The sequence below is a fragment of the Jaculus jaculus genome, chromosome 2, assembly GCF_020740685.1.
Source record: "Jaculus jaculus isolate mJacJac1 chromosome 2, mJacJac1.mat.Y.cur, whole genome shotgun sequence".
NCBI classification, from domain to species: domain Eukaryota; kingdom Metazoa; phylum Chordata; class Mammalia; order Rodentia; family Dipodidae; genus Jaculus; species Jaculus jaculus.
In genome coordinates, this window is record NC_059103.1 from 19,730,530 (window position 1) to 19,874,708 (window position 144,179).

The window sequence follows — 144,179 nt, forward strand, 5'->3', positions numbered from 1 at the left end:
AGAGCCAGGCATGGTGGCGCATGCCTTTACTCCCAGCACTTGGGAGAGAGAACATTGGTCCAGAGAAAAACAAAAAGAAAAAAGAAAAAAATTGGTCCTGAGAAATGAGGTTATTACTGCAATAAGCTTGAGCATGTGCCATGTGGTCTTTTCTTTTCTTTGTTTTGTTTTTCAAGGTAGGATTTCACTCTCCCCCAAGCTGATGTGGGATCAACTATGTAGTCTCAGGGTGGCCTCAAACTCATGGTGATCCTTCTACTTCTGCCTCCCAAGTGCTGGGATTAAAGGGGGGCTCCACCACACCCAGCATTGTTTTTTTTTTTCTTGACAACTTCCATAATTGTAAGCAATCTCTCATGGTAATTCTCTTTCTTCCCCCACTTTTCCCTTTGAAACTCTACTCTCCATCATATCTCCTCCGCCTCTCGATCATCAGTCTTTCTTTTATTTTGATGTCATGATCTTTTCCTCCTGTTATGATGGTCTTGTGTAGGTAGTGTCAGGCACTGTGAAGTCATGGATATCCAGGCCATTTTGTGTCTGTAGGAGCATATTGTAAGGAGTCCAACCCTTCCTTTGGCTCTTACATTCTTTTCTCCACCTCTTCCATAATGGACCCTGAGCCTTGGAAGGTGTGATAGAGACATTTCAGTGCTGAGCACTCCTTTGTCACTTCTCAGCACCCATCCCAAGTCATCCCAAGGTCACTGCCATCTGAAAAGAGAAGGTTCTCTAACCAAAAGTGAGAGTAGCATTAATATATGGGTATAAACATTGAGAAGTGCTTACTGGGCAGTTTGGTGAGTACAGTATATACATTTAGCAGAACACCAGCAGATGTTACACTCCTAAGGCTCATGACTACCCCATTGTAGGTTTTCAGTATCAGGGATGTATTCCCTCCCATGGAGCGGGCCTCCAGTCCGATTAGAGGGCAGTTGGTTTCCCCCATAACAGACGTACCACTATTGCACCCTTTGGCTCATCTGGCCTGGCTGGCCAAATATAAGGTGTGATGGTTTGATTCAGGTGTCCCCCATACACTTAGGTGTTCTGAATGCCAGGCTCCCAGCTGATGGAGAATTGGGAATTAATGCTTCCTGGAGGCAGTGTATTGTTGGGGGCAGGCTTATGGGTATTATAGCCAGTGTCCCCTTGCCAGTGTTTGGCATCCTCTCCTGTTCCTGTTATCTACTTTATGTGGGTCAGGGGGTGATGTCCACCCTCTGCTCATGCCATTGGTTTCCTGTACCATCATGGAGCTTCCTCTTGAGCCTGTAAGCCAAAATAAACCTATTTTTCCAACAAGCTGCTCTTGGTTGGGTGATTTCTACCAGCAATGTGAACCAGACTGCAACATAAGGCTTTCAGTGTCCACTGTTGAGTATCTTCACTGGTGATTTCTCTGTCTCCCATTGAGCTGCATGCAGCATGGCTTCTTCCAGCTTTCTATCAGCTGGTCTACATGGAGGAGGTATTCAGCTCAGCTCCAGCAGGATTTCTCAGTGACTTTGCAGCCCAAGTATATGGAGTCTTCAGCAATAGGGTCTTACCATCTATTCCTGGTGGGAAACCAAGGGCCTCGGCAATGGCCTATAATGTTTTGGAGGCATCAGGGACCTCCCTGGTCAACAACTGAAGCTGTGAAGATGAACCATGGGTTGCAATGGAGACCCCAAGAGTTTGGAGATGCAAGGACTATAGCATGACTGCCAAGGAAAGCTGCTGGCTCAGGATGGACTTTCCTCAGGCTGTAACAGCCCAGCTGGACCTTTAGAAGTCCACGGAATTTCATCACAATTTCCAATTGCCGGACATAAAACTGCACGATTTGGTGTTTGCCCTGCTTGCTTTCTGTTCTGCATGGTCCAGCCTTTCCTTTCTCTACCCAATTCCTACTTTTTGAAATGGGACTGTATACTCAGGCCTTTATGTGCTGGAAGTATGTAACATGTGTTTTGATTTTATAGGAATTGCAGTTAAGGGCTTGTCTTGAGTCTCAGATGAGATTTTGGACTTTGGGATTTTGAACGGTGCTGAGGCTGGTAAAGTTGGACTAGATACATTTTACATCATGAGATGGTCATGAATCTATGGGGGTCGGGAGCAGCATATAGTGGTTTGAATACAATCTTCCCCCACAGGCTCATGTGTTTTGAATACTTAGTCTCCAGCATAGTGGCAAAACCTGGATAAATACAACATCTTGGAGCTGGGCAGGATAGCACATGCCTTTAGTTCCAATTGAGGGAGGAGGATCACTGTGAGTTCAAGACCTAGGACTACAGAGTGAGCGCCAGGTCAGACTGGGCTAGAGTGAGACCTGACCTTGAAAAGACAAAACAAAAAGAAAAAAAAAAGCAAAACAAACAAACAAACAAAAAAATTCTTGTCTTGGAGACTATCATAAACTGACCCATCCAAAAGCTACATTAAAGTGGACCAGAAGAAACGTATCCTAGCTTCTTCTACAAGGCCTGGAAGAACTTCTAATTTTCTTTTTTTACTTGAAGACCTTATTATGTTAAGAGAAGGAAAGAGGAGAAAATACAGAATGCTCCTGCCACACAGAAGGCAAAAGGGGACAGAGAGCCCATGAGGGAGGAGTCAGGGTCCCCTCTCTCCACCTCAACCCAGCAAGGCCAAGATGAAAGGTGCTTACAGAGTAGAGATCTGGAATTTCAGGAGAGGTGAACAGCCAAAAAGAGCTCTAACTTCTTCTTCTTTTTAAATGTATACACACACACACACACACACACACACACACACACACATATATATAATTTATTTATTTATTTATTTGAGAGAGGGAAAGAGGCAGGGGTGGTGGTGAATGGGCATGCTAGAGCCTCCAGCCTCTGCAAATGAACTCCAGATGCATGTGCCCCTTGTGCATCTGGCTTACATGGGTCCTGGAGAGTCAAACCAAGATCCTTTGGCTTTGCAGGCAAACGCCTTAACCACTTCTTTTTTATTGATTGATGAGAGAGAGAGAGACAGAAAATGGGCACATCAAGGCCTCTAGCCACTACAAACAAACTCCAGACACACTGGCATCTGGTTTACTCAGGTCCTGAGGAATCAAACCTGGGTCCTTAGGTTTTGTAGGCAAGCACCTTAACCACTGAGAATCTCTCCAGCTGCAGAATTTCTAACTTCTAAGTAAGGTGTGGTAGTGCATGCCTTTAGTCTAGGCATTCAGGAGGCTGAGATAGGAAGATCACCATGAGTTTGAGTTAGTCTGAACTAGAGTGAGACCCTGCCTCAAAAAAAAAAAAAAAAAAAAAAACCATTTTCAAATTGTCTGGTAGAAGTGCCAAGAGATGATCATGCCAACAAAGGAAGTTTCACCGCCATGCCAGCCACACTGTTCTAGAAAATCACACCTAGAAGTATTCACCAACTCCACAGAATAAAGCTCGCTGAACCAACTAAAAATAAGAAAAGATCCTGAGACTTGAATGCATGCTTAATGGACTCAGTACCAGGACTGCGTTTCATGTCCAAGGTGCTTTTGTTTTCATTTTGAATACTTGCTCCAGGTTTCAATACAAAACCAGAGACAGCAAGGTGATGTCTGCTTCCTTTCAGCCTTCCCCTTGAACACAGGCACGCAGCTCACACGGACCAGCAAGCAAGCACGGAGCCCACGCTGGTCCAGGGGCTTCCAGCCGAGCCCTTTGTAGCATGTGAACAGATGCGAACAACAATTTCCACATGGCTCTGGAATGCAGGGAATGTATTCTGTTGTGGCTGACAGTGTGTGAGGAGTTGCCGCTGGGTCTTTGCTAAGCTCCAAGCTTCTTCACCACAAAGGGCAGAAAGGTCCTCCCATAGCAGGTGAAGATGGGGAGAGGGGGGAGTGGGGAAAGAAATGCACCTTTAGCAGAGGATCCAGTAACAACGAAACTTTACTTTGCTTATTTCAACTGAAAGGATATAATTGCTTTTCTCTCCCCGTCTAGGAAATGTTCCAGAATATCCTGCAAGTGAATTAGCAGTAGCTACGATTCAAATATCGTGTAACAACTCTCCAATTAGAAAAAAGCCACATTAGGATCTGGAGAGGTAGCCCAGTGGGCAAAGGTGCTTCCTTGCAAAGTCAACTGCCCTGGGTTCGATTTCCCCAGTATCTACATGAAACCAGATGCACAAAGTGATACAAGCATTAGGAGTTCCTTTGCAGTGGCAAGAGGCCCTGGTGTGCTCATTCTTATTTTCTCTTTCTTCCCACACGAAATAAATAAATAAATGAATCTGGGGGGGATTCTGAGGTAGGTTCTCACTGTAGTCCAGGGTGACCTGGAATTCCCTCTGCAGTTTCAGGCTGGCCTCGAACTCACAGCGATCTCCTACCTCAGCTTCCGAGTTCTAAGGTTGTTTTTTGAGGTAGGGTCTCACTTTAGCTTAGGCTGATCTGGAATTCATTATGTACTCTCAGGGTGGCCTTGAACTCTTGGCAATCTTACCTGCCTCTTGAGTGCTAGGATTAAAGGTATGTGCTGCCACACCTAGCTAAAAAATTTTTAAATGCTTTTAAAATTTATTAGAGAGAGTGAGAATGGGCACACCAGGGCCTCTAGACACTCCAAACTCTAGACGCATGTGCCACCATGGGCATCTGGCTTACGTGGGATCTGGGGAATGAAACCTGGGTCCTTAGGCTTCTCAGACAAGCACCTTAACTGCTAAGCAATTTCTCCAGACCCCATTTTTTTTCCAGGTAGGGTCTCACTCTGGTCCAGGCTGACCTGGAATTCACTCTGTAGTCTGAGGGTGGCCTTGAACTCGTGGCAATCCTCCTACCTCTGCCTCCTGAGTGCTGGGATTAAAGATGTGCACCACCATGCCTGGCCCAAATATTTTAAAAAATTTATTTGTGTGTGTGTGTGTGTTTGTGTGTGTGTGTGTGTGTAAGAGAGAGAGAGAGAGAGAGAGAGAGAGAGAGAAGGAGGTAAAGAGAGAGAGAATGGGCATGCTAGGGGCTTCAGCCACTGCAAATGAACTCCAGATGTGTATGTCCCTTTGTGCTTAAGTGCAACATTATGTGCTTTGCATCACTGTGTGGCTGGCTTACATGGGACCATTTAAGCCTAAGTTCTTAGAGTTCTATGAGTTCTATGAGTTCTTAGGCTTCACAGACAAGTGCCTTAACCTCTAAACTATCTCTCCATTCCCCAAAATATTTCTTGAAAAACAAAAACCATGCACTAGAGAATGTTTGCCTAGGGAATATACCTCAGCAACCTCAGCATAACCTCCCCACCATTTTTTTTTCGAGGTAGGGTCTCACCCTAGCCCAGGCTGACCAGGGTGGTCTCGAACTCATGGTGATCCTCCTACCTCTGCCTCCTGAGTGCTGGGATTAAAGGCGTGCACCACCATACCCAGCATCTGTTGAATTCTTATGTGGATAGAATCCTCAGTGCCAGCAAGAAGCAGGTCATCACCCTTACTTGCCCCAGCAAAGGGGTAGAAAGAGTGGAGTTTCTGGATAGTGGACATAAGCTATGATTCCTTTTCCTTGGTGGAAAGGGCCAGTGGAAGGCAGCTGCAGGAGAAAGCAGGCAGGGGAAATGGGGCATTGGGAAGCAAGGGGGCTCAAGGGAGAGGCAGCTGAATCCTCAGCAGTGGCTTATTGACTAAAACATTTATTTTTAATTACTTACTTGTGTTCATATGTTTGTTTGTGTGTGCAGGCACGTGCATGCCACAGTGCTTATGTGGAAGTCAGAGGCCAATTTGGGGAGTTGATCCTCCCCTGTCCATGTCATTTGAAGCAGGGTTTCTCACTTTGGATTCTCGTTCTTTGCTGGGTTCACCTTGAGCTTCCAGGAAATTCTCTTGTCTCTGCCTCCCATCTTGCCATCAGCGAGAGCATGCTGGGATTGCAGAAGCCTGCCATGGCTTCAGGCTTTTCTATATAGGGCCTGGGGATTGAACTCAAGTACTACAGCTTAAGCGGTGAGCACGTTTTCCCACAGAGTCATGTGCATCCGCTGCAGTAGAAGCTAGGAGGAGAGACACCCATGGGTGGCAGCCCTCACAGCCACTCTCATCCTCCTCCCGATCTATAGAATCATGGCTTCTCAGTCATCACGGGTCTGGAAGTGCTGCTCTTGGGGTAATCCTACTACATCCTTGCCCTTTATGTGCTCACCATTAGAACCAGTTATGGGTAAATGGAAAAGAATGAATCTCTACTGGGAAGCAGTCACTGTTGCATATGCCTCTGTCTCCCCTGATGGCCACATTATCTGGTTAAATGGTAACATCAAGCAGTACTCACTTCCACAGAACAACTGTGAAGGACCCCAAAATCGTGTACCCACCTTGTACTTCATTAAAGCCCATTCAAGATGTCACAAAACCCGAGCCTGCCTTTCACGAAACCCAGAACCCATTTTGCTACCCACCAGCCCCATGGGAAGCAACGGGGCTGTTAGTTCAGTGTGATGTACAACAGACAGACAAGAAGTGAACAATGTGACAAATGTCATAACATTGAGGGTGCCAGAGAAATGCTAGGGGGTATAGCTAAGCCAGAAGGAGAATAGATGTTTGTGGGGGGGGGGCGGTGGGGAGCACTCCAAAAAGCTATTCTTTGTGTTTTCTTTTAAAAAAGAATTTAGAGGGCTGGAGGGATGGCTTAGTGGTTAAGGTGCTTGCCTGCAAAGCCAAAGGACTCATGTTCGATTCTCCAGGACCCATGTAAGCCAGATGCACAAGGTGGCACATGCTTTTGGAGTTTGTTTGCAGCAGCTGAAGGTCCTGGTGCACCCATTCTCTTTCTCTCTTTCTCTTTCTTTCCCTCTTTCTGTCTCTCTCTGTTCCTCTTTTTGTCTCTAATATTAAAAAAAAAAAATTAGAGGGCTGGAGAGATGGCTTAGCGGTTAAACGCTTGCCTGTGAAGCCTAAGGACCCCAGTTCGAGGCTCGGTTCCCCAGGTCCCACGTTAGCCAGATGCACAAGGGGGCGCACGCGTCTGGAGTTCGTTTGCAGAGGCTGGAAGCCCTGGCGCGCCCATTCTCTCTATCTCCCTCTATCTGTCTTTCTCTCTGTGTCTGTCACTCTCAAATAAATAAATTTTTTAAAAAAAATTAAAAAAAAATTAGAAATCAGGAATTATCTCTTTGAAATCTTCAGCCTAGAGAAAAATGAAAGAAAATAGAGATGTACAGATGTAGAGTGAGATAGAAAGTAGACAACCCCGACTGGGGTAGGAGGCAGGAAACACTCCAGGCAGGAGATGAGCTCAGAGAGGAGGGACACCCGCCGGATGATGGGACACAATGGGAGACCCCGGGGCACCCGGGGCCACCCAGGCCCCTCCCGCATCATCGTCTCCCTGGAGCACTGGGACTGGCTCTGGGTGAAACTGTGTGGTCTCCACTCACTTGCCACCCCCAACTCCCACTAGCATTCTTGCCAGTCTCAGGCTTTGTCCAGAACCCAGAGCACCAAGGATATCCAGTGTCCTCTGAGCTGTGACCCCCAGGGCCCTCCACTCACACTCCCACGTCTGCTGAAAAGTAGCGGGAATCTGAGTAGAGCACTCTGGGCCCTTTGCCTTAAGTAAGAGAAAAAGGAACTCTACCCATTCAATGGACGTTTTGTGTTCATATTTTCACTTCATTTTCTTTTTGTTGCCATAAATGCATTTTCTTAGGAACTTTATATCAAAGTATGCTTTTCCAAAGAAAAAGCTCCATAATGAGATTTCCAACACAGTTTCATCGTATGTGCACAGATGTGTCTTGCATAATTTGCTTTTCTTTGAAGTGCGGAGGAGCCCGGTGCTGAGCAGAGCCTGCTGTTTATTTTCATTGGTTTCACAGCAGGCTGGATTTCATGGCTTTTATCTTGGGCGCAGGGACGGGGAACAAGGGCACGCACACTTCGGAATGTCCAGCGTCCTGCAAACGCAGGTTCCTACAGGGACCTAAAGTTTGGGTGACTAATAAATGGGAGGGGGCGAAGGAGGGAACTCTCTATGTCTACCGGGAGCTGAGCTGTTCTAGCCATGGTCCCTCACGCAGCAGCGTCCCCGACACCCACCAGACAGTAGCACACCCTGCCTTCCTGACAACGGATGCTTCCAGACATTGTCAGGTGTCTTCTGGGGAAGCGAGGGCAAGATTGTTTTACTTAAGAATCATGGTGTAGCCGGGAGTGGTGGCGCACGCCTTTAATCCCAGTACTTGAGGCAGAGGTAGGAGGATCGCCATGAGTTCGAGGCCACCCTGAGACAACATAGTGAATTCTAGGTCAGCCTTGGTTAGAGGGAGACCCGACCTTGAAACCTCCTCCCCCCTCAAGAAAAAAAAGAACCATGGTGCATATGCAAGCATGGTCATTTCTGGGACCCCAGTTCCATTGTCCCATGAGTCTGTATCTGCAGGGCTCACCTCTTACCCAGGCTTCCCTGGCTGGCACCGACTTCTCCAACGCAGGCAGCCCCACCAACTCCAACTGACTCGATGATCTAATGATTCTCAAGGCCACTTTTCTCCTCTATTATCAGTGATCTTAAAAAAAAAAAAAAAGAAACAAAAAATTTATCTTTGTGTGTTTTATTTGAAAAGATTTTTAAAAAACCTAGTTGTCGGACTGGAGAGATGGCATAGTGGTTAAGGTGCTCGCCTGCAAAGCCTAAGGACCCACGTTCAACTCTCCAGGCCCCACATAAGCACAGTGAACCAAGGGGACACACATGTCTGGAGTTTGATTGCAGTGGCTAGAGGCCCTGGTGTGACAATTCTCTCCCCCTTTACAGTCTAGCATAAAAAAGCAGTCCATTGGGCTTACCTCAAAAAAAAAAAAAATCTAGTTGTCTTTATGATGACAATGTTCTGAATCTGGGGCTGGGAGATGGGTCAGTGGTTACAGGCACTTGCTTGAGGAGCCTGCCGTCCCTGATGCAATTCCTCAGCCATCCACGTAAAGCCAGACCCACCCCCACAAAGAACACAAGCTCTGCATGTGTCTGGCATTTGTAGTAGCAAGAGACGCTGCTGTGCATGTGCACACACACATGCAAATAAATAAAAATTGAAACAAGAGCAAAAGCTAGTTTTTTGAGGTAGGGTCTCACTTTAACCCAGGCTGACCTGGAATTCACTATGGAGTCTCAGGGTGGCCTCAAACTCAAGGCCATCCTCCTACCTCTGCCTCTCATGTGCTGGGATTAAAGGCATGTGCCACCACACCCAGCCTTTTTTTTTTTTTTTTTTTTTTTTTTTTTTTTTAGAGAAAATGTTCTGGGGCTGGAAGGATTGCTGAGTGGTTAAGGCGCTTGCCTACAAAGCCAAAGGACCCAGGTCCAACTCCCCAGGACCCACGTAAGCCACATGCACAAGGTGGCACATGCGTCTGGAGTTCGTTTGCAGGGGCTGGAGGCCTTAGCATACCCATTTTCTCGCTCTCTCTCTCTCCCTAGTTCTTTCAAATAAATAAATACAAATAAAAATATCTTTTTTTAAAAAAAAGGAAAGAAAGAAAGAAAATGTTCTGAATCACCACATACTTAGAGATTTGAGATTTTGAAGACCTGTGATATTTTTATCCAGGGTCTATCTCATTTGCCAGGGTCTACACTCATTTACCAGGGCTTGGGTGGCTGGTTGGTTGGTTAGTCAGAGCTGGCCTTGAACTTAGTCTTTCTGCCTTGGCTCTCAATAGCTAGGACTAAAGGCATGCACTACCACTGACAGCTAAAGTTCCTAGTTTTTTCTTTTTCTTTTCTTTTGGTTTTTCGAGGTAGGGTCTCACTCTAGGCCAGGCTGACCTGGAATTGACTATGTAGTCTCAGGATGGCCTTGAACTTATAGCAACCCTCCTACTGCAGCCTCCTAAGGTGCTGGGATTAAAGGCATGTGCCAAATGGGTTCTTAATTTTTTTTTTTGTTTTATTTATACACATGTGTGTGTACCTGTGTGCATGTGGAGGCCAAAAGACAGCTTCAGGTGTCATCGTCAGGAATGTTGTCCATCTCCTTTTCAGACAGGGTCTCTTATTGGCCTGGGGCTCACCAATTAAGCAACCCAGAAAGCCTCAGAGCTCCTCCTGTGTTCACCTCACCAGTGCTGGGATTATAAGTATGCGCCAATGCACCAACACGCCTGGCCTTTTTTTTCAAGGTAGGATCTCCCTCTAACACAGGCTGACCTGGAATTCTGGAATTCACTGTATAGTCTCAGGCTGGCCTTGAATGCACAGCGAATCTCCTACCTCTGCCTCCCAAGTGGTACGCTACCACATCCGGATGCCTGGCTTTTCATGTGCTGCTTCTTTTTTCCCTTTCTGAGGTACACTCTCACTTAGTTCAAGCTGACCTGGAATTCACTGTGTAGCCCCAGGCTGGCCTTGAACTTGAACTCATGGCATTCTGCCACCTCAGTCTCCTGAGTTCTAGGACCACACCTCACCACTGCCTTGCCCGGCTTTTGTATGTGGGTACTGGAGATTGAATTTAGATTCTCATGTTTGTAAGACAATTACTTTACCCACTGAGCTGCCTTCCCAGAAAGGGTTACCAGATCTTTGAAGCTGAGCCTTAAGGAATATTACATCCAACCCATCACCCACCCCATTTTTTTGGTTTTTCGAGGTAGAGTTTCACTCTAGCTCAGGCTCTCCTGGAATTCACTATATAGTCTCAGGGTGGCCTCGAACTCATGGTGATCCTCCTACCTCTGCCTACCGAGTGCTGGGATTAAAGGCATGCGCCACCACATCCAGCTCTTTCTCTCTCTCTCTCTTTCTCTCTTTCTTTCTTCCTTATTACTTTTTTTTGTGGGGGGGGTTCAAGGTAGGGTCTCACTCTAGCCTAGGCTGACCTGGAATTCACTATGTAATCTTAGAGTGGCCTCAATCTTGCACCGATCCTTCTATCTCTGCCTCCCAAGTGCTGGGATTAAAGACATGTGTCACCGTGCCTGGCTTTTTTCTTTTCTTTTCAAAAATATTTTATTTTTATTTATTTTATTAGAGAGAGACAGAGAGACAGAATGGGCATGTCAGGGCCTCTAGCCACTGCAAATGAACTCCAGCTGCATGTGCCAGCATGTGCATCTGGTTTACATGGGATTTGGAGAATTAAACCTGCGTCCTTAGACTTTGCAAGCAAGTGCCTTAGCTGCTAAGCCACCTATCCAGCCCCACTTGGCCATTTTCTTTCTCAGTCTTCATCTGAAAATAGCTCACCAGCAAGGTCTCTGAGGCTCCCATGGCTATGTGGAAAGATAGGCCTGTCAGGCAAGGTTTATGGAGAGTAGCTTCCAAGCAGAGGTAAGCCAGTCTGGAACTAGAGTGAGAGCCCACTCAGCCTGGGCTAGGGAGTGACTCTACCTCAAAAACAAAAAAATGCCAGGTGTGGTGGCATACAACTTTAATCCCAGCACTCATGAGGCAGAGGTCAGCTGTGAGTTTAAGGCCAGTCTGAGAGTACAAAGTGAATTCTAGGACAAAAAAACCAAACAAACAAAAAACAAACCTGTGGCTGGACCACGCTGAGGTACCAGTGGCTTCCTTCTACTGTTGCTTTCTCCTTGTGCCAAGCATTATCTATGGGCGCTTAAAGTCAAGGTCTTTGGTCTGGAGAGATGGCTTAGTGGTTAAGGTGCTTGCCTAAAAAGCCTAAGGATCCAGGTTCGATTCCCCAGGACCCACATAAGCCAGATGCACAAAGTGGTACATGTGTCTGGAGTTTGTTTGTGGTAGCTGGAAGCCCTGATGTACCCATTTTCTATCTGCTCCCTCCTCCCTCAAATAAACAAATAAAATTTTAAAAAGAAGATTTTTTTTTTTTTTAAAAACGTCAAGGTCGTTGCCAGGCATAGTGGCACATACCTTTAATCCCAGCACTCTGGAAGCAGAGGTAGGAGGATCTCTATGAGTTCAAGGCCAGCCTGGGACTACAAAGTGAGTTCCAGATCAACCTGGGCTAGAGTAAGACCCTATCTTGAACAAAAAATAAAGATCCAGGCCACTGCAGTGTTGCTATGCTCGCCAGCTTCCTGGGAACCTCGTTCAATTGCAGTTCTGATTCAGTGAGTTTGAGCAGGTTTTAGCTGATAAGGTAGAGCATGTTGGCCTCAGGCCTCACTGTAAGCCACAAGATTGGAGAGATTGTCTCACTCCCATATAACTGGCTGCCCAGATGCCAGCCTGGAGCTACTTGAAACGATGCCTCCCCACCTTCCCAGAGAGCTTGCTTCCCACTCCAGAACATGGCTCCCGAGCCTCTCTCATCCACAAAACAGTCCTCTTAGAACGGGCAGGGTGCAGTTAGCAGCAGACCTGTGACTCTCTAGTCCAAAGGGCTACACTAAGTTTAGGAAACTTCCCTTCAAAGAAAAAGAAAGCCAATAAGAAGTCCAGGGTTTGATCCCCTGTGGGGTTGTGGGCCCCCACCACCTGTCCCCGTCAGCATGGAGGCTGATGGCTCATGCCTGTTAGCTTAGCATTCAGGAGGTGGAAGTTCAAGGCCATCCTAGGATACATTAGACACTGAGAGAGAGAGAGAGAGGGAAAGAAAGAGGAGGGGAGGGATAGAGGGAAGAAGGCAGGGAAGGAGGAGAGGGAGAAGAAAAGAAAGAAACATAAAGAAGGAAGCCTATTCATATCATATGTGCCTGTTTGGGATTCTGCCTACGTGCCTGGTCTCCTGAACAGTCGAGTTTCTCTTTCAGGGAGGAATTGTAGCCCTGAGACTTTATGGCCATGGCCTTTGGCACTAAGCCAAACAAGCCTGTAACAGAATAAACACATAGAAAAATAAAAAAAAAATTAAGTGAAAATTAAATTTGGGAGGAATGCAATTTGGCAGTCTGTATTAAAGGCTTTAGAGAGATATGGACTTTATGGTTTAACAATTCCATTTTAATAGTTAATTTTTTTCAAATATTTTATTTATTTATTTGAGTTTATATATCTATATCTATATCTATCTATCTATCTATCTATCTATCTATCTATCTATCTATCTATCCAGAGAGAGAGAGAGAGAGAGAGAGAAGAATGAATGAGTATGCCAGGGCCTCTAGCCACTGCACACAATCTCTAGATGCATGTGCCACCTTGTGCATCTGGCTTATGTGGGTCCTGGGGAACTGAACCTGGGTCTTTGGCTTTGCAGGCAAACAGCTTAAACACTAAGCCATCTCTTCAGTGCCCCCCCCCCCCCGCCCTGACCTTTATTTTCGCTACAGGGTTTTGCCCTAGCCCAGGATGACCTGAAATTCACTATGTTGTCTCAGGGTGGCCTCAAACTCATGGCGATCCTCCTACCTCTGCCTCCAGAGTGTTGGGATTAAAGGTGTGTGGCACCACACCTGGCTTCCAATTTAAAAACAATATTTTTTAAAAACTTTATTTATTTTAGAGAGAGAAAGAGAGGGAAAAAAGCAGATAGAGAAAGACAGAATGGGTGTGCCAGGGCCTCCAGCCTCTGCAAATGATCTCCAGACACATGTCCTACCTTGTGCATCTGGTTTACATGGGTACTGGAGAAATTAACCTGGATACTTTGGCTTTGCAGGCAATAGCCTTAACTGCTAAGCAATCTCTCCAGCTTCCCCCCCCCTTTTTTTTAAATATTTTTTATTTATTTATTTGAGAGCAACAGACACAGAGAGAAAGACAGATAGAGGGAGAGAGAGAGAATGGGCGCGCCAGGGCTTCCAGCCTCTGCAAACGAACTCCAGACGCGTGTGCCCCCTTGTGCATCTGGCTAACGTGGGACCTGGGGAACCGAGCCTCGAACCAGGGTCCTTAGGCTTCACAGGCAAGCGCTTAACCGCTAAGCCATCTCTCCAGCCCCAGCTCACCCTTTTTGAACTAGGGTCTTGCTCTAGCTCAGGCTGACCTGGAATTCACTATGTAGTTTCAGGCTGTCCTCGAACTCACAGTGATCCTCCTACCTCTGCCTCTCATGTGCTGGGATTAAAGGCATGTGCCACCACACCTGGTTTGAGAGTTAATCTTTAGGGCTGGAGGGATGGCTTAGTGGTTAAGGCATTTGCCTGTGAAGGCTAAGGACCCAGGTTTGATTCCCCAGGACTCACGTAAGCCAGATGCACAAGGGGGCACATGCGTGTGGAGTTCATTTGCAGTGGCTGAAGGCCCTGACATGCCCATTCTCTCTCTTTCCCCCTCTTTCTCTCTCTCAAATAAATAAATAAATAAAATATAGTTTAAAAAAGAGCCAGTCTTTAATGAATCAAACTGTGAACTTAATATTTACAAAATTAATATTTGCAGTACTATGCAAAATGCAAATATAGCCAATAAAATAGAATGGCTATAAATTATATTCATATGTGCAGCTTTAAAAGCCATTTCCTGGGTTAGGGAGATAGCTCAGTAAGTAAAATGCTTGCTACGTGAGCATGAGGATTTGAGTTCCACTCCCAGAAACCATTTAACATAAACCAGGCATGGTGAGGTGTAATCCCAGAGCTGGTGAGGTGGAGGCAGGAGGATAGCTGAAGCTCGCTGGCCAGCCTCGTTAGTGAGTTCCAGGCCGCACTGAGACCCTGGACCAAAAAGGGTCGAGTGTGTTCCTGCAGACAGCACTCAAGGTTATCCTCTGAGCTTCACAGGCACACTCATATAGGTCATGTGCACCTGCATACACATGCACACTTGCACACACGTGAACATGCACACACACAAAATGTTTTCTAAGGGCGCTTGATGAAAACGTCCACTATCAAACAGGTAGTGACAGAAACATGTTGCAAAACTGGACCAAAAAAAATCACTGCCGCTGGAGAGATGGCTCAGCGGTTAGGAGGGCTTCCAGCTCCAGCATGAAGGCCCCAGGGGGCCCCAGACTGCCTGAGTTCAAACCTCTAGATTCCACATAAAACAACTGGGTGTGGTCACATGGGCCAGCAACCCCAGTCCAGCAGGGAAACAGAGACCCAAGAATCAATGGAGCCCTGAAAGTTCTGGAGACAGTAAAATGAGATTCTGGCTCAAAATAAGACCAGGCAGGGGCTGGAGAGATGGCTCAGAGGGACTTGCTTGCAAGGCCTGACCCCCTGGGTTTAATTTCCAGGTACCCAAATAAAGCCAGATGCAGAGTGGCACATGCATCTGGAGTTTGGTAGCAGTGGCAGGAGGCCCTGGTGCACCTGTTTCTCTCTGCTTGCAAATAACTAAATATAACTAAATAACTAAGTAACTAAATAAATATTTTAAAAGACTAGGCAGTGGAGCACTCTATGTTCGGGCAATTGCAACCGAGCCCTCCCCCAGGCAAGTTTATGGAGCGTCACAAGGCCACATACTTGTGCATATTTTACACACACGCACAAGCAAAAGAAAATCATCACAGCTTTATAAAATATATAAAAATATATGCAAAAGATAAAGGGAAATAAAATGCCCCCAAAGGTTGGTAGAGTCGAGTGCTGTCTAGCACGATTAGAGATTATTTCTCTCACTTGCATGCCCCGTATTTCCTTCGCAGTGACTGTGTGGTCAAATTTTTATTTTACTTTATTGGTTATGGTGTATGGTCAAATTTCAGTTCTTGTAAATTACCAAATGCATAGGACAGTGTGACGGCTTTTAAAACTGTGTGTTATCCTAACTTCCTTACAAACTTGAAGAGCCGGGTTGTGTCTTGGGTTTCTTTCCCCCTCTTTCTGAGGCTTCTTGATTAACCAGCCCCTCTGGCTGTCCCTTGTAAATCAGTTCCATCTTTCTCAGAACTTACTTTTTATTTTTATTTTATTTTATTTTTTACTTCTATTAGCTGCCTTGCTTGGGGGAGGGGGTGGGGGGAACGTCTGGCGGCGGAATCTCTTTGCTCCTCAGACAGGCCTAGAAGTGCCTGATGACTTTTCTTTTGGGCTGTGCTGGACCAAGTCTTGAAAGTGCCCGCCCCCGCGCCCCACCTTCCAGGCCCACCAACCTGTGCAAGCAGGTGGTACCCACTGGAATCGGAACCGGAGCGGCGCTCCTCATTAGCATACTTCTAAGTAATTAACCCAGAGAGCCTCGTTCCCAGGCCACCCGGGAGAAGACAAAAATCATGCGCCCAGGGCAGGGCGGAGAGGCTTCGTTTTCCAGGACCACAGAGAGAGCGGAGCGCGTGTCTACCGCGAGGGGCAGCCTGGTGGGGGTGCGGAACGCGGAGGCGGGGCGCGGGAGGCGGGACCCGAGGGCGGGGTGTCGGGCCCGGGGCGGGGTGCTGTGCCGGAGGCGGGGCGCGCGGGGAGGAGGCGCGTGCCTGAGTCCCCGCGCTCCTCCTGCGCGCGGCCCCTGGAGTCCCCGAGGCGCGCGGCCAGCCCAGCTCCGGCCCACGGCTCACCGAGCAGCCCCGCGCCCGAGCGAGCGCGGGCTCGGGGCCGGGCCCGAGCAGACGCCCGGGGGGTGGGGGGTGGTGGTGGTGGTGGTTGGTGGTTGGTGGTGGTCTCAGCCCAGAATCTCTCGGTGATTTCCCCCCCCTCCACCCCACCCCACCCCGCGAGCGGCTAGGGCGAAGGCGAAGCTGATTTGGGGCCGAAACCATGAACCGGAGTTTCCACAAGTCTCAGACCCTGCGCTTCTACGACTGCAGCGCGGTGGAAGTCAAGAGCAAGGTAAGTCCCCGAGGCCCACCGCCGCGATGTGCACCCACTCCCCTGGCAAATGAATGGAGCACCCCGCGAAGCGCAGCCGGGAGCAGTGCGGGAGGCGACTGGCGCCGGAGTCAACTTTAGAGCCCGGGGGCGCTGCGCGCGCCGCTGCGCCGGGTCGGTGGGATGTTCGCAGGGACCCCCGCGGTCCTTCCCGCTCCGCGCACGAACACAAAGCCCGGCCGTCCTTAGGAGGGTCTCGATGGCGGGGGGGCCGAGGGCCGGGGGACAGTCGTTGTGGACTCGAGACCCACTCCACCAGAGCTGCTCTTTTGTTCCAAGAGCTAGAGGCGACCCGGGCGCGCCACACGTTGGAGTGGAGGGGGGGGGGTAGCGGCGTTTCCGGGGAGATCTAGGGGCTGGGGGCTGCTGGGATTCGGGGTCGTGGAGGGATCTTTTTGGGGCCGGAGCCTGGGAAGGGCCCTTGGCTGCGCCGCCTCCTTGTCGCGAAGCAATCCTTGTTACCCGCAAGGAGCAGACTGGTCGCCGGTTCCCAGAGCCGGGCCCTGGCCCCAGCCCCCAACCTGGCTCTGGGTGCCAGACCCCAGGCCCCCAGGCGCGCCCCTGGCCCAGGTCCAGTCGTCCGCACCTCCTTGCCCCTAGCTCCTAACCAGACATCTTTCCCAGGCGCGCCCCCAGCTTGGACCCCCCTCCAGGCCCCCGGGCATGCCCGGGTACAGACACTCTCCCCTCCAGGCGAACCCCCCAGCCCAGACCTGGATCCGCTACCCGACGCGCCCCCTCCGGCACGGACCCAGCCAGACCCCCCTGGGCGCGCCCGGGCCCCTCCCGCTGCCGGTGCCTAGTTGGAGCTTGCCCGAACTTGCGGGTCGTCTTGCGTGTCTGGGTAATTGCCTGATAGGATCTGGCGCTTCTCCCCTTTGCGGGGGCGGCTTCTTCGCCCCGTAGACGCTTTTGTCTGGGAGGGTGTGCTTGGGGACCCCGCGAGCTGAGGAGCTACTGTTGCTTTCGTTAGGGTGAGAGAAGTCCCGAGAGCCTTACTGTCAGGGAGATGAGTGACCCTCTGTGGGGTGCTGGGGGGGGGAGGAGGAGGAGCTCCCAGAATGGTGAAGGGGGGGCAGGCCACCAAGGGTGGGCTCTACCCTAGTGCTCCCTGCAGGCCCAAGGCCCGCAGGTCTCTAGGGAGGCAATGCCCTACCTATAGTACTGACTAACCCAGAAGGGTCCTTGGGTGTCGAATTTTCAGACTGCCCGTAAGAGGATTGAGGGGAGGGGTCCCTAGTAACAACAGGGCCTCACTCATCTCAGAGGGTCCACTGCAGCGAGATGCAGGGTTTCCTTGTCATCTTGGGAGGACACAGTCTTCAGAATCCCCCATTTCTAATTCCCTCACCCTTGCCCCACACCCATTCCCTCTGGAGCCCTGGAGAACCTCTAACCCCCCCAAATCAAGTATACTATCTGTGAGGCCTTGAATAAGGCCCCCTCGTGTGCAGTGGGAGGTCATTGGCCATTTCTTCCGCTCCAAAGAGAAGTCACTAAGTACAGGTGTTATTTAATTTCCTTTATGAAAGGACTATAGATTCACAAGCGGTTGTGAGAGGTCACTTTGCCCAGCGCTCCCCCCCCCCCCCCCGTGATGTTGACATCTTGCGTGACTTACATTGAGTCCCTAGAGTGGGGCACCGACTAGGGATCTCAGTAGGGTGTCTTGTGCTCATGGTGTGTGCATGTAGTGTGGACACACTGTCTACCTGAAGGATCCCACCTGATCACTGACAATGGCTACTTCAAGTGTGGATTAATTGGTACTCAACAGTGGATTCTAGTGCTCAGTAGCAATGTGTGGTGCTCTGCCTTACCAAGCAGATTTAGAGGAAGTGCCCTCACTGGGCCTTATCCTGCAGCTCTGGGCTGTGGCCCTGCAGGAAGCTGGGCCAGAGAGTAGGCACCTGCTTTTGTTTTGTTTCCTGGGATGTTCACCCACCTGCCTCCTCCAGCTCTGCCCAGTAGAGAAATGCTGCCCCATGTCCCCCCATGGCTTCAAGCTCAAATGCAGTGATGAATGCTCCCCAGGAGAGAATTGGCAGAGATGGAGTTTGGGTTAAGCTTGGAAGGCCTACATGGATCTGAGCTGACCCTGCCCCCCCCCCCCACACACACACCTTTTACACACACTTACTGCTTGTCCAGAGTGTCAACATGGGTCTTCCTCCTGTATATACCTCTTCATCCTCCCCCCATTAAAAATTTTTGAAATTTATTTGAGAGAGAGAGAGAGGAAGAAAGAAAGAGGCAGGTAGAGAATGAGCATGCATGCTGAGGCCTCCAGCTGCTTGCTGCAAACGAACTCCAGACATGTGTGCATCTGGCTTACATAGGTTCTGGGGAATCGAACCTGGGTCTTTAGCTTTGCAGGAAAGTGCCTTAACCGCTAAGCCATCTTTCTAGTCCCTCATCCTTCCCCTTTGTAATTAATATATGTTGCCATGGAGTCCATCTCTGCAGGAAAAGATTTTTGTCTTAGGCGTGACGAATAACTTTATGATAGGCAGAACTTCATGCCACCTGAATTCAGTACCACAGCACCGTGAGTTTTTTTTTTGTTTTTTTTTTTTGGAGTGGGGGAGGGAAGGAATGGCAGCCAGGGAACTGAGTTCACCCAGGTTCTGCCACCTATTGCCTTTGAGGCTTTCAGGAAAGTATTTTAAATGTTCCAAGCCAGAACTGTCTCATCTATAAAATGGGCATTATGATCTGCTCACCTCCTGAGGTGAAATGAGGCAGTGATGTAAAGCCATGTTGGAAACCGAAAACCACTCACAGTTGTAAGAGTCCAGTGTTACAGATCGGAGGAACAGTCCCAGGTCCTGTCAGAATTGGGATTAAGCAAGCCGGGCATGGTGACGCACACCTTTAATCCCAGCACTCGGGGAGGTAGAGGTAGGAGGATCCCTGTTTGAGACCAGCCTGGGACTAGAAAGTGAGTTCCTGGTCAGCTCAGGCTAGTGAGACCCTGTCTTGAAAAACAAAACAAAAAGAGAGCGAGAGAGCGCACAGGACCCTGGCCTGGAGGCTGTCTCCTATTAGATCACCCCTAACATCTACCAAACATCTCTAGTTCTCAGGAGTCATCGCTTCCTCTACAAATCGCCCATGCGCACCTTCTGATTTCCTGCTGCTGGTTGCTCTTCCCTCTTACCTTTGACTCGTCTCTCCTCTCAAGAGACCCACATCCAGGAGGAAGGGACCGCAAGGTGTAGGGAAGGATGGTCAGGCTGAAGGAAGGACAAATCCCTAGGCTTCCTTGGAGGATAGCAAGAAGGCCATTGCCGAGGTGGGGAGGGGCCACAGAAGACAGAGTTTTCACTTGCAAAGATTAAAGGCGTCTGCTATCGTGTGAGCTCTGTAAAGCCTTTTGCCCCATGACTGTCATCAGCTACACCATCGTCATGCCATTGGTACTTTTAGAAGACATTTTTAAATGATTGTGTAGTATTCTATCTCATGTCTAGACCACAACTAATTTAGCCAATATCTTGTTTGGATTTCAACCAATTTTTTTCCCATCATACACAATGCTGTGAATAGCATTTAAGTCTTTACAAAGAGATTATGAAGAAGGTATGATATAAGGTATATGAAAGCTATTGTTTCTATTAAATCAGCCTAGAATCCTTACTGTTTGCTTAGGACAAATTCCTTGAATTAAGTTTACTGGGGAGAAAGGGGGTGCACATTATCATAACTTGGAATGCACATTGCTAAATGTTCTTCCGGGAGATCTCTTCTGTTGCTTTATATTATATTAACTGGGCTGGGGAGCTGCTTAACGATTAAGGTGCATGCTTGCGAAGCCTATGGACCCAGGTTCAATTCTCCAGGTCCCATGTAAGCCAGATGCACATGGTGGCACATGTGTCTGGAGTTCTTTTGCAGTGGCTAGAGACCCTGACGTGCCCATTCTCTCTCTCTCTCTTTCTCTGTCTCTCTCCCTCTCTCTGTTTCTAATAAAGAAATAAATAAAAATCTTAAATGTATTCTTTAAAAAATCTATTTGTATTATATTAACTGTTTGACATTTACCTCTTCATCTGTCCATCCCTCTCTTCCTCCCACCCTCCATCCCTGAGCATCTTTTCATTCCTTCCTGATTATATAAGTGGGGTGGCATCCCATTGTTTTTTCATTGTATTTCTTGAGCTATTAATGAACTGGGAATTCTTATGTGTGCTGGCTCACTGTACATCTCTTTCTAGCTGCCTGGTTTTGTCCTATTACCTTTCCTGATAGTTCTCTTTCTCTGGAGGTCTGGGAGTTGCTTATCCAGAGATGTTCTCACCAGTGCAGGTGGCGCTGAGCAGGACTGATTTTGCCAAGTGGAGCTGTTGTCCTTTCCCTGTAGTGGCTTTGCTCAGGCCTTAACCCAAGGCCCTCCTGGAGGGTGTGTGTTTGAGGAGCACCTTAATGGCCTGGCTGGTCATGTGCTGGCTGGCGAGGTTCTGCTGTGGACAGCTGGGTGCACAGTGTTTTCTGTCAGCATGTCTCCTCTGGTTCCCCAAGATCTTATCACTAGCTGAGCTTGTTGGCTGCCGTGGTGCTGCAGGGAGCCGCCCTTCCATCTGGCATGAGACCACAGGTGGGATGGAGCCTGGGCCAGGCCTCCCTGTTGGATGACTGGGGACTTGCCTCCTGTGGGCCAGTTGAGAACTGCCTGGACATGGTTTGACTCACCTGTGTGTTAGTTACACCCTTTCGAGATTCTGGTTTGTTGTATTTGTGCACGTATGTGTTTAAACAGGTTCCGGGACTCGACTTGAGAAGTTGCCTCCAGTGGAGGCTCTGGTCAGGAAGCAGGTAGATTGTCAGCCTGAGAGGCATGGATGGTGTCACCAACCCGAGAAGGCTTCTCTCCTCTTGTGGGTATGTGGCCTGAGGGAGGAACACCAAAGCTAACTAAGGAGTCAAGCCTTTCCTTAGGACCCAAGGCACTCCAGATATGGGGGCTGAAGTTTTCCCAACTTTAGAGATGGGGAGGGGTGACAGGGCCTGGGAGATGGAAAAGGTCTCAGACTCTCTGACATCTTTGGATCATGTCTAGAATTTTCACTGAGGGGAGAGGCATCCTAACTTTCTACGAAGGAGTCTTATGGACCTTTATGAACAGCAAGAAGGGACCATGACTGATAGCACCTGGCTATACCTGTCAAATCTACATGCTGACTGGCTCCTTACTTCCTGTTGGCTATGAGTCTGTGACTTCAAGGAGGTGCTGAGCTCACTTGGAACACACCCTTCTGTCTTCTCCCGAGTCCTGCTTTGAGACTGTTGTTCTTGGACACACTGGGTGTGTAGACACGGTACAGGCTGGGCACCACCTGCTGTGCAGAGGTTACATTTTGAAACATTTCTTAACATTTATCTAATATCCCATGGTGTGTGTGTGTGTGTGTGTGTTAGATGCCAGCCACAGTTCCAAATACATTGAAGTTGTAGATAACAGCTCATCAGTGCCCGTCATGACCTCTGAGGTGATTATCCCTATTGCCTCTATTATGCACAAGGCAACATCGAATCCCAGGGAGCTTTGCTCTGTCCAGGGTCTTACAGAGGATCTGAAACCTGAAAGTCTACCTCAGTCCATGGTCACAGTGCTGTATCTGTGGCCACTGGTGGGAAGGGCTTGTGGTTCTTCTTAGGCACTGTCAAGACACTAAATCCAGATCAGGAGGTAGACATTGACATAGTGTCCCAATCCCTACCTTGTAATGTAAGAAGCGCGTGCTCTCTACTTATAGACAGGGTGTCCCAGTTCCACTGGTGGGCTGAGGAGCCCCTGGCTCTCTGGGTATAGATGGAAATAGCTAGGAGGGGGAGGCTTGTACTTTAAAAAAATTATTTATTTGTACACAGAGAGACAGAAAAAAATATATATAATTGGGCACACAAGGGCCTCTAGCCACTGCAAACAAACTCCAGATGCATGTGCCACTTTGTGCATCTGGCTATATGTGGGTATTGGGGAATTGAACCCTGGTCATTAGGCTTTGCAGTCAAGTGTCTTCACCACTGAACCACCTCTCCAGCCCGAGTCTTGTACTTTTTTTTTTTTTTTTTTTTTTTTTGGTTTTTTCAAGGTAGGGTCTCACGCTGGTCCAGGCTGACCTGCAATTAACTATGTAGTGTCAGGGGTGGCCTCGAACTCATGGTGATCCTCCTACCTCTGACTCCCGAGTGCTGGGATTAGAGGTGTGCGCCACCACGCCCGGCTTCGAGTCTTGTACTTTTAGAGGAAGAAGTTCTTTACTTCCTGCATCATGGCAGAAGGATCGTGACACAAAGCTCAGTATTCAGTATATACAGTAGTTAATTATGAAGTTCTGATCCTACCCTCCATCCACTCATTAGTTTTGTTGTAGTTGTTGGTTTTTGTTTGCTTGCTTGCTCTGTTACTGAATCACCGCTGTGTGTTAAGTTTTGTTGGGGTTTGAGGGCAAGAAGGCAGGTACCATGGCCATCTTCATCAGCTGAAGATAGATTTGGATGAGGTGTGTGGTGGTGGTGGGGGATCCTTTATCCTGATATCTGAAGCATCACCAATCTCCCTCATCGGTGCGCCATCACATCTGTGTGCAGCCAGAGGTCAGGCAGCCCAGCTCTCATACCATTCAGTGGGGCTGGTCACTGTGCCTGGCTTTCTGGAATGCCTTCCTCTGGTCTTTGCATCTGCGGAGGGTGGGGGGTTCTCTGCACCAGCTCTTAAGTTAGATCTTCTTTTTTGCTCTTTAAAATACATATACATATACATATGTGTACACACACACACACACACACAATTTGTTTATTTATTTGAGAGAGAGTAAGAGGGGGAGAGAGAGAAAGAGAGAGAGAATGGGAGTGCCAGGGCATCCAGCCACTGCAAACAAACTCTAGACACATGCGCCACCTTGTGCATCTGGCTTACATGGGTCCTGGAGAATCGAACTGGGATCCTTTGGCTTTGCAGGCAAGTATCTTAACCATCTGCTAAGCCATCTGTCCAGACCCTTTTTCTCCTTTATTTTTAGAGTGAGACAGGGAGAAGAGAGAATTGGTGTGCCATGGCCTTACCCATGGCAATAGAACTCCACATGCTTATGCCACCTAGTGGGCATGTGCAACCTTACCTTTGTGCTTAAGTGGGATCTGGAGAGTCAAACATGGGTCCTTAGGTTTCACAGGTAAGCACCTTAACCGCTAAGCTATCTCTCCAGTCCAAGATCTTATTTATTTATTTATTTTTTAAATTTATTTATTTGAGAACGACAGACACAGACAGAAAGACAGATAGAGGGAGAGAGAGAGAATGGGCGCGCCAGGGCTACCAGCCTCTGCAAACGAACTCCAGACGCGTGCGCCCCCTTGTGCATCTGGCTAATGTGGGACCTGGAGAACCGAGCCTCGAACCGGGGTCCTTAGGCTTCACAGGCAAACGCTTAACCGCTAAGCCATCTCTCCAGCCCAAGATCTTATTTATTAAAAAAAATATATTTTATTCATTTATTTGAGAGTGAGAGAGGCAGATAGAAAAAATGGGCATGCCAGGGCCTCTAACCACTGCAAACGAACTCAACACATGCGCCACCTGGAGAATCTGGCTTTACATAGGTACTGGGGAACTGAACCTGTGAGTCCTTTGGCGTTGCTGGCAAGCGCTTTAACCGCTAAGACATCTCTCCAGTCCTAGCTAGGTTAGATCTTCTGAAAGCATCTATGCTTTTGCTCATGTGGATTTCCCAAACTTCCATCGTGTGCATGTCAAGTTGAGCATGCTGGAAGACTGGCCCAGAAAGTTAATGAATTTCTCAGTCAGATGCTTGAGGAAAAATTTAGCATCTCACAGGTGAAGAGGAGTGCTCTCCTAACCCATGTTCATTGAGCTGAAGTCAGATGAGAAGAATATGGATTTCCCTTATAGCTACTATTTCAGAAGTGGTATATTGGGATACTTCAGAAAATACTTTGGGCCTGGAGAGATGGCTTAGCTGCTAACGTGCTTTGCAGTGAAGCCTGAGGACCCATGTTTGACTTGTGGTTAAGGATCTTTCCTGTGAAGCCTAAGGACTCATGTTCGATTCTCCAGATCCTATGTAAGCTGGATGCACAAGGTAACACAAGCACACAATATTGCATGTGTGCACAAGGTGGCACACACGTCTGGAGTTTGATTACTGTGGCTGGAGGCCCTGGCGTACCAATTCTTTCTCTTCCTCACATTAAAAAAAAAGGGCTGGAGAGATGGTTTAGCGGTTAAGCGCTTGCCTGTGAAGCCTAAGGACTCTGGTTTGAGGCTCGTTTCCCCAGGGCCCACGTTAGCCAGATGCACAAAGGGGCTCTTGCGTCTAGAGTTCCGTTTGCAGTAACTGGAGGCCCTGGCGCGCCCATTCTCTCTCTCTCTCTACCAGCCTCTTTTTCTCTCTCTCTGTTGCTCTCAAATAAATAAATAAATAAATGAACAACAACAACAAAAAAATTTCTAAAAAAAAGGAAAGAAAAGAAAATACTTTTGGGCCAGACGTACAAAGTGGTAAATCCATCTGGAGTTTGTTTGCAGTGGTTAGAGGCCCTGCTCCACCCGTTCTCTCTCTCTTCTCTTCTTTCTCTCTCCTTGAAAACAAATAAATAAAAATTTTATTTATTGATTTGAGAGAGCGAGAGAAGGAAAGAGGCAGATAGAGAGAGAGCGCGCGAGAGAGAGAGGGAGAATGGGCATGCCAGGGCCTCCAGTCACTGTAAACGAATTCTAGATGCATGCACCACCTTGTGCATCTGCCTTATGTAGGTCCTGGGGAATCGAACTGAGGTCTTTTGGCTTTGCAGGCAAATGCCCTACCACTAAACCATCTCTCCAGCCCCTGAATAATTTTTTTTTTTAAAAGGAAAATACTTTTGGGGGTTGGGGAGATGGCTCAATAGTTAAAAGTGCTTGCTTGCAAAGCCTGCCAGCCTGGTTCAATTCCAGCACCCTGGTACAAAAAGTGGCACACCTGTCTGGCATTCCTTCGCAGTGGTAATGGACCCTGGTGTGCATGCACACAGACACACACACATGCACACACACACATGCAAATAAACAAATGCAAATTTTAGAAACTAATTCAAAAAAGGAAGACACCCGCTGTTTGGAGAAGGCAGTAAATGGCTTGTTTCACAGCTGGTTTACCGCAAAGGCCATTCTTTCCGGGCCTGGGAAGGTAACCGTGCTTCTGCCTCAGGGCACGGGGAGAAGAGGAGCTAGACAAAACACAGAACTTAGGAAATTAATTAAAAACCCATTTTGCTGGTTCTGCTGCTGTTGGCATCTCCTCACCTTCTCGGTGCTCCGTTTGTGCTCAGCCTGACCCACTTCTACTTCCTTTAGCCAAGCTCCCTGATGCCCCAAGTCCAACCTCTCCCCCATGAGAGGAGCTGGGCCTCTTCCTTCTGGGACAGGTGTGTCACGCGTGGCTGCTTCCTCCCGACCTCCCAGGCTCCCCCAACACCCTGCACCTCTGCCTGCCCCACCTTCCCTCACACCCCTCCCCTCGCCCATCAGTGCCCCTGCCTCCTAGATGAGGGCCTGGGTGAGGTCCACCCCCCTCCCCAGTCCTAGCACATCTGCACTGTTGTGAGGGATAGCATTTTATTTACGGTGGGAGGGGGGGAGAAAGCTTTCTGTTCCTAAAACATTTGAACACCCCCCACCCACAATACAGGATATCTCATCCTGGACACAGGTCTTCTCTTGAGACCTTACCCACGTTGGATTTGGAGCTCGTCTCCTAGCCTGCTGGGTGACCTCGCAGCAAGCTGAGACAGTGTCGGACTGTAGTATGGTTTTCTGTTGCCCCCGACATCTGAAATGATGGTGCTGTATGTTTTAGTGGGTTTTATTTTTAAGTTTTTATTTTTATCTATTTATTTGAGAGCAACCGACAGAAAGAGGGAGAGAGAGATAGAATGGGCGCGCCAGGCCTTCCAGCCACAGCAAACGAACTCCAGATGCATGCGCCCCCTTGTGCGTCTGGCTTATGTGGGTCCTGGGGAACCGAGCCTCGAACCGGGGTCCTTAGGCTTCACAGGCAAGCGCTTAACCGCTAAGTCATCTCTCCAGCCCCAGATTTTATTTCTTTTCAGGGCTTTGTGTGACATACCACAACTTGTGTTTTCATCTTCCTCTGAGGAGGTCTGTGGTGTTTCCTGCACTTGACCCTGATGACCAAACTTGCCATGAATGCCCCAACCCATGCCCCTGGAGGGTCACATACATGTTTCTTCTCAGTACTCTTCAGTCCTGACTAGTCACATAGAACCCCATGGTCATGGCCTTTGACCTGCCCACACTGCTGTTCTCTGGTGTGAATGGCTTTGGTCTTGTCAATGGGGGAATCTTTCTTGTCAGTCTCATCTGTGTCTGCAACTCATCCTTAGTTTGGTGTTTACACACAGGGGCTCCTGCTTGGATTTTTTTTCTTTTCAATTTTTTTTTTTTTTATTAACAGCTTCCATGATTATAAAAAATATCCCATGGTAATACCCTCTCTCCCCACACTTTCCCCTTTGAAACTCCATTCTCTATCATATCCCCTCCCCATCTCAATCAGTCTCTCTTTTATTTTGATGTCATGATCTTTTCCTCCTCTTATGATGGTCTTGTGTAGGTAGTGTCAGGCACTGTGAGTGAGGTCATGGATATCCAGGCCATTTTGTGTCTGGAGGAACACGTTGTAAGGAGTCCTACCCTTCCTTTGGCTCTTACATTCTTTCCGCCACCTCTTCTGCATTAGACCCTGAGCCTTGGAAGGTGTGATCGAGATGTTACTCGGTACTCTAGTTACTTCTTTCCAGAACCATGATACCTTCTGAGTTGTCCCAAGGTCACTGCCATCTGAAAAGAGAAGATTCTCTATCCAAAGTGAGAGTAGCATTAATATAAGGGTATGACTGCTTGGATTTTGATAGAGCGAGCTCCGACAGGCCTGGGGACTTGGAAGTTCTGGAGGACTCACTTGATCCTGTGGCTGAATGGTTGTTTTTACAGTTGCGTTTCTTGGCTTTCCATTGGTCCACAACACAGGTCATTCTAGAGGCCCTTGTGGTGAGCAGGGCATTGTTGGAGAAGTAGGTACGTGATATTATTAATGAGGATGAGCCTGGCATCATACGGCAGATCACAGGCCATCTCTGTGGTGCTAGGTCCTTTTTTTAAAAAAAAAAAAAAAATTTTTTTTTTTTTTAGCCAGGTGTGGTAGCACATGCCTTTAATCCCAACACTCAGGAGTCTGATGTAGGAATATTGCTGTGAGTTCAAGGCCAGCCAGAGACTAATTCCAGGTCAACCTGGGCAAGCACCTACCTCAAAAAACTATACACACACACACATCTATATGTGTGTGTGTGTGTGTGTGTGTGTGTGTGTGTGTGTGTGTATATATATATATATATATATGAGAGAGATGGGCACACGAAGGCCTCTTACCACTGCAAACAAACTCCAGATGCATGCGCCACTTTGTGCTTCTGGCTTTACATGGGTACTGGGGAATTGAACCCAGGTCTTCAGGCTTTGCAAGCAAGCACCTTTAACTACTGAGCCATCTCCTCAGCCTATGGGTCTTTGTTTTGAGGGAGGTTGGACCACCTTCCTTTGAAAAGCAGCCAGGTTGCACGTGTGGAATGAAAGCCCATGGTAGCCTCCATGTGTGGCAGACTCTGGAAGCCTGTAGAGCTGAGAGTTTCCGCTCCATCTTCTGTACAAGGGTGAGCCTGAGCTGCCACGGTCAGCTCCTCACAAACACACACTTGAAGGTGTTGAGGCTCCATGTCTTGTGAGCACATTGGAGCATCATGGGCATTTCTCTGTTCCTCCTCAGAGTCCCACCTACAGAGCAAATAGATGTTTTCCATTTTATTACATTAGTATGCTTGTCAAATACAGACCACAAATCAGTCAGTCTGTGGTGACAGCTTTCCCTTTGTGTCTCTCCACGTCTCTGCCTCTGAGACAGGATGAATGGGTTAATAGTGCCCCAGCCCAGAGAGCTTCCCCTCAGGTGGCTTTTTCGGAGGAGCATGTGCTATTATGGAAAGGCCCCTGAGAGGGGTTGTGAAAGACAGAAATTTGGGTGCCATGTGCGCTGTTGTTTTTAGGTGGTCAGCTGTTGTAGACGAATCTGGAAATGAAAGTGATCGTGTCCTGTTTTACATGGCTCAAGGGCCTGAGGCACTGGCTGCCCCCACCTCCCGCTAGCCTGGCCTCACTCTTGCTCTGAAATAGCAGAGTGTTGCTGTGGGACTAAACAAACTTCTCTGCCTGCAAGATGGTCCCTTTTGAGGTGTAGGAAGTGCACCTGCCCCTGAGGGCTGCGTGGACCCCAGGCCCATAAGCAGCGCTACTGGGAGAAGGGTGAGAAAGGGAAAGACCCGCTGCAATGAGAGGCCTCTTCAGCCTCTGCTGGGCCTGAGAGGTTGGTGCTGAAGGCTGGATCCTCCTGTGCTGGATTCGGTCTGAAAATTGCCCACACACATGCTCCTTATTTTATAGGTAGGAGGATTTGCTAGAAGGTGACCCCACAAGTCTGAGCAGACAGTGGCCACAGAGGTCAAGACATTGCTGTCACAAGCAGTATGTTGAGGAAGCCTTATCCCGCTTTTCAGGAGAAGAGCAGCCCTGGGGTCTTCATGTGAGGTCTGTCTCTTAGGGGGCTCGCATCATGAGCTCCCGGTTGCCTGACCCACCACTGTTTCCCTAGGATGTGACCCCCCCATTGACCGTGGAGGGATGAGGTTGGACCGAGCATAAAGGTGCCTCTGTCAGCTCAGGAGGTGGTCACAGCCTGGCCCAGGATGAGTCCCTGGTTCTTGGTGGGTGTAGAGTGTTCCGAGATCTTTCTGGAGCCTGTTGGTTTCTGAGGGGTGCCTCTCAACCCCAGGATCCCAGTCAAGCCTATGGGAGAAGTGCTTTCTCTCTCTCTCATCATGTGGAGGATAGTCCAGGTGTGGTGGTATCTTCTCATCAGCTTGAGTAAAGCCTGGTGGCTATAGCTTTGGGCAGCACCTGCACCAGGCCTCATAGGGCTCTGTTGATGTTCATGACACCTTACACAGTAGTTTCTCCTGCGTGGACATGATGACCCTGAGGTCCCGTGAGGCCATGAACTTGTGTACGTTCAAGTCCAGCATTTGAGTTACAGTGTCATCCTAGACCATCCAGTTCCATGACCCATGATTCCAGCTTCTGGTACAGGGACAACACCTGCCTGCCGAGGTCAGTGTCTCCCCACCTTCCTCCCCACTGTGTCCCGGACATGTGTTCAGGGCTGGGCTGCTTCCTAAATGGCCTCCTGCATCCTGTGAGGTCTCCTCTCCTCGGCAGCCGGAGCCTTTGATCCCACCTGAGATCACAGCACGGGTGCCTCAGCCCTGAGAGCGGTGCGTCTGGCGGATGGAGGGATCACGCATCGGGAGCCCGGGCTTGGCACATCACCCACTTCCTTGGGCAGTCCCTCCGTGAGCGCTCCTCGCCACTGAAGTACAACCGGGCCCTCCCGGCACAGGCCCGCTGAATTGCGTTGCTGGGAGGAGAGGGCAGCTCCCACCCAGTGCTGCAGGCTCTGGTGTCTCATGGAATTATAAAGTGGTGGTTTTGTTTTGAAAAAAAGAAGAAAAAAAAAAAAGCCATTTTCCAGCAATGAAAGAGACAGGCCTAATAAGCTGTTCCTTGGGAGTTAGACAATAACGCAGCTTAGCTGATGAAGGACAGTGCCCGGCTCAAGTGGCCTGACTGTCATAAATGCTTACAGAGTTTGACAAGGCTAGGGGTCTAGGGGGGTTCGGCGACAGCCCTGTGAGGTGCTACGGGCCTGCCCCACAGTTAGCATGCCACCCGGCGCAGAGAGCGGGCTGGGAGATGGCGCATGAACTTGGGAGCCCGGTGCTTTCCGACCTGGCTGCCTCTCTCGTCGTGAGTCACGCAGACCAGCCCACATCCCCTCCAGCCTCTGCATCATGAGCACAGGTCAGAATGCGACCTCGTTTCCTCTCCCCGTAGATTTGTGATTCAGGGAGGCCCTGTGGAGGGAGGGATAGAAGAAAAGCCACCTTCACGTCTCATCTTCCCAGACCAGCCCCCAACCCCAGGGTCCCTCTGGTGCCCAGCCCCCGGGCAACGTGCTCCGTACTCCCTCACCCACGACTCCTCTTGCCGTGCCAACTGTTTGCATCAGCTCTCTTCTCCCACCTGCGGAAGCCCTTGTCCTTGACTGTCCCATTAGAATTGTCTCAGTCTCTCCTGAGATTTGGCCTCAGCTTTGTCATTTCTGGTCTTGTGACTGAGCAGGTCATTGGAGCTGTCTGGTTCTTGCTCTCCTGGTCTATAAAATGGGGTGGTGACACCCCTTTGTGTAGACTTGCTCTGAGGATTGAAGAGTACTCATAAGGTCTCCTGGCAGTAATCTAATCACCTCGACTATGCTCTTTCATTAATTATTATTATTTTGTTTGGTTTTTCGAGGTAGGATCTCGCTCTAGCCCAGGCAGACCCGGAACTCACTGTGTAGTCTCAGGGTGGCCTCGAACTCATGGTGATCTTCCTACCTCTGCCTCCCAGGTGCTGGGGTCAAAGGCGTGTACCACCACGCCCGGCTTTATTATTATTTTTTGAGATAGGGTCTCACTTTAGCTCAGGCTGACCTGGAACTCACTCTAATCTCATGCTGGCCTTGAACTCACAGTGATCCTCCTACCTCTGCCTCCCAGGTGCTGGGGTCAAAGGTGTGTGCTGCCACATCTGGCCCATGCTTTTTTTTTTTTCTCCAAGGCAAGGTCTCACTCCTGCCCAGGCAGATCTGTTTATCATTCTATAGCCCCAGGCTGGCCTCACACTCATGATTATCCTCTTTCCTCAACTTTCCAAATGCTGGGACTAAAGGCCTACACCACCATGCCCAACTTCCGTGCTCTTCTGACTCTGGCCTTTGCTCCCAGTGTTGTACTGGGTCCTCCGGCAGATCCCCTGCATGCGCCAGGGTGCGGGCTTGCCTACAGCGATGCACAGCCTCCTGGGGCGGGCGCGGGGGGGGGGGGCAGTCCAGTGAGAGTTCTTGGCCCAGCAGTCACCCTGGGCAGTCTTGTGCGCCCTGTGGTGCTGGTCCAGGCAGTAATGCAGGTGTGACAACTGTGCCATCATCACCCTGGATTGCAGTGGGTGGACAGAGCACAGGAAGGGGCCAGGCACCACCCTGCCTGACTCACAGGCTTGTGGCCTGATTTTAAACTGTGTCCCAAAGTATCAGATAGAAGGCATGCCTGCATGCCATCTATCTATCATTTACCTATCGATCTATCAGCTTTTTATTATCTGCCTGCCCATGTCTCTCTACTCTCCTTCAAACTGGACTATATGTTGGCTGTGATATAGGTTCTGTTCCCTTCCTAACAAACCCTGCTGTGGTCCACATCTCCAATGGTGTGACACATGTCCCCTTCCTACCAGTGCCTGCGTAGAGCCTGTTAGTGGCTTTGCCTGGTAGTGAGACACAAGGACCTCTATCCTCTGGATCTTGTTGTTGCAAGGCCCCTACACATGTCTCTGAATAGCAGGAATATTGGGGACAGCGGAAGGTCTCAGCTAGGTACTGGTGCCTGCCTTGTTATCTTCCTTTCAGCACCTGACGCAGCAGCAGAGGGTCCCATGTGTCTGGCATGCGCTGCCCCCAACCAGGGACTCCTCAGGCTCCTTCAACTTGCACCACGGGTGAGATGCTTACTCCCCAACTTCCTCACCTGATTATTTCCTCTCCTTATACACCCAGTTTAAATTAGGGCCTGGGTTCTCGGTTCCCTAGCATGTCTCCGTTCTAATTGCACACTATATCAGCGGCTGCTGCTCCACTTCCTGCTGACCCACAGACCTTCAGCCCTGTGAAGGCAAGCTGTTTTCCAGCATCACGTCCGCATCCCAGGTCATGGCCTGGCCTACAAGGCATTTGGTGAAGTTGTGTTGAGTGAACAAATGCTGAGAAATAGCCATTCTCACTGGGCTCTCGATGACCCTAGTTTTCAATCTGGAAAGTACGTGCTCATCTAGCATGCACGAAGCCCTGGGTTCCATCCCCACACCATATCAACCAGGTTTGGTAGTATATGCCTGTAACCCCACCATTGAGGAGGAGGATTAGATATTCAAAGCACCCTCCCCTTCAGAGCAAGTTTGAGGCCAGCCTGGGCTACATAAAGCCCTGTCTGAAAAAAATAAAAAGCCCATCCTCTCTCTCTTTTTCTCTATCTGCTTCTCTCTCTCTCTCTCAACAAATAAAATAAATAAATAAAACATTTTTAAATGGCTGGAGAGGTGGCTTACTGGCTAAGGCACTTGCCTGCAAAGCGGGACCCAGGTTCAATTCCCTAGGACCCACATAAGCCAGATGCACAAGGTGGTGCATACGTCTGAAGGCCCTGGCATGCCCATTCTCTACCTCTTTTTTCTCTCACTCAAATAAAAAAAAAATATATTTTAAACAAAGCAAAGTTGACTCCTGATTCTCGAGAGACTGCAGATTGATCCCTTATGCCTGGGGCTAAGGTCCTCGATCTCCAGGCACTGACTTCCTGCCTACTGATATTTCTGGCTCAGTAGTGATCAGGAGCTAGTGCACCCTAAAACCCTGCCTGGGCCCAGCAGGCCCTCAATTCTTTGGCCTCCTGGGTACTATCAAGAGATAGGACTCTAGGCCCAGGCCTTGTTGCTTTGTGTTGTTTTAAAGTATTTTGTTTTGTTTTGTGTTTTGGTTTTTCAAGGTAGGGTCTTGCTCTAGCCCAGGCTGACCTGGAATTTACTATGTAGTCTCAGGCTGGCCTCGAACTCACAGCTGTTCTCCTACCTCTGTCTCCCAAGTTCTGGGAATAAAGGTGTGTGCCACCATGCTTGGCATGTTACAAAGTAATTTTTCATCTAGTCAGAATCATAGAGCAAATTCAGCATTGAATTCTGTTTTCCTTACTCACATATTGGTACTTCCGTGACTTCTTTTTTTTAATAGGTTTGTTTATTTGGGCTGAAGAGATGGCTTAGTGGTCAAGGCACTTGCCCGTGGAAGCCTAAGGACCCAAGTTCTATTTCCTGGTACCCACATAAGCCAGATGCACAAGGTGACGCATGCATCTGGAGTTCAGTTGCAGTGACTGGTGGCCCTGGTGTGCCCATCCTCTCTATCTTTCTCTTTCTCTCTAATAAATAAAGATGTTAGCCGGGCGTGGTGGCGCATGCTCTTAATCCCAGCACTGGGGAGGCAGAGGTAGGAGGATTGCTTTGAGTTCAAGGCCACCCTGAGACTACAGAGTGAATTCCAGGTCAGCCAGGGCTAGGGCGAGACCCTACCTTGAAAAAAACTAAGAAAAAAATTTTTTTAACTATAATATATAATAAAAATGTTTTTGTTGGCTTCATCCTATTTCTGTGAATATGATATTTTGGTCTTTTGTGTATTTGATGTTCACTTACTGGTTCCATCTTTCACTAGTGTATATATTTGTTGTGGGCATTTTCATGGAGGCTTTCCCTCAACTACAGGCCGTATAGTGGAGGGAGAGGCCCTGTCACATGGACCTTTCCCCAAGAGGACTGAGGGCCTTATACGGTGGGCCTGTGTAGGGCTGGACCTTACAGGGTGGGTCTCTGTAGAGCCAGGACTTGGAGGGCTGGAGTAGCAGCGCTGGAGGCCGAGTGTAGCTGTGATTGGGATTAACAAGAAAGGATTGATTCCCACGTCAGAGATGGTCTGTCTAGCATTCCCAAGAGATGGGTCCTATTCCTAGGGGAGTAGGCAAAGCAACACCTCAGGGAAGGGCATCTTCAAGCAGAACTACACCTCATATATCCTGGGCAGACAGGATACTGTGAACAATGCCTGGCCCACAGTGGGAGAAAGAACCTAGACCAGTCCACAAGTGCACAGTCTATGGAGGCTGGAGCCACGGCTGCTATGTTACGGGAAACTGAGTTTCACAGAGATGACCCCAGAGATAGAATAGAGAATCAGAAAATTTATTCATGCTGACACATGGATTTAGGGGAATCTCTTCCTGAGTACCGAGCTCTGATGGCTCAGAGTTTTTTAGACAGTGTGGCAGGCAGTTTGATGTCATCTTGAATTCTTTTTTTTCTTCTTCTTCTTCTTTTTTTGATTGTTTTTGAGGTAGGGTCTCACTGAGAGCACATATTTCTCTGCCGGGCTTCTTGGGTGTTGAGTGTGAAGGGCAGCGTATCCATTGAATGAAAGAAAGTAGAGCCATGTGAGGCATCATTCATTCCTTTGCTCATTCAGTCAGTGTTTTTGTGTCCTGTTATATACGAAGTCCTGTGGAGGTTAGCAGAGAGAGCACTGTTTTCTTTGAGAACTCTAAAGACTTAACACAGCAAGGTATTGGTTCAATGAGTAAGCTCCTGCTTGTGCTTTGAAGGAGTGAATTCAAATCAAGAGAGACAGTGGGGCTGGGGAGATGGGCTCAATACTGGAGTTTGATCCTCAGATTCCAGGTAAAAAGTTGGAAGCCATAGTGGCTTCTGTGATCCTAGACTGCAAAGGCAAGAGGGGAGGCAGAGACACAAACATGCACACATACAAATTAATAATAATAAAAAAAATTAGCCAGACATGGTTGCACACACCTTTAATCCCAGCACTTGGGAAGCAGAGGTAGGAGGATTGTCATGAGTTCAAGGCTATCCTGAGACTTCGTAGTGAATTCCAGGTCAACCTGGGCTAGAGGGAAACCCTACTTTAAAAAACCAAAAATAAATAATAATAATAATAATTAAAAAAAATAAAGGGCTAGCTTTTAGAAGGACGCTCTGTGAAAGCTTCCTTATCCTTCCTCAACCCTGACACCTTGGAGGTTCCAGACATTCTTCTCCTAGTGTCTTGGAAGGGTGAGGTGTGGTGGAAGACTCCAGAGTTCTCAGGGTAGGACCTTGCCTGCAGCACACGTGTGGTGTAGGCCACAGTTCAGGGTTTGTGGCCTGGGGCGTCCCCACTCAGGTCAGCCAAAAGAAGATGAGTTGGCCACAGTGATTCACTTGCCTTACTTCCTTCTCAGGTCATCTGAAAACAAAGCCTTTTGTCAGGTAAGCACCAAGTGCCTTCAGGCAGCTGCGGGAAATGTAACTGCGGACACTTGGCCTTGTTTCTTATTTTCGTATTTGCAACTGTTCTTTGGAACATTGCTTCTTTGTTCTTGCCAGCATGTGGGCTGCTGTGTAATTCCAGAAGTGGAAGAAATGGCAAAAATCATGCTGGGGCAGGGCTAGTGGGATTCACTGCCCATGAAGGACGGGACCCGTTGCACAACTTTCTCATTCTGTCCTGTTTCATGTTCATTAGTTCAGAAGGTTTGAGCACCTGTTATATGCTTCTAGTCAGTGGTGAGTTAGGGCAATCCCTTGCCAGTTGTAATATAAATTAAAAATTTGGGTTGGAGAGATGTCTTAGTGGTTAAGGAGCTTGTCTGTGAAGCCTAAGGACACATGTTTTACTCTCCAGGTCCCATGTAAGCCAGATGTACAAAAGTGAGGCAAACAAGGTTGCACATGCCCACTAGGTGGCGCAAGTGCCTGGCGTTTGATTGCAGTAGCCGAGGCCCTGGAGTGCCAATTTTCTCTCTGTCTGTCTCTCTCTATATAGCTGTATTACTCTCTATAAAATAAAAAAAAATTCAAAGTCTGCGATTGTTTGGGTTTGGAAGGTGACTGTGTCCCTGAGCCAGTTGTGGTTGGTAAGAAACTGTTCACTGATGCCAGGTTCCTCAGCCTTCACCAGCCAATGTGACATAGATAGTGGCCTGGCCTTGTGGGCACCTTAGCAGCCAGCAGCCAAGTAATGTAATGAAACCCTTCTCAAGTTCAAGGGCTCCTACAAGTTCAGATGTCTCCTCCATAGCCTATGACATGCAGCAAAGGAACATTTTTGCAACATGTAAATTCAGTGAGGAGAGTATGGGGTTTACCCTTTGGACGGTTTGCTGCTGTTGTTGAGAAAGAAGAAGGAAGGTTGGGTGAGGTAGCAACTGCCTATAAATCACATGATTTGGGAGGTAGAGGCAGGAAGATCACAAGTTCAAGGCCAGCCTAGACTGCATAGCATGACTCTGTCAGAAGGAACAGAAGGGAAGAGAATGGGGGAGGAGAAGAAAGGGAAAAGAGGGAAGATATACAATTTGCATGTATTTGTCTTACTGGGCATAAAATCTTTTGAAGGGGGGCTAGAGAGATGGCTCAGCCGCTAAGGTGCTTGCCTGTGAAACCTAATGACCTGAGTTCGATTCTCCAGTACCCATGTAAAGCCAGAGGTGCAAAGTGGTACATGCATCTGGAGTTTGTTTATAGTGTCTAGAGGCCCTGGTGTGCCCATTCTCTCTCTCTCTCTCTTTCTCTCTCTCTCTCTCTCTACCTGCCTGTTTCTGTATCTCTCTTTCAAATAAATAAAAATAAAATATTAAAAAAAATCTTTTGCTCCCCACAAAAAATCCTAAGAAATCTGGGGGGGGGGGGGTGCATGCCTTTAATTCCAGCACTTGGGAGGCAGAGGTAGGAGGATTGCTGTGAATTTGAGGCCAGCTTGACTACATAGTGAATTCCATGTCAGCAAGTCCCTACCTCAAAAACAAAACAAAAACAATAAGCAACAACAAAAATCATTTGAAGGGGCTGGGGAGGTGGCTCAACAGTTAAAGGCACTTGCTTGATAGTCTTAAGTTGGCCTGGGGTTTGATTCCCCAAATGCACAAACTGGCACATGCATCTGGAGTGTATTTGCAGCAGCAAGAGGTTCTGTCATTTCCATACTTTTTTTCTCTCTCTCTCTTCTGCTTGCAAACAAATAAATTATTTTTATTTTATTTTATTTTTTTTGGTTTTTCGAGGTAGGGTCTCACTCTGGCTCAGGCTGACCTGGAATTCACTATGGAGTCTCAGGGTGGCCTCAAACTCACAGCAATCCTCCTACCTCTGCCTCCCGAGTGCTGGGATTAAAGACGTGCGCCACCACGCCCGGCAAATAAAATATTTTTAAGTTGGAATCATTGATTGCCTGGGAAGGAGGCTGCAGTAGTTATGTCTTTATTTTGGGGGCAACACACCCAACCAGAAGCAGCTTGTGGGAGAAAAGAATTTATTCAATTTACAGTTTCCATGGAAACTTCATCATGGCAAGGAAAGCATGGCACAAGCTGGACAGCAGGGTGTCGCATCTTGTCACCTCAGCTGGGAGGAAGTAGTCCTACTGAGCTCTCTTAGTGATCACCTAATAGGGCTTCAAGCACATACTCCCACACCCCCCCCCCATGACCTACCTCCACCAGCAAGGCGCCACCAGCTGGGAACTAAGTATGAGGCTGGGGGGAACATCTCACATTCAGGGTACCACAGCGGGCTTGAGTGGCTCAGAGAGGATTTTGAATACTTTTGTTTGTTTATTTTTCAAGGTAGGCTCTAGCCCAGGTTGACCTGGAATTCACTATGTAGTCTTAGCATGGCCTTGAACTCAAGGTGATCCTCCTACCTCTGTCTCCTGAGTGCTGGGATGAAAGGCATGCGCCACCACATCCGGCTTTCTTGAGTACTTTATTTATTTGAGACAGAGAGGCAGATAGGAGAGAATGGGCGCGCCAGGGCCTCCAGCCGCTGCAAACGCACTCCAGACACCTGCGCCCCCTTGTGCAGCTGGCTTACATGGGTCCTGGGGAATCAAACCAGGGTCCTTAGCCTTCACAGGCAAGTGCCTTAACCACTAAGCCATTTCACCAGCCCTTGAGTACTTTTTAAGCTTGGAAGCATGTGGTTATATGGCTATCTATCTTTATTTTAAGGAGGTGTGCATGTTAGGCTAACATACAGAGCAGGGGTATCGTTGACTGTATCCCCTGGCGTTTCTGTGTGGTAAGTGTTGTCTCCCCCAGTCAGACGTCTGTGTGGGACCCTTGGGAGCCAGCCCCAGCAGGGCGTGTATGCATCGTCTGGTTTCCAGCGTATACCTGGGCGTGGCACCAGACCTCAGCTATCCTTCCCTTGGAGGTGTTGAGTAACATGATTTCTGGGGGTTTACTGAGAAGAACTGTGTTTACCAGTACATGGGTGTCAACTTCTCAGATCATGTTAGAGGTGAACACTACTGCAACATGGGTGCAGAAGAGGAAAGCACACTGTTTTGTTTGTTTGTTTGTATGTTTTTTGAGGTAGGCTCACTCTGGCCCAGGCTGACCTGGAATTCACTATGTAGTCTCAGGTTGGCCTTGAACTCACAGCCATCCTCCTACCTTTGCTCCCTGAGTGCTGGGATTAAAGGTGTGCGCCACCATGCCTGGCTGAAAGCACACTTTAGGGAAAAAACAAAACAAAAGAAGAAAAACAACACAAAACAGAGTATTTTGAGTAAATGACAAAGGATGACAGAAAGTCAGAGTCAGAAACTCATGCCTCGTGGGCTGGAGAGATGGCTTAGTGGTTAGAGTGTCTGCTTGCAAAGCCTGACAGCCTGGGTTCAATTCCCCAGTACCCATGTAAAGTCAGATGCACAAAGTGAAGCATGCATCAGAAGTTCATTTGCGGTGGTAGGAGACCCTGGCGTGCCCATCCACACTCTTTCTCTATTACTCTCTCTCACCTTGCTTGCTAATAAATAAGTAAACAAAAATTTTTTTAAAAGCAAACTCAGTTGGGGGTAGTGGCACTTGCCTTTAATCCCAGCAGTAAGGAGGCAGAGGTAGGAGGATTGCTGTAAGTTCGAGACTAGCCTGGGAAGACAAAGTGAGTTCCAGGTCATCCTGGGCTAGAGTGAAACCGTACCTCGAAAAACAAAAACAAAGATAATTAGAAACATGCCGGGCGTGGTGGCTCACGCCTTTAATCCCAGCACTCGGGAGGCAGAGGGTAGGAGGATCGCCATGAGTTCGAGGCTACCCTGAGACTACATAGTGAATTCCAGGTCCGCCTGAGATAGAGTGAGACACTACCTCAAAACCAATATACATATGAAATAAATAGAAACTTACACCTCTAGATGTTTTCTCATTTTTTTTGTGTGAAAACTAACTGAACAGGGAGGTGAGCTAGGGAGCAACTCAGACCCTGGCAGAGCGGAGCAGAGGCACCAAGGGCGAGCCCCTTACGTCTGGGTTTTCGTTGCCTACCTCTGTAGAGAGGATAGCACATCTCTCCCAAGTAGCCTGGAGATCAGAGGTGGTATGTTTGCATTTCATCCACCCAAATAGCTATTAGGCACAGGACAAGGCATGGGCCCTTACTGAATGATGCAGTCAGTGGGAGGCTTCCTTTCTGGGTCATGAAAGAATTCGGAGGGGCCCTGGCCCAGTGTCCTCCCTGAGTAGGGCGGCAGCAGCCCGTGTGGGTAGTGCTGCTGGTTGCTCATGCTTCTCTGAGCCTTGACAAGGGGAGGCTTAGATGTGGCTCAGCGTGAGGCTGGTGATCACTGTACCTCAGCTTCACAAAAAAGGCCACTTTAGGGTATGGGAAGATGGCTCCGTGGTTAAAGGTGCTTGCAAAATGTGCCATCCTGGGTTTAAATCCCTAGCACTCATGTAAAGCAGATGTAAAACGATGCATGCATCTGTGATCCCAACATGCCTGCCACAGTGAGCGATGGGGCCAGGAAAATCCGAAACTCAAGGGTCAGCCAGGCTGACCTTCGTGTGCAGGGGCAAAAGGCTCTTGTGTCAGAGGTAGAGCACACACACCTTGACGGCCTCTGACCTCCACCTGCGTGCCATAGTGTGCACCTCCCTCCCCCCAGCACGAAATAATACTTCTTTTGTTTTTAAAATTTTTTTCGTTCATTTTTATTTATTTGAGAGTAACAGAGAGAGAGAAAGAGGCAGAGAGAGAGAGAGAGAGAGAATGGGCGTGCCAAGGCCTCCAGCCATTGCAAACGAACTCCAGATACGTGCGCCCCCTTGTGCATCTGGCTAACATGGGTCCTGGGGAATCGAGCCTTGAACTGGGGTCCTTAGGCTTCACAGGCGAGCTAAGCCATCTCTCACTATGGAGTCTCAGGGTGGCCTCAAACTCCTACGGCCTCCCGAGTGCTGGGATTAAAGGTGTGTGCCCCCATGCCTAGCTGATAATAGTTTTGTTTTTTTTTTTTAAACCACTTTAACACAGACTAAAAATCAGGCCAGGTGAGGTGGTGCACACCTTTAATCCCAGCACTCTGGAGGCAGAGATAGGAGGATTGCCATGAGTTCAAGACAAGCCTGAGATTATATAGTGAATTCCAGGTCAGTCTGGGCTAGAGTGAGACCCTGCCTCGAAAACCTGAAGAAAAAAAAAAAAGAAAGAAAAAGAAAAAACGGGCCACCTACAGCTCACTGGCTACCAGAGGTGCACCTTGGCTCAACAAGTTAATTTTTTTTTTTAAATTAGAGAGAGATGGATTTGCCAGGGAGTAAGTAAATTCCAGATGCATGTGCCACTTTGTGCATCTGGCTTTACATGGATACTGGGGGATTGAACCCTGACTGGCTGGCTTTTCAGTCAAGTGCTTTTAACTGCTGACCCATCTCCCCAACCCCAAGACAGTTTTTTGGTTTGTATACAAATGTGTTCAGTTGCATGTGCATCTATATATGTGTGCATGTAGAGGCCAGAAGATGACATCACGTGTCATTCCTCAGATGGTGTCCACCGTTTTTGTTTTTGTTTTTTTGAGATAGTGTCTCTCATTGGTCTGTAGCTTGCTAAGAAGACTAGACTGGCTGGCCAGTGTGTGTCACCATGCTGGCTTTTAAAAAAAATATTTTATTTTTATTTATTTATTTGAGAGAGAGAGAGATACAGAAATAGGCAGGTAGACAGAGAGAATGGGTGCGCCAGGCCCTCCAGCCACTGCAAACGAACTCCAGATGCGTGTGCCCCCTTGTGCATCTGGCTAACGTGGGTCCTGGGGAATCGAGCCTCGAACCGAAGTCCTTAGGCTTCACAGGCAAGCGCTTAACAGCTAGACCATCTCTCCAACCCGCTTTTTTTTTTTTAAACATGGGTTCTGGGAAGTGAATTTTGATCTTCTTATTTGCATATCCAGCATTTCGCCAAGTGAGTTATCTCCCCATCTCTCAGCAAGAAGTTAAAAAATTTTTTTTTTTTATTTGTGTCTGTGAGTGCGGACGCATGTATGCCATAGAACCTGTGTGGAGGTCAGAAGAGAATATTTGGGTCATTCTCACCTTTCTACCTCATGTGAGGCAAAGAGACAGAGAGACAAGAAAGAGGAAGAGAGAAAGAGAGAAAATAGGCACACTAGGGCCTTTAGTCACCGTAAACAAACTCCAGATACATGCGCGCTTTTGTGCATCTGGCTTTATGTGGGTGCTGGGGGATTGAACTGGGGTCGTTAGGCTTTGCAGGCAAGCACCTTACCTGCTCAGCCATCTCTCCAGCTCCTCTCTCTGGCGTTTTGCTCTACTGTTGTTCTTTGTTGTGCTTCACTTGATCTGAGAGATTTTTTTTTTCTGTCACTGTGCTGGGATTACAGAAGCCCGCCATAGCTTCCAGATTTTTATGTGGGGTCCTGGGGATAGAACTCCGTGACTCAGTCTTGAGCAGTGAATGGTGCCTTATCCACAGAGCTACCTCCCCATCCCAGGAAGGAGTTTTTAAATGAATCACTGCTGAACGAGTTAGATGAAGCCCAAGGACCATGTGTCAATCCCTTTTCATCATAATGGTATAATACTTGAGAGACCAACTTGAAGACCTGGGTTCGATTCCCCAGTAGACACATAAAGCCAGATGCCCAAAGCGGCCCATGCATCTGGAGCTCATTTGCAGTGGCTGGAGGCCTTGGCGTGCCCATTCTCTCTTTCTCTATGTCTCTCTTCACCGTATCTCTGTCTGTTTGTAAATAATTAAATAAGAGAGAAGAAAGGAATGAAGAATTTATTTTTTTTTTGATTTTTTACGTTTTTATTTTAGAGAGCGAGGGAGAGAGAGAGTTGGCACACCAGGGCCTCAGCTACTCCAAACTCCAGACGCTTGTGCCACACTTAGTGGGCATGTGCGACCTTGCGGTTGCCTCACCTTTGCGTGTCTGGCTTATGTGGGATCTGGAGAGTTGAACATGGCTCCTCGGGCTCTGCGGGCAAGCGCATTAATCACTAAGCCATCTCTCCAGCCCAGAAGCATTTATTTTGACTCACGATTTCAGGGGGTTTAGTCCATGCTTGGCTGGCTGCACTGTTTCTGGGCCTGTGGTCAGGTAGAATGTCATGACAGAAGGGTGTGAAAATTTGCTCAACTTATGGGAGCCAGGAAGCAGAGAGAGGTGGGGAGGAAGGGTCAAGGCAAACCCCACAATGCACACCTCCTAGTGACCTACGTCCCCAAGCAGGTTCTACCACTGGTTCTGTCAGAGTCCTTGTGGTCCTAATTATCCCTCAAAATCCCATCAGTTGGCAACCAAGTCTTGAAAACATAACCTTAGGAAAAATTGTTTGTTGGCCTGTGTGTGTGTGTGTGTGTGTGTGTGTGTATGTCTTAATATTGTGTGTGATATGGTGTGGTGTACACTGAATGTACCCTTATGGTACCTCATAGGCTTGCTTGCACCGGGGTGCGCTGGCCTACAGTGGATGGAGTAGAACATTGGTTTTCCTGCTCCTGCCCAGTCTAGATTTGAAGCAAAATCTCTTACTAATTCTACAGCTTGCCATTTTTTTTTCACGGGCTCTAATGATTCTCGGTTCACTGTGTTCTTGTGGGACTAGGGTTATAGGCATGAGTAGCCACCATGCCCAGCTATTTATGTGGGTTCTGAGATGTTCAAACTCTGGTGGTCTGAGGCCCATTCTGGTCCTGATGCTTGCACAGGAAGCTCAGTTAATTGCCGGGCCATCTCTCCAGCCCAGGAGACAGTTTTAGATTCATACCAGTATATTTTCAGTAGTAAGAAGAATGCAGACATTGTTGGCTTCTGATGGCCGGAGTTTGTACTTCAGATAGAACAGTAAGAGTCAGGAAATAAAGGTCTTATTTCCATCCTGGAATCAAGACACGTTTTGGCCTAGGGCAAGTCTCCACCCTCTCTGAGCCTTTAGTATTGGGGAGCTTAAAAGGGACCTGCCAACTGAGAACTGAGATGCTTACAATTTAATTGAGGACATGAAGAAGACAGCTGTCCAAACTTGAAGTACATACCTCAGTGGGTCCAGCTGTGAGACCCTCAGACACAGAGGGGGCTTGCCAGGATTGAGTCAGGACTCAGGCCAAAAGGACTTTAATTTCTGTTTCTTTTACATAAAGGGCATATGTATGTGTGTATGTGTATATGTATGTATGTATGTGTGTGTATACATATATTTTTTATATATATATATTATATATACACACATATATAGCTAGAGAGATGGCTTAGCAGTTAGAGGTGTTTTTTTTGAAAAGCTTAACGGCCTGGGTTTGATTCCCCAGTCCCCACAGTACGTCAGATGCACAAAATGGCATGCATCTGAAGTTTGTTTGCAGCGCCAAAAGGCCCTGTCATGACTATAATCCCTCCCTCCCTCCCCTGCCCATCAAATAAATAACTTTTTTTGTTGTTCTTGTTTTTTCAAGTTAGAGTCTCACTCTAGTCCAGGCTGACCTGGAATTCACTGTGGAGTCTCAGGGTGGCCTTGAACTCACAGCGATCCTCCTACCTCTGCCTCCCAAGTGCTGGGATTAAAGGCGTGCACCATCACACCTGCCCTTTAAATAATTATTTTAAAAAAATATTTATTTGTGTGTGTGTGTACACATGTGTGCTTACCAGGGTTTCGTGCTGCTGCAAATGAATGTCTATCTGGCTTTACATGGATAGCTGAGGGATTGAACCCCAGGTCGGCAGGCTTTGCAAGCAAGTGCCTTGACCTGCTGAGCCATCTTCCCAGCTCCTACAAAAAGGGTTTTATTCTTTTAGAGTCTTAATATTCTGAATTAAACATGTTTCTATACAGAATGAATTTAAGTGTGATAAGTTTGAACCCCATTAGGTATCCAGATAAAGAAAATTATATTTTAAAGATCTTTTTTTCAAAATTATTTTAGGGGCTGGAGAGATGGCGTTAGTGGTTAAGGCGCTTGCCTGCAAAGCCAAAGGACCTCGGTTCGATTCCCTAGGACCCACATAAGCCAGATGCACAAGGGGGTGCATGCGTCTGGAGTTCGTTTACAGTGGCAGGAGGCGCTAGTGCACCCATTCTCCCCCCTTAAATAAATAATAATAAAGTGTATCTTTTTTAAAAAATGTATCTTAAAAATTATTTCATTTCATTTATTTATTTGCAAGAAGAGATAGAGATATAAAGAGAAGAGAGACAGAGAATGGGGACACCAGGGCCTCCAGCCACTGTAAACAAACTCTAGACACATGTGCCCCCTTGTGCATCTGGCTTACGCAGGTACTGGGGAATCGAACCTGGGTCCTTCGGCTTTGCAGGCAAGTGCCTTAACCACTAAGCCATCTCTCCAGCCCAATTTAAAGATCTTTTAACTTAGAGAGTGAGGAATGACCATAGAAATGGTGATAAAATATCCTTGGAAATAGACACTGAATGACAGACACAGCCAGAGAGCCCCAAGAGTCAAGAAACACCACCCTTCATAAAAGCTTTCTGAATCGGAGAAGACCAGAGGAACTTTTGCAGTTAGGGGTCAGGTGGAGGCAGGTGTGTGAGGGAAGGCAAGTTGTGCCCTGTTTGGAGTGCCTGCCCTTGGTCTTCCTGGCCACTCATCAACCTGGGACCCATTCAAACTGGAAAAGCTGGCCTTGCCAGCTGGGCTGCACGCAGCCTGCAGCCTCACACAGCTCATGCCTCCTTCCACAGGCCCAGCAATTACAGAGCTCTTAATTGTTCACGTTCTGTCAATCGTATGCCCACAGCAGGTGCTGGACGTCCCCCCACCCCAGCCTCAGTGCTGTGAGGTTTCCTATGTACCTGGAGCAAAATCACAGCCTCCATGTGGCACATGTCTAACTGCTTCCTGGGAAATTTTGCGGGAGAGGGGGCGGAAAGAATGTCAGAGTCACATGTTGGGTCAGGATACGCAGAGACATTTATCGTACTAAGAACTGTGGGCTAACCCCACAATGCACAACCCATATACCTCAACAAGGAGGGACCAATGGGGAGGGGCAGATCACGGATGAGCCTAATAATGGTACCAAACTGCCTGTATTTGCTGAATAGAAAACTAATTTTTAAAAAAGCTAAAAAAAATGTAAGGGGGAGGGCTGGAGAGATGGCTTAGCGGTTAAGCGCTTGCCTGTGAAGCCTAAGGACCCCGGTTCGAGGCTCGGTTCCCCAGGTCCCACGTTAGCCAGATGCACAAGGGGGCGCACGCGTCTGGAGTTCATTTGCAGAGGCTGGAAGCCCTGGCGCACCCATTCTCTCTCTCTCCCTCTATCTGTCTTTCTCTCTGTGTCTGTCGCTCTCAAATAAATAAATAAATAAAAAATTTTAAAAATGTAAGGGGGAAAGACATAAATGCAGAGAGGGCACATTGTGAAGAGTAAGGCCTCAGTGCATGGGGAAAAGAGGATAAGAGAGGCAATAAAGGTAGTCATGATCAAAATACCCTATGTGAATGAAAATGTCACAATAAAAATGATTTGTCCAGATTTCCATGCTCCTGGACATAGCTTAAAATCAACCTTCAACTGGCTATTTAATCTTTTTAATTGTTATTTATTTATTTGAGAGAAAGAGAGAGGAAGAGACAAAGAGAGAATGGGCGCGCCAGGACCCCCAGCCACTGCAAACGAACTGCAGATGCATGCGCCCCCTTGTGCATCTGGCTTATGTGGGTCCTGGGGAATCGAACCAGGATCCTTAGATTTCACAGGCAAATGCCTTAAATACTAAGCCATTTCCCCAGCCCCAATTAGCTATTTAAAAAAGAAAAAGCTGCTGTGCATGGTGGCACGTACCTTTAATTCCAGTACTCAGGAGGCAGAGGTAGGAGGATTGCCAAAAATTCAAGGCCACCCTGAGACTACATAGTGAATTCTAGGTCAGCCTGGGCCAGAGTGAGACCCTACATTGAAAAAAAAAAAATTAAATAAGAAAAGGTAATCTTTATGGTGAGGTCTTTTTTTTTTTTTTTTTAAGTAACAGCTTTATAAGCTGTAATTAACATGAAATAAAATTCACACCTATAACATGTAAAATTTGATGGTTTTTAGAATAGTCACAGAGTTGCAATCATTACCACTGTCTAATTTTAGAACATTTTCTTCACCCAAACATAGACTCCTGTGACCATACCCACTAGCAACACTTTTCTCCCCTCCCTGTCTCTCTCCTCTCTCTCTCTCTCTTTCTCTCTCACATATACACACTCTTTTTTTTTCTAAGAGTCCCACTCTAGCCCAGGATGACCTGAAACTTTGTAGCTCAGGCTGGCCTCAAACTCACTGTCATTACTCCTACGTCAGCCTCATGGAATTAAAGATGTGAACCATCTTGCCTGGCTCACACTTTTCTTTTTATTTTTTTTAAAAATATTTTATTTTTATTTATTTATATAAATTAAATCAAAATGAGATTAATCACTTAAATAGACCTATAACAAACATGGAGATCTGAACAGTTATCAATAATCTCCCAACTAAAAAAAGCCCAGGCCCAGATGGATTCACTGCTGAATTTTACCAGACCTTTAAGGAAGAGCTAACACCATTGCTTCTTAAGCTTTTCCAGGAAATAGAAAAAGAAGGAATTCTACCAAACTCCTTCTATGAGGCCAGCATCACCCTGATACCAAAACCAGGCAAAGATAGAACAAAAAAAGAAAATTACAGACCAATCTCCCTCATGAACATAGATGCAAAAATTCTCAACAAAATATTGGCAAACAGAATACAAGAATATATCAAAAAGATCATTCACCCTGACCAAGTAGGCTTTATCCCAGAAATGCAGGGATGGTTCAATATATGCAAATCTATAAATGTAATACATTATATAAATGGGTTGAAGGACAAAAATCACATGATCATCTCATTAGACGCAGAGAAAGCATTTGACAAAATCCAACATCCCTTCATGATAAAAGTCCTACAGAGACTGGGAATAGAAGGAACATATCTCAATATAATAATAAAAGCTATTTATGACAAGCCTACAGCCAACATATTACTAAGTGGGGAAAATCTGGAAGCTTTTCCACTAAAATCAGGAACAAGACAAGGGTGTCCACTGTCCCCACTTTTATTTAATATAGTTCTGGAAGTCTTATCCATAGCAATAAGGCAAGAGTCACACATAAAAGGGATACAAATTGGAAAGGAAGAGATCAAGTTATCACTATTTGCAAATGACATGATTCTATACATAAAGGACCCTAAAGACTCTACTAGCAAACTGTTAGAGCTGATCAAAACCTACAGCCATGTAGCAGGATACAAAATCAGTAGCCTTCATATATGCTAACAACAAACACACAGAGGATGAAATCAGAGAATCACTCCCATTCACAATTGCATCAAAAAAATAAATAAATAAAGTACCTTGGAATAAACCTAACCAAGGAAGTAAAGAATCTCTACAATGGAAACTTTAAAACACTCAAGTGAGAAATTGCAGAAGACACTAGAAAGTGGAGAAACATCCCTTGTTCCTGGACTGGAAGAATCAATATTGTGAAAATGGCAATCTTACCAAAAGCAATCTGCACATTTAATGCAATCCCTATCAAAATCCCAAAGGCATTCTTCATGGAAATAGAAAAAACAATCCAAAAATTCATTTGAATTCACAAAAAACCTCGAATATCTAAAATAATACTGAGCAACAAAAATAAGGCTGGTGGTATCACCATACCTGATTTTAACCTATACTACAGAGCCATAGTAACAAAAACAGCGTGGTACTGGCACAAAAACAGACATGTAGATCAGTGGAACAGAATAGAGGACCCAGATGTAAGCCCAGGTAGCTATAGCCACCTGATATTTGATAAAAATGCCAAAAATATTCATTGGAGAAAAGACAGCCTCTTCAGCAAATGGTGTTGGGAAATCTGGATATATATCTGCAGAAGGATGAAAATAGATTCTTCTCTCTCGCCATGCACAAGAATTAAGTCCAAGTGGATTAAAGACCTTAACATCAGACAGGAAACTCTGAAACTGCTAGAGGAAAAAGTAGGGGAAACCCTTCAACATATTGGTCTTGGCAAAGACTTTCTGAATACAACCCCAATTGCTCAGGCAATAAAACCACAGATTAATCACTGGGACCTCATGAAATTACAAAGATTTTGCACTGCAAAGGACACAGTGAAAAAAGCAAAGAGGCAACCTACAGAATGGGAAAAAATCTTCACCAGCTATATATCTGATAGAGGATTAATATCTAGGATATACAAAGAACTCAAAAAGTTAAATAATAAGGAATCAAACAAGCCAATCACAAAATGGGCTACGGAGCTAAATAGAGCATTCTCAAAGGAAGAAATACGAATGGCATATCAGCATCTAAAAAAATGTTCTATGTCACTAGCCATCAGGGAAATGCAGATTAAAACAAATTGAGATTCCATCTCACTCCTGTCAGATTGGCCACCATCATGAAAACAAATGATCATAAATGTTGGCGGGGATGTGGAAAAAGAGGAACCCTTCTACACTGCTGGTGGGAATGCAATCTGGTCCAGCCATTGTGGAAATCAGTGTGGAGGTTCCTAAAACAGCTAAAGATTGATCTACCATATGACCCAGCTATAGCACTCCTAGGCATATATCCAAAGGAACCATCTCATTTCCTTAGAAGTACGTGCTCAACCATGTTTATTGCTGCTCAATTTATAATAGCTGGGATATGAAACCAACCTAGATGTCCCTCAACTGATGAGTGGATAATGAAGATGTGGCACATTTATACAATGGAGTTCTACTCAGCGGTAAAGAAAAATGAAGTTATGAAATTTGCAGAAAAATGGATGAATCTGGAAAGTATTATACTAAGTGAGGTAACCCAGGCCCAGAAAGCCAAGCGCCACATGTTCTCTCTCATATGTGGATCCTAGCTACAGATGATTGGGCTTCTGCAGAGGCCAGTAAGTTAAAAAGGAGCTATAAAGGGAAGAGAAAGGAAGGGAGGAGGGTACTTAATAGGTTAGTATTGTATATATGTAAGTACAATGATTGAGATGGGGAGGTAATATGGTGGAGAATGGAATTTCAAAGGGGAAAGTGGGGGGGGGAGAGCGTATTACCATGGAATATTTATTATAATCATGGAAAATGTTAATAAAAATTTAAAAAATATATTTTATTTTTATTTATTTATTCATTTGACAGAAAGAGGGGGAGAGAGAGTGCGAGAATGGGCTTGCCAGGGCCTCCAGCCACTACAAACGAACTCCAGATGCGTGTTCCTCCTTGGGCATCTGGCTAACATTGGTCCTGGGGAATAGAACCTGGGTCCTTTGGCTTTGTAGGCAAATGCCTTAACTGCTAAGCAATCCCTCCAGCCCTAACACTTTTATTTTTATTTATTTATTTGAGAAAGAGAGAGAAAGAGAGAGAGAGAGAGAGAGAGAGGAGAGAAGGGGGAGGGGAAGAATGGATGCACCAGGGCCTCCAGCCATTGCAAAGGAACTCCAGACGCATGCGCCACCATGTGCATCTGGCTAACGTGGGGTCTGGGGAGTTGAACCTGGATCCTTAGGCTTCACAGGCAAGTGCCTGAACTGCTAAACCATCTCTCTAGCCCTGGCTAACACTTTTAATTTCTTCTTTCTTCCATCCTATGGCAACACAATGACAACTTCTGTCTCTGTTGATTTGCCTATTTTGGGCATTTCTTATGCGTGGAATCAGTAATGAATAGCCTTTTAAAAATATTTTATTTATTTATTTGAGAGAAAGAGTGAGAGAGAGAGGCAGAGAGTGGGTGTGCCAAGGTCTCCAACCAGGGCAGACAAATGCTAGATGCATGTGCTACCTTGTGCATCTGACTTACGTGGGTACTGGGGAATTGGACCTGGGTCCTTAGGCTGCTCAGGCTAGTGCCTTAACTGCTAAGCATTCTCTCCAGCCCTGAATAGCTTCTTGTCTTACTTAGCTTAGGATAATTTTTTCAACACTCTTTGTTGTTGCATGGACTGCTGTGCCTAAAGCCCTTCCTATGGCTGAATCACATCTGGTATATGCATATAATGCATTTTGTATGCCTCATTTATCGGTTGGTGTCTATATAAATCATTTGGTATTTCTGCATAGGAGATCTGTCTGCCCCATTTATTTATTCAGTCACTTATTTATATAAGTGTGGACTCATGGACATGGGATTTGTTGCTCAAATTATTTCAGCTGTGGCCCCTGACAGCTGTCCCAGGTGGCTCCTGTCTCCTTCACCCCGTGTGTGTGTGTGTGTGTGTGTGTGTGTGTGTGTGTGTGTTTTGTTTTGCTTTTAGTGTTTCTTCACTCTGTTCTTATAAAATGGCCTTGTTCATCTTTCACGTTTCTTGTATCATAGTCTAGAATCAGATCTTTCTCCCAGGAATCCTGGATCCTTGGATGAAGAAGGCTTGTAATCCATCCTTCTTACAGACCAATAATAATGCCCTCACTTTCATTCCTGATTTTAGTAATTTGAATGTTTTCTTGGTCAGTCTACGGAAAGATTTGCCAATTTCATTGATCTTTTCAAAGACCCAACTTTTTTTTAAGTATTATTTTTTATTTATTTATTTGAGAGAGACAGAAGCAGATAGAGAGAGACAGAGAGTCGGTGCGCCAGAACCTCCAGCCACTGCAAACAAACTCCAGATGCGTGCGCCCCCTTGTGCATCTGGCTAACGTGGGTCCGGGTCCTTAGGCTTCACAGGCAAGCGCTTAACTGCTAAGCCATCTCTCCAGCCCAAAGACCCAACTTTTGGTTCTGTTGTTTTCTCTGTTGTTTCTACAGTATCTAATCTGTTTATCTCTTCTTTAACATATTTTATCCACAACTTTCTGGTAGCTTGGGTTAGGTTTGCACAAGAGGGCGCATGCACACATCTGGAGTTAGTTTGCAGTGGCTGGAGGCCCTGGCGTGCCCATTCTCTCTCTCTATCTGCCTCTTTCTCTCTCTCTTGCTCTCAAATAAATAAATAAATAAATATATTTTTTTAATTACTTATTTATAAGGAGAAGGAGAGAGAGAATGGGTGTGCCAGGGCTTCTAGCCACTGCAAACAAACTCCAGATGCATTCGCCACTTTGTGCATCTGGCTTTACATGGGTACTGGGGAGTTGAACCTGGGTTGTTAAGTTTTGCAGGTAAGTGCCTTAAGTGCTGAACCATCTCTCCAGTCCCGTATTTGTATTTATTTATTTATTTATTTTGGCTTTTCACGGTAGGGTTTCACACTAGCTCAGTCTGACCTGGAATTCACTATGTAGTCTCAGGGTGGCCTCAAACCCACAGCAATTCTCCTACCTCTGCCTCCCAAGTGCTGGGATTAAAGGCATGTGCCACCACACCTGGCTTCCTGCCTCTTTTTAAACTTTTTTTTTTTTTTTTTTGGTTTTTCAAAGTAGGGTCTCAGTCTAGCCCAGGCTGACCTGGGATTCACTATGTAGTCTCAGGATGGCCTCTAACTCACGGTGATCTTTCTACCTTGGTCTTCCAAGTGCTGGGATTAAAGGCATGCGATACACACTGGGCCCTCCATGGCAGGATGTTGACAGGTCCAGTCTTGTGCATGCTGTCACAGCTGCTGTGAGTTGAGAGCATACAATGGCCATGTCATACCCAGAAGCCAGAGTCCCACAGTATTTACTCCCCCACTTCCTCTGATTCTTATATTCTTTCTGCTCCTTCTTCCGTGATGTTCCCTGAGTCTTGGAGAGGGCGATACAGTTTTTCCATTTATGACTGAGCACTCAGCCAAAACTTACTCTCTGCACTTTGACCAGTTGTGAGTCTCTGCAGTTGCCGCTGCCCACTGCTAAAAGAAGCTTCTCTGGTCAGAGCTGACTGCTGCCCTAATCTGTAGGGCATAAACAGAGTTACTCAGAAGGCAGGTGGAAAGCATAGCTTGTCCATGTAGCAAAACAACAAGAGGGCTGGAGAGATGGCCTAGTGGTTAAGCTGTTTTCCTACAAAGCCAAAGGACCCAGGTTCCATTCCCCAGGACCCACGTTAGCCACATGCACAAGGGGTCATATGCGTCTGGAGTTTGTTTGCAGTGGCTAGAGGCCCTGGAACACCCATTCTCTCTCTCTTTCTCTGTCAAATAAATAAATAAAAATCACAAATTTAAAAACAAACAAACAAACAAGAGCTTCCTCACTAGGACCTATGACCGCCTCAGCCACAGACTTTCAATTTGGTTTATAGCACAAGGCATAAATTCCCTTTTGTGGAGCAGGCCTCAAATCCAACCAGAAAGTGGTTGGGTTACCCCCATAACCAACTTGCCACTATTACATCAGGGGCCACACCTTACCTGGCTCATCGGAAGTGTTGGACACAGCATCCAAAGCCAAGTATGATTTAATATTCTCCCGCAGCACCTTGCATAGGCTAGCCAGCACAGAGGACATTTCCAGCCCTGTTCCAGCTTGATTTCTCTATATCCTGTGACCAAAGATATGTGGCGTCTTCAACAGTGGGGTCTTACCTTCTAACTCTAGTTGGTAAGCAGTGGCAATTACACATATTGTTTTGGGGGCCTCTCTGACCAATAGCTCCCAGGGAGGGGGCCCACCCTTGGCACTTGCATTTTCATTTAATAACCCATGGCTTCTGGAGGCAGCATTATTTACCTACATAGGGTACCTCTTTTTTAAAATTTATTTTTTATTGACAACTTCCATGATTGTAAACAATATCCCATGGTAATTTCTTCCCGCCTCCCACTCTCCCCTTTGAACCTCCAGTTTCCATCATATCCCCTCCCCCTCTCAATCAGTCTCTATTTTATTTTGATGTCATGATCTTTTCCTCCTATTATAATGGTCTTATATAAGCAGAGTCAGGCACTGTGAGGTCATGGATACCCAGGCCATTTCGTGTCTGGAGGGAGCACGTTGTAAGGAGTCCTACCCTTCCTTTGGCTCTTACATTCTTTCCACCACCTCTTCCTCAATAGACCCTGAGCCTTGGAAGGTGTGATAGACATATTGCAGTGCTGAGCACTCCTCTGTCACTTCTTCTCAGCACCGTGATGCCTGCTGAGTCATCCCAAGGTCACTGTCATCTGAAAAGAGAAGCTTCTGTAACCAAAAATGAGAGTAGCATTAATATATGGGTATGAACATTAAGAGAAGTGCTTACTGGGCAGCTTGATGAGCATAGTTTTTACATTTAGCCAGACAGCAGCAGACGTTACACATACACAGGGTACCGCTTGATGGATCGTTTGTCCTCTTAATCGGTGCGACTTTTTTTTTTCTTCAAAGTAGGGGGTCACTGTTGTTCAGATTCACCTGGAATTCACTATGTAGTCTCAGGGTGGCCTCAAACTCACGGCCGTCCTCCTACCTCTACCTCCCAAGTACTGGGATTAAAGGCGTGCACCACCACACCTGGCAATATTCTTTTTCTGAGACAGAATTACACTCTTTTAAAAAAAAAAAAATTCATTTTTATTTATTTATTAGAGAGAGAGAGGTAGAGAATGAGAATGGGCATGCCAAGGCCTTCAGCCACTGTAAATGAACTCCAGATACATGCACCACCATGTGCATCTGCCTTACGTGGGTCCTGGGTAATCAAACCTGGGTGCTTTGGCTTTGCAGGCAAGTGCTTTAACCACTAAGCATTTCTCCAGCTCCAAAGTCACACTCTTTAGCCAGGACTTGTCTAGAACTCATAGTGTAGCCCAAGCTGGCCTTGAATTAATGGAAATCCTCCTACCTCAGCATTCTGAGTGTTAGGATCACTGGCATGAACCACCATGCCCAGCTGAGGCAAATACAGTTTTGCTTATTGGTCTTAGAATTTTGTATTGACATTAATTTTTAAATTTTTTTTTTGGTTTTTCGAGGTAGGGTCTCACTCTGGCCCAGGCTGACCTTGAATTCACTATGGAGTCTCGGGGTGGCCTCGAACTCACGGTGATCCTCCTACCTCTGCCTCCCGAGTGCTGGGATTAAAGGCATGCGCCACCACGCCCGGCTTTCGACATTAATTTTTAAGAGTCTTAAAAGGTGAAGATTTCTTTCCCACAGTGTTTACCACCTAGAAATAAAAATTGAGGGGTCACCTGTAAAATTCTGAAGTATGATTATCACATGATGATTTATTGAACTGGAAGCTATGGAAACTAAGGAGTTATGTAACTATTAACTTTGTAGTAACAAGTACTCCTACTTTAGAAAAGATCTTGGAGGGCTGGAAAGATGGCTCAGCAGTTAAGGCTCTTGCTTGCAAAGCCTAACAGCCTGGGTCCAGTTCCCTAGTATCCATGTAAAGCCAGATTCACAAAGTGGTGCATGTGTCTGGAGTTTGTTTGCAGTGGCAAGAGGCCCTGGCAAGCTCATACTCTCTACCCCTTCCACTCTCCTTGCAAAGAAATAAAATAAAAATATGTTTTAAAGTTCTTGGGCTGGAGAGATGGCTTAGTGGTTAAGGATCTTACCTGCAAAGCCTAAGGACTCATGTTCAACTCCTCAGATCTCATGTAAGCCAGATGCACAAGGTGATGCATGTGCATAACATGGCACATACATTTGGAGTTTGATTGCAGTGGCTGGAGGCCCTGGTACACCAATTCTTTCTCTCTTTCTCTCTTTCTTGCTCTCTGCTCTCATTTAAAAAAAAAAAAAAAATCTTCGGGCTGGAGAGATGGCTTAGCGGTTAAGCGCTTGCCTGTGAAGCCTAAGGACCCCGGTTCGAGGCTAGGTTCCTCAGGTCCCATGTTAGCCAGATGCACAAGGGGGCGCACGTGTCTGGAGTTCGTTTGCAGTGGCTGGAAGCCCTGGCACGCCCATTCTCTCCCTCTATCTGTCTTTCTCTCTGTGTCTGTCGCTCTCAAATAAATAAATAAAAAATGAACAAAAAAATATTTTTAAAAAAAATCTTGATTCTTTCCTTTATTTATCAGTTTTCATAATAGTTTGGTTGCCTAGTGTCCTCCAAAGGGTAACAAATAATTTTTTGATTAATTTTTTTTATTGACAACTTCCATAGTTGTAGATAATAACCCATGATACTTCCCTCCCTCCCTCCACTTTACCCTTTGAAACTCAACTCTCCATCATATCCCCTTCCCCTATCAGTCTTTCTCTTTTTTTTTTTTTGAGGTATGGTCTCACTCTGTCCAGGCTGACCTGGAATTCACTCTGTAGTCTCAGGGTGGCCTCGAACTCATGGCAATCCTCCTACCTCTGCCTCCTGAATGCTAGGATTAAAGGTGTGCGCCACCATGCCCAGCCAGTCTTTCTTTTATTTTAATGTTATCATCTTTTCTTCCTATTATGATGCTCTTGTGTAGATAGTGTCAGGCACTGCGAGGTCATGGATATCCAGGCCATTTTGTGTCTGGAGGAGCACATTAAGATCCTACCCTTCCTTTGGCTCTTACGTTCTTTCTGCCCCCTCTTTCACAATGGACCCTGAGGCTTGGAAGATGTGATAGAGATGTTTCAGTGCTGAGCTCTCCTCTGTCACTTCTTCTCAGCACCATGGTGCCTTCTGAGTCATGCGAAGGTCACTGCCATCTGAAAAGAGCAGGTTCTCTAACCCAAAGTGAGAGTAGCATTAATATGTGGATATGAATACTAAGAGAAGTGCTTACTGGGCAGTTTGGTGAACGTTGTATATACATTTAGCCCAACACCAGCAGACTTACACCTCAAAGGCTCATGACTACCCCTTCTGTAGGTTTTCAATATCAGGCATGTATTCCTTTGCATGGAATGGGCCTCCAGTCCAATTAGAGAGCAGTTGGTTTCCACCATGACAGACGTGCCACTATTGCACCCGTTGGCTCATTTGGCCTGGCTGGCCAAATATGAGGCTTGTAGTGTTCACTGTTGAGTATCCTCACTGATTTCTCTCTCTCCCATTGAACTGCATGCAGAATGGCTTCTTCCAGCTTTCTGTCAGCTGGTCTACATGGAGGAGGTTATCAGCTCAGTTCCAGCAGGATTTCTCAGTGGCCTTGCAGCCTAAGTATGTGGAGTCTTCAGCAATAGGGTCTTACCATCTATTCCTGGTGGGATACCAAGGGCCTTGGCAATGGCCTATAATGTTTTGGGCGTATCAGTGACTTCCCTGGCCAACAACTCACTGAAAGGTATTCCATTTCCATCCCTGGCACTGAAAATTTTCTGTAACTATCATTGGCTTCTGAGTGTTCTATTTTTCAAAAAAAAGTAGGTTTCCATGCTGGGGGCATGGTGGTGCATGCCTTTAATCCCAGCACTGCAGAGGCAGAGGTAGGAGGATCGCTGTGAGCTTGAGACCACCCTGAGAATACAGAGTGAATTCCAGGTCAACCTGGGCTAGAGGGAGACCCTACCTTGGAAAAAAAAATACAAATAAACAACAAAAAGTAAGTTTCCATACATATGACTTATTTATATCCTCTTAGATTTTGATTAGGTCTTCCGCCACCTTTCCTTTACTCAATCCCTTCTTCTGACCTCACTTAGTCCTTTTCACCCCCATTAATCTGTTCTTCTAGTTACATGTGTACAATTCCATCCTGTTAAGTCCCCCCCTCCCTTTCTGTTCCCTTTATATCCCCTTTCTAGGTTACTGGTCTCCGCTACTGGTTTTTATTCCTACTCACATAGAAGTCCAATAATTTGTAGCTAGGATTCACATATGAGAGAGAACATGTGACATTTGGCTTTCTGGGCCTGGGTTACCTCACTAAATATAATCTTTTCCAGATCCATGTATTTTCCTACAAATTTCATTTGTCTTTACTGCTGAGTAGTAGCACTCCATTGTGTAAATGTGCCACATCTTCATTATCCACTCATCAGTTGAGGGACATCTAGGCTGGTTCTATTTCCTAGCTATTGTGAATAGAGCGGCACTAAACATGATTGAGCAAGTATCTCTAAGGTTGTGAGATGAGTCCTTAGGATATATGCCTAGGAGTGCTATAGCTGGGTCATATGGTAGATCTGTTTTTAGCTGTCTCAGGAACCTCCACATTGATTTCCACAATGGCTGGACCAGATTGCTTTCCCACCAATAGTGTGGAAGGGTTCCTCTTTTTCTGTATCCTCGCCAGCTTTATGATCATTTCTTTTCATGATGGTAGCCAGTCTGACAGGGGTGAGATGGAATCTCAACGTAGTTTTAATCTACATTTCCCTGATGGCTAGGGATATAGAACATTTTTTTAGATGTTTATATACCATCTTCCTACAGCTTTTCTTAGTGGGTACTGATCTTTGGTTGCAGTTCAGTATAAGATAACCGGATTTCAGAAGCCAGGGGTGGTGGTATACACCTTTAATCCCAGCACTTGTGAGAGGTAGGAGAATTGCTGTGAGTTCAATGCCAGCTTGGGACTACAGAGTAAGTTCGTGTCAGCTAGGGCTAGAGGGAGACCCTACCTCAGAGGAAGAAAAAAAAAATCCTTGCAGTGCCTGGCATTTCCTACACAAGACCAGTATAGTAAGAGGAAAAGATGACATCAAAATAAAGGAGAGACTGATTGAGAGGGGGAGGGGATATGATGGAGAGTGGAGCTGTGAAGAGGAAAGTAGCAGAGGATGGGAATTATCATATTTTATTGTCTATCATTATGGAAGTTGTTTGTTTTGAAGTTGTTAATAATCATAAAAACATTTAAAAAGGTAACTTTTCCAGGGCAGGACAGGACAGTCCCTTGGAGCATTTTGTGTGTGGGCTGTGAGAGGATGAGGAAACATAGACGAGACTGAGGAGGGGATCCCAGCCCTGCTGGGTTGACAAGCACCCACATACTCGTGAGGGTGGAGAGGAGGGTGTTTGGCAGCCTGCCTTGCACGGTGTCTGGACCTTTCAGAGTGGCCAGTGGGCTTCAATGTGAATATTCCCTGGATTAATTTTGAAAAGCTACTACTGTGTTAGGGGCGTAGCTCACTGGTAGATTGCATACCTACTGTGCACAAGGCCCCGAGCTCCTTCCCGAACACCAAGACCGTGAAAATGAAACTGTAACACACTATGAATGGGTAATTTACTAAGTTGGGATCTAAATGTTTTTTTTAATATGCTTACAACTGATGTAATTTCTAACATGATCTAAATATTTCATTTCAAAATAAAACTTTTTAGCACATGAGTGCATTAGCCTTTTTAAAAAACTAGAGACAGTATCCCAGGCTAGCCTCAAATTCGCTATATAGCCATAGTTAATAATAATCTTCAACTTTTTTTTTAATTAATTATTTATTTATTTGAGAGCAACAGACACAGAGAGAAAGACAGATAGAGGGAAAGAGAGAGAATGGGCGCGCCAGGGCTTCCAGCCTCTGCAAACGAACTCCAGACACGTGCGCCCCCTTGTGCATCTGGCTAACGTGGGACCTGGGGAACCAAGCCTCGAACCGGGGTCCTTAGGCTTCACAGGCAAGCGCTTAACCGCTAAGCCATCTCTCCAGCCCTAAATATTTCATTTCAAAATAAAACTTTTTAGCACATGAGTGCATTAGCCTTTTTAAAAAACTAGAGACAGTATCCCAGGCTAGCCTCAAATTCGCTATATAGCCATAGTTAATAATAATCTTCAACTTTTTAAAATTAATTTTTATTTATTTATTTGGGAGATTGAAAGAGAGAGGGAGAGAGAAAGAGAGAGAGACAGAATGGGCACACCAGGGTCTTCAGCCTCTGCAAACAAACTCCAGATGCATACACCACATTGTGCATTTGCCTTATGTGGGTACTGGGGAATCGAACCTGGGTCCTTTGGCTTTGCAGGCAAGCGCCTTAACCACTGACCCATCCCTCCAGCCCAGCCTTCAACCTATTTTGTTGTTTCTTTCTTTTTTTTTTTTTTTTTTGAGGTTGGGTCTTACTCTAGCCCAGGCTGACCTGGAATTCACTTTGTAGTCTCAAGGTGGCCTTGAACTCACAGCAGTCCACTTACCTCTGCCTTCTGAGCGCTGGGATTACAGGCGTACACCACCATGCCCGGCTCCAACCTTCAACTTTTTTTGTTTTTATTTTTGTGTTTTGGGGGGTAGGGTTTCCCTCAAGCCCAGGCTGACTTGGAATTTACTATGTAGTCTCAGGCTGCCCTCGCAACCTTTAACTTTTGATCCTCCTTCTTCCCACCTTCTGAGTGCTAGGATCATGTGCCACCACACCCTATTGGTGGGTGCTGGGGATTGAACTCAGAGCTTTGTGTGCAAAGTAGTACATGTGATGGATTTCATATGCCTTGGCAGGAGGCCTTCTCTCTGCCTTTCATTCCCACCTCTCTCTTGCAAAGTAATAAATAAATAAATACAAACATCTGGTGGTTTGATTCAGGTGACCCCCATAAACTTAGGTGTTCTGAATGCTAGTCTCCACAGCTGATGGCAATTGGAAATTAAGGCTTCCTGGAGGCGGTGTATTGTTGGGGACAGGCTTATTGGTATTATAGCCATTTTCCCCTTGCCAGTGTTTGGCACACTCTTCTGTTGCTATTGTCCGCCTTATGTTGCCCAGGGGGGTGATGTCCACCCTCTGCTCATGAAATCATTTTATCCTGCCATCATGGAGCTTCCCCTTGAGTCTTTAAACCTGGGGAATCGAGCCTTGAACTGGGGTTCTTAGGCTTCACAGGCAAGCGCTTACCTGCTAAGCCATCTCTCCAGCCTCAAATATATGTATTTCTAAAAAAGGTCTGGGTTGGAGAGGTGGCTTGGCAATAAAAGGCACTTGCTTGCAAAGCCTGATGGTCCACGTTCGATTCCCAACTTCCCAGGAAGACTTTCGTGAGCATGGAGCATGTAGATTTATGAGGAATGGCGATGTTGATTTTCCAACAGCAGAGCGCAATGATCTGTCCAGTCCTGAGCTCAGGACATCATCCCACGTGGGCAGGGGGAGCTGCTGCTCTGTTTGTATTTCTTCTTTAATGTCCTTTTCCCTTCCCAGTAACGTCTTGCTTACTCAGCACCAGTTGAGAACAAAACCCGAGTGCCTCTTGCAGGCTCATGGGGGCTCAGTAACCAAACTGCACCTTCTTTTTTTTTTTTTAAGTTTTTTGTTTACTTTTATTTATTTATTTGAGACTGAGAGAGAGAGAGAGAGAGAGAGAGAGAGAGAGAGAGAGAATGGGCGCGCCAGGGCTTCTAGCCACTGCAAACGAACTCCAGACGCGTGCGCCCCCTTGTGCATCTGGCTAACGTGGGACCTGGGAAATTGAGCCTCGAACCGGGGCCCTGAGGCTTCACAGGCAAGCACTTAACTGCTAAGCCATCTCTCCAGCCCACCAAACTGCACCTTCTCCTGGATGACTTCCCAGTGCTTACTTACTCCATCTCTTGCATTGCAGTTTGGGGCTGAATTCCGAAGGTTCTCCTTGGACCGCCATAAGCCTGGGAAGTTTGAAGATTTCTACCAGCTGGTCGTGCACACCCACCACATCTCCAACACCGAAGTGACCATCGGCTATGCCGACGTGCATGGGGACCTCCTGCCCATCAACAATGATGACAACTTCTGCAAGGCAGTCTCGAGTGCAAATCCCCTTCTCAGAGTCTTCATCCAGAAGCGAGGTACGGTGAAGCTGAGCTGCTCTGCTCACTCAGCAGTCATTTAATAAAGAAATAGATTTTTTTTTTTTAAATTTGTGTCAGCTTGGGACCATGAGATTCAGTTTGCTGTCTTGTAGCAGTGGATTTTAAACTTTAATTTTGAGCTCAACATTCATTTATTTAAAAGGTTAAGCAGGCTGGGGAGATGGCTTGGTGTAAGACCTATTAGTCTGGGTTCAATTCCTCTGCCTCCCTGGTAAAGCTGGATGACTGTTTTCAGCAGCAAGAGACCCTTAAACACACACAAATAAATAAATAAATAAAACTTTTAAAGGGGGTTGGAAAGATGGCTTAGCAGTTAAGACACTTGCCTGCAAAGCCAAAGTACCCATGTTCAACTCCCCAGAACTCACATAAGCCAAACGCACAAGGTGATGCATGCATCTGAAGTTTGATTGCAGTAGCTGGAGACCCTGGTACACCAATTCTCTCTATATATCTTTTAAAAATAAAGGGCCAGTGCGGTGGCGTATGCTTAGGAGGCAGAGTAGGAGGATCACCGTGAGTTTGTGACCACCCTGAGACTACATAGTGAATTCCAGGTCAGTCTGGGCTATACAGTGAAACCCTACCTCAAAAAAAAAAAAAAAAAAAATACAATAAAAGCAAAGGTTTAACACTAAACTGCATTTTTCTCTATAAGTAATACTGGCTTTTGCCTTTTAAATACAGAAGAAAAAATAATACTGATACTTTTACTGTTACAGTTGGAAGCAAGTGAGTTCAGTAACAAAGTGACTTTTGTCAGTAGCCTAAGGATGAAATGTGAGGGCCCTAGGATGCATTTTCCATACCTTTGTGCGGTTAAGGGGAAATGTTAGCTTTCAATGATAACTGGTTAACTTTTACCTTTGAAGTCCTGGCTTTACTGTAAGTAAACACAAGATCATCTTGTGCTGAAATGAATTACTAACATAGGTTGGTGGTTGAAGGGGGGTTGGGGCAGAATCCCAGCCATGGGCCCAATGTGGGATCTTATGCTGCTCACTTCCCAAAGGTACATTTCAGAATTTTTTTTCTTTCATCTAATTTTGGAAAAGCTTTGTTTCTAAATAAAACACTGAAGGAAAAGAGATAGCTGCAGGTGAGAACTGGAAGTACAAAAAAAAGGACATATTTATTTATTTTTATTTTGGATTTTTTTTTCTTTTCTTTTTTTTTGGCAAGATGTCAACTCCAGCATAGGCTGGCTTTAAACTCCTCTCCTGGTGATCCTCCTATCTCGGCCTCCCCAGTGGTGGGATTAAAGGTGTGAGCCTCCACGCCCAGCTTAAAATAGGACTTTTTTTAAAAAATTTTTTTGCTCATTTTTACTTATTTGAGAGTGACAGACAGAGAAAGAGGTAGGTAGAGAGAGAGAGAATGGGTATTCTAGGGTCTCCAGCCACTGCAAATGAACTCCAGATGCATGCACCCCCTTGTGCATCTGGCTAACATGGGTCCTGGGGAATTGAGCCTCGAACCTGGGTCTTTAGGCTTCACAGGCAAGCGCTTAACCGTTAAGCCATCTCTCCAGCCCCGACTTTTTTTTTTTTTTGTAATTAGAGAGAGAAAGAATTGGTGCACCAGGGCCTCCAGCCACTGTAATTGAACTCCAGATGCATGCGCCACCTTGTATGCATGTGCAGCCTTATGCATGCGTCACCTTGTGCGTCTGGCTTACGTGGGATCTGGAGAGTTGAACATGGGTTCTTAGGCTTCACCTTGACTGCTAAGCCATGTCTTCAGCCCCAAAAGGGCATTTTAATAATTGATGTGCTAATGATGATCCCTCCTTCCTGGGGCAGACCTACTGTATGCACTGTGAGAAGAAGGTTGTCCTCCTCTCTAGAGTGGACCCACTGCATGCAGAGTGCACTGGTAGCCTCAGAGTTGAGTAGCCAGTGGGGGACCCTGGCAAAGGGAGCTACATCGCACCATGTCTGCTGCCAGGAGCTTCGTTATGGTGTCCTGTCGGGGCTTGGGAACGGCACTGTGGGGAAAACTTGAGCCCAAGCAAAGATCAGAACAAGCTATAGTGGCGTGCTGGGTGGAAGGTCAGCAGAGCTGAGGTTGTGGGCGCTGGCTGTGGGGTTCACATCCGGAGGCCAGACTCTCGCTCTGTGTCCTGCACCTTCGTGCTGTCCCTGACTGCAGAGTGGAAGCATTCATGGTGCCGCCCGCTGACTTACTGTGAGATCACAAACAAAGACCCGCACACTGAAGCGTGCACAGCAGCAGCCTTCACAGCAGCCCCAGGGTTGACACAACCTATGTGTCCCCCCGCGGCGGGTGCCGACAGAGTGCACAGATCCACTTGAAGAGACACCAGCCTGCCATGAGAAGTAGTTACACTGGGCCGGGGAGATGGTCCAAGGGGCTGGAAGTAGGTCCGTGTGAGTTTGGGTCCCAGAACCCGTCCGATGCAGTGGCAAGCGTCTGTAATCTCAGCCAGACTATGACGAGATGGACGGTGGAAACGGGAGCATCCAGGAAGTCTGCCGGCCTGATAGACTGGGGAATGCAACAGTGACAGACAAAGAGACCCTGCCTCAGACAAGATGGAAGGCGAGACCTGACACTCAGCGGTCCTTTCATCTCCACATGTGGGCCATGGCATGCCTCCCCCAGCACAAGCGCGCACGCACGCACACGATAACAAAAAGAAAGGACAAAGTCATAACCCAAGCAGCAGCAGGCAACAGACATGAGCTCAGAAACAGTGTGCTGGGGCTGGAGATAAGGCTTGGAGGTTAAGGCATTTGCCTGCAAAGCCAAAGGACCCAGGTTTGATTCCCCAGGACCCACGTAAGCCAGATGCACAAGGTGTCGCATGCACCTGGGGTTCCTTTGCAGTGGCTGGAGGCATATTCACTCTCTCTCTCTTAAACTCTTTCTCTCCCCTGAAATAAATAAATAAAATTTTAAAAAAAAGAAAAATAAATATAATCACAGAAACCTTGACTTAAAAAAAAAAAAAGTGTGCTGAGTGAACTAAGCCAGAACACAGGCCATTTCCCATGATACTCATTCTTGTTTTTGTTTTATTTTTTAAATATATTTTATTTATTTATTTGAGAGAAAGAGAGAGAGAGAGAGAGAGAAAGGCAGACAGAGAGAATGGATGTGCCAGGACCTATAGCTGCTGCAAAGGAACCCCCAGACACATGTGCCACCTTGTGCATCTGGCCTATGTGGGTACTGGGAAATCAAATCTGGGTCCTTCAGCTATACAGGCAAGCACCTTAACCTCTAAACCATCTCTCCAGCCTTATACTCATTCTGTATTCACTAATTCAGTATTTCCACTGACTTCACAGAATATAACAACCCAAATGATGAGGGTCATCTGTGTGTGAAAAGTTCAGGGTGAGGCCAGGCGTGGTGGTGCACGCCTTTAATTCCAGCACTCAGGAGGCAGAGGTAGGAGGATCGCCATGAGTATGACTTCAAGGCCACCCTGAGACTACATAGTTAATTCTAGGTCAGCCTGCATTAGAGTGAGAGAGACCCTACCTCATAAAACCAAAAAAAAAAAAAAAAAAAAGTTCAGAATGAACAAATTCATAGGGACAAAAAGTTGATTCACTGATGTCAGGGTGAGGGAGAAGAGCACTTGGAAGAACAGGATTTCTTCTGGGGGTGGTAAAAATGTTATGGGATTAGAGATTTCTGTAAATATGAAAGTGTGCACTTTAATAGGTAAACTTCATGGAAATTGTATCTTGGGGACTGGAGAAATGGCTCAGCAATTAAGGCTCTTGCCTGTGAAGCCTAAGGACCCATGTTCTACTCTCCAGATCCCACATTAGCCAGACGCACAAAGGTGAGGCAAATGCAAGGTCACACATGCCCACTAGGTGGCGCAAGCATCTGGAGTTCAGTTGCAATGGCCGAGGCCCTAGTGTGCCAATTCCCTCTCATTCTCTATAGAAAAAAAATTGTATCTTGGTGAAGCATGGTACCCGGGCTAACGGCTAATGGCAGGTTCAAACCATTCTCCTGATCCAAGAAATAACCTTCCACAGGTTTGTCTTTAGCCTTTATTTCCAGAATTCAGCCACTTTTAGCATGTGTAAATACTTGGACTATTTTCTTTTGGTGGGGGGTGGAATGGGTGTTCAAGGTAGGGTCTCACTCTAACCCAGGCTGTAGTCTGAGGCTAACATTGAACTCATAGCAATCCTCCTACCTCTGCCTCCCGAGTGCTGGGATTAAAGGCGTGTGTCACTGCATCTTAGCAGTTTGCAGTGTTCTAAAGATCATCTCGTCCCCTGGTTGTAGGAAACTTGCTGGCCCCAGGTATGAGCTGTGTCTTCAGTAGGAATATAGCAGGCACAGTACGGTGAGATTTTCCTGAATTTGCCACTTTGTCATCAGTAGAAATCACAGATTTTGTTTGTTTTTTTTGTTTTTCGAGATAGGGTTTCACTCTATCTCAAGCTGACCTGAATTCACTGTTGCAGTCAGGTTCACATTGCTGGTAGAAATCACCCAACCAAGAGCAACTTGTGGGGAAAAAGAAGAGGTTAATTTTGGCTTACAGGCTCCATGATGGCAGGGAAAATGATGGCATGAGCAGAGAGTGGACATCACCACTTGGCCAACATAAGGTGGACAATAGCAACAGGAGAGTGTGCCAAACACTGGCATGGGGAAACTGGCTATAACACCCATAAACCCACCCCAACAATACACTGCCTCCTGGAGATGTTAATTCCCAAATCTCCATCAGCTAGGAACCTAGCATTCAGAACACCCAAGTTTATGGGGGACACCTGAATCAAACCACCACATTCATTATGTAGTCTCAGGTGGCCTCGAATTCATGGTGATCCTCCTACCTCGAGAAACAAAACAATAGTACACCAGACATGGTGGTGTACACTTTTAGTCCCAGCACACAGGAGGCAGAGGTAGGAAGATCGCCGTGAGTTCAAGGCCACCCTGAGACTACATAGTGAATTCCAAGTCAGCCTGGGCTACAGCAAGACCCTACCTTGAAGGGGAAAAAACAAATGGTACATATTATTTAAGAAAGCACAGATAATCATGGAAAATGCAAATAAAAGTTAAAAAAAAAAAAAAGAAAGCACAGATAAATCTGGGCGTGGTGGTGCACGCCTTTAATCCCAGCACTCGGGAGGCAGAGGTAGGAGGATTACCGTGACTTCAAGGCCACCTTGAGATTCCATAGTGAATTCAAGGTCAGCCTGGGCTAGAGTGAAACCCTACCTTGAAACCCCCCCCAAAAAAAAGAAAGAAAGAAAGCACAGATATCACACTTTTATTGTTCTGAATATTGTCTCCAAATATTTTTTTTCCTCTTTAGACCCTTCTATTTTATTTGGTTCTTTCAAAACATGATACTGAGGTGGCATTCCCAAGCATTATTGTTGCAGGGTTCCCTCAGGGCACATAGAAGGCCAGGGTCTCCACTCTCTGCATTTGGGGCCCAGACAACAGGCCAGGAATGACCTAGCTTTGGTCCTCCTGCGGGCCGGTCCAAGGATGGTTTCTTAAGGGTTACTTGGCCTTTCTGCCCGTGGATGCTTTGCTGCGGGGAGAGACCGGCCTTTGGCTTCACGCCACTGGCTTCTTTCGTCTACATTCGCTAGGCTTCTGCCATTACCTTTATGGGGCAACTCTTGAGAGCTCTGGGCCTTTCCCTCAGGTAAGTAGCCGCATTCTGCCATCACATGCGTGTTCAGTATCCGTGCAACTGAGAAGAATAGGAGGCCCAAAACCAAATGGTCAGAATGAGAGAGTCTGGACTTGTGTTTGCACATCTGGACTGTGGCCATGGTGTTAGGGACCCATTTTTCTGCTCCCCTGCCCCTCCTTCCCTCCCCAGTATGATGCAGAAATATTTGGAAAGCTGACCCTAGCTAGTGACCCAGGACAGAGTAAAAAAAAGTTCTCATAGTGTGTCTCCTATTTTTAGCAGAGTAAACAGGAAGTGCAAACACCACAACACTTCACCAACTAATCCATCCAACAAATCCTCCTTCAAACAGCAGCAAACCCCAGTCTAGCTTTCCCTCGGGTCCTGCCCGAGGCAGGGTGTCCTAGGAGGCTCCTGAAGGAAACATATGTGTCGCACCTGTGTGTGAGTGTGGAGATTAGCTGTTTGGGGCATTTGAGACATTCTTTTGGGTTCGTAAGAGAAGGAAAAGACACTTATAAATGGTGAGGCTTGTCAGAAGTTGTGCAAAAGTTGCATTTGATTGTGATTCACTTAAGTGAGTTGTTAGGAAAAGTAAAACATACTCTCTTCAGAGGGAAGCAGGACGATTAAGACTGCTTACAGACACTGGCAGATTTTAAAGTATCAGACAGAAGACTTCTGCTCACAATATTTTTATTGGGGTCTTAGGTGCTGGTTTGGGTTGGAGAGTTACTCCTTAGTGGGAAGTACTAGCGAGCTATCAGAATGCCTCCATTTCACTCTTTCCTCAGAGGCTGCCTTGTCGGTTTGTTTGCTTGCGTGGTTTTATTTTTTATTTTATTTTATTTTTTTGAGGTAGAGTCTCTTTCTAGCCCAGGCTGACCTGGAATTCACTCTATAGTCTCAGAGTGACCTTGGACTCACAGTGATCCTCCTACCTCTGTCTCCCAAGTGCTGAGATTAAAGGTTCGCACCACCATGCCCAGCTTGCTTTTTGGGGGAGGCTTTGGGGTGGGGACTTGAAGCAGGATCTCACTGTAGCCCAGCCATCCACAAACTCGCATCCATCCATCCTACCTTCAGCCTTTGGAGTGCTGGGATGGGGTTAAAGGCATGCACCACACGCCCAGTCTGCCTGTTGTTTTAGGGTTCATTTCGTTGCACTGGCCTTGTTGCATCCCTGGACTAGCATGTAACTAGCCCTAACCTCTCTGGTACAGGGGCCCTTCCATGAGACATGTGAGTTGTACTGCCACAAGACTCCCAGAAGCTTGCATGTTTGGAAAATTTTCTTTTCTTCTGTTTTGTGTATTTGTTTTTTCAAGGTAGGTCTCACTCTAGCCCAGACTGACCTGGAATTCCCTATGTTATCTCAGGCTGGCTTTGAATTCATGCGATCCTGCTACCTCTGCTTCCAAGTGCTAGAATTAAAGGCGTGCACCACCACACCTGGCTCTTCTGTTTTGTTTTGTTTTTTAAGTTAAAAAACAAACAAATAACAAAACAGACTGTTGCAGTCAGGTTCGCATTGCTGGTAGAAATCACCCAACTAAGAGCAGCTTGTGGGAAAAAGAGGTTTATTATGGCTTACAGGCTTGAGGGGAAGCTCCACAATGGCAGGGAAATTAGTGGCATGAGCAGAGGGTGGACATCACCCCCTGGGCAACATAAGGTAGACCATAGCAACAGAAGGGTGTGCCAAACACTGGCAAGGAGAAAACGGCTATAACACCCATAAGTCCACCCCCAAGAATACACTGCTTCCAGAAGCCGTTAATTCCCAAATCATCAGCTGGGAACCTAGCATTCAGAACAGCTAAGTTTATGAAGGACACCTGAATCAAACCACCACATTCCGCCCCTGGCCCCCATAAACCGATAACTACATGATATAAAATGCAATGCATTCATCCAACTTTAAAAGTCCCTATAGCTTTTATCAATTCTAATGATATTCAAACATCCCCATAATCCAAGATTTTTTAACTGAGCCATAATACCAAAAAGTCCCCCCAAGCCCCATAATGGCACAGAATAAACATTCACACTGCAAAAGATGGCATTGGGTATAGCAAAGGAATATTCAGCCAATACAAGATTTAAAACAACCAGGGCAAATATCAAACTCTGTAGCTTCAAGTCCAACAACTTTAGCCAGTGATAAATCTCCAAGTTCGAAAATTCTAACCAGCAACAAGTCCCTGGCATTCCAGTTCTGCCCATCCAGCTAGGCTACTCATAGTCCAGTTCTAGAAAACTTCATCTGGGCTGATAGCTTTCCTTAGCAGCTGTCTTGTGGCCCTGGCATCTCCACTGGGTCTCCACTGCAACTCACGGTTCATCCTCATGGCCCCATGGGGTCTCCATGCAGGTATCCAGCAAACCTGCTTCACACTGTCCATGGCCATTACCAAAACACAAGACCATGTTGCAAACTCAATGACCCTCTCTTTCCTGCATTTCTTATACTCCACAATACCAGGTAGGGTGCCAATTTGTTAATCCGGGGGAGGGGGGGAATAAAGCAGACTTTGAAGAACAGGACACTCCTTGAACACTCAGGCCCCTTCAAAAGAGTCTACATTTTTCCTTGTGCCCCAGTGCAGGTCAGCTGGCCCAATCTCAAAGGTTGTAATCTCTCAAACAATTTGCAGGTGAATGGGCAGTTTAGGCCAAATATTTCATTTTTTCTGTGCCATATTCCTCTGTTCACACCAGTCCATTTCTACACAATGCAACCCTGCACAACTTCTCAGGACACAAACATAACAGGAAACCTCTCAAACTGTTTCTATCCTAGTCCAGGCAAAGCTCTTTCTCACCCTCATAAGCCAAACCTCACAGTCCACAGTTCTTACTGCATTCAGGTCTTTCAACTCTGACCAGAATAGGCCATTAAGCTGTACTTACAGCACTGCAAGGCATCTCTTAGACCAAAGTTTCAAATCCTTCCACATTCCTCTTGAAAATCAGCTCCAAAAGGCCAAAGCCACACAGTCAGGTGTCTAGCAGCAATCCCACTCCTCGGTACCACTTTACTGTTGCCATCAGGTTCGCATTGCTGATAGAAAGCACCCAACCAAGAGCAGCTTGTGGGGAAAAAAAGAGGTTTATTTTGGCTTACAGGCTCAAAGGGGGGGAAGCTCCATGGTGGCAGGGAAAACGACGACATGAGCAGAGGGTGGACATCACCCCCTGGCCCACAAAAGGTGGACAATAAGGCATGGGGAAACTGGTTATAACACCCATAAGCCCACCCCCCAACAATACACTGCCTCCAGAAGGTGTTAATTCCCAAATCTCCATCAGCTGGGAACCTAGCATTCAGGACACCTAAGTTTGTGGGGGACACCTGAATCAAACCACCAAACACATTAAATAAAAACAACTCCCGCTGCACGACCGTGGGAACATGGAGGAAGCAGGTCTGCAGTACTGTTTGGAGTAGAAGTGGGGAGAATGGGCTGAGGCAGCTTCTGAGAGCCACACACCAGAGGCACCCCCACCCAGAGGCACACAGCTGCCCCAGTAGCCTTGGCCTGGTGCTGGCTACATCCTTGGGCTTTTTTTGTTTGTTTGTTTTGTTTTGTTTTGTTTTTTGAGGTAGGGTCTCGCTCTAGACCAGGCTGACCTGGAATTCACTATGTAGATTCAGGCTGGCCCCTAACTCACAGAGATCCTCCTACCTCTGCCTCCCAAGTGCTGGGATTAAAGGCATGTGCCACCACGCCCAGCCTCAGAGCTGATTCTTTTAAGAAAGAAGGTTCTGGAGAAATGGCTTAGTGGTTAAGGCACTTGCTTGCAAAGCAGAAGGCCCCAGGTTCAGTTCCCCAGTACCCCTGTAAGCCAGATGCACAAGGTGGCACATGTATTTGGAGTTTCTCTCTCTCTCTCTCTCTCTCTCTCTCTCTCTCTCTGTCTACTGCAGTCAAACTCCAGACACATGTACTATTTTGTGCAGCTGGCCTACTTGGGTACTGAGGAATCGAACCTTGGTACTTAGGCTTCACTGGCAAATTCCTTAACCACTAAGCCATTTCTCCAGCCCCAGAGTTGATTCTTTTTCTTCCTGGTCATATATACCTTTACACATTCCATCACAGTGTGTTTATAGTTTTAAATTCTTGCTTTATAAATGATTTTTTAAAAATATTTATTTTATTTACTTGGGTGGGAGGGAGAGAGGGGACAAAGAGAAGAGAGAGAGAGATAGAAAGAGGGAGACTAAGGCTACCCCAAGGCCACAAACTGACTCTAGGCCAGAGGGTTTTTGTTGTTGTTGTTGTTTTGGTGTTTTTTGTTTTTTTTTTTTGAGGTATGATTTCCCTTTAGCCCAGGCTGACATGGAATTCACTATGGGGGTCTCAGGGTGGCCCTGAACTCATAGCAATCCTCCTATTTCTGTCTCCCGAGTGCTGGGATTAAAGACATGTGCCACCATACCTGGCTTTTTTTTGTTGTTGTTGTTTATTTATTTATTTATTTGAGAGTGACAGACTGAGAGAGAAAGAGGCAGATTGAAAGAGAATGGGCCCACCAGGGCCTCCAGCCACTGCAAATGAATTCCAGATGCTTGCACCAACTTGTGCATCTGGTCCTGGGGAATCAAGCCTCGAACAGGGGGCCTTAGGCTTCACAGGCAAGTGCTTAACTGCTAAGCCATCTATCTCTCCAGACCATGCCTGGCTTAAAAAAATTTTTTGGAGGTTTTCTGTTTTTTAAAACTTTATTTTTATTTATTTGAGAGAGAGAAAGAGGCAAAGAGAGAGGGAGAGAGAGAGAATAGGTGTGCCAGGGCCTCCAGCCACTGAAAACAAACTCCAGATGCATGCACCCCCTTGTGCATCTGGCTTATGTGGGTCCTGGGGAATCGAACTGAGGTCCTCTGGCTTTGCAGGCAAGTACCTTAACTGCTAAGCCATCTCTCCAGCCCTGTTTCTTTGTTTTTGTAATAAGCAAGTACCTTTAACTGCTGAGCCATCTTGCCAGCCCAAGATTTTCTTCTTGTTAAAAATATTTATTAAAAAAAAAACACAATTGTCCGTATTTAGTTGCACACATATCTATTAACAGATCTGTATGATTCTGGACTTGTAGTAAATTTGCTATAATGCTTTCTTAAAGCCAGCTTGCATTACACAAAGCAAAATTCTGTCAGTTCTTACATAAAATAGTATTTTATTTTTTATTTTTTTGGTTTTTTTTGAGGTAGGGCCCTACTCTAGCTCAGGCTGACCTGCAGTTCACTTTGTAGTCTCAGCAGCCCAAGATTTTAAAAAAATTATTTATTTATTTATTTGCACAAATTGGTGGGTGCACAACAGGGCGTCACTGCAAACGAATGTCAGATGCATGCTCCACTTTTTTGTGTTTGGCTTTGCATAGGTACTGGGGAATTGAACCAGGGTTAGCAGGTTTTGCAAACATGCACCTAGTGATGATGATGTCCCTTTTAGCTTTGTCTTGCTGGGTTTATAGGATCTGGTCCCCTGTTAGATGGTGTGTGACAAGGTGGATACTCTGCATGTGAGCAGATCACAATGGAGTCATTTGTTTTCAGCTTGGCCAACACATTGAAAAGCTGAAAACTGTCATCTTGTTTCTTTTCGGTAGCATCAAAATGGCTCATTAGGTAGCAGTGAACATGTTTAGATACACCTAGTTTGGGGCTTTCCTTCCATGGTGGAGTTGATAATAACTTGGAGCCAAAATGATTGGTTTCCAGGCTGCTTATGTTACCAGGATTTATCTTTATCTTAGAGACTTTTTTTTTTTTTTTTTTTTTTGGTTTATCGAGGTAGCATCTTACTCTAGCCCAGGCCGACTTGGAATTCACTGTGTAGTCTCAGGCTGGCTTTGAACTGAAAGAGATTCTCCTACCTCTGCCTCCCAAGTGCTGGGATTAAAGGTGGAGACAAATATGTTTAAATAAAAATGATATGTCAGATAATGTAATAGGGATGCACTTTTCTGTTTTCATGGTAGGTTAGAGCCATATGTACTACTGTCTCTTTTTATATTTTTTAACTTTTTAAAAAATATTTTCATTGGGGCTGGAGAGATGGCTTAGCGGTTAAGCACTTGCCTTGGAAGCCTAAGGACCGCAGTTCGAGGCTCGATTGCCCAGGACCCACGTTAGCCAGATGCACTAGGGGCGCACGCATCTGGAGTCTGTTTGCAGTGGCTGGAGGCCCTGCTGCGCCCATTCTCTCTCTGTCTCTATCTGCCTCTCTCTCTCTGTCTGTCACTCTCAAATAAATTTTAAAAAATGAATAAAATATTCAAAAAATATTGTTATTGATATATTGGAGAGAGAGAGGCAGATAAAGAGAATGGGCACATCAGGGCCTCCAGCCACTGCAGATGAACTCCAGATGCATGCTCCACCTTATGCATTTGGCTTACATGGGTCCTGAGGAATTGAACCTAGGTCCTTAGGCTTCACAGGCAAGCATCATAACTGCTAAGCCATCTCTCCAACCCTTTTTAAAACTTTTTGACAGCTTCCATATATATAGACCATATAACATGGTCATAATCCTCTCCATTTCCTCTTCCTGAATCCTGCCTCCACGGAATCCTTTCTTTCTTTCCAACTGGTCTCTCTTCTATTTTGATGTCATCATTTTTTCCCTTCTTTTTTTTTTTTTTAAATTTTTTTTTTAATTTTTATTTGAGAGCGACAGACACAGAGAGAAAGACAGATAGAGGGAGAGAGAGAGAATGGGCGCGCCAGGGCTTCCAGCCACTGCAAATGAACTCCAGACGCGTGCGCCCCCTTGTGCATCTGGCTAACGTGGGACCTGGGGAACTGAGCCTCGAACCGGGGTCCTTAGGCTTCACAGGCAAGCGCTTAACCGCTAAGCCATCTCTCCAGCCCATTTTTTCCCTTCTTAATACGTAGGTCTTGTATTGGTAGTTAGCATCAGCTACTGTGACATCATGAATATTAAAGCCACTTGTGTCTGGAAGACAGACTTGTAGGCACTCCTCCCTTTCCTTTGGCTCTTACATTCTTTCCACCACTTGACCGCTTTCAGATGTGAGGGATTCTTCAGCCATGTAAACCCACACCCTACTTCCAGCACCCACAGGCTGTTCAGCCCACTGTGACACACCTATGGCACAGTGAGCCTTGGGCCACGTGGTCATGTTGGGGTCTCGTCTGTTGGTGGACTGTCTCAGATGTGTGCAAATTGTACGTTTGCCCCCGATTCCCCGAAAGCTTGCTGGTCTCTCCTAGGTGCTGTGGCAAGCAGATCAAGTGTGGCTCCTGCTGGGTCAGCACAGGTTCCCGGGGTCCATCTGCTAAGTAAACGAGCAATGAACAGCGTGATTTCAGCGAGGGCAGAAGTTCAGGAGGAAAAAAAAAAGTGCTGTGATGCAGTCTTTGGGGGACACTTGCAGAATGGGTGCTTGAACAGGGCTTCTTAAAATTTATTTATTTATTTATTTATTTATTTGAGAGCAACAGAGAGAGAGAGAGAATGGGTATGCCAGGGCCTCCAGCCACTGCAAACGAACTCCAGACGCGTGCGCCCCCTTGTGCATCTGGCTAACGTGGGTCCTGGGCAATCGGGCCTCGAACCGGGGTCCTTACGCTTCCCAGGCAAGTGCTTAACCACTAAGCCATCTCTCCAGCCCCTGTACAGGCCTCATGAGAGACCAGCAGGTGCTGACCAGGCACGGTGTCCAGCCAAGGCAGTGGGAAGGAGTAGGCATGTGTTCCAGCTTGCCTATGAGGGCATGCAGGCTGTGCTGTCTGAAGGTTTCCAGTGGAGGCTCCAGGCCTGACCACCGGGTCTGATGATGCAGGAGTCCCCCACGTGTGTCTGCCCTGGAACCCCCTCTGAGAGGCAGAACTCTGTGTCTCCTTCACATCTAAAAGCCTGAGCTGCAGTTGGTGAGGTTTGGGGAAGACTTCTTGTACTAATAGGGTTAAGCGAAACCTCAGCATGTCCCCCTCACCGCTGCCCGGCCTTTGCTCAGGGAGGGTGACTGCGGTTTCTACGTCTTTCCTGGGTCAGTGGCCGCAAGTGTCATGTCAGCTGGGGTCATTTGCTTCAGCACAGAGGTTTTGGAGAGATGATCTCCCATAGTCAGAGTCTTATTTTATCTCCTTTGACCTAGATGTCTGCTTCTGGGTCAGACAGCCCAGACTTAGCACCACAAAATATAGAGCCCTCCACAAAAAGTCCAGCATGCAGGCTGTCATCACCACCACAACAGAGCTACCACTTGATGATGTGTTTATCCCATCAGCCATCTGAGGGGTTCGTGGTATACTCTAACCCCCAGTTCTGAGAAGTGGTCCAGTTGGACACTCACTCACAGGGCCGCTTTACCTATTAGGCACCACCATCTGTGTGCTTGGCACTCACCAACAGGGCCCAGAGACTGGTTTCCATGGTGATTCTAAATCCCATCGGGTTAACAAAATGAAGCGCCTTCCTGAGGTTGCAGAGAAGAGGGTAAATGTGAGTCCCTCGCAGAACAGGTCACTAAGCCTCCAAGGATATTTGCATCTGAATTTCCTTAGCTTGGGACATTGGTGGCATGTTCATTAACTAAATGGCTGCTAGCATGGTTTGTGAAGGGAGGAATTGTTGGCGGGCCTTCATCATTTTTTTTAACCCCGCCCTACATTAATCTTAAGCAGAAATAGAAGGATTGATATATGTTCGAGGCTACCCTGAGATGACATAGTGAATTCCAGGTCAGCCTGGGCTACAGTGAGACCCTACCCAAAATATTTAAATTTGAGGCACAGTTCTCCCTCTCTGACGGATGCTGCCATTTAGTTTGGGACCTAAGTGTGGCTGTTAGGCTACCAAACTCAGGAGCCATTGACACTCTAAGTTGCTGGTCCTAATTCTGAATCCAGTGGTATGATTGTACTGGGGAAGAACTGGGCGTGTGCTTGCTTCACAGACAGCCTCTGGGGGAAGAGGTGGACATTGTCTCTGTGCTGTATCCAGCTCTGTTCAAAGGGCTTATAATGCTCGAGGATGAGTCCCTTGGGGTAGATGACAATCGCAGGGCTGTGAGTCTGTGGAGGTCTAGCCAAACTCATGTGTATCCCACCCTGCGGGCTGACCTGGGCCGGAGTCACCCAGGAGGAAGGTGATCATCTATAACAAGCAACTGGTAGCATGGAAACGCTGCCTCAGGCCAGGGTTTCCAGAACCCTGCTTGGAATCACGTCCACGCCTTCTGAAGCTGGGCTTGCCGCTCCATTAGGTTCGCTTCCTTCTTTCTCTCCGCTTTTCCTTCTGTAATTCCCAGGCTCCTGCCTGACTTCTAGAGTCATAGGCCCCGTCCACATTCTGCCTGCCTCACCCCTTCCTTTGCGTTATGAGGCTCCAGAGACACTAGCTGAACTTAGCTGGTTTCCTTGCCCCTGCTCCTTCTGCTGCCTCACATCTCTCCTATGTAACAGCAATGTCACAGGCTTCTTAGTCCACCCCAGGACTAAGGAACCCACTGACCCACTCCAATTACAGTGCCACTTGCAGCCTCCGTACAGACCTTAGAACTAACTTGAGGTCTTCACCTCAGTTTCCCTGTCCCATCACACTCATTCTCAGAGCAGCTGTCACCTCCATGACCATTGTGACTTCAAGAGCCTTTAGACCTCATTCCCTATGCACAACACATCCTGATGACTCCAGCCCCATTGTTAGGTAACTATGAACTGTGTGCAGTTTGAGCTCATCCCAGCCATTGGGCTTGGAATCATTGGGGCAAAGAGCCCGGCTTAATTTCTACATAAGGCAGCATGGTAAAGGGTCTCACTCTAGCCCAGGCTGACCTGGAACTCACTCTGTAGTCACGGGCTGGCCTTGAACTTACTGAAATCCTTCTACCTCTGCCTCCTGAATGCTGGGATTAAAGGCATAGTGTGCCATGTCCAGCCATTGAGGGTTCTTAAGTGTAGCACGAGAGTGCATGGGAATAATATTTAATTGTTTGCTATTGGCTAGGGATTTTTATTTCAAGTTAGGTGATATTCACAAGTAGCTGAATTCTATGATTCTTCTCCTTTCTTTTTTTTTTTAGATTTATTTTTATTTATTTATTTATGAGAGAGAGAGAATGGCTATGCCAGGACCTTTAGCTTCTGCAAACAAACTTCAGACACATGTGCCGCCACCATGTGCATCTGGCTTATGCAGGACCTGGGGAATTGAACCTGGGTCCTTAGGCTTCGCAGGCAAGCACCTTAACCACTAAGCCATCTCTCTAGCCTCTCCTCCTTTTTTTTTTTTTTGTTTATTTTTATTTATTTATTTGAGAGCGACAGAGAGAGAAAGAGGCAGATAGACAGAGAGAATGGGTGCACCAGGGCTTCCAGCCACTGCAAATGAACTCCAGATGCATGCACCACCTTGTGCATCTGGCTTGCATGGGTCCTGGGGAATCGAGCCTCGAACCGGGGTCCTTAGGCTTCACAGGAAAGCACCTTAACCACTAAGCCATCTCTCTAGCCTCTCCTCCTTTCTTGAAACCGAAGTGTCAAGGAACTCAGGCATTGGGGCTGGGAGAGACGGCTCCAGGTTAAGGATACTTGCTTATGAAGTGTGCAGGCCGTGGTTCAGTTCTCCAGCCACTCACAAAAAGCTGGATGCAAAAAGTGATAGAAGCCTTTGGATTTTGTTTGTAGTGACAAGAGACCCTGGAGTGCATGCACCCCCCCTACCCACATGCACACATAAATCAATTTAAAAAAGAAAGTGAAGCAGTTTGTATATGTGATCACTTGATGGTGGTGCATGCCTTTAATCCCAACACTTGGGAGGCAGAGGTAAGAGGATCACTGTGAGTTCGAGGCCAGTCTGGGACTACAAAGTGAATTCCAGGTCAGCCTGGGCTAGAGTGAAACTCAATCTTGAAAAGTTGCCCCCCACTGTCCCCCCCCCCAAAAAAAAAACAGATGAATTAGCCAGGCATGCCTTTAATCCCAGCACTTGGGAGGCTGAGGTAGGAGGATCACTGTGAGTTTGAGGCCTGAGACTACATAGTGAATTCCAGGTCAGCAGGAGCTAGACTGAGACCCTACCTCGAACAAAACAAAACAAAACAGATTGATTGCTTACTGGGCTTTTGCAGTCCTCAGAGAGGAGTCAGGCCTGGTTCACTCTCAAAGAATGGCCCTCCCTTCTGAGGTAGCACCAAACAGGCCATGTAAGAGCTGGAGTGGCCCCTGTGGACTGAATTGTATTAAGACCACATTGTTTTTCCAGGCCAAGAGAATCCTTATTTTTTGTGTGTATGTGTGTGTGTGTATGACGGTAAAGACATTCACTGCAGAAATGATTTACCTCTCTTGGTTTGGAGTCCAGAGATATAAAAATTTCCACCATGAACTTTTTCCAGAGACATAAGCATGAGTTGAATTTCCTCTTAGGCAGCAGTTTCTTTTCCTGTTTTGCGCTGATCTCTGTACTTCCCACCTCCCCTGTGGAAAAATGGTTCACCATGGGGGTCACCACCTGTACCCGGTGCTCTTTCCCCAGTTGTACTGTGTTGTTACACGCGCATACACACACACACACACACACACACACACACACACACACAAAGAGAGTTGGGGTGAGAACTCCCACTGGACTTGGAACTGTTTACTCTTGTGTGTGTGGGACAGTGATTCAGCATTCCCACATGAAATTGCACAGGTTAAAGTCAGTGGGGGCTGAAGGCATGGGTTTGATCAAACCTGTAAGGGAAAGTGTTAACACCAGTACATATGTATTGTTTTATTATTTAATATTATTTATTATTTATTTTATATATACAATATCATTTTAAAAATAAAATATAACATAATATAATACAAAATTTACCACCATAGCTATTTGTAGATAAATATTTCAAGATATTAAGCATATTCACGTCACCATATCTGCCTCCAGAACTTAAACCTAAGAACTCACGTTCGAATCTCCAGATCCCATATAGCCAGATGCACATCGACACAAGTGCATGATGTCGCACACGCGCACAAGAGGGTGCGTACATCTGGGGTTTGTTCGCAGAGGCTAAGGCCCTGGTGCACCCATTCTCTCTCTCTCTCTCTCTCTCTCTCTCTCTCTCTCTCTGCCTCTTCCTCTCTCTCTCTTATAAAGTATTTTAAAATCATCAGTGTGACATTTTAAAAATATTTTATTTATTTATTTGCCAGTAGAGAAAGAGAAAGAACACCTGGGCACAGGCCTCTTGCTGATGCAGACAAACTCCAGACACATGCGCCACTTGGTGCAACTGGCTTTACAGGGGCACTGGGGAGTTGAACCTGGGATGGCAGGCTTTAGAAGCAAGCACCTTGAAGTGCTAGAGCCATCTCCAAAGTCCCTGTGTGGCATTTTTATAATTGATGCCTTTGGCCTTATCAGACATTCTAAATCAAAGGTGAGGAATTTCAAAAAGCAAACCACTTGAGAAATAATTGTCTTGTGTCGAGGAGTCACAGAGCCCCTCAAGACCATAGGCTTTTTTTCTGCTAACTGTGACCATGTAACCCTCCCTCCCCCACACTCCCCAAACACAGCATCTCATCCCTAATTCCTAAGCACAGATAGGCAGGATAGGGAAGGCATAGGACGGACGTGTGGCACAAGCATCTCTGATTTTACTAGGGCTCACAGCTCACACACGATGCTAGGAGAGTTCTTCCCAGCTTTTTCTGTCAGGACATGCAAGAATGCCAGCCACCTGCCCACCACTGTCTGGGCTTTTCCAAACCTGAAAAAACCATGTCTAGGAAGTGAGTTCTTAAAATGCCAACGCTCCACACTGGCTGAGAGCCGGCCCAGAACTGACAGCACCCGTCCTTCCTGCTCCAGAAAGAGCCGCGGAACTGGTCTCTCCACACTGCTGCCCTCCCTCCCAGACAGGAGTGAAGGCAAGACCGGGGCAGGGGCTTGAAGAGTTGGGAGGCCTAAGCTGGGACCCCATCAGATGATTTCCATGGAAAGGGAAAGCTCAGAGGTCAACAAAAGAAATAGGAATGAGCAAAGGGTTGGTTAGGGTCTCCTGGAGGATGGACTGTGTCAGCCTTGTAACTTCAACACCTTCCAGAATTGTTTTGTATTTGTGTGTGGGGGGGGTTGCTGTTGGGATCACAGATACATGTTCTACCTTGTATTCAGCTTGATATGGCTGCTGGTGAATTGAACCTGGGCTACAGGCTTTGCAAACAAGGGCCATTTACAGCTGAGCCATCTCCCCATCCCACCTTCCCGAACTTTCAATGATTTTCCTTAGTGATTGAATGGGAGCTGTTCGTGTGGTGACACGAACCTTGCATAGTTAGAGGGATGAAGATGTATGTTTTGTTGTTCAAGTTCATCATCGTGGTACAGTTAGACACAGGTGACAAATTCTGGAGGAGGCTTAACAGGCTGGGAAACAAACTTGAAACTTGGAGCTAGTGTTCCTGATGTAACGCTTTCACCAGCAAGCAGTTCCTTCAATCTTGTTGTGAAGTATGCATGCCTAAGCACACGTAGTTAGTAAGCATTTTAATCTACTGCAGTCGGGATCATAGATGGGTGAGATTGCCAGGAGGTTAAAGGTCATCTAATCCAGTTCTCATGTTTATTATGGAAGGGAGCTGAGACCTAGCCAGTCTGTGCACAGCCTCTGGTAAATGTGACCATACTATCCACTGTTGTAGTAGGCTTACGAGACAACCCAGTGGTTTATGTGTCCATCTATAAAGCTAAGTACTTGAGCATAGATCAGAGAACCATAGAGTTCTTGTGCCTGAGCTCCCTGCCTTGACATCCTATGGCGGAAGTTCAGGCACCGAAGGAACACACATGGAAGCTTCTGGCCATGAGTGGTGGTCTGGGACTTGGGTGTATTTTATTGTATTTTATTTTTTCTTGACAACTTCCATAATTGTAAAAAATAGCCCATGGTGATTCTCTCCCTCCCCCCACTTTCCCCTTTCTCTATCATACCCCGTCTCCCTCTCAATCAGCCTTTCTCTTATTTTGCTGTCATCATCTTTTCTTCCTATTATGATGGTCTTGTGTAGGTAGTATCAGGCACTGTGAGGTCATGGATATCCAGGCCAATTTGTGTCTGGAGGAGCACATTGTAAGGAGTCCTACCCTTCCTTTGGCTCTTACATTCTTTCTGCCACCTCTTCTGCAATGGACCCTGAGCCTTGGAAGGTGTGATAGAGATATTACAGTACTGAGCACTCCTCTGTCACGTCTTCTCAGCACCATGGTGCTTACTGAGTCATCCCAACTTGGGTGTTTTAAGTGATAATTTCTTCCCTTTCTTTTCCTGGTTTGACAAGGTCTTCCTTTAGGTTAGTGAAGTGCAAAGAAGTACGTAAAGTGGAAGGCTGGGCATGGTGGCTCACACCCTTAATCCCAGCAGAAGGCAGGAGGATCGTTGTGAGTTTGAGGCCAGCCTGAGGCTACATAATGAATTACGGGCTACCCTGGGCTAGAGTGACCCTACCTCAAAAAAAAAAAAAAAAACAGGGGCTGGAGAGATGGCTTAGTGGTTAAGCACTTGCCTGTGAAGCCTAAGGACCCTGGTTCAAGGCTCAATTCCCAGGACCCACGTTAGCCAGATGCACAAGGGGGCGCACGCGTCTGGAGTTCGTTTGCAGTGGTTGGAGGCCCTGGTGCACCCATTCTCTCTCTCTCTCTCTCTCTCTCTGCTTCTTTCTCTCTCTCTCTGTCACTCTCAAATAAATAAATAAAAATGAACAAAAAAAATTTTTTTTAATGAAAGGAAGGAAGGAAGGACCATGTTGAGAAGTATGGGAGGAGGGGTCAGCAGGCACCAAGGTGGAAAGTGTGCTCAAGTATGCAATGTTTCTCTTGGGCTGCGCTAAGGCAAGAAAAGAGGCATAGCCTGGAGGAGGTCTTGGAGTACATGGCCCACTCACAGTGTGTGCAGAACCAAGCAGTTCTCTCATCCAGGTCCAATAGCTTTGAAGAAGGGTTTTGTGTGTGTGTGTGTGTGTGTGTGTGTTTTATAATTATTTATTTATTAGAGACACAGAGAGGGAGAGAGAGAGGGAGAGAGAGGGCGTTCCAGGGCCTCTAGCCACTGCAAACGAACTCCAGCCGCATGCGCCACCATGTGCATCTGGCTTATGTGGGACCTGGAAAATCGAACCAGGGTCCTTGGGCTGCACAGGTATGCACCTTAACTGTTAAGCCATCACTGTGGCCCTTGAAGAAGTTTTTAACTTGTGCTTTTCATAAGTAGAAGTGGCCATGGGTATAGGTATCAGTTCTCCAGAATAGTGTAGAGGCATATAACCTCCCATAACTCCAACAGACCCCAACTAGGCTCAAATGTTTAGGAGTACTGCAGATCTTAAGGAAGTGGCCTATTTGACATGAGGAGTTAACATATATATTTTTTAGTATTTTACTTTATTTATTTGAGAGAGAGAAAAAGAATGGGCATACCAGGGCCCCTAGCCCTCCTTGCAAATGAACTCCAGATATATGTGCCCCCTTGTGCATCTGGCTTACGTGGGTACTGGGGAATCGAACCTGGGTCCTTAGGCTTCTTAGGCAAGTGCCTTGACCACTAAGCTGTCTCTCCAGCCCAGGAGTTAATAGATTTGATTACTATTCTAGGCCCTCTAGATTTGCCCAATAAGTCCTTGGAACAAGGCTTCACGGACCTTCTTCTTGCCTGTGGCTGGGCAATTCTGACATTAAAACTATATAGTATTTACCTTTTGCTAATTGTTCAGTCTCCATCCAGCAGATATTTCAGAGCCATTTAATTCTCATATTCTGCATAAGACAGGAGGGGGTCGAAGTCCCCAGGACACACAGGAGACCCAGAGGTGAAGGTCCTAAAGAGGTCCTATCTCATGGAGCAGGCACCCCGAGTCTGTTGTTTTAGGCAAGGAATGGAGTGGGGTTATAAGTTCTGTCTTCCTCATATGGATGGGTCGTGTCAAATAACTGGGACCTGGGACAAAGTCCCAAGAGCGTCCTGCAGGTTTCACGTACCTTCTTGGCACCGCCCACTCCCACCTGCATCTGCCTTATCTCATGTCTCTCCACTTGCGGCCACTCTTAAGAAGGGTGTTGCCCCTTTTAGAGAAAACAAACTGCTCCAGACAGGACATGAGACCTTTTAGAGCCACATGTCAGGTGGCAGGCCAGAGTGGTGCCCAAGCCTGCCTCCAAGGTCTTCCTGCCCTCCGTGTTTCTCTCCATGCTGTACAATTCTAGACGCGTGCAAATCAGGCCTGCTGGCTAGAATTTCACTGGACTAAGTGTCCATTGGCTGCGTAACTGTAATGTCCTGTGATGACAATCTAGACAGGAGACAGACTTACGGTCATGCCCAGCCCTGCTGGAGCATGCCCGTTCCTGGAGGCTGCCGTTTGGGATCCTCCCCGTGCCCGTGAATTCATGTGCCTGGATCTGGGTGGTTGCCATGCCCTGGAGGGTCCTTTGAATAGCAGGAAGATGACTTAATCCCTTCTTAAAACCCAGGGTCTTCACAATCTTACATGGAAAACACAAGGCGCGAAAGAAGGGGAGCTTGTTCCACACCCACATGGGCTTGTGTTTGCCAAAGCAGACTCGAGAGCCATGCACAAACCAGAGAAAGTCCCAGCCTCGTGTGGCGAGCTGAGGATAGGGAGGGGCGCCCGGAGGTCTGGGTTTCTCGGCGGGGTGATGAAAACACTCTGGAATTAGACTGCGGTGGTAGCCGCGCAGCTGTGAATACGCTGAAAGCCGCTGAACTGTACGCTTTGGGCGAGTGAGCTCTGGTGGAGAAATCATACTCGACATGGTGTCAGAATCCAGCCATTTACAAATGCTTCTGTCAGCAGTTCAGAGCTCCTGTCCCAGTGAGGTATCCTTGACTCCATCCCATCTTAGAAGTCTGGTGTGATGGGGAGATGAGGGGAGAGCCCGGGACTGAAGGGGCTTCCAGGGAACCCTCTCTAAGGGGTCTGTGAGCCAGCAGCGGGGGGGTGGGGGTCCACACACAGGGCTACAGGGTCAAGAGTAACCTGCATGCCCCATGGGCTTCTAATGTATGGGTGGGGTAATTGAAGACCTCTGAAGTTAGCAGTCTTGGTAGGCTTAGGGGAAAAGAGCGCCCCCCCCCCCCCACTGATGTGTCCTGTCAGACTTGTGAGACACGAGAGACGCGCTGCCAGTGTCTTCTCTGTAGTGGAGCCTGGTGTCGTGTCTGTCTTGGATCCACTTGATCCAGGCCCATGGCTAAGATTGCGGCAGAGCCCAGTGGCATGTCCCGTGACGACCTCCTGGGTGCTCTCCATCCCTCTGTGGGGCTTCTGTGATTTCTGTCTGAGCTAGTGGCTTCACAAGCCCTGGGAATTCACTGAAAGAGATCTGCCCTAAATACGGGCTTTTCTGCCAACAGTTATTTTCAGTCTTTTCGATTATGGTTGTGCTCTCTCCGGTAACCACCGCAGCATCTCATAAATACAGGCTGAATCACAGCTGGGCTGCAGAGCCAGCTCCGGGGTGGGAACAACACGTGGATGGCCTGGAGACAGTCCTCTGCCCATAGCCCGGGAAGGTCAGGTCAGGCAGCCCATTGAACAGGGTTGGGCCAGGAGGTCCCCAGAGGCCGTGATGGCTGGGATGTCATTCTTTCCACATCCTCCACTCTCATCCGAAATTCCTCTGTGTGTTTGTGTGAGGTGGGGTGGGGGTGGGGGGGTGCATGATGGTTTCATCACCCTTGGACCCCAGGAGGCCACATGGGGTACATTTTGCTTTGAGCCCATCACCACCTCTGCCTTGTGTCTCTGAAGGAAATCGGGAGCCTGGTTTCCTTTATTTCTCCTATTAGGTAAACCATTCAAGGAAGGTAGGGGATGACCATTCTTCGGCAGAGTGGGAGTCAGAAGAGGCTGGGGGTCTCTGTGGTGCTGTATGCTTGGGGAAGGCATGTCAGGGTATAAGCTGGTAGAGCTCAAACCCAGGTGGTGTTTGGTGTCTGGGAAGAGGGTTGGCATGAGAAGGTATCTGGACTTCAGAACTGCTACCACTTGAGCTCCTCAGTTCTGAACTGAGAGAAAGAGAAAGAAGAGAGAGAGAGAGAGAATACCTATTCCCCAGATATGCACACATGGGTACAGTATGCAAACCCGAGGCCTCGACATAGTGACGTCAGCTTGGAGCAGTCCTCAAGGTGTCTAGGTGATAGAGCCAGCAGTGTGGGGCCTGTGGCATGCAGGGGCACCGGAGTGTGTGACTTACCCAGTGTCATGAACCCCCGAGGTCAAATAGCATCTAATTAAACTGCAGCAGAGACTGGGGCAGGATGGGAACACTGTGATGTGGGAAGGAACCTTATTGTCAGACAGTTTTAGGGAAGCATTTTACCTGAGAGTAGCAGCAGAACTTGAGTTTTCCCGGACTCATACCATCAGGAACCACAAAGGTCCTGCTCACAGGGTCGGCCTGGCTTCAGACTTAACGAGCGCAAAACCCAACGAATGGCTATAAATCCCATTTCATAACTCAGAAGCCAGGAGACCTCGAGCAAGTCTTGTCTTCTCCCTTGTGCCTCAGTTTCCTCATTGGTTACATACTGGACTATGAAGAAGGAGTCTCGGGGCTGGAGAGATGGCTTAGCAGTTAAGTGCTCGCCTGTGAAGCCTAAGGACCCCAGTTCGAGGCTCAATTCCCCAGGACCCACATAAACCAGATGCACAAGGTGGTGTGTGCATCTGGAGTTCATTTACAGTGGCTGGAGGCACACCCATTAACCGCCCCCCCCCCCCCCCGTCTCTGTTGCTCTCAAATAAATTAACAAATGAAATCTTAAAAAAGAAAAGAGTGACTCTCATGAGTTTCACCTGCTTTTACCCTAGTCTCGGGTAAGAGCCAAATACAGGAAGAGGGGCTGTGTTTACAGGAAGGCAAGCCAGACCCCTGCCAGGGACAGAGAAGCTGGGTATGGGGATGTCTGGTCCTTATGCAAGGCACCAAGCTGAGAAGGGCTGGGGTACCCTCTGTTCCCTTCCACTGCTGCCACAACCCCAGAGTCAGCAGTAAACCTGCCCAAAGTGGAGAGGGCTGTATTGAGGCTGCCCCAAGTGTACTGCGTGTCTCGCTCACCGAAGCCGGCTGAGGGTTCAGTCCACTGTGCTCAGCGCTTCCACGCCACCTGTCACAAGGAGTGCAAGTTCCATCCACTCTGAAGCAAGATCTAAATACCATTAAAGCCTCGTGTCTCCCAGTGCTGTCCTCTTAGGATAGATAGAAGCCTGTTGTGCAGAGACCCGTGGTGCAGCCGTCACCGCCCCAGAACAGGAGCGGGCATGGACCTCCCGGGGCCACACACAGCTTAGAGTGAGCCATCTCGGGTTCTTAGGGAGAAGCCTGCTGGCCTCGGGGACAGCGGAGGAATTCTGCATAAAAGCCTTCTTGGTTTCTTGTTAAAAAAAAAAATGTTTTTTGAAAAAAAAATGCTTTTATGGGGTGGGTGGGCGGGGGAATGGAGACAATGGGCATTCCAGGGCCTCTTGCTGCTGCAAATGAATTCCAGACACATGCACCACATTGTACATTTGGCTTTACATGGTTACTATGGAATTGAAACCAAGCTAGCAGGCTTTGCAAGCAAGCACCTTTAACTGCAGAGCCATCTCCCCAGCCCCTGCCTTCTTGATTTCTTAAGCTACATCTCATTCCAGGAAAGGTAAAATACTGGTCAAGAAGGTCTGGGGACCAATATTAAAATGTCATGTGTTATTTTGTTGTTGCTTTGAGGCAGGGTCTCCCTGTGTAGCCAGGCCAACCTCTAACGCACAGTCCTCCTGATCCATCTCCAAAGTGGTGGGATTACAGTTGTATGTCATGACTCCTGGTTACTTTGTTTGTTTGTTTGAAGGTAGGGTCTCTCTCTAGCCCAGGCTGACCTGTAATTTACTATGTAGTCTCAGGATGGCCTCAAACTCATAGCAATCCTCCTACTTCTGCCTCCCGAGTGCTGGGATTAAAGGTGTGTGCCACCATGTGCGGCATGCTGGGTAATTTTAAACAGTGGAATAGCAGATAGAATAGAATGCCTCTCATCACTTGATTGGGTGGATACAGGGCTGAGAACAGCAGCAAAAGTTAACGGGCATGTGTGCGTACTGAATGTGAGTATGCAAGGGTATCGGAACACACAGATGCCATGTAAGAGCATATGTGCACCAGTGTGCATGCACTTGAGCGAACAGGAAAGGACTTGGTGCGCATGCCTATTATGTGTATTTGTGTTGCACACGTGGAATAATGTGCCGGCATGTGTGCATACATTCATGTGTGAGTGTGTGTAACCATGAGGGTATATGTACATGTGCTTGTCCTAAGGTACCCCAGGATCTTTGGTTATGTGCTTGGAATAAAGAATAAACTATACCTTGGTGGTGTGATATTCGTGTAACTGACTCCATAGGAAAGATAATGAAAAAAAGTTGATTTGCTTGTGGTGGCTCACACCTTTAATCCCAGCACTCAGGAGGCAGAGGTAGGAGGATTGCCTTGAGTTTGAAGCCATGCTGAGCCTACAGAGTGAATTACAGGTCAGCCTGGGCTACAGCAAGACCTTACCTCAAAAAATACTGATTTTAAAATTGCTTCACAGTACATGAAACTCTGTTACCGGGCTGGAGAGATGGCTTAGCAATTAAGGCGCTTTCTTGTGAAGTCTAAGGACCCATGTTCGACTTGCCAGATCCCACATAAGTCAGACTCACAAGGTGACACCTGGGCACATGTGTCCAGAATTTGATTACAGTGACTGGAGCCCTAGCATGCCAATTCTCTCTCTCTCTCTCTTGCTCTCTCATAAAAAAAAAGAAGGGGGGGGGGGAAGGCCAGTCTGTTTGGGCTTGCCTCAATAAATAAATAAATAAATAAATAAATTTAAAAAAGGAAAGAAAATCTGTTACCTTCTGAGGGTCCAGTTGCTATTCAGAGTGAAGCTATAAGACAGGCCACAGCTTTGCACTCACAGGTTCCCCATGCATGACCCTCACAGCATTGTCATTAGTCAAGGATGTGACAGTAAGTGTTTGACTGGAAAATGCCCAGGCCTTGAATCTAGAGCCTGCAAAGTGTTCCAGTGAACTTGCGGACTCCACATTTTTCTCATAGTGTGGCAGAGAGAATAGGTCTGGACAGTGCGGCTGGAGCAGGAAGCTGGAAGACGGGTGTGTTTTTCACACTCATACCTCTGAGCAGGGCTGAGCTGACCCGTGTCCATCCTTGGTGTGTGTCTAGCTTCCCCTACAAGTCTCTTGCCACCAGTGTCTGATCAGAGTATAGATGACCTGAGGGGGTGGCCCAGGGGCCATACCTGGCAGCCATTCAGGTTTAACTTTCCAGCCATTGGTGTTTCAAAGGGGAAAGTGGGGGTTGGGGAGGGAGTGTATTACCATGAGATATTTTTTATAGTCATGGAAAATGTTAATAAAAATTGAGAAAAAAATATTTTAGAGAGAACAAGAGAGAGAGGGGAGAGAGAATTGGTGTGCCAGGGCCTCAGCTACTGCAATTGAACCCCAGATGCTTGCGCCACCTAGTGGCATGTTGGCATGTTTTTGCCTCACCTTTGTGCATCTGGCTAACATGGGATCTGGAGAGTAGAACATGGGTCCTTAAGCTTCATAGGCAAGCATCTTAACCCCTAAGCCATCTCTCCAGCCGGACCCTTCTATTTATTTGTTTTATTTTTCAAAACATTATTCTGAGATGGCATTCCCTAGCATTGTTGCTGCAGGGCTTGAGCACATATAAGGCCAGGGTCTGGTTTTCAAGATTAGTCCATGTTGCTGTGTGTATAAGTGTTTCTGTCCTTGTGAAGGAATAATGTCCATTGTATAGGTGAAGCATTGTCTGCTCTTTTCATTTGGTCTGGGCTGTGTGTGGCCTCTTTTAGCTGTTGTAATGATGTGGCTGTGTGTATTCAGTTAAGCTTGGTTATTTAACCTGAATCATGGTGTAACACATCAATTCCACTCCTAGACAGAGCTTGACCTTAGATCCATTGTTTGTTTTTCAAGTTACAATCTCGCTGTAGCCCAGGCTAGCCTCAAACTCACAGTGATCCTCCTAACTCTGCCTCTCGAGGGCTGGGATTAAAGGTATGTGCCACCACACCCACCTTCTAGATCCATTTTACCTTTTTAAAGTTTTTATTTTTATTTATTTACTAGAGACAGAGAGGGTGAGAGAGGGAGATAGAGAGAGAGAGAATGTGTGCACCTCTAGCCACTGCAAACAAACTCGAGACACATGAGCCACCTTGTGCATCTAGCTTACGTGGGATCTGGAGAATCAAACCTGTATCCCTAGGCTTCACAGGCAAGCACCTTAGCCATTAAACCATCTCCTCAGCTCTTAAAAAATATTTTTATTGGGCTGGAAAGATGGCTTCGCAGTTAAGGCACTTGCCTGCAATACCTAACAACCCTGGTTCGGTTCCCTGGTACCCACATAAAGCCAGATGCACAAAATGGCACATGCATCTGGAGTTCATTTGCAGTGGCTGGAGGCCCTGGCATACCCATTACCCGCCCCCCCCCATCTCTATCTATCCATCTCTCTCTGCTTGCAAATAAATAAATAAAAATATTTATTTACAAAGAGAGAGAGAAAGAGAGGGAGAGAATAGCAGATGCTTACACCACTTTTTGCATCTGGCTTTATGTGGATACCGGGGAATTGATCCCAGGCCCAGGCTGTCTGGATTTGCTGGCAAGTGCCTTTAACCACTGAGCCATCTCTCCAGCCCCACATTTTATTTTATTTTTCTTGCTTAATTGGCCAGGCTAAGAAGGTGAGAATAAATATTCATGTCCTGCTCCTGACCTCAGTACGCCAGGAGTTGCATCCAGTCACTCACACTAAGAGGCATTAGCAGTGGGGTTTTCTGAGTGGCCCTATCAGGAAGAAATTGTCTGGTGGATTCATTTCATCTTGTTTGGAAAATAAGAACCAAGAAAAATGGAGTCACATGACCAGTAAGTGTATTTATAAATAAAGTTCAGGAAAACCTGAGTTCGGCACTTTGGGCAGCGCCCTTCTCCTCCACACACGACGTTGGAGTGGTCATTTCAGCTGCGTCTATACATGTGGCTTCACCCACCTCCGCTGTGCTCTGCTGTCTTCCCAGAATGAGAATCCACAGCGGCCCCTCCACTAAAGGAATTATGCCTTACTTGTAGGTTTCACTTACTGTATTTTCCCTTCTTTTCTGGCTAAGTTTACAGAAACCTTTATAGCCACTTTGAGACAAAGGGATCATTGTGACTGCTTTTGCTGAATTTAAGCCTTCGTGGTCTGGGGGGTGGTGAGTGTTGGAGCCAAAGGAATGTCTCTGCAGATACAAGTAAGGTTTCTGCTGTGCAGAGAACTGGACAAAGCGATCCCCATTCTGCCGACATGTGGGGTGAGAGCTGCCATGGTCTGTACTGAGCCGGTGTTTGGGTATGCTTCATTCTGTGCCCTGCCCTCTGGCATGTGCCCTCAGGAAATTGGCCCTGCCAGTGGGAATTGTCTGTCTGCAGGGGACTGCTGTGTAGTGTCGGAGCCACTGGGGAGATCCGATCCGATCCTATCCATGAATGGTGTTTTCTTCCCTACTCTCACTTGCTGCTTATTGGCAGCCATCTTTTCCCAGCCTTGTGGCTCATCATCTCTCATGCTACCCATTCGCCCCTTCTTCCTTGATGTCCCTGTAGATGCCTGATTCAGAAGGAAGCTGGTTCTTGGCTCACACCCTCCTGTTTCATGTCTCTGCCACCTCGCGTGGACATGCCATCAACTGCTAGCCGTCTCCTTCCCTGAGAGCCCCTGGAGGGAGAAAGAAGGCTAGAGGAGGGATTTCTGGCCAGCTGAGCTGCTGTTTGCATCTTTTTTACACACACATACACAACTTCAGCCAGACATCCAGCCCTGTGCCTAGAACCGAAAAATTAAGCCATCGATTAAAAAGGCCTCCAGAAACAACTGATGCAAATACTTGGTGGTAATTTTTTTTTTTAAAGAATCAGATGGAGCGGTGGGGTGGGGGGGCACTGGTGAGATTGCTTTGCAGTTAAGGTGCTTGCCTATAAAGACAAAGGACCCAGGTTCGATTTCCCAGGACCCACATAAGCCAGATGTTTAAGGTAGTGCATGCATCTGGAGTTTATTTACAGAGCTGAAGGCCCTGGAGTGCCCATTCTCTCTCTATTTACTTCTCTCTCCTTTAAATAAATAAAATAAATAAAACTCTTAAAAACAAAAGAATCAACCAGGTGTGGTGGCACATGCCTTTAATCCCAACACTCAGGAGGCAGAGGTAGGAAGATTGCCATGAGTTTGAGGCCACCCTGAGACTACATGTGAATTACAGGTCAGCCTGAGCTTGAGTAAGACCGTACTTTGAAAAACAAACAAACAAAAAAAGAAAAAAGAAAGGAAGGAAGGAAGAATCAGATGGGGACTGGAGAAATGGCTTAGTGGTTAAGGTGCTTGCCTGCAAAAGCCAAAGGACCCATGTAAAGCCAGATGCACAAGATGGTGCATGTGTTTGGAGTTCATTTGCAGTGGTTAGAGGCCATGGCATGTCTATTTGCTCCCTCTTTCTCTCTATCTGCCTCTGTCTCTCAAATAAATATTAAAAAAAAAAAAAAGAATCAGATGGAATTCTGATAAGCCCTGTGAGTATGTCTTGTGAGAACCGCGTCGATGCAGACTGGTATTTAAGGCTGTTCTTGCCTCCCAGATGACCTCCAGATAAATAAAAATGTTGAATTAGGGCTGGAGAGATGGCTTGGTGGTTAAGCGCTTGCCTGTCAAGCCTAAGGACCCCGGTTCAAGGCTCAGGACCCATGTTAGCCAGATGCACAAGGGGCACACGCGTCTGGAGTTACTTTGCAGTGGCTGGAGGCCCTGGCATGTCCATTCTCTATCTGCCTCTTTCTCTCTCTGTCTGTCGCTCTCAAATAAATAAATAAATACAAATGTTGAATTAGGGCTGGAGAGATAGCTCAGTGGTTAAGAGCTATTACCACTTAACTCGGGACTCACTGCTGGAGTTCCATTCTCCAGGAGTCACAAATAGCAGGACGTGGCCATACACATCTGTAAGCCCAGTCGGTAGAGGGCAGAGGGCAGAAAATCACTGGAGCTCACTGACTGAAAACAGCAGCGGGCGGGGGGGGGGGGGGCTGGAACGGGGGAAGGTGGGAAAGAGAGAGAGAGACCTGTATCCTAAGGAAATACACAGCTGAGTGACAGGGAGGGCCACCTGAAGTTCTCCTCTGTCACCTGCATGATCACACGTGATGCACGCATCTGCACATACACATGCATGTGCCACACATCACATACTCCGCCCCACACAAAGTGTTGACCGATCTCTCTTTCTGAAAGCTATTTTTATGCAGTTTTGTGTTTGTTTTCAAAACACACTGGCCAAAATACTACCTTGCCATGCATTTATGGTGCATTTTCAGATATCATTGGAAATAACTTTTCGGAGATCAGGCATCAGTACGTGGGAAGGTTGGCTCATGAGCCATTAACAGTGACAAACAGGTGTCTTCATTTTTTTTAAAATCTTTTCCCCTAATATTTTATTTTATTTATTTATTAGAGAGAGAAAGAGACAGACAGAGAGAGATAGAATGGGCACACCAGGGCCACACACATGTGTATTGGGCTTTATGTGGGTCTTGGGGAATCAAACCCAGGTCCTTTGGCTTTGCCAGCAAGTGCCTTAACCGCTAAGCCATCTCTCCAGCTCCAGGCATGTTTACTTTTGCACGCAAGAGTGCTTCCATTGTCCTGGTGTGTTGTCAGGATTCAAGGGCCACCCTTGCCTGTCTGTCCTGTGAGGTATCCGTCTTTCTCTTGGTGGGTTGAGTGACTGTCAGTGAACAGAAAGGGAATGATTGAGAACCATTAGGAGGATCAGGTGCTCATCAGAGGCAATTGGTGGGGACGTAGGGACAGCCAGATGCACAAAAGTGGCACATGTATCAGAGTTCATTTTCAGTGGCAGGAGACCCTGGCATGTCTATTCTCATTCTCTGTCTCTTTCTTTTTTTGTTTCTCTCACTCAGTGCAAAAAATAAAATAAAATAAAATAAAATAAGGATATTTTAAAATAAAGGAACATAGGGGGACTGGAGAGATGGCTTAGTGGTTAATGTGATTGCTTGCAAAGCCAAAGGATCCCAGTTCAGTGCTCCAGGACCCATGTTAGCCAGATGCACAAGGGGCAAATGCATCTGGAGTTCATTTGCAATGGCTGGAGACCTTGGCGTACCCATTCTGTCTCTCTCCCTCTTTATCTCAAATAAATAAATAAATAAATATTTTTTTTTTACATAAAAAAGGAACACAGGCACAGAAGTTGGTTCTGACGGAGCCCCATGTGAACAGTGTCCCCAGCATGTGCCTTACCCTCCTGCCATGTCCTCACAGAGGCTGCTTCGAAGATTTCAGGCAGGCTGGGTGTAGCGGCTCACGCCTTTAATCCCAGCACTCGGGAGGCCAAGGCAGGAGGATTGCCATGAGTTTGAGGCCACCCTGAGACTACAGAATGAATCCCAGGTTCAGCCTGGGCTAGAGCAAGACCCTACCTTGAAAAAGAAAAGAAACAAACAAACAAAAAAATACTTTAGGGGGGCCTTTGAAGAACTTCCCTGTGCTGGAAGGGTATGTGTGAAGCAGGAGTCTTCCTCTGGGCATTATTGCCATTTTGCCTGAACAATTCTTTGTCCAATTCTTTGTGCCTCCTGTGCACAGCAGTGGTTTATCTGCACTCCCAGCCTCCACCAGGTGGGTTCCAGTAGCACTGTCCCCTTCTAGTTGTGACAACTAAAACTTGTTGACCACCTGTCCCCTGGGGACAGGATCCTCCATGTTTGAAGGAGGTGAGCGGAGGCTGCTCCTTGCTGGACAGGTTCTGCGTCTTGGTGGGGAAGGGGCTGGGGCTGTACCAGGGCAGCTGTCATTGGATCACCTCCATCCTAGGAATGGCCACCATCCCCTCCCCCGAATTGTCAGCTATGCCAAGAACTTAAGCAGCCAGTCCTGAGGTCGCTGGCAGGTCCTGTGTTCAGCCTGTCCCCTACAGAGATGAAGGGTCTCTATGACGATGAGCAGCTCCGTCACGTGTGGACAGAGGGCTGCATTGGAAAACAAGACTGTCCCATGGTGTACACCCATGGCCACGGGCCGGGTAAGGACCATGAGCTGTGTCGGATAAGTCCGGGGAGACGCTCCACAGGGCCGGGGATATAAGCATGCATCATCGTCCCATTCTAGGATACTTGGGAAGCCAGGATTCCACCCCAGGAAAGTCCAGTTGCCCTTCTCCCCTCAGGTTCTTGCCAGCCAGCAGTAATCACACTCACCCTACGGGGAGCTTCAGGGCAGCACTGGCTCCACCCCTCAGCACCTTGGGGCTGGGAGCGTGGGTGTGTGTACCCGCCACTGGTTCAGTTACCTGTGCCGCCGCCTAGGCGGGCAGCCTCTGGGAGCCTGGCATCCTCTGTGGCCAGTGGGCAGCTCTGATGGGTCTTGGACCACTGCATTCCAAGCCAGAAAAAGTGAAACTGAGGATCCTTTTGGATTTTTTTTTTTTTTTTTTTTTTTTTGGTCCTCCTACCTCTGCGTCCTGAGTGCTGGGATTAAAGACATGTGTCACCACGCCGGGCCATTTTGGAATTTTGTCTTACCCAAACCATTTTTTTGTTTCAGACAGCCTTGCAGCTGTACGGCAGGTGTCTCAGTTGGGTGCTCTGCGCAGGGATAATGGCCCCAGGCCTTCCTTAAACCGAGAAATGAGCATTACTGTACCGTAATAGCCCGTGAGGTGGCGATGACGCAGCCAGGGTGAAGTCCATGCCCAGCTGACCTGCACAGGCTGCTGACTCCTCGAGCCCAGAGGCAGGAGTGTGGTCTCAGGCATGTTCTGGGTCCTCCTCAGCCCCCCTGCAGTGGGCTGGGGCAGTGGCCACCGAAGGCAAGGCACACCCTGGCAAGGTAGTGCATGTGGGCGAGAGGGCGTGTTGCCACCACCGGGCGGTCTCACCCCTTGCTGACCTTACTGAGCGCCGAGGCTTGCCTGGTGACCTCAGCTGCTAGATTATTGACGTGAAAACATTCCCCTCATTAAAAGAAAGAAAAAAATAAATAAATGGGGCTCCAGCCACCTTCAGGCCTTTCCTTTAAGAGTGTTGTGGGCCCTCAGGTACTGTGGCTCATGCCTATAATCCCAGTATTTGGGAGGCTAAGGCTAGGAGGTTGATGTAAGGTCGAGGCCAGCATGGGCTGCAGAGCGAGTTCCTGCCTTAAAACATTAAAAGGAAATAAAAGAAAAGAAGGGGGTGCTGGAGAGATTGCCTAACGGTTAATGTGCTTGCTTGTGAAGCCTAAGGACCCAAGTTCAACTCTCCAGTACCCACGTAAGCCAGGCACATGCGTATGGAATTTGTCTGCAGTGGCTATAGGTTCCCACTTTCTGTCTCTCTATTAAATAAATAAATGTATAAAACATTTTAAAAAGAAAAGAGGAGGGCTGGAGAGATGGCTTAGCGGTTAAGCACTTGCCTGTGAAGCCTAAGGACCCTGGATCAAGGCTCGATTCCCCAGGACCCACATTAGCCAGATGCACAAAGGGGTGCACGTGTCTGGAGTTTGTTTGCAGTGGCTGGAGGCCCTGGTGCACCCATTCTCTCTCTCTCTCTCTCTCTCTCTCTCTCTCTCTCTCTCTGCCTTTCTCTCTGTGTCTGTCATTCTCAAATAAATAAATAAATAATGAACAAAACTTAAGTTTAAAAAATAAATAAATAAATAAAAAGAAGAGGCAAGGTGGAGCAGAGCGGGGGAGAGGAAGGCAGAAAAGAAAAGTGATATGGGCCATGCCACCTGGGCCTGGTCGTGGCACAGAGTAGGCCCTGAGCATTCAGTGACAACAGGCTTGGAAAGGACCATTGAGCTCCCATCGGTACTTGTGACCAGCGTCCCCGCGCCCCTGGTGGTTTGTCCTCATTCCCTAGGCCTTAGCGTGTTCTTTTTACACTGGCTTCACACCATTGCCTAGTCTACCACCCTACTCACTCCTCCCTCCTGGGAAGAGGAGACAGGGAAAGAACCCTTCCAGATGATCGGGATGATCTCAGGAAGGGAGGGAAAGATAGGGGCAGAGAAAGGAGAAGAAACACTTAAAGAGTCTGAAGCTGCCCCCAGACCACTTCATTCTCTTCTCCAGTCCACATTCACCTGGCACCCACCTCTCAGAAGTGCCTCCCACCCAGCTCTGCTGATGGCTCCATTCTGTCTGTATGTCACTTGGGAAGATGCCCTTTGTTTTCCAAGCACTACTATACTGAAGGGGACATCTTTCATTTCTGGGAGGTTCCACCTTGCTAGCCCTGCATTGCATTGGCTGATTTTTAGGAACAGGCCAACAACTGTCTGGTCAAACTGAACTCGCAGAAGAAAGTAACTGTTCCCTATCCATAGCCTGTGTGTACGTGTGTGTGAGTGTGTGTGTGTGATCTTTTATTTTTATTTATTTATTTATTTGAGAGGGAGAGAGAGAAAGAGAGAATGGGTGCACCAGAGCCTTTTTAGCCACTGCAAATGAACACCAGACGCAGGTGCCCCTACGCATGCTATTTCGCAAGGCTTATGGAGAACTGTATACATGAACAATGTTTTGCCCATGAGCTGTGTTTGCACTGGTCAGTGTTCATGATCCAGTGTGAAGTTTCCCCCGAGGGTCTCCCCAGTGCAGCTGCTGGTCCCCAGTAAGGCACGGCCTCCTCAGCCGTCATTGTGTATAACCACGTGAGTCCAGGGTTCTAGGAAGGTGGTGGCAGAGGCACGTTCTGGGGCTGGCTTGTTTTATTCTTTTCAGCCCCATAGAGAAAGCCATTCTACCCACCACAGGCCATGTTAACTGCTGCATGTGTTTGCTCTTCAAGCCAGGATCAGGTGGGCGATGAGATTCAAGTGCACTTGTCTGGGCATTTGGAACCTTTCCTAATTTTTTTTTTTTGTTTTGTTTTCCGAGGTAAGGTCTCACTCTAGCCCAGGGTGTCCTGGAATTCACTCTGTGGTCCCAGGCTGGCCTCTAAATCACAGTGATCCTCCTACTTCTGCTTCCCACGTGCTGGGATTAAAGGTGTATGCCACCATGCCTGGCTCTCTTAATTTTGAAAGGAGTAGAAAGTGCACATTTTAGGTTGTCACTCACTTGGGCATTAAGTCTAGCTGAAACAACAAAGAATGTGTGTTCTAAATTTAAACCAGACATGGGCGGTTCTACAGGTCTTCTCAGTGCTGGAGTCTTCCAGGTGGGAGTCAGGGAAAGCCTGAGTAAGAAGCACGTTTGTACAAACAGGGCAGGTACCTACCTGGTTGCAAGTTCCCATCACTTTAGTTGTTCCTTTTTTTTTTTTTTTTTTTTTTTTTTGCCTCTCTCTGACTGACTCCCAGTCTGTGGATCCCCACCTATCCACACCACCCGACTTTCTCTCCTCATCATGGTTCTTAAAGCTCTCTCCTCTTCTTTTCTCTCACCACAGACCCTCGGTGTAAAACCAGTGAGTTTCTCCTCTCCTCTGAAAGTACCTCCTCCCAGAATGCTTCTGAATCTGCCATTTTATTTTTTTATTAATTAATTTATTTGAGAGAAAGAAAGAAGTAGAGAGAGAGAATGGGTGCACCAGGGCCTCCAGCCACTGTATACGAACTCCAGATGCATGCGCCCCCTTTTACATCTGGCTTACATGGGTACTGGGGGATGGAACCTGGGACCTTTGGCTTTGCAGGCAAATGCCTTAACTGCTAAGCCATCTTCTCCAGTCCCTGGATCTGCCATTTTCTGACCAGATGGCAGCAAGGTGCACACTCCAGCCTTGATGGTGTATGATTTGGAATTGTTGGATTTAGAGATGCTGTCTGGTGGGGGGCGGGGATCTGTGGTGGTTTGATTCAGGTGTCCCCCATAAATTTAGGTGTCCTGAATGCTAGGCTCCCAGCTGATAGAGATTTGAGAATTAACACCTCCTGGAGGCAGTGTATTGTTAGGGGCAGGCTTATGGGTGTTACAGCCAGCTTCCCCTTGCCAGCGTTTGGCACACTCTCCTGTTGCTATTGTCCACCTCATGTTGGCCAGGGGGTGATGTCCATCCTTTGCTCATGCCATTATTTTCTCCTGCCATCACGGAGTTCCCCTCGAGCCTGTAAGCCCAAAATAGACCTTTTTTCCCACAAGCTGCTCTTGGTAGGGTGATTTCTACCAGCCATGCGAACCTGACAGCCACAGGGTCTCTCACTGAAACAAGGGAGACCCGCAGCACACATCTGTGATCACACATGTAGCGATCCTGCTTCCAGGAAGAGGTCACCCAGAGACACAAGGTGGATAATTACACACGTTCTCCACAGCCAGTGTGGGAAGGGTGTTTGTTAGAACCCAGTGCCCACACACAGAAACTAAGGACATCAGTAAGTGCACTCCTGAAGCAGTGGAGAGCAGATTCCATCCTGAAAGGAAGAACAAGTAAAACACTGGGTGGGAAAGAGCCACTTAAGTGTCATGGTGCAGAAAGGCTGAAGTGTCTCCCATCTGCTGACGTGCCATCCTCCGGAGGTATTCAGAAGACCTAAAGGCTAACTGAGGGTGCAGGGGCAAAGTGCTGATGCATAGCATGTGTTTTCTTATTTACTAACTATATATAGGGTGCTTTAGTTGCACAAATATCTGGGAAAATGCATACATGCTAGATTATCAGTAAGGGATAAGATGATGGGACCTTTCCTGCTTAGTTTAGTTAATCCAGTCCAATTGCCATTTGTATCACCCTATCAGGAGTCAGAGCAGCTGGGCCCTGAAATTGCACTGCAGTCTCCAGCCTCAGTTTTCTCTCTGTAAAAATAGCTCCCAGTGTGTGAAGGCAACCAAAGGAATGGGTGGACGCCTCTCCCAGGGATCTGGTAACTCGGCCGTAAAGGGGTCTGCCCATGAATGTGCTGAAGTGGGAGAGGCAAGGATGTCAGGGCACAGATTTGGAGTTTTTTTTTTTACAAAGCCCAGTAGGCAGCCCCAAGTTGCAGACGACGTTGTAACTGGACTCAGGAATGGCGAGCAGCTCCCCAGGGCCTTCCGTGGGCTTCAGCACAGTGGAGAGGAGCTCTGGACTTGACCAAGCCAAAGGACCATTCCTGCAGCCTGGGGCCTGGGGGCTGAGAACATGCAGCCTTGTGCTGGACCCCACAGAGGACCTGGGCGGTGTGTGTGACGGGTGCGTGACCACACCGTGGCATGTGTGCTGTGGGCTGCGCTCTGCAGCCAGAGCCCCCTCCCCACCTCTGGCTTCCCTTTTTACAGGGGCTTATCTGCATCAGCTTTATTTCACTTTTCAGATTTCAAGAGAGAGCTAGTTTTTTTTTTTTTTAGTATTTTGTTTTTATTTTTGTTTATTTATTTGAGATAGGGAGAAAGAGGCAGAGAGGAGAGAGAGAAGGAGAGAATGGGAGCCCCAGGGCCTCCAGCCACTACAAACAACTCCAGACGCATGCGCCCCCTTGGGCATCTGGTTTTTGTAGGTCCTGGGGAGTCAAACCCAGGTCCTTTAGCTTTGCAGACAAATGCCTTAACTGCTAAGCCATCCCTCCATCCCTGAATAGGTTTCTTTAAACAATAAGGACTGGAGGAATACCTTAGTGTTTAAGCCTGCAAAGCCAAAGGACCCAGGTTCGATGCACCAGGACCCACATAAGCCAGATGCACAAGAGGGCACATGCACCTGGAGTTCAGTTGCAGTGGCTGGAGGCCCTGACGTACCCATTCTCTCTTTGTCTCTCTCCCTGCCTATTTCTGTATTTCTCTCTCTCTCAAATAAAATAATAAATATAAATAAATAAAGTATTTTTAAATGTTAAAAAAAAAGACTTGGGCTGGAGAGATTGCTTAGCGGTTAAGGCACATGCCTGTGAAGCCAAAGGACCCAGGTCTGATTCCCCAGGACTCACCATAGCCAGATGCACAAGGGGGCGCATGCATATGGATGGAGTTCATTTGCAGTGGCTGGAGGCCCTGGCGTGCCCATTCTCTCTCTTTTTTTCTCTCTCCCTCTTTCTCTGTCAAATAAATAAATAAATAAAAATAAAATATTTTCTAAAAAGAACAAAACAAAAAAACAAAAAGGCATCCTGTAGAATAGAAGAAAATATTTGCAATCCTGTACTTCTAAGGGACTTGGATCTAGGCTATGTAAAGAATATTCATGGGGGCTGGAGAGATGGCTTAGCGGTTAAGTGCTTGCCTGTGAAGCCTAAGGACCCCGGTTCGAGGCTCGGTTCCCCAGGTCCCACGTTAGCCAGATGCACAAGGGGGCGCACGCGTCTGGAGTTCGTTTGCAGTGGCTGGTAGCCCTGGCGTGCCCATTGTCTGTCTCTCTCTCTCTCTCTCTCTCTCTCTCTCTCTCTCTCTCTCTCCGCCTCCTTCTCTGTCTGTTGCTCTCAAATAAATAAATAAATAAATAAACCAAACAAACAAAAAAAAAAGAATATTCATGGGCTGGAGGGATGGCTTAGCGGTTAAGCACTTGCCTGTGAAGCCTAATGACCTGGGTTCAAGGCTCGATTCCCCAGGACCCACATAAGCCAGATGCACGAGGTGGCACATGCATCTGGAGTTCATTGTCAGTGGCTGGGGGCCCTGGTGTGCCCATTCTCTCTCTATCTGCCTCTTTCTCCCTTTGTCTTTCTCTCTCAAATAAATAAAAATAAACAAAATGATTTTTAAAAAAAGAATATTCGTGTCAGTGATAAAAAGACAAAAACTACAATGGAAACTGGGTAAAAGCTCTGAATAGACATTGGTCTGAATAAGATAGACAGATGGGAAGCTGGGCGTGGTGGCGCACACCTTTCATCCCAGCACTTGGGAGGCAGAGGTAGGAGGATCACTGTGAGTTCAAGGCCACCCTGAGATTACCTACTGAATTTGAGGTCAACCTGGGCTACAGTGAGACTCTGCCTCGGAAAAAAAAAAAAAAAAAAAAAAGACAGATGGCCGACAAGCTTATGAAAAGATGTTCAGCATCAGTGGTCATGAAGGAACGCAGATCAAAACACTCCACACCCACTAGATGTTGGTCATCAAAGACAGAGAAAAACTAGTATTATCAAGAACATGGAGAAGCAAACAGCCTCACATCTCACGATGCTGATGGTGCGATATAAAATACTGCAGCCTCTGTTGAAAACAGTGTAGCAGGTCCTTAAAGCATTGTTCATGGACATAGCTCCTCGGTAGAGTGCATGGGTTAATGTGCAAGACCCTGGGTTTGTTCCCAAGCACCGCACACACCTGCTCACGCTTAACAAAGTTAGCAGTGACCGTAGAACTTGTACATACATGGGTTCGTCGCAGCACTGTTCTATTCACAATAGGCAAAAGTGGAAATAACTAGGGCTGGAGCAGTGAAGAGCACTTCCTGGGCAGGCATTAGGGCCTGAGGGGGCTTGTGACTACTGAGTCTGGTTCCCCAGCACCCACGTAAATAGCTGGGCTTGTCCACGCACGTCCTGGAGAACCGCTGGGGCCTGTGAACATGGCAGCTCTGGAATCAGTGAAAGAGACTTCGTCTCCAGGAAACGAGTGAGTGAACAAGAAAGCAAGGGAGTCACTTGGTGTTCTCCCGTGCCCTCCCCCATACACACTGGGCTGGGGTCACAAAAATGTCGGTTCCAGAATCAGTGCAAGAGACTTCATGGGCTGGAGAGATGGCTTAGTGGTTAAGACACTTGCCTGCAAAGCCAAAGGATTCAGGTTTGATTCCCCAGGACCCACTGTAAGCCAGATGCACAAGGTGGCTCATGCGTCTGGAGTTTGTTTGCAATGGCTGGAGGCTCTGGTGTGCCTATTCTCTCTCTCTCTCTCTCTCCCTCTCTCTGTCTTTCTCTCTATCTGCCTCTTTCTCTTTCAAATAAATAATAAAATCTTTTAAATGTATGGGCTGGAGTGATGGCTTAATCGTTAAGGCACTCGCCTGCAAAGCCAGGTTTGATTCTCCAGTACCCATGTAATCCAGATGCACAAGGTGACGCATGTGTCTGGAGTTCATTTGCAGAGGCACAGGAGGCCCTGTGTGCCCATCCTCTCTCTCTGTCTGTCTCTTGCATAAATAAACAAATGGAAAGTCTGTGTGTAGATGTCTAATGCTCAGACTTTGTTGTCCCTCATAGCTTTCAGATCTTTGTTGGTAAACAAGGAAATGGATGGAGAATTAAATGTTCCTCCTAACTAAAATAAATAAATAAATAAGAGCCAGGCGTGGTGGCACTCGCCTTTAATCCCAGCACTCAGGTGGCAGAGGTAGGAAGATCACCATGAATTCGAGGCCACTCTGAGAATACATAGTGAAGTCCAGGTCAACCTGAGCTAGAGTGAAACCCTGCCTTGAAAAACCAAAAAATAAAATAATAATAATAAAAAGAGAGAGAGAGACTTCATCTCAAGGAAACAAGTGGGTGAGCAGTGGAGGGGGGGGGGACACCCAACGTTCGACTCTGGCCTCTTCATGGACCCAGTGGGGTACCACGCCTGCACCCACATGTGCATACAGCACACACATGCAACAAACCACACCCACTGTACATATCCACATACAAAAATAATATCTTTATTTGAGACAGAAAGTCAGAGGCAGGCAGAGAAAGTGGGTGTGGGCACGCCAGAGCCTCCTGCCACTGCAAAGGAACTCCAGACACAGGTTCTACTTTGTGCATCTGGCTTTACGTGGGTGCTGGGGAATCAGACCCAGGTCATCAGGCTTTGCAAGCAAGTGCCTTTAACCACTGAGCCATCTCTCTAGCCGGTAAATAAAATTTGAAAAGTAAAAATAACCAAATGTCATGCACCTGTAGAAGGGAACAGAATTCATCCCTAAAAGGAAATGCACAACTTTTACCACACTGATGAATCTTGTGGAGACACTGGGCAGTAGGAACATTACATGATACAAAAGAAGCCAGACACAGAACTGCGTTGCCTGATTTTGGTCACATAAAGACATAAAGTGTTCAGGACAGGAAAACCCTTAGGCTAGATAGATTTTTTTTTTTTTTTTTTGAGGTAGGGTCTCACTGTAGCCCAGGCTGACCTGGAACTCACTCTGTGGCTCCAGGCTGGCCTCGAACTCTTGGTGATCCTCCTAGCTCTGCCTCCCAAGTGCTCGGATTAAAGGTGTGCACCACCACATCTGGCATTTAAATCCCTAGATCAATGAGAGATCAGCAACAAGAGGACCTGGAGCCTTGGGAAGAACAGGCTTCTTGTAGGATGAGCAAAATATTGTAATTAGGTAGTGGCGATGGTTCTACAGCATACTCAAACCACATAATTGTATACTCTGAAAATGGTTTAATGTGGTTTTACTCAAAAAAAAGCTTAAACCAAAGGCACAAGGAGCAAAAGCATGAGCTATGATGAGGCTGTGGGTGGGGCCCATCCCATCTCTGGGCTGGCCTGCATGGGTGCCCTTCTGTCGCTGTTGGTTTTAGTCTTTCTGAAAGAGTAAAGATGTGTCCACCAAACTGGCCTCTCCAGAAGCCAAAATGGATACTACATGGAGATATTGGTGGAAGAGTCTCCAGCTTGTCAGAAGAGGTCACTAAAGTGCCATCAGGTTGTCTAGGAGTAGAGGGACAGTGGCTGGGGTGTTGTAATTGCTATTTTGCAACCACCTCTTTTTCTGTAGTGAATACAGATGATTTGGCTCTCTTCTTTACTGAGCGCTGGGAGCAGAGCCTTCAGCGTGCTAGGCAAGTAACCTGCTACTACAATCCCCAGACCTTTAAACATGGGATTTTTTAAAAAATATATTTATTTATTTGCAAGCAGAGAGAGAGGGATCGAAGAGAGGCAGGCAGAGAGAGAATGCACATGACAGGGCCTCTATCCACTGCAAATAAACTCCAGATGCACGTGCCCTTTGTGCATCTGGCTTGCGTGGGTCCTGGAGAATTGGACCTGGATCCTTTCTTTGGCTTTGCAGACAAACGCCTTCACCACTAAGCCATCTCTCCAGGCTGGGATTTTTTTTTTTTTTTTTTAATATTTACTTAGAGGGAGAGGAGACCAAGAGATTGAGCACACCAGGGCCCTTCCGTTGCTGCAGACAAACTCCAGACACATGTACCATGTTGTGCATCTGGCTTTCTGTGGGTACTGGGGACTCATACCTGGGCCAGCATGCTTTGCAACCAAGAGCCTTTAACCGCTGAGCAATTTCTCCACCCTGGGTTGATTTTTTTGTTGTGTTTTTTTTTTTTTTTTTTTTTTCAGGTAGAGAGAAGAGACAAAGAGGAGAGAGAGAGAGAGAGAGAGGGCACACCAAGGCCTCTAGCCACTGCAAATGAACTCCAGATGCATGTGCCACTTTGTGCCTCAGGCTTTATATGGCTATTGGGGAGTTGAACTTGTCATTAAGCTTTGCAGGCAAGTGCCTTAACCACTGAGCAATTACTTCAGCCTTGGGTTGATTTTTAATTTTATTTATTTCAGATAGAGGAAAAGGCAGAGGGGAGGGGAGGGAAAGAGAGAGAAAATGGCTGTGCTAAGGCCTCCAACCACTGCAAATGAATTCCAGATACATGTGCCACCTTGTGCATTTGGCTTATGTGGGTACTGGGGAATTGAACCTGTATCCTTAGGCTTTGCAGGCACATGCCTTAACCACTAAGCAATCTCTCCAGCCTGATATAATTTTAAATATTTAATTTATTTATTCAAGAAGAAAGAGAACAGGCATGCCAGGGCCCCTTGCTGGGTAGACCAACCTGATAGGAAATGTAGCCCTGAAATCCAGGGGTGGCATGCTGATGCTCCACAGCTCCTGCCCTGTGGCCAGTGTCCAGAACTGCCCCCGCACAGGGGCTTCCATACTGCGTTTTCTTGTGATTAGATCACTTGGCGTGCTCTGTGGGCTGGGGACTGGGAGGAAAGTAGAGGAAGGAAACAAATCTTATGTTTCAAGACTCATTTGAGATGGAGATCAAAACTGCTGGGGAAGGGCTGGAGGGATGGCTTAGTGGTTAAGGCGTTTGCCTGTAAATCCAAAGGACCCAGGTTCAATTCCCCAGGACCACGTTAGCCAGCTGCACAAGAGGGGTGCATGTGTCTGGAGTTCATTGGCAGTGGCTGGAGGCCCTGGCGCACCCATTCTCAATCTCTCTCTCTCTGCCTCTTTCTCTGTCAAATAAATAAATAAATAAAAATTTTTAAAAAAAAACTGTTGGGGGGCTGGAGAGATGGCTTAGCGGTTAAGCGCTTGCGTGTGAAGCCTAAGGACCCCGGTTTAAGGCTCGGTTCCCCAGGTCCCACGTTAGCCAGATGCACAAGGGGGCGCACATGTCTGGAGTTCGTTTGCAGTGGCTGGAAGCCCTGGCACGCCCATTCTCTCTCTCTCCCTCTATCTGTCTTTCTCCCTGTGTCTGTCGCTCTCAAATAAATAAATAAATAAATAAATTTAAAAAAAACTGTTGGGGAATCTAAGGATTCCTTCGGGGTGTGTGTGTGTGTGTGTGTGTGTGTGTGTGTGTGTGTGTGTTGGTTGGTTTTTCGAAGTACAGTTTTGCTGTAGCCCAGGCTGACCTGGAATTCACTTATTCAGTCTCAGAGTTAGCCTTGAATTCACAGCGATCCTCCTACCTCGACATCCCAAGTGCTGGGATTAAAGGCGTGTATCACCTTACCCGAGGGATTCCTTCTTAATACACAGCACATTTTTGGTTTTTCAACTCTGTGACAGGCTTAAAAAATACTGACATTTCCATTGCTGTTAGGCATAAAGTCTTGTACCAGCTTTTGTTTGGAGCAGCAGTGTGGTCCATGCAGACTGCTTCCTGTGTGTGTACCTCTGAGTTGCTGTGGGGAGGGAGGCTGCTCCACGCTGCCTGCAGACCAGCCGGGGCTGGGGGACGCACGTGCACAGGCATGCCGGCCAAGCATCGCGGGTCTTCCTCGTGGCCCATCATTCTGACGTGTAATGAAAACAGGGCTCTCTCTTCTTCCTTTCTTTCCTCTCACTTTTCACACTTGAGTGGGGGAAGAGGCAGACACGGAAAGACAATGGGTGCGCCAGGGCTTCTAACCACTACAAACAAACTCCATATGCATGAGCCACCTTGTGCATCTGGCTTACATGGGTATTGGGGAATCAAATCTGGGTCCTTTGCCTTTGCTGGCAAGTACCTTAATCATTAAGCTATCTCTCCAGCCCTCAAACATCTTTTTAAAATTTTTAATATCTGGGCTGGAGAGATGGCTTAGCAGTTAAGCGCTTGCCTGTGAAGCCTAAGGACCCCAGTTCGAGGCTCGGTTCCCCAGGTCCCATGTTAGCCAGATGCACAAGGGGGCGCACGCATCTGGAGTTCATTTGCAGAGGCTGGAAGCCCTGGCGAGCCCATTCTCTCTCCCTCTCCCTCTATCTGTCTTTCTCTCTGTGTCTGTCGCTCTCAAATAAATAAATAAATAAAAAAATTAAAAAAATTTTTTTAATATCTTATTTTTATTTATTTATTTTAGAGAGAGAGAATAGATTTCTCCAGCCCTCAAACATCTTTTAAAATTTTTTAATATCTTATTTTAATTTATTTATTAGAGAGAGAGAGAGAGAGAATAGGTGCACTAGGGCCTCTAGCCACTGCAAACAAACTCCAGATATATGTGTCACCATGTGCATCTGGCTTTACATGGGTTCTGGGGAGTCAAACCTCTGTCCTTAGGCTTCTCAGGCAAGTACCTTAACCGCTAAGCCATCTCTCCAGCCCACTTTCAAACATTTTGTGATGGATTGTTTTACAATATACTTGGAGGGTCCTTATCACAGGGATTCACCTTAAGAAAATAATCTGAGAGATACACAATGCAAGGTGGCTGCCTCATCATCATGTTGAGATCAAAACTGAAATTGAACTAAATGTCTAACATTAGGGTGGGTTAAAGAAATTCAGAAAATGGGGCGGGAGAGATGGCTTAGCAGTTAGGACACTTGCCTTCAAAGCCAAAGGACCCAGGTTCGATTCCCTAGGACCCATGTAAACCAGATGTACAAGAGGGTACACATGTCTGGAGTTCGACTGCAGCTGCTGAAGGCCCTGGAATGCCCATTCTCTCCCTCCCTCCCTCCCTTCTTCCCTCTCTCTCTCTCTCTAACATAAACTAAACCAAACTAAAATAAGGGCTGGGTACGATGGTGCACATCTTTGATCTCAACATTTGGGATGCAGAGTTCGGAGCCACCCTAAGAGTACATAATGAATTCCAGGTCAGCCTGAGCTAGAATGAAACCCTACCTCGAAAACCCAAAATAAATCAATAAATAAATAGTTCTTTAAAGAAGAATTGTGTTAATGGGCTGGAGAGATGGCTTAGTGGTTAAGGCACTTGCCTGCAAAGCCTAAGGACTCAGGTTTGATTCCCCAGAACCCATGTAAGCCAGATTTACAAGGTGGTACATGCATCTGGAGTTTGTTTGCAGTGGTTGGAGGCCCTGACATGCCCATTCTCTTATTTTCCTCTCTCTCTTTCTCTTGTTTCTCTCCAATAAATGTGTTTAAATTCTGTGGGGCTGAAGGGATGGCTTAGTAGTTTACAGATGCTTGCCTGTAAAGCAAAAGGATTCAGGTTCAATTTCACAGGACCTACGTTAGCCAGATGCACAAGGGGGGGGGGCGCATGCATCTGGAGTTCGTTTGCAGTGGCTGGAGGCCCTGGCGTGCCCATTTTCTCTCTCCCCATCTTTCTCTGTCAAATAAATAAATAAAAATAATATTTTAAAATGTGTTAGGGCTGGGCATGTTGGCATACGCTTTTAGTCTTAGCACTCAGGAGGCGGAGGTAGGAGGATCCTTATGAATTCAAGGTCACCCTGAGATGACATAGTGAATTCTAGGTCAGCTTGAGCTAAAGTGAAACCCTACTTAGAAAAGCAAACAAACAAAACATAAATAAAATGTGTTAGGGCTAGAGGCTGGAGAGATTGCTCAGTGGTTACAAGGCTCTTACTTGCCAAGTCTGATGGCCTGGTTCAATCCCCAGGACCCACGTAAAGTCAGACATACATAGGGGCATATGTATCTGAAGTTTGTGTGCAGAGTCAGGAGGGTCTTAAAATGTGCATACTCTCTCTCTCCCCACCCCTCACACACACACACAAGTAAATGAACAAAAATATGAAAAAAATGTGTTATTCGAAACAACCATAGCTAAGACAAGCAATTGTAGGGAAGATAGATCATGAGCCCGGTGACATGGCCAAGAGCATGGGACAGACCAGGTATGAGCTCCGCCTCCAGCCTCATCCTCCTTCCCTGTCCCAGGATGTCCCCACACCTGCTTCTCAGGGCTTCAAGAGTGAGCTGACAGTGAGCACACATGCTCAGCACTAGCATGTAGCAGAGTCCCATCAAAGTTGACGGAGGACTGGGAGCCGTCACGAAGCACACACCATGTAAAGGCTAGGCCTCCTGTGGCCAGGGCTCTGCCTCAGCCACTGTCATCTTGAATGAGTATCTGGGTTCAAAGTTCAGAGCAGTGGACACCAAAGCCCCTTCCTCACTCATTAGTCAATGTGGATTCTTCGTGTCCCCGGCACGGGAGACCTGCAAACACATGCTCAGGCTGCTGCTCTCTGGGAGACTTGTTTACGCAGAATGAACAAAGGACAGAGCTGATGTCATCCGCTGTTCTGACTGAAGGTCCCCAGAATGGGGGCCCGGCCACTGCTCCTGATGGACGATGAAAAGCTGTGTCTTGTTTTGTTTCCGTTTTCCCTGGAGATGGAGACACTGAGGCTACAATCCTCCTCCACAGCGGGGAAGTACTGGAAAGCATCCCAGGATCTCATGATCCTGTGGGCAGTGAGCTCTGCCGGGAAGCAAAAGGAAGGGCGTGGGGCCGATGGTCCCGCCTCACCTGTGGTGGGGGCCAGAGCAGCAGTTGCAGAGCCTGTGTCCTGGCCAGGAACCTCCCCAGTAGCTTACAAACAGCCTGTCCAGACATGCGGGTGCTCCGGAGTCCAGGAGGGGTTGATGAGTGATGGCTGCAGACATCTGTGGCAGTGGAGGCTGAGGTGATCAGGTGAGGCTTGGCCAAAGGGCCCGTGTGCCAGTACACTTCTCAGCAGCTGAGCACCCCAGAAGGATGCTACCTGACTACCAGGCTACCGGCGGTTGGCTAGCTAGGTTTCATGGCACGGGCCCTGGGTGGCTCACTGCCAGAGCTGCAACTTCACTGCCATCCATCCGTGTATGTGGCATCAGCGAGCTAGCCTCTCCAGGTTTTCCATCGGTGGCCGTGATATGCAGCAGTAACTGGAAGTGGACCTTGACCCACACCCTAATGTCTGGTGGGAAGCGAAGAAGGCCTTGACGCCCAGACTTCCACCAGGCCCTGTCTAACGCTAACCAACTCACAAGTTCCAGGATCCAAGTGCCTGTCTCCCTAGAGCTCCCCCCTTAAGCTCATTCATTCTCACCGTTTCTGTGGGCCACTGTCTTATACTGAACCTCAAAAATTGTCCCATTGCTCAACACGTGAAGCCCAAAAGTCAGTGCCTTTAGACTTACTAAAACTTAAAAAAAAAAAAAATTGTTTTGTTTATGAGGTAGGTTTCATTCTAGCCCAGGCTGACCTGGAACTCACTACATAGTCTCAGGGTGGCCTTGAACTCACAGTGATCCTCCTGCCTCTGCCTCCCAAGGGCTGGGATTAAAGGCATGCACCACCACGCCCAACTCCACTTTTTTTTTTTTTTTTTTTTTTGAGGCAGGGTTTCATTCCAGCTCAGGCTAACCTGGAATTCACTATGTAGTCTCAGGGTGGCCTCAAACTCATGGTGATCCTCCTACCTCTGCCTCCCGAGGGCTGGGATTAAAGGCGTGCGCCACCACACCCAGCTTCACCTTCCTCTTCTTGCCCTTTGCCAGAGTCCATGCAAGCAGGTTCAGTCCAGGAGGACGGCCCCAAAGTCCTGAAGGTTCTTCCTCACTGGGAGGCCTTTGTCAAGCTCAGGGAGAGGTTTAAACCTCCTCAAACACATGCATGATATACACTTGGGAGGCAGAGGTAGGAGGATCACTGTGAGTTCGAGGCCACCCTGAGACTAGAGTTCTAGGTCACCCTGGGCTAGAGTGACACCCCGCTTCAAAAAAAGTTATTGAATGGGAGCTGGAGAGATGGCTTAGTGGTTAAGGCATTTGCTGGCAGTCAAAAGATCCAGGTTCAGTTCCCCAGTACCTGTGTAAAGCCAGATGTACAAGGTGGCTCATGCGTCTGGAGTTCATTTGCAGTGGCTGGAGGCCCTGGTGCATGCTTGCTCTCTCCCCCTCCCTCCCTCCCTCCCTCCCTCCCTCTCTCTCTCTCTCTGTGGGTCTGTCTGCCCCTTTCTCTCTGTTGCAGTCCGGTTCACATTGCTGGTAGAAATCACCCAACCAAGAGCAGCTTCTGGGAAAAAGAGGTTTATTTTGGCTTACAGGCTCGAGGGGAAGCTCCACGATGCCAGGGGAAAACGATGGCATGAGCCGAGGGTGGACATCACCCCCTGGCCAACATAAGGTGGACCACAGCAACAGGAGGGTGTGCCAAACACTGGCATGGGGAAACTGGCTATAAAGCCCATAAGCCTGCCCCCAACAATACACTCCCTCTAGGAGGCATTAATTCCCAAATATCCATCAGCTGGGAACCTAACATTCAGAACACCTAAGTTTATGGGGGACACCTGACTCAAACTACCACACCTTCTCCAAGAAATAAATAAATAAAAATTTAAAATTATTAAAAAGAAAATATTTTAATATCTGCTTTGCCACTAGAGCTAACTTTATAGGGCCAAACTTCTATTTTTCTCTTATTGGGACATCTTAAAACAAAAGTAAAAAAAGGGGGGGCTGGAGAGATGGCTTAGTGGTTGAACACTTATGTGTGAAGCCTAAGGACCCCAGTTCGAGGCTGGATTCCTCAGGACCCACATGAGCCAGATGCACAAGGGGGCACGTGCATCTGGAGTTTGTTTGCAGTGGCTGGAGGGCCCTGGTATACCCATTTTCTCTCTCTTTCTCTCTCTGTCGCTCTCAAATAAATAATTAAAAATAAAGCAAAATTTTTTTAAAGTAAAAAAAATAGAAAATATCAAGCAAAACAGGATATTGGAGATATTCACCTAAAAATGAAATTCTTATAAATGTTTACTTGGTGGTAAATAGAAGGTTTAACATACTACGTGGTGAAAAAGCTGTGACATTTTTGTTCTTTTTTAAAAGGACATTTATTTTAGAAACCAAGGTTGGAATTTTAGGAATGGGCCATTCTTTAGGGAAAAAACATTATTTTTAAACTAGTTTGGAATTTTTTTACTAATAAAGCCCATGTGTGATGGTTTTTGTTTAAAAAGAGATGTTCCAGCCTGGCAGTCTTTGAGCCCCAGCACACCTTGCTCTCACGCTGCAAGCAGGAATTGGTCGGGTGTGGTGGCACATGCCTTTGATGCCAGCACTCGGGAGGCAGAGGTAGGAGGATCGCATTTAGTTTGAGGCCACCCTGAGATGCCATAGTGAATGCCAGGTCAGCCTGGGCTAGAGTGTGACCATACCTCGAAAAGCAAAATAAAACAAAATAACAAACAGGAATGGCGTGTTCTCTCCGCTGCTAGCTCACTGGGAGACACGGTGGTTGGGTCCACCCATAGCACAGCCCTCGGGTGCTAGGAAAGTAGATTCTGGCAAAGCTGGCACTTGGTCCACTTCTCCAAGAGCATGACTCTTTACCTCTTGCCTAACAGCTAGCGGCTACCACCTCCTCGCCGTTTACCAGTCATAGACACAGTGACTACCTTGGCTTCCAAACCCTTGTTACTCGGGAAGGGGCCATAAACCTGAGCACAGCCACTCTTAAGAGCATTGGTGCTTTACCTGGTCTGGGGGCTCAGAAACCCGCTGGGCTGGTCTGTAAGCCTGGCCGCCGAGAAGCACAATGACAACGCGGAGTCTGCTCCGTGAGAGCTCCCTCTGGGTCACATCCCCTCCAGTCCAGCCTCTCACTCCATGTCCCCACAAAGAGCAGCATCAGAGCATCTGGGACAAGCCACCACCTACACAAGACTGTTCTCAGGGCTGGCTTGAGGAGGGGAGGTCAGGGTGTCCCGGTGGCTACTCCCCTCCCCTTAGTAAGTTCTCCTCCCAGTGCCCCTAGTTTAACCTGTGGAAGCAGTAAAGTGACCTGTTGCCCAGCCAACTTCTGGCCTTCCCGGGGCTTCCACCCAGGATCTGCTCACCCAGTACACGCTGCCAGGAGCACCAGCTCCAGGCGTGTTGTCCTAAGATGTCACGCACAGTCTGCGCCACTGTGAATGCACCCGATCTTGTCAGCAGCAGTGTGCAGAGATGTCTTGTCCCCAGCCTCATGAGCATCCTGCACAAGTTACACAGAACCCCACGCTTGAGATCTGCACCACAGGGCCTTTAGTGGGAGTATGGGTCCCTGAGGTCCCCCTTAAGCTCATTCATTTTTCACTGTTTCTGTGGCCCATTGTCTTATGCTGAATGTCAAGAATTGTCCCGTTGCTCAACACATGAAACCCAAAAGTCAGTACCTTTAGACTTATTAAAACTTTAAAAAAAAATTTTTTTTTTTTTTGAGGTAGGGTTTCACTCTAGCCCAGGCTGACCTGGAATTCACTATGTAGTCTCTACCTCCTGAGTGCCGGGTTTAAAGGCATGCACACCACCATGCCCAGCATTTTTAAAAATATTTTTTAGTTTATTCATTTATTTATTTGCAAGCAGAGGCATAGAGAGAAGAGAGACAGATAGAGAATGGGCATGCCAGGGCCTCCAGCCACTGCAACAAACTCCAGATGCATGTGACGCTTTGTGCATCTAGCTTTATGTGGTTACTGGGGAATCAAACTCCAATTGTTAGGTTAGGCATTGTAGATAAGAGCCTCAACTGCTAATCCCAGCCTTTTTTTTTTTTTTTTTTTTTTTAGATAGGGTCTTGTCTAGCCAAGGCTGACCTGGAATTCACTATAGAGTCTCAAGTGCTCCTCCTACCTCTGCCTCCCGAGTGCTGGAATTAAAGGCATGAGCCACCATGCCCAGCTTGCTAAAACTTTTGAAATAAACACAGTAGCTGAAGACATGGCTAAGCAGTTAAAGGTACTTGTTTGCAAAGCCTGATGGCCTGGGTTCCATCCCCCCAGTACCCACATAAAAGCCAGGTGCACAAAGTGGCACATGGATCTGGTGTTTGCAGTGGCAAGAGGCCCTTAGACACCCATTCTCTCTCTCTCTGTGTCCTTGTAAATAAAATAAAATATTAAAGAAAAAACATGGGAGCTGGAAACAAAAGGTCAAGGCCAGAGTGATCAGGATAGGTAGGATATTAGGGTCTTCTAGCAAGATAAAATCCAAAACTTAAGGGACCTGTTTTTGAGGTCTTATTGTTTACAATTGCAGAGTCCCTTAACAAAAGAGGTCCTGGAGCTCTCATTCTCTCCCTCCCTCTCTCTCTGCAAATTATTTATTTATTATTTAAGAGAGGGGGGAGAGAAAGAGAATGGGCACACTAGGGCCTCTAGCCACTGCAAACGAACTCCAGATGCATGTGCCACCTTGTGTATCTGGCTTACATGGGTATTGGGTAATTAAACCTGGGTCCTTAGGCTTTGCAGGCAAGTGCCTTAATCACTAAGCCATCTCTCTAGCCCCCTAAAAATATTTTTCATTTATTTATTTGCAAACAGAGAGAGACAGAGAGAATGAGAATGGGCAGGCTTGGGCCTCCAGCCATTGCAGGTAAATTCCTGATGCATGCACCACTTTGTGCATCTGCTTTATGTGGGTACTAGGGAATCAAACCCAGGTCATTAGGCCTTGCAGGCAAGCACCTTCACTGGAGAACCATCTCTCCAGCCTAATTTAAAAAAAAAATTTTTTTTCCAAGGTAGGGTCTCATTATAGCCAAGGCTACGTAATCTCAGGGTGGTGTCAAACTCACAGAGATCCACCTACCTCTGCCTCCAGAGTGCTGAGATTAAAGGTGTGCCCCACCATGCCCAGCCAAAAAAAAAAAAATATATATATATATATATATATATACACACACACACACACACACACATACATACATACATACACACACACACACACACACACACACACACACACATATTTTTTTCGAGGTAGGGTCTCGCTGTAGCCCAGGCTGACCTGGAATTCACTATGGAGTCTCAAGGTGGCCTCAAACTCACGGTGATCCTCCTACCTCTGCCTCCCGAGTTCTGGGATTAAAGGCGTGCCCCACCACACCCAGCTAAAATATTTTTTAAAACAAAGAAAATGTATCCATTAGTTATAGATTCTTGAAATTTAGTATCAATTTTGTGAGCATAATTTCATGTTTAGACCAAAACGTGGCCATAGGTAAGGCTGAGTGAGGACTAGCTAGAGTTTAGTAAAATTTGCAAGTCCATGGCCTTCCACCCATCTTGCACTGCGCTCACACCCTCCTTCTCCATGTCCAAGGTCTTGCCTTCCTGGTACCTGGGCTTCCCCGCAGCAGCTTGACACAGCCTAGGTGTAGTGTCTTCATGTCATAGATGCCCGTGTTTGTGGAGGGGCCAGTGGCAGACTTCCACTGTATTCTATGCAAAGGAGCTCAACTGAGGAATTCAGTCGCTTGCAGAAAACCGTTGCTTGGGTTCTTCCAGAAACCTACTCCCTAGCCTCTGGCTCCGTGAGAGATTCAGGGTGTCCCTAAAGGAGTCAAGCTTGTGCTGTCTGCGGGGCTGGGTGGGCTCCTGGCTCCAAGGCCTATTATCTTCTGCAGGTTGATGACCGGTTATTTCTCAAGGCTTAACCACTCGGGTGCAACCATCTTGTTACCACCTGGTTTCTGACCATGGCAGAGCGTCTTTCTTTCTAGCCCTGAGTGGCCAAGTGCTTGCTCTTGCTCACGACCTTCTGAAGGGTTCCGGGAGGACAGGGTCTCGGCTGCACAGGCATTTCCCCTTCTTGGGCCCTGAAACCTTGAGGTTGCTCGCTTTGGCTCTGCCCCTGGCATCAGCCCTTTTAAATTCTGGTTTCTTCTCCTCAGGGTCTGACTTCTGGGCTTTTCCTTACTAGCCCCCTTCCAAAATGGGAGACAAGCCATTGTCCTAATTTTTAGGAAAATTCTCTTGCCGACTTACATAGTATTTCCAACTTGCTCTCCTCCTCTTCTCTTACCCAGTTACCCAGCTTCCCCCGCCTGTGGTCTGTTTCTTTTTACTCCATTGTTCTTTGTCTTTTCCAGCCACATAAGAAGACCAGGGTCGGCATCAAGACAGCCGGGGATAGGAGGGGTGGGGACTGGCCACTTCTCTGTGTCCTGCCAAGGGGGGGCATGGGTCTGAAAAACGGTCAGTCCTTGAAGGGAGGGGTTTGGAGGAGAAATGACTTCCGGGCCAGGCTTTTGTTGGCAAAGGAAGGTGCCAGTCTCCCAGTCCATGCAGAGCACACCATGAGGCACGGACTCCACGGGACCAGTGCTCAGAACACGGACACATGTGTGTCCAGGGAGGTGGGCCGTGGGGATTGAGTCCTTTGATCTGAGCCCAGAAGTGCTTTCTTGTACAGCCTCGTGTCATAAATAAAAGGCTTCATATAAAAATAAATGTAACATAAGATGTTTTTCTGACCTGAGAAAATGTTCTCTTCAGCGTTTCCATTTTTACAAGTTTGACTGTAGACCAAGCTCCTCAGCAGCGCCCTGGATGGTTAGTTTAACGACTCCAACCTGTTTTATCTTGCAGTAACGCATCAGAGCAGGGTCACAGCTCCACTGGCACAAGGCCCCATCTCATCGGTCACTGACCAGAAACAGGCAGAAGTGATTCCCTAAGAAACCCCTTCAATTACACCGAGCCTTAACGTTCTGGTTACAGCTGTGGTACGACACGCAGACACACAGACACACACACACACACACACACACGCACAGTGTCTGTCTTCCTGGGCATTAGCCTAACACAGAGCTAGTTCTCGGCCCCACAGTCAGAACAGAAGGACGACTATGAGGAGCCATTTAGGGATTAGTTGGGTAAAGTTTAAGAAGCTCTCTAGTCAGTCTCTGTGCGAGCTCCCTTACTGGGGTTTAACCCAGGTTTTCTGCTCATGCCAGCCTGCGAGACACTTAAATTCTGTTAGTTCTGTTTGTTGCAGACTCTTCCACCTCGTACTCTCTCAACAGTCACTTTGGTTACCTGTGGGCCAGTTTGGAGATGTCTTTGTGAAGTTAGTTTTTAAAAATTATTTTATTTTATTTATTTATTTTTGTTTATTTTTATTTATTTGAAAGCCACAGGCAGAAAGAAAGGGGGGGAGAATGAGAGAGAGAGAGAATGGGGGCGCCAGGGCCTCTAGCCACTGCAAACGAACTCCAGATGCCTGCGCCCCCTTGTGCATGTGGCTAACATGGGTTGTGGGGAATCGAGCCTGGAATGGGGTTCTCCTCAGGTTTCACAGGCAAGCGCCTAACCACGAAGCCATCCTCCCAGCCCAATTTTTTTTTTTTTAATCTGTTTATTTGAGGTAGTGTCTCGCTCTAGTCCAGGCTGGAATTCACTATGTAGTCTCAGGGTGGCCTTGAACTCACAGTGATCTTCCTACCTCTACCTCTCCAGTGCTTGTATCAAAAGCATAGACCGGGCATGGTGGCATATGCCTCCCAGCACTCAGGAGGCAGAGGTAGGAGGATTGCCATGAGCTTGAGGCCAGCCTGAGACTATGTAGTGAATTCCAAGTCAGCCTGAGTTAGAGTGAAACCCTACCTTGAAAAACCAAAACAAAAAGGAAAAAGTGAAAAAAAAGCATAGGCCACCATGCCCAGCTGTAGAATTAATTTTAAGGAGGTTACCATGTTTGTACCTGGGGCCTACTCAGTTACCTGGGTGCCACTGGGCACAGTGAAGCAATTTATAAGTCCCTTCGGTGTTTCTGCCCAGCAAGTTTCAGTCGCAGAAGTCATACTCAGGGGAAGGTAGTTGGGAGGAAGCAGTGGTTAAGTGCTAATGTCTGCCAGGACGGTGGCTCCAGGCTTCCTGGTACGTAGTCTATGGTTTTTACTTCCGCTCATCCCTGTATGTGACACGCACTTCTCATTGTCCCCTCTCTGGACTGTTTCAGAAGAGGCAGACCATTACAGCTTTGGGACAGGCACCCTGTCAAGGAAGAAGAAGGTGCTGGTGACACTGAGGGACGAGGGTCTACGTCGGCGCGCCCACCTGGACATCAGCATGCCCCACGACTTCCGCCCAGTGTCCTCCATCATCGATGTGGACATCCTCCCCGAGACGCACCGCCGCGTGAGGCTGTACAGACATGGCTGCGAAAAGCCACTGGGTTTCTACATCCGAGATGGCACCAGCGTGCGGGTGACCCCCCACGGGCTGGAGAAGGTGCCGGGCATCTTCATTTCTCGCATGGTACCTGGGGGCCTCGCCGAGAGCACCGGGTTGCTGGCTGTGAATGATGAAGTCCTGGAGGTGAACGGGATCGAAGTGGCTGGAAAGACGCTGGATCAGGTCACAGACATGATGATCGCCAACAGCCACAACCTCATCGTCACCGTCAAGCCTGCCAACCAGAGGAACAACGTGGTCCGCAGCAGCCGCACGTCCAGCAGCTCTGTCCAGTCCACAGACAGTGCCGCCAGCCACCACAGCGTGCCACCTGCACACGTCCTGCAGAACTTCCACTCCGAGGAGATGGAGAGCGATGAGGAAGCTGACATTGTCATCGAGGGGGCTCTGGAGCCTCAACACATTCCCAAGACACAGGGCGTGCCGCCAGGGAGTGTCTCAAGGGCCAACGGCACCAGCCTGGCCCACAGGCTGCACAGGGACCTGGCCCTGCATGGCTCCGGGCGGGACAGCAACGGCAGCATCCACAAACTTCTCAGCTCCCTCAAGTCGGACCCCCGCCACAGCCTGGTCCTCCCCCAGGGAGGGGTGGAGGAGCACGGGCCAGCCATCACACTCTAGGGCTCCGGTCACTCGCTCGGGCTGAGTGAGGTTCAGTGAGACTGCGTCAGCAGGACCTTTGAGGGGAGTCTACATGGGTAGTGACTCCGGAAGTCCAGTTTTCAAAGGGATATATTTTAAATTTTTTATTCCTGTCTTAAAATAAGGAAAGGATTTGTGTACTTCATCCTCTCTCTCGCTTTCTCTCTCTCTCTCTCTCTCTTTTTTTTTTTTTTCTCATTAACTTCCACAACCCTATTCTTTATTTCAATGTTTGGACAGGAATACTGGCTATTTCTTTTATAGGATTTCTCCACTGAACTTAAAAGATTCACAAATGCGCACACACTGCCAGACCTGAGCGCAGGTCTCAGCACCCTTTCAAAGTGGCAGAAAAGGTCTTAAGTGCAGAGAATATTTAAAAGTTGTTTTTTAACTAAAAATACTTCATTTTTAGGGAAAAAAAATTCTAAATGGTAAAATTCATGTTTTTAACTTAATTCATGCAAAAAAAAAAAAAAAAACCACCCTGTGATGTCTGAGTTCTCAGCTGACCCACAGCGTGACTAGACAAGAAGGCAGGAGCTGTCTCACAGCAGGCGCACCCATGCCTATGACAGGTGCCATCACGGAGGGAAAAGTTCAGTTTTCACAGTGTTTGAGGCCAGTTCAAAATGTCTGGTGGCCATTACCCAAGAACAAACGGGCACAGATGCCCTGCGTCCAAGGTGCTGCCCCAGCCGTCGGCAGTGGGCAGTCACTGCCTGCCGCCCAGAAGCAGTGTAGAAAGCCAGCCGCGCTGCTGGAAGGCGAGGCTCCAGTGATGCCTTGTGGGATTTAAAGCCAGTGTTTTCTTTGGGACACATCGGCCTTTTCTCGGGTCACCTGACTCTAGGTCAGTTTTGAAGAAGTCTTCAGTAAAAACGAGAGGTGCCTCAGCAGTTGGATGGAAGCACGTTGTTAGCTTTGCTTTTAAAGCCGGTTCTTTTGATAAGACAAGATTAGATCATGCGTACATCCATCCCTAGAGTCGTGGGATAGTGGCAGGAATTCTTCTAAGTACAATAAGTCATGTGGAACCTAATAGTTTCTGACAAATAGCAAATTGTCACTTTCCTTTGATCTTCTTAGAGGTTTACTCTTGTTTGACCCAATTAAATTTTATATGAAGTGGTTTTTTTTTTTTTTCCTGTTTGGGTACAGTGTCGGGGAGAAAATGTTACTTTTACACATTAAGAACAAACTGACCAAATGAATCCTTCGCTGTAAATACAGATAAAAGTATTTTTCAAACTTAACAGGTGGTGAGGCCCCGCCTCCACCTGCTGCCCTTGTGGTTTAGCACCACCTGCTGGTCAGTGACAGAACTGTCTTGATTTTGTGAATGTCTTAGTGGAGAACAGTGCTTCTCAACATTAATCCAGAATTCATTAAGTGAAAAGATAATTATTTTCCTTTGGAGAACTATTTATTGGACTCAAATAGCTTTTTCTGAGTCATTGTTTCCCTCGGCCTGTGTTGACTACTTGTTCCTGAGCACTAGGCAAGGGAAGGGGGCAAGATGCTCCCCAGAAGTCTCAGTGAGGGTCCAGACTCAAGACCCATGGGTTCTGAGAAGCCTATGGAGAATGTCATGTTGTGCTGCAGTTGTGGAAACGTTTTTATTTTTACTAAAACAAGCACTACAGAACCAAAACTTTGAGGTTCAGTGATTAGCACAAAGAAATGACTGATAAGTTATTGCTGAGTGTTGCCTATTGAGTAACTGGATCTGCTACCAAGAAGAAAAGTTATATTTCTTACCATGTTTTAAGTTGTTCAGCAAATGTGAATCCATTTTTTAAAGGAAAAAGATGTGCGTGGGGATTATTGAGAACTTTGTGGGCTTCTGCCTGTGAGAGAATTACAAGCTGCTTGGAGCAGCTGCTTGGAGTGTATTTTTCTACCCAGATCTATCCTTCTGCCATTTTTCTTTTTCTGTTTTATATATCAGAGAATAAAAACTTTTTGTTTTTCTTTTGAGTTAACAAATTACTGACGTGTTTTGGTTGTGTTCTGAATAAGGGGAGTGTGTTGGTGCAAGTGGAAAGATGACCTGACCAACTCAGAAGGGACTGACTGGCATTTGCCAAGTCTGGTTACATGCTGTATTTTTTTTTCACTTCAGCCTCACACATTCTCTGTAAGTGTTATTCTTACCATTTTACACATGCAAAAACAGACCCACACTGCCAGGCGTGGTGGCACACGCCTTTAATCCCAGCACTTGGGAAGCAGAAGTAGGTGGCTCGCCATGAGTTCGAGGCCACCCTGAGACTCCATAATTCCAGGTCAGCCTGGACTAGACTGAGACCCTACCTCAAAAAACCAAATAAATAAATGAATGAATAAAGGACCCACACTGAATGATGGTCAAGAACCCCCCTTTGAAGTCCTCTTGAGAAAGTTTTCCTGAGTACTTTTACAGCCCTCCCTACAATTTACCGATTTGCGTGATGTCATTGTTGTAGTTGCCGGGGCAGAACATCCAACCAAAAGCAGCTGATGGGAGGAAAGGGTTTCTCTGATGGCTTATAGTCTTGAGGAGAGGCTCCATGATGGCAGGGGACAGCTCAGCACGAGCAGGTGGAAAACAGCAGCAGGAGAGTGAGCTGAACTTTGGCAAGAGGGAGCTGGCTGTAACACCCCCTAAGCCAACACCTCCCAAATTGCTACCAGCTGGGGACAAAGCATTCAGAACACTTGAGTTTCTGGGGAACATCTGAGTGAAACCACCACAGCCATCCTGACATTACTATAAACGCTGTGCTGACAGCAAGCATAAGACCCTGATGGGAGCATCACAAAGGTTTTTCACTTTATTAATCTTTTTTTTTTTTTTTTTGAGTTAGGGTCTCACTCTAGCCCAGGCTGACCTGGAGTTCACTATGTAGTCACAGGATGGCCTTGAACTTACAGTGATCCTCCGACCTCTGCCTCCCAAGTGCTGGGATTAAAGGCGAGTGCCACAACAAGCACCTTTAGTCATTGTAATGGCAACCCAAGACCACAGCCTTTTCCTTTTAGAACTGGGACCCTTGCAGTCTGATGCAATGGGAGTGCTGGGTGGGCTCCGGTGCTGGGTCCATTCTCTGAAGCTGTCAAGTTTGTTTCTTCACATGGTTCAATAAGGTACAGGTGCTCGAATGGGAACACAGGCCACATGCCTGGCCTGAGCATCTGTGTCATCAAGCAAGAGCATGGATGCTGCCTGGGAGCTAACCCTAACCCTTCAGTCACAGAAGAGGTTTTGATTACACTAAAGGATTTCACATCCTTTTTCTTGCATGAGATGTGATCCCAAGGAGCCTTGGCACAGAGGAAGGAAGAATTGCGGGCAGCATGGATCTGACCACTGCTGGCGGGGGTGGGGGGTGGGCAGGGGGTTTGAATGTAGCTGTCATAATGGGCACTCAGTCTCTCTTGCATATCTCATGTTGGTGATACCCATCTTTTCTTGTGCAAACTGCTTGCTCAGAACTCATTCCCACTCGATTCACATGCACAGGTAGGAGATTTCCATATTTTTTTATGCTTGTATGTGTGTGTAGATATTTTATTTATTTATTTGAGAGAGATGTGAGCTGCAAAAGAAAACAGATGGATTGGACTGAGGAGATGGCTTAGTGGTTAAAGGCACTTGCTTACAAAGCCTGATGCCAGGGTTCAGTTCCCTAGTATCCATGTAAAGACAGGTGCACAAAGTGGTTGCATGTGGAGTTTGTTTACAGTAGCAAGAGGCCCTGACGTATTAAACTCTCTCCCTCTCCCTCCCTCCCTCTCTCTCTCTCTCTCTCTCTTTCTCTTTGCTCACAAGTAAATAAACTTGAAAATAAAAATACTTTTTTTGGAGTTAGGATCTCTCTAGCCCAGGCTGGCCTCGAAGCCACAGTCATCCTCCTACCTTGGCCTCCCAAATGCTGGGATTAAAGGTGTGTGCCACCACACCCTGCTAAATAAAAGTATTTTATCTATTTGCAAGGAGAGAGTAAGAAAACACCAGGGCCTCTAGCCACTGCAATCAAACTCCTGATGCATGTACCTTTGTACATCTGGCTTTATTTACATGGATATTAGAGAACTGAACCCAGGGTGTTAGGCATTGCAGGCAAGCACCTTAACCACCGAGTCATAGCTCCAGCTAAATAAAAACGTTAAAGCCGGGCATTGTGGCTCACACCCCTAATCCCTGTACTCAGGAGGCAGAGCTAGGATGACTGCAGTAAATTTAAGGCTACCCTGAGACTACATAGTGAATTCCGGGTCAGCCTGGGATACAGTGGAACCCTCCCTGGAAAAGCCAAAAAAAAAAAAAAAAAATTAAAGAAAACAGATGGATCTAGGAGCTTGCTACTGAACATAGCCAATATTATATGAAAGGCTGTATGATCCTGAAACATGGTCTGGTGAGAGCTTTAAGGAGTACATACCATCTGGTAACTGGAAGAAAAAAAAGAAACCTGTCTTTTCCCAGCTCCCCCTCACTGAAAACCAAAATCTACTTCCACACACTGTCCTCTTGTAATCAGAATCAGGTTCATGAACTGAAGAAGAGGCTGAGAAAATCTAAGATGCAGCCTTTTAAAATTTTGTAACTTTCATCCACCACAGTGTGTAGAGGGAATATTAATGCACATGCTGTAAACTTTCTCTTGTATCTGCATCTAGAGGCAGAAAAATCTGTCTGCAGCTACATAGTGGGCTGTGTGAGTGGAAAAAAATGAGGCTATTTAAGTGAAAGTCCTGTTTTATATAAAGTTTGAGTGGAGAATATATCAAGATCATGGGTTTTCAAACTTATTTAGACTTAATTTTAAATTTTTTGTTTGTTTGTTTGTTTGTTTGTTTGAAGATAGGGCTTCACTCTAGCCCAGGTATCTAGAATTCACTATGTAGATGTCCTCAAACTCACAGCAATCCTCCTACCTTTGTCTCCTAAGTGCTGGGATTAAAGGTGTGTGCCATCATGCCTGGCTTAAACATTATTATTATTATTATTTGGTTTTTTGAGGTAGGGTCTTGCACTGGCTCAGGCTGACCTGGAAATCACTCTGTGGTCTCAGGGTGGCCTTGAACTCATGGCGGTCCTCCTATCTCTGCTTCCCAAGTGCTGTGATTAAAGAAAGATGTGCACCATGATGCCCGGCTTAAACCTTATTTTTTTTTTTAAGTTTCTTTCTATTTTAAAATATATTTTTATTTATTTGGGAGGGAGAAAGGAGGGAGAGAGAGAATGAGAATGGGTTGCCAGGGCTTCCAGCCACTGCAAACGAACTCCAGATACAGGCACCCCCTTGTGCATCTGGCTTATGCGGGTCCTGAAGAGTCGAACTGGGATCCTCTGGCTTTGCAGGCAAGCACCTTAACCTAAACCTTATTCTTTTTAAGTTTTTTTTTGTTCGTTTTTATTTATTTTTTTCTCAATTTTTATTAACATTTCCATGATTATAAAATGTATCCCATGGTAATACCCTCCCTCCCCCCCCAACTTTCCCCTTTGAAATTCCATTCTCCATCATATCCCCTCCCCATCTCAATCAGTCTCTCTTTTATTTTGATGTCATGATCTTTTCCTCCTCTTATGATGGTCTTGTGTAGGTAGTGTCAGGCACTGTGAGGTCATGGATATCCAGGCCATTTTGTGTCTGGAGGGAGCACACCTAATTATTTTTTTTCTTTTTTTGTTTTTTCGAGGTAGGGTCTCACTCTGGCTCAGGCTGACCTGGAATTCACTATGTAGTCTCAGGGTGGCCTTGAGCTCTCAGCGATCCTCCTACCTCTGCCTCCTGAGTGCTGGGATTAAAGGCGTGCGCCACCACGCCCAGCACACCTAATTATTTTTAATTTGCATGCAAAGTAATGGGTTTTCTTATGGCAGTTTCAAATAGTTTGTTTTTTTATGTATATTTTATTTATTTCTTTGAGAGAAAGGCAGATAGAGAATTTGTGTTCCAAAGGCCTCTAGCCACTACAAACAAAACTTCAACACGTGTGCCACCTCGTATATCTGGCTTTAGATGGACACGGGGGAACTGAACCTGGGTCCTTAGGCTTTGAAGGCAAGCACCTTAACCGCTGAGCCATCTCTCCCAGCTCTAAAGTTTATTTGTGTTGATGTTCTTCCCCCCACCCGTCTTCTCCCCAATTCTCTTGCCCTTTATGTCTTTCCGCAGCCTCCCCAAAGTCGCCCTTCTTTCATGTCAGAGGTATCCCAGTGCCTGTCCCTTCTTCACCACCTCTTTCCCTCCTGTGGTCTCTTTTCTAGTTTCATAGCCTATACCCACATTCACAAACACACACAGAAGCACTGAAACTAGGTTACATATGATAAAAGATCATGGGATTTTTTTTTTTTCATTCTAAATCTGGGTCACTCCCTTAATATAATACTTTTCAGATTTACCCATTTTCCTATAAATTTCATTTTTCTTTACACCTTCATTGGACATCTTTACCCATAGATGGACATCTAGGCTTTTTTGGTGTGATATGTATATGCGCAAATTCATATTTTTTTGTTTTGTTTTGTTTTTTTGAGGTAGGGTCTCGCTCCAGCCTAGGCTGACCTGGAATTCACTGTGTAGTCTCAGGCTGGTCTTGAACTCACAATGATGGTCTACCTCTGCCTCCCAAGTGCTTAGGGTTAAACGCGTGCACCACCAGGCCCGGCAAACTTTTTATTTTACTTATTTATTTATCTAGTTTTGGTTTTCTTGAGGTAGGGTCTCACTCTAGCTCAGGCTGACCTGGAATTCACTATGTAGTCTCAGGGTGGCCTTGAACTCATGGTGACCCTCCCAAGTGCTGGGATTAAAGGCGTGCGCCACCATGCCCGTCACTTTTTATTTTTTTTATTTATTTACTTATTTATTTATTTATTTGTTTTTTTGAGGTAGGGTCTCACTCTAGCCCAGGCTGACCTGGAATTCACTATGTAGTCTCAGGGTGGCTCCGAACTCACGGCAATCCTCCTACCTCTGCCTCCCGAGTGCTGGACTTTTTATTTTTTTTAATCTGGTTATTTCTCTTGATTTCCTAGCTTCAGGACAGGGATCCAAGTTTGTCCAGCACTGAGGGCTCAGTATTGGAATGGCTGTGCTGGCAGATGGCTGTGCTGACAGAGCCATATTCTTAGAGATGAATTGTAGACAGCACAGCACCCAGTCTTTCTGGCCAGTCTTGGGCCAAACATGTCACTATTCCTAGTTACACATCATATAGTTAAGGTTCATTGGAAACTTTTCAGAAATGGAGCAGAACTGCCTTGCCATTTTTTTTCTGTATAACTTAGGCACGAGAATATAAATAAATGTATATTTTGGTCTTGTGTTGCTCTTAAAAACGGCTTATAAAAGAGCAGAGTTGGCCTGGAGAGATTGCTCAGTGGGTAAAGGTGTCTGCATGTAAAGCCTGACAGCGTGGGTGCAAATCCCCAGTACCCATGTAAAGCCAGTGCACAAAGTGGCACATGGGTCTGAAGTTTGTTTGCAGCAGCTAGAGACTCTGGTATGCCCATTCGCTCTGTGTCTTTCCTGCTTTCTCATTCACATAAATATTTTTTTAAAAGAGCAGAGTATCTGGAGGCTGGAGAGATGGCTTAGCAGTTATGGCGCTTGCCTGCAAAGCCAAAGGACCCAGGTCTGACTCCCCAGGACCCATGTAAGCCAGATGCACAAAGGGTGTACACATCTGGAGTTCGTTTGCAGTGGCTGGAGACCCTGGCACACCCGTTCTCTCTCTCTCCCTATTTCTGTATCTCTCTCTCAAATAAATAAATGAAAATAAATATTTAAAAGAGTAGAGTATCTGATAAATAATTTTCATAGTTGTTGTGTTTCTTTTTATATCTTTAAATGAGTACATATAAAAATACATGTAAACAAGGGCATGCTGTTTAAATCCACATTATTGCAATTAAAAACAGTGAAACAGAATGTCAGTGTGTATCCATACACAAAACATTTGATCTGTATCTGTTCTAAAAAGGAGGGGGAAATGAAACCGCTTATCTAAAAATATTTCTTTACAAAACACTTCACCTCCCCCTCGGTTTTACACTGGCTTTAACAGGTCTGAGGAGTGTAATCAAAGGTCCATCAAAGGACCAGGTCTCCTGTTAGTGTTATCTTTGCAGATCTTCCCTTAGAAGTACAGCAGCTGGGCTTGAGAGATGGCTCAGAGGTAAAAGGCACTTGCTTACAAAGCCTGACGACCTGGGTTGGATTCACTAGTACCTAGAGAAAGCCAGATGTGCAAAGCGGAGTGTGTATCTGGAGTTCAAGTGTGGTAGCAGGAAGCCCTGGTGTGCCTGTGCCCATTCCCTCTATCTAACTGCCTTCCTCTCGGTCTCTCTTTTTTCCTCTCAAATAAATAAATAAAGATTTTTTAAAAGTTGAAGCCAGGTGTGGTGGTGCTCACCTTTAATCCCAGCACTCAGAAGGCAGAGGTAGGAGGATCACCATAAGTTTAAGGCCAGCCTGAAACTACATAGTGAATTCCAGGTCAGCCTGGGCTAGAGCAAGACCCTACCTTGAAAATCCAAAAAAAAAAAAAAAAAAAGTTGAGCAACTGAAACTAAACAATAGTTAATGCCCTCCATGAAAAGGATCAGATATGACTCAGCCTAAAAGATGACATTTATTACTATTATTATTATTATTAAAATGTGTTTCTTTACACAAACAACTCCCAGGTATAACTTTTAGTGTGTAACAGTAAAATTAGTTGCTCAAGTAAGCTAGTGAATGTTGGCATGCTCAATTTCCAGGTTGCTGTCTAGAAAGAAACTTTGCCTCTATTAATTTAGTGAAGTCTTTTGGTATTAGAAGGGCTTCTTAAATTATTTGTTTGAGAGAATGGCATGTCAAGATTTCTTGCTGCAATCTCCAGATGTATGCACCACATTGTGCATCTGGCTTTACATAGGTAGTGGGGAAAATGAATCTAGCTGGCAAGCTTTGCAAGTAGGCACTTTTAACCACTGAATGATTTCCCTAGCCCCATTAGAAATACAGTTAAAGAGGCTGGAGAGATGGCTTAGCAGTTAAGGTGCTTGCCTGCAAAGCCAAGATCCAGATTCAATTCCCCAGTACAGATACACAAGGTGGCACACACATCTGGAGTTCATTTGCAGTGGCTAGGAGACCCTGACACACCTATTCTCATTCTCTCTCAGAAATAAATATTTTTTTAAAAAAAGAGATACAGTTAAATACAGTTCTTAATAGAGTTAGATTCCTCTTACTTGATTTGGGTCTTGTGGTTAAAGGCAGAGATATATCTGACTGAGTAGGTGTAATATTTCATTTGAAATAAGTAGACAAAAAAAGAAAGCTGGGTGTGGTGGTGCACACCTTTAATCCCAGCACTCAGAAGGCAGAGGTAGGAGGACACCATGAGTTTGAGGCCACCCTGAGACTACATAATGAATTCCAGGTGAGCCTGGGCTAGAGTGAGACCCTACCTTGAAAAACCAAAAAAATAAAATAAAATAAAATAAAAGAGAGAGAGAGAAAGTAGACAGCTATCTTTGACATGAATGAAATGAAACTCGTAAGCACTAACAAAGAGTATTCATCCCCATTGGCTTCTAGACTGGCCTTTGGTGATATGCAAATTCTATACCACTATGTGCATCTACCGTCAAAATTAAGTATATTTTCTCTTATAAAAAATTGCCAAAGGGCTGGAGGGATGGCTTAGTGGTGGTGCATGCCTTTAATCCCAGCACTCGAGAGGCAGAAGTAGGAGGACCACCATGAGTTCAAGGCCATCCTGAGACTACATAGTGAATTCCAGGTGAGCCTAGGCTAGAGCAAGACCCTATCTGGAAACCAACCCCCCACAAAAAAAAGCCAGGTGTGGTGGCGCATGCCTCTAATCCCAGCACTTGGGAGACAGAGATAGCTGGATGGCTGTGACTTCGAGGCCAGCCTGAGACTACATAGTGAATTCCAGATCATTCTGGACTAGCACTAGACACTACCTTGAAAAAAAAAAAAAAATAGAAGCTGGGCATGGTGGTACACACCTTTAATCCCAGCATTTGGGAGGCAGAGGTGGGAGGATTGCCGTGAGTTCAAGACCACCCTGAGACTACAGAGTGAATTCCAGGTCAGCCTGGGCTAGAGTGAGACCCTACTTCAGAAAACAAACAAACAAACAAAAAAATGAGCACAGGCATGAGTGGGAACTTGTGGCAAGTTGCAGAGCCCCACACGAGTAGCCCTCACCCCTGTCAAGTGAAAGGATTTCAAGCATGAGTCAGGAGGAAGACAAACACCTTTAATCCTTGCATGAGAAAGAACAGGCACTGGAACGGATGACAGACAGGTTGCTCTCTGGGGAAAAGCTCCCTCCACCTCAGCAGTGGAGTACCACGAAGCTTCCAGATTAGCCTGTCACAGCAGGATCATCCCTGGTGATGTATGGCAGAACCCTTCGTGTCAGAATGTGGAATGTGTACTGCTTCCCCGGGGCATGGACTATGTGGCTTATTTCTAGCCTCAACTCCTCCAAGCGGGCAACTTGGGAGTAAGACGGGCTGAGGCTTGTTAAGCAGTGCCCGGCACAACCTGGGGCTCTGAGTCACCTTTGAGGTGAGGCTCGAGAATCTTCCTTTCCAGCAAGTTCCCAGCTGATGTTGATGATGTCAGCACAGGAAATCACTCAAAAACCACCAGCCAGTGCCCCTGAAATCCATGTCTGAAAGTGAGTTTGAGCTTGATGACCAAGGGCCCACAAGACAGAGGCTTTCCTACATGATGTTGGCACCGATTGTGACTCAGCATCTTTTTCTGCACCTGCATGAAGGGTCCTTTGCATTGTTTTCCACCCCACCCACGCGCGGAGTCCACACCTCCACCTGCTCTTTCTGCCTTGAATGTCCATTTCCCAGAGTTCTTATCCCCGGGCAACCCAAGTTAGTACAGTCTTTCTCCCTCTTTTTCCTAATTGTTTTATCCTTTGTTGTCCTCATAAAAACAGAGCGAAGAATTTTAAGGTTCTGAGAATGTTTCAAGACTTAAACATTTTTAGGGAGAGGTGTAATTTTTTTTTTTTTTACTTATTTATTTTTTATTGACGGCTTCCATACTTACAATAAACCATGATAATTCCCTCCCCAATTCCACTTTCCCCTTCACAAATCTACAATCCATCATATCCCTCCCTCTCTCCATTAGTCTGTCTTTTGTTTTGATGTCATCATTTTTCCTCCTGTTATGAGGGTCTTTTGTAGGTATTGCTAGGCACTGCGAGGTCATGGATATCAAGGCCAGTTTCCATCTGGTCGATTGCATTGTAAGCAGTCCTACTCTGCCTTCGGCTCTTACATTCTTTCTGCCACCTCTTCTGCAATGGACTGTGAGCCTTGGAGGGTGTGGCAGAGATGGTTCAGTGCTGAACTCTCCTCCATCACATCTTCTCAGCACTATGGTGCCTTTTGGGTCATCCCAGTGGTTACTACCATCTGAAGAGAAGCTTCTCTAACCAAAAGTTAGAGTAGCATTACTATAGAGGTATTAAGTAAAGTGCTTACAGGGAAGTTTGGTGAGCATAATATAGGCATTTAGCCAAACAAGAGTAGGATTATATTCCTAATGCTCATGACCTCCCCAGCCATAGGCTTCTGATTTGGTTTTCAGTACCAAGCATGTATTCCCTCCCATAGAGCAGCTCTCCAGTCCAATTAGAGAGCAGTTGGTTTCCCCCATAACAGACATGCAATTGCACCCATTGGCTCATTTGGCCTGGCTGGCCAAACTTGAGGCTTGCATTGTCCACTGTTTTTACCACTGATGGTTCTGTCTCCCATAAGGCTGCATGCAGTGCAGCTTTTTTCAGCTTTCTGTCAGCTTGTCTACCAGGGGAAGGTTTTCACCTCAGTCCCAGTTTGATTTCTTAGTGACCTCACAGCCCATTCATGTGGCATCTTCAGCAATAGGGTCTTATTATCTATTTCTGGTGGAAAACCAAGACAAGAGCCTTGGCAATAGCCTGTAATGTTTTGGGGGCATCAGGGACTTCCCTGGCCAACAACTCACTATAAGGTATCCCATCCCTGGGCACTGAAATTTTTCTAGTAACTGTCTATAGCTTCTGGGCTTGCCATTATCCAAAAAAATAGGTTATCATGTGGCTTATTAACATTATCCTGAATTTTGATTACCCCCCCATGCACACACACTTATTTTACTCAATCTCTTTCCTGACATCACCTAGGCCATTCTACCTGCAGTAATCTGTCCATCTACTTACATATATACAATACCATCCCCTTAGGTCCACTCCTCTCCTCCCTCCCTTATAGCCCTTTTCTACCTTACTGGCCTATGCTACTGATTTTTACTCCAACTCACACACAAGTCTGAACATTTATAACTAGGATCCACATATAAGAGAAAACATGTGACATTTGGCTTTCTGGGCCTGGGTTACCTCACTTAGTATAATCCTTTCCAGATCCATCCATTTCCCTGCAAATTTCATAATTTCGTTTTTCTTTACTGGTGAATAGAATTCCATTGTATAAATGTACTACATCTTTATTATCCATTCATCTGTTGAGAGACATCTAGGCTGGTTCCATTTCCTAGCTATTGTGAATAGAGTGGCAATAAACATGGTTGTGCAAGTATCTCTAAGGTAGGGAGATGAGTCATTAGGATATATGCCTAGGAGTGCTATAGCTGGGTCATACAACAAATCTATTTTTAGCTGTCTCAGGGACCTCCACACTGATTTCTACAGTGGCTGTTAATAGACTACACTCCCACCAACAGTGTAGAAGGGTTCCCTTTTTTCACATCCTTGACAACATTTATTGTCAGTTATTTTCTTGATGGTAGCCATTCTGACAGGACTAAGATGGAATCTCAAAGTAGTTTTAATTTGCATTTCCTTGATGGCTAAGGATGTAGCCATCATTCTTCATTTCTAGATATTTAAATGCCATCTGTATTTCTTCTTTTGAGAACTCTCTATTTAGTTCCATAGCCCATTTTTAATTAGGTTGTTTGATTTCTTGTTTAGTTTTTGAGTTCTTTGTATATTCTGGATATTAAACCTGCCAGATGCATAGCTGGCAAAGATTTTCTCCTATTCCGTAGGTTGTCTCTTTGCTCTATTCACAGTATCCTTTGCTGTACAAAAGCTTTGTAATTTCATGAGATCCCAGTGGTTGATTAGTGGTTTTATTTCCTGAAGAACTAGTTTTATTCAGAAAGTCATTGCCTATGCCAATATGTTGAAGGGTTTCCTGTACTTTTTCCTCTAGCAATTTCAGAGTTTCTGGTTTGATATTAAGGTCCCCAATCCATTTGGACTTGATTCTTGTGCATGGAGAGAGACAAGGATCTATTTTCATCCTTCTACATACATTTGTTGAAAAGGTTGTCTTTTCTTCAATGAATTTTTTGCCGGAGACAGCAAGCATGCCATTTCAGGATCACGAGGAATCGAGCGCTGAAGAGCTGCTTGACACAGTTCCAGCCCAGCTGTCTCTTCCTTGAAGTCCGATGTGGCCCCTCTATAGAAAAATCTTTGGCTCTCTACACTACAGAAAGATGTGGTTTTCTGTATAATGTTTGTCTTTCTCTGTCTTTCACTTGGTGTCCCAACCTCTAAGTTTACTTTTCCAGTAAAAATCGGTGTTGGTGAAGTGTTGGTTAATGTATCTGAAAGAGGCTCTGGCATAGAATTAGAAAAACAAGAAAATGAGTCAGAAATAATTGTTTTCCTTAAAGGCCTTAAAGAAAGTCAGGCATGGAGTACAGTACACTTAGGAGGAAACAATGAACCTCCTGGAACAATATAAAAATTGTTATATGACTAATTTTTCTAAATGGTGGCAATTGCAACAAACTATGACCCTTTACCAAGAATCCTTACAGAAAAACAACAGAAGTCAGAAAGAGTTTAATCAGGGGGACCAAAGTCTAAGTATTGGAGGGATATGAAAAGGAAAATTCAAAATAAATGATTAAAGGATAAATAGATCTACTGGATCAGTGATTAATGATGGGAAGCCCCATTTGTGGTTGTTTTGCCTCTCACCTTTAATATAGTAATTGAAAGTAGAAGTTCAGGAAATCACAAGTGCTTGACTGCTCATACATGGGGAAAGTGTGAAAATAGTTAAGCATTATAGGGGCCTGACAACTTTACTTGAGGTGAGTAATTATGGGATTGCTTGATGATAAGGAATAACAAAAAGTTTCTATGAATTCTGTGAAATTGTACCTTTCTTGAAGTTTGTTCTTACATGATGTGATCAGAAAATAAAAGACTGAGGCTAAGAGCTGTGGCAAGAAAGAAATAAAAAAGAGAGAAAGATGGAAAAACTCAGCTGTCTTCAGCATTAGCCTGTCAGCTTGCACCAAAACTTGACTTCGGGTTGTTATTTCGCTGCTACCTTTCACACCTCTCTTTGGGGACCCTCCTTCAAGCCAGGGCTGGACCCCGGCAAGTGGCGCCCGAACAGGGACCTGAATTGAGGTAAGTTGAGGGTTGGTTAGGGATGGATCTCACCCAGGGACCTGCAGACCCCCTGGTCAAAGAGTAAGGCTGGGAAGAGGGGTGAGTAATCACAGAAAAAATGGGACAGGCAGAATCTAAGGAAAGACAGATGTACATTAAGATACTAAGAAAGATGCTGAGGAATAAAGGAATAGAATTTAAGAAAAATAATCTCATAGAATTTATTCAATTTATACAGAAAGGAAGCCCCTGGTTTCCAGAGGAGGGGACATTTAGACCTGGACAATTGGCAGAAAGTAGGAAAGGATCTCAAGAAATGACTCTTGGTTAATGAATGATGATGAGGTTCCCAAGAATGCTGTCACCCTATGGGTTATGATCAAACAAGCTTTAAGAAATGATTTAGCTGCGGGTTTGCCTGACTCAGCATCCATAAAGTCAGGAAAAAGTACGAAATCCACTATCTATGAAACTCTAAAGTTGTCAGATGCTAAGGCTCTACCCTTGCTGCCCAGGGTTAGATCTGCCTCTCAAAACAAGCATGAGGTACAGCTTGCCCAGGCATCAGACATAGATACCTCAGATGATGAATCATTGGATTCTGAAGAAGTTGAACTAGAGGATGAGGCTGCTAAGTATCATAATCCTGACTGGCCTCCACCTAAGAGCTCTACTAATAAGCCTCCTAAAGCCAGGCCAAAAAGGAAACCTCCAAACCTAGGGAGAACTTCTTGCTGAGAAGCTGCCATGAAGGGGAGAAGTTGCTCCACTGCTTCCCTGAGATTTTCCCTGAGGTACAGATGAGGTTGAGGAATGGGAACCAGTACCTTATAAATTATTAAAAGAAATAAAAGAGACATGCAGCAAATATGGACCAATAGCACCCCATGTTTTGTCACTAATAGATGGGTTGGCCTCACATTGGCTCACCCCTAGTGATTGGAGTGCAGTTGCTAAGTCCTGCCTATCTGGTGGGCAATTTCTCCTTTGGAAGGCCAATCATAAGGATGAAGTTAAAAAAGATGTGACAGCCAGGAGGGTAAAAGAGGAGGATGAAGAGGAACGAGGCTATCCTATTTTGACTGGGACAGGGCCTTATCTAGATCTAAAGAAACAGTTGAAGATACCAAAGAAGATTTTGCTCATCATAAATGGGCTAACTGTAAATGCTTGGAGAAAGCTGCCAACAGAAGGAGCTAAAACTTCATTTTTGTCTGATATTAGGCAGGGAAGTGAGGAGCCCTATGCAGACTTTGTGGCATGCTTGAATGATACTATCGCTAAAGTAATTCCTAATGAAGAGGCTGCAGGTAATTATTAATATTGCAACAGTTGGCTTTTGAGAATGCTAATTCTACCTGTAAAGGCATTCTCAAAGTTCATAGGTGACAGGGCACTATCACTGAGTTTATCAGGCTTTGTGCTGACTTTACGCCAGCAGTCGCACAAGGGCTTGCTTTTGCAGCAGTATTACTTCTCCATTTAACAGAGTGAGCAATGGGCCAAGACAAGGATTCAGAAAGGACAATGGCACTTGTTTCTCTTGTGGTGAGCGGGGTCATACAAGAAAGAGTTGTCCCAAGCTCCTAGGAAGTGCTCCTGGAGGTCCTCAAGGAGTACCTTCAGTTAATCTAAATGCTAAACCTGCCACCCTTTGCCCCAGGTGCCGGAAGGGGTACCACTGGCAAAGGGAATGTAGATCCCAATTTCACAAGGATGGGATGCCTTTACCATACCCAGGGAACAACCCATTGCAGAATCAGCAGGGAAACTGCCCAAGGGCCCCGCTCCAGGCCCCCCAAATAATGGGGGCACCTTGCAATCCATTCCTGCCTCAGAGTGTAGCACAATCGAATCTCTGCACAGAGCCACCCCAGGCAGCACAGGACTGGACCTCAGTGCCACCACCTCAGTCATATTAACTTCTGATTCACCCCCAACGCTTATCCCTACGGGTGTGTATGTCCCTTTACCATCAGGAACAATGGGTTTACTTTTGGGGAGAAGTTCAACTTCTATGCAGGGGATCAATGTGATACCAGGAGTTATTGATGCTGATTATACTGGAGAAATAAAGATTATGATTCAGGCACCTACAAAAACAATTCAAATTCATAATGGACAAAGGATAGCACAGTTATTGTTACTTCCCTATATAGTCAAAGGAAATCCATTGACAGAGCAGCCTAGACAGAAGGGAGGATTTGGGTCAAGTGACATGGTCTTCTGGATTGAGGAAATCAAAAGAACTAGGCCTCTAAAGGTCTTGAAGTTTCAAGGGAAACCTATTACAGGATTGTTGGACACAGGGGCTGATATTTCACGTATAGCAGGGAAAGACTGGCCTTCAAGTTGGCCTACTGTATCCTCTACTTCCCCTTATATGGGGTAGGACAAGCAGCAACTGCCATTCAAAGTTCTGCTGTCCTGAAATGGACTGATGGTGACAATGAGGGATCCTTTCAGCCCGCCGTTATTCCCTCACTCCCCTTTACACTTTGGGGAAGGGATATTTTAAATCAGATGGGAGCCATGCTACTGACTGCCTCTGATCCTGTAATAAAACAGATGTTAAAGATGGGCTTTGATCCCTCCCGGGACCTAGGAAAAAATTTATAAGGTAGAAAGGACCCCATTGTTCCTCAAATTAAAAAAAAGACAAATATGGGGTAGGTTATCATCCTTTTTAGGAGGAGCTACTGTTTTAACAGCAGATCTGATAGTATGGATGTCAGATCAACTTGTCTGGGTGGAACAGTGGCCCCTGGTAGAGGAAAAAATCCAGGCAGCACTAGAATTAGTACAGGAACAGCTACAAGTAGGGCATATTGAAGAATCCACAAGCCTGTGGAATACACCTTATTTTTTTAAATTTTTTAATTTAATTTTATTTTTTATTTAGTTGTTTGAGAGCGACAGACACAGAGAGAAAGACAGATGGAGAGAGAGAGAATGGGCGCGCCAGGGCTTCCAGCTGCTGCTAACGAACTCCAGACGCGTGCGCCCCCTTGTGCATCTGGCTAACGTGGGACCTGGGGAACCGAGCCTCGAACCGGGGTCCTTAGGCTTCACAGGCAAGCGCTTAACCGCTAAGCCATCTGTCCAGCCCACACCTTATTTTTGTTATAAAAAAGAAATCAGGAAAATGGAGATTATTGCAGGACCTAAGAAAAATAAATGCCACTATGGAGACAATGGGGGCTTTACAACCAGGCCTCCCTAGTCCAGTTGCTATACCTGTAGAGTTTAGTCTTGTTGTAATTGATTTACAAGACTGCTTTTTTACCATCCCCCCGAGTCCTCAAGATTGTAAACATTTTGCATTTAGTGTTCCCTCAGTAAACTTACAAAGACCCTATTTGAGATATCATTGGAAAATACTACCTCAGGTGATGAAAACCTCACCTACCCTATGTCAGAAATTTGTGGATACGGCCTTGCAAGCCATTAGGAAAAGTTACAAATTTTATATGATCATTCACTATATAGATGATATTTTAATAGCAGATAGAGATAGGGGAACCTTACAACATCTATTACAAGAGATGATTTCTACCCTAGCTGCTTATGGTTTGAAGGTAGCCCCCCAAAAGATTCAAATAACACCCCCTTATTTAGGGAGAATTATAAAAAGTGATGCTGTAGCCCATCAACCCTTAAAATTAGATCTGTCACACTTACATACCTTAAATGATTTTCAAAAAATTCTAGAAGAGCCGGGCGTGGTGGCGCACGCCTTTAATCCCAGCACTTGGGAGGCAGAGGTAGGAGGATCGCCGAGAGTTCGAGGCCACCCTGAGACTACATAGTGAATTCCAGGTCAGCCTGAGCCAGAGTGAGACCCTACCTCGAAAAACCAAAAAAAAAAAAAAAAAAAAAAAAAAAAAAAAATTCTAGAAGAAATAAATTGGGTGCGTCCCTTTTTGAGACTAACCACAGCTGATTTAAAGCCTCTGTTTGATATCTTAAAGGGAGACAGTAACCCCAGATCTCCCAGAAAATTAACTCCTAAAGCTAATAAAGCTTTAAATTTGGTTCAGAATGCTCTAAATCAGCAGCAGTTAAGACGATATATTAGAAATTCTAAATGTCAGTTGATCATTCTAGCCACTAAACATATGTCTACTGAGGTGATTTGGCAGGAGGGGCCTCTAGAATGGGTGCATTTACCCTCAAGCCCCAAGAAGATCCTATCTCATTACTCCTTGTTAGTTACTCAGATTATAATAAAGGCAAGAAAAAGGTTAAGAGAAATATTGGGTAAACATTTTGAGGAAATTATTATACCTTATAATAATGAACAATTCAATTGGCTGCTTAACTTTTCTGAAGAATGGCAGATTACATTAATTGCTTACACAGGCCAAATCCTTTTCCATTTACCCCAGCATCCACTTTTGCAGTTCCTGTCATGCCAAAAAATTATTTTTCCTTCAAATTATTCCCCAGACCCTATAGAAGGGGCTATTGTAATTTTTACTGATGGTTCTTCTAATGGGAAGGCTGCACTTGTGACTCCCACAGAAATAAAAGTGGAACAGACTTCCTTTTCTTCTGCACAAAAAAACTGAAATTTATGCAGCTATTATGGCCTTTATAGTTCTTATATTTCCTTTAACCTTTACACTGATTCTCACTTTGTGTCAAGACTATCTCCTGTTATTGAAACTGTAGTAATAAATGATGATCGTACTCAAATTAATAATTTGCTCACCCAGTTACAGAATTTGGTACAAATCAGGACTCAACCTTACTATGTGTGCCATATTAGAGCCCATACTGTCCTTCCAGGTCCTCTCAGTGAGGGAAATGCATATGCTGACTCTCTGACAAGAGTTATGACATTATTAGATCCTGTTACTGAGGCTACTCAATCCCATGCCCTTCACCATCAAAACTCACAAGCACTACGTTTGCAATTTGGAATTTCTAGAGAAACGCTCCAGGCAGATTACTAAAGATTGCAAAATCTGTCCTCAGTCATTTCCTTCCCTTCCAATGGGAGTTAATCCCAGAGGGCTCAAAGCTGGAAACTTATGGCAGATGGATGTTACTCATTATGCTCCTTTTGGAAAATTAGCTTTTGTACCTGTGACTGTAGATACCTTTTCCCATCTTGTCATGGCAACAGCTCGGACTGATGAAGCATATAAAGATGTGTCCAGTACATTTTCCACTGTTTTTCTCTCACTGGGATGCCTCAACACTTAAAAACAGATAATGCTCCTGCTTACGCTAGTAAAGCTTTTAAAACATTTTGCCTGCAGTTATCCATTAAACATACTACAGGAATCCCTTACAATCCACAAGGACAAGCTATTATAGAGAGAACTCATCAGCAGTTTAAGGGCCAGATTGAAAAAGTCTGCTCTGGGGATTTCCCCTATTCCTCTCTTCATCACTTATTAAGTCATGCCTTATTTACATTTAATTTTCTTTTTTTTTAATTTTTATTAACATTTTCCATGATTATAAAAAAAATCCCATGGTAATACCCCCCCACACACTTTCCCCTTTGAAATTCCATTCTCCATCACATCCCCTCCCCATCTCAATCATTGTACTTACATATATACAATACCAACCTATTAAGTACCCTCCTCCCTTCCTTTCTCTTCCCTTTATATCTCCTTTTTAACTTACTGGCCTCTGCTACTAAGTATTTTCCTTCTTACACAGAAGCCCAATCATCTGTAGCTAGGATCCACATGTGGCGCTTGGCTTTCTGGGCCTGGGTTACCTCACTTAGTATAATCCTTTCCACATCCATCCATTTTTCTGCAAATTTCGTAACTTCATTTTTCTTTACCGCTGAGTAGAACTCCATTGTATAAATGTGCCACATCTTCATTATCCACTCATCTGTTGAGGGACATCTAGGCTGGTTCCATTTCCCAGCTATTATAAATTGAGCAGCAATAAACATGGTTGAGCATGTACTTCTAAGGAAATGAGATGAGTCCTTTGGATATATGCCTAGGAGTGCTATAGCTGGGTCATATGGTAGATCAATCTCTAGCTGTTTTAGGAACCTCCACACTGTTTTCCACAATGGCTGGACCAGATTGCATTCCCACCAGCAATGTAGAAGGGTTCCTCTTTTTCCACATCCCCACCAACATTTATGATCATTTGTTTTCATGATGATGGCCAATCTGACAGGAGTGAGATGGAATCTCAATGTAGTTTTAATCTGCATTTCCCTGATGACTGGTGACGTAGAACATTTTTTTAGATGCTTATATGCCATTCATATTTCTTCCTTTGAGAATGCTCTATTTAGCTCCATAGCTCATTTTTTGATTGGCTTGTTTGATTCCTTATTTAACTTTTTGAGTTATATGTATATCCTAGATATTAATCCTCTATCAGATGTATAGCTGGCAAAGACTTTTTCCCATTCTGTAGGTTGCCTCTTGGCTTTATTCACTGTGTCCTTTGCAGTGCAAAATCTTTGTAATATCATGAGGTCCCAGTGATTAATCTGTGGTTTTATTGCCTGAGCAATTGGGGTTGTATTCAGAAAGTCTTTGCCAAGACCAATATGTTGAAGGGTTTCCCTACTTTTTCCTCTAGCAGTTTCAGAGTTTCAGGTCTGATGTTAAGGTCTTTAATCCATTTGGACTAAATTCTTGTGCATGGCGAGAGAGAAGAATCTATTTTCATCCTTCTGCAGATATATATCCAGTTTTCCCAACACCATTTGTTGAAGAGGCTGTCTTTTCTCCAATGAGTATTTTTGGCATTTTTATCAAATATCAGGTGGCTATAGCTACCTGGGCTTACATCTGGGTCCTCTATTACGTTCTACTGTTCTACATGTCTGTTTTTGTGCCAGTACCATGCTGTTTTTGTTACTATGGCTCTGTAGTATAGGTTAAAATCAGGTATGGTGATACCACCAGCCTTATTTTTGTTGCTCAGTATTATTTTAGATATTCAAGTTTTTTTGTGATTCCAAATGAATTTTTGGATTGTTTTTTCTATTTCCATGAAGAATGTCTTTGGAATTTTGATAGGGATTGCATTAAATGTGCAGATTGCTTTTGGTAAGATTGCCATTTTCACAATATTGATTCTTCCAATCCAGGAACAAGGGATGTTTCTCCACTTTGTAGTGTCTTCTGCAATTTCTCGCTTGACTGTTTTAAAGTTCTCATTGTAGAGATTCTTTACTTCCTTGGTTAGGTTCATTCCAAGGTACTTTATTTATTTATTTATTTTTTGATATAATTGTGAATGGGAGTGATTCTCTGATTTCATCCTCTGTGTGTTTGTTGTTAGCATATATGAAGGCTACTGATTTCTGTGTATTTATTTTGTATCCTGCTACATGGCTGTAGGTTTTTATCAGCTCTAACACTTTGCTAGTAGAGTCTTTAGGGTCCTTTATGTATAGAATCATGTCATCTGCAAATAATAACTTGATTTCTTCCTTTCCAATTTCTATCCCTTTTATGTGTGTCTCTTGCCTTACTGCTATGGCTAAGACTTCCAAAACTATATTAAATAAAAGTGGGGACAATTGTCACCCTTGTCTTGTTCCTGATTTTAGTGGAAAAGCTTCCAGATTTTCCCCATTTAGTAATATGTTGGCTATAGGCTTGTCATAAATAGCTTTTATTATACTGAGATATATTCCTTCTATTCCCAGTCTCTGAAGGACTTTTATCATGAAGGGATGTTGGATTTTGTCGAATGCTTTCTCTGCGACTAATGAGATGATCAGGTGATTTTTGTCCTTCAACCCATTTATTATAATGTATTACATTTATAGATTTGCATATATTGAACCATCCCTGCATCTCTGGGATAAAGTCTACTTGGTCAGGGTGAATGATCTTTTTCATATATTCTTGTATTCTGTTTGCCAATATTTTATTGAGAATTTTTGCATCTGTGCTCATGAGGGAGATTGGTTTATAATTTTCTTTTTTTGTTCTATCTTTGCCTGGTTTTGGTATCAGAGTGATGCTGGCCTCATAGAAGGAGTTTGGTAGAATTCCTTCCTTTTTTATTTCCTGGAAAAGCTTAAGAAGCAATGGTGTTAGCTCTTCTTTAAAGGTCTGGTAAAATTCAGCAGTGAATCCATCTAGGCCTGGGCTTTTTTTAGTTGGGAGATTATTGGTAACTATTCGAATCTCCATGCTTGTTATAGGTCTATTTAAGTGATTAATCTCATTTTGATTTAATTTAGGTAGGCCATATAAATCAAGGAAATCATCCATTTCTTTCAGATTTTCATACTTTGTGGAGTATATGCTTTTATAGTATGTCCCTATGATTTTTTGAATTTCTCTGGCATCTGTTGTGATGTTACCTTTTTCATCTCTAATTTTATTAATTTGTGTCTCTTCTCTCTTCCTTTTGGTCAGATTTGCTAAGGGTTTATCAATCTTGTTTATCCTTTCAAAGAACCAACTCTTTGTTTCATTAATTCTTTGGATTTTTTGTTTGTTTGTTTCTATTTCATTAATTTCTGCCCTAATCTTTATTATTTCTTCCTGTCTACTGATTTTTGGTTTGCCTTGTTTTTCTTTTTCCAAGGCTTTAAGGTGAAGCATTAGGTCATTTACTTGTGACCTTTCTAATTTCTTAATATAGGCACTTAAGGCTATAAATTTTGACTCCATGAATTTTTTGATTTCCTTCTTGATTTCTTCATTGACCCATTCATCATTTAGTAGTGTATTGTTTAGTTTCCATGATTTTGTGTATACTCAATAGCCTTTCTTGCTACTGATTTGTAGTTTAAATCCATTGTGTTCAGATAGAATGCAAGGAATTATTTCAATTTTCCCAAATTTGTTAAGATTTGCTTTGTGTCCTAATATATGGTCTATTTTAGAGAATGTTCCATGTGCTGCTGAAAAGAATGTATATTCTGGAGCATGTGGATGAAATGCCCTGTATATATCTGTTAGGTCCATTCCTTCTATGAACTCATTTAGTTCAGATGCCTGTTTACTTTTTCCTGGGATGACCTGTCAATTGATGAGAGTGGTGTGTTAAAGTCACCCACCACCACTGTGTTTTGTGTTATCTGTGACCTTAGTTCTAATTGTGTTTGTTTGATGAATTTGGGAGCCCCCATGTTAGATGCATATATGTTTAGGATTGTAACGTCCTCCTGTTGGAGTGTGCCCTTAATCAATATAAAGTGATCTTCCTTAACTCTCTTGACCAATGTTGGACTGAAGTCTACCTTGTCAGATATTAGGATAGCAACCCCTGCTGGTTTTCTAGGCCCATTTGCTTGAAACACCATTTTCCAACCTTTCACCCTACGATAATGTCTATCCTTTGTAGAAAGGTGAATTTCTTGGAGACAACAAATTGTAGGATCCTTTTTTTTTTTTTTTTTTTTTTGGTTTTTCGAGGTAGGGTCTCACTCTGGTACAGGCTGACCTGGAATTAACTATGTAGTCTCAGGGTGGCCTCGAACTCTCGGTGATCCTCCTACCTCTGCCTCCCAAGTGCTGGGATTAAAGGCGTGCGCCACCACGCCCAGCTCATGGATCCTGCTTTTTAACCCAGTCTGCATACCTGTCTTTTGGTTGGGGCATTGAGCCGTTGATATTAAGAGATATTATTGAAAGGTGTGTATTTATGTTTGCCTTTTTTTTTTTTTTTTTGTGGTTCCAGTTCTACCTTTGCTTTCTTGTGTTAACTAGTATTTGAGTATTGCTTGTTTTTTTCCAGGTTCCTTATATGTGTGCTTTTCCTTTTCTTCAGCATGGAGGATCCTCTCAAATATTTTCTGTAGAGCTGGTTTTATCTTCAAATACTCCTTTAACCTGCTTTTGTCATGGAATGTCCTTATTTCTCCATCTATTTGAATGGATAGCTTTGCAGGATAAAGTAACCTTGGTTGACTGTTATTATCTTTCAGAACTTGGAATACATCACTTCAAGCACTTCTGGCTTTTATAGTTTGTGTTGAATAATCTGCTGTAATCCTGATGGGCTTGCCTTTGTAGGTAACTTGATTTTTCTCTCTGCTTTCAATATTTTTTCATTGGTTTGTGTGTTTGGTAGTTTGATTATAACATGATAAGGAGAGGTTCATCCCAGGTTTTGTCTGGCTGGGGTTCTAAAGGCTTCCTGTATCTGCATTGGCATCTCTTTCCCAATTTGGGGGAAATTTTCTTCTATGATTTTGTTGAAGATGCCTACTATGCCTTTGGAGTGGAATTCTTCTTCTACTATGCTCTGAATTCTTATATTTGATCTTTCATAGTGTCCCGAATATCTTGAAATTCCCACTCATACTTTTCTATAAGTTTGTCTTTCTCTTTGTTGGACTGTATTAGATCTGCCACCTGGTCTTCTAGCTTAGATATTCTGTCCTCTCCTTCATCCAATCTACTGGTAAGTTTTTCTACAGAGTTTTTTTATTTCATTAACTGGGTTTTTCATTGCTAGTAATTCTGACTGGTTTTTCTTTATTATTTCTATTTCCTTATTTATATCTTGTATTGCCTTCTTTATTTCATTAAATTGGTGTCCTGTGTCTTCTTTGATTTCCTCTTTGATTTGTTCTTTGATTCCTTTGATTTGTTCTTTGACTTCTTTGAACATGTTTACAATCATTCTTTTGAAATCTTTCTCAGGCATTTCCTCTAACTTGTTCTCACTGGAGGTCATTTCTGATGCATTAATACTTTTAGGTGGACTTATATCGTCTTGCTTTTTAGTGTTTCTTGTGTTATAATGTATATATTTTTGCATCTTGGATTAATTTAATGTTTGGATTTTCTAGCTAGCTGGGTATTCTTAGCTGTATCAATTGATTTGATGTTATATATCTTCAGGGTAGGAGCTTAAGGTGTTAGGTGTTGCTCTTAAGACTCTCAGAGTATCTACAAAGGTGTGCCTAGGGGTTGAGTTTCCCTGCTATGGGAGTATTCAAGTAGGCTGAGTGGAATAAAATACAGGTAGATTCTAAAATTTAACACTGTATACATTCAATCAAAAACAGCACCGAGTATTTATGTAAGAGTAGTTATTATAACAACCAGATCCTCTATCAACAAAGAGGTTAAGATTTCTGGTCTGTTGAGGGATCCAAGTCAGCTTGTGACCAAGTAAGAACCTTCCCTGGTGCAATCCCAGTTACCTTTTTGGATGATTTTGGTCTCAGTCAAGTTGCTGGCTGGGTCGTTGGGCTGCTGTTCTGATTTCTGGAGCTGGGCACTGGCTTTTCCTGTGGGGCAAACTGAGCCTGGCAACTGTGGCCCTGCAGATCGGCACCCCCGCTACTGGAACTGCTGCTGCTGCTCCTGGATCTGTCACCACTGCTGCTGAAGCTGCCACTGTTGTGTCCACTGCTGCTGCTGCTGCTGCTGGCTCTGTGATTGCTGCCTCTGAAGCTGCTGCTGCTGGGTCTGCCGCTGCTGCCACTACTGGATCTGCCACTGCTGGGTCCACTCCTGCTGGTGCCGGAGCCGCTGATGGTGCTGCCGGACTCTGCTCCTGCTTGGGTCCCACTGTCGGCTCAAGTTGGCATGGCCAGGTCCCGTTCGCTGGAGCTGGGGTCAGGTGGTGGTGGTGGGGGGGCCAATGTTGCTCTAGTTCTCTTGCTGTTCCACGTGTTCTTCTACCTTGC

General features: G+C 46.2%; 1 protein-coding gene across 1 annotated transcript; it reads left to right on the forward strand.

Moving 5' to 3' along the window:
* The first annotated feature begins 16,389 nt into the window (after positions 1–16,389).
* On the forward strand, positions 16,390–120,088 carry Pard6g (par-6 family cell polarity regulator gamma). Its single transcript, XM_004662626.2, has 3 exons — positions 16,390–16,596; positions 61,082–61,304; positions 117,219–120,088. Exons 1-3 carry the CDS (start codon positions 16,525–16,527, stop codon positions 118,073–118,075), a joined length of 1,152 nt encoding a protein of 383 aa, XP_004662683.1. The 5' UTR covers positions 16,390–16,524; the 3' UTR covers positions 118,076–120,088.
* Positions 120,089–144,179: the final 24,091 nt, after the last annotated feature.

Coding starts and splice junctions, on each gene's coding strand:
- Pard6g (XM_004662626.2), top strand. CDS start 16,525: ATGAACCGGAGTTTCCACAAGTCTCAGACCCTGCGCTTCTACGACTGC. Junction 16,597..61,081: donor CGGTGGAAGTCAAGAGCAAG/GTAAGTCCCCGA, acceptor CTTGCATTGCAG/TTTGGGGCTGAATTCCGAAG. Junction 61,305..117,218: donor AGTCTTCATCCAGAAGCGAG/GTACGGTGAAGC, acceptor GGACTGTTTCAG/AAGAGGCAGACCATTACAGC.